This window comes from Oncorhynchus masou, unplaced genomic scaffold (genome assembly GCF_036934945.1).
Source record: "Oncorhynchus masou masou isolate Uvic2021 unplaced genomic scaffold, UVic_Omas_1.1 unplaced_scaffold_1322, whole genome shotgun sequence".
In the NCBI taxonomy this organism is placed as follows: domain Eukaryota; kingdom Metazoa; phylum Chordata; class Actinopteri; order Salmoniformes; family Salmonidae; genus Oncorhynchus; species Oncorhynchus masou.
In genome coordinates this window covers 1-141,861 of record NW_027003088.1, presented here as the reverse complement: position 1 = coordinate 141,861, position 141,861 = coordinate 1, and the positions used below count along the sequence as shown (strand labels likewise).

Below are 141,861 nucleotides of genomic sequence, written 5' to 3'. Positions count from 1 at the left end.
CAGGTTAGTAATGAGACTATATACAATGAGTGCCGGTACTGAGTCAATGTGCTGGGGTACAGGTTAGTAATGAGACTATATACAATGAGTGCCGGTACCGAGTCAATGTGCTGGGGTACAGGTTAGTAATGAGACTATATACAATGAGTACCGGTACCGAGTCAATGTGCTGGGGTACAGGTTAGTAATGAGACTATATACAATGAGTACCGGTACCGAGTCAATGTGCTGGGGTACAGGTTAGTAATGAGACTATATACAATGAGTGCCGGTACCGAGTCAATGTGCTGGGGTACAGGTTAGTAATGAGACTATATACAATGAGTGCCGGTACCGAGTCAATGTGCTGGGGTACAGGTTAGTAATGAGACTATATACAATGAGTGCCGGTACTGAGTCAATGTGCTGGGGTACAGGTTAGTAATGAGACTATATACAATGACCACCAGTACATCTGAAGGTAACCCATACAAATGAATGGCAGTATGGAGTTATATATATAGATATTAAACCTTCATCTGAAGGTAACCCATACAAATGAATGGCAGTATGGAGTTATATATATATAGATATTAAACCTTCATCTGAAGGAAACCCATACAAATGAATGGCAGTATGGAGTTAGTTTTCTGTCAACAAAAATAAGGGATTAAATGTGTGTCCCATAGAAAATATTTCCTGATCTTATATCTGCTAGATCTCGGGCAGACACTTCAAACCCTTATTCCTTATTAATCCACATTTTGACTGTTTCTTTTGGCCATTTATGAATGTGTTATTCAATGCGTTTCTATGGGCTATTGTAATAAAGGCCAAATTCAAAATGTAATCAAAATAATGTTTAAATATTTTTTTTTTTTGAGGAGGAGGAGAGACCTAAAGGGGTCCTACTTAATCTAATAGCTAAATGATCCATGACATCACAACCTTAAAACACTTCCATATGTTAGCACTCTACTCAACAAACTGGATGCAGTCTATCACAGTGCCATCCGTTTTGTCACCAAGGCCCCACCATTGTGACCTGTACTCTCTCGTTGGTTGGCCCTCGCTTCATACTCGTCTCCAAACCCACTGGCTACAGGTCATCTACGAGTCTCTGCTAAGTAAAGCCCCGCCCTATCTCAGCTCGCTGGTCACCATAGCAACACCCACTCGTAGCACATGCTCCAGCAGGTATATCTCACTGGTCACCCCCAAAGCCAATTCCTCCTTTGGTCGCCTTTCCTTCCAGTTCTCTGCTGCCACTGACTGGAACAAACTGCAAAAATCACTGAAGCTGGAGACTCAAAATCTCCCTCACTAGCTTTAAGAACCAGCTGTCAGAGCAGCTCACAGATCACTGCACCTGTTCATAGATTGGCTGTATACAGATGGGCTATCTACCTCATCCCCATACTGTATTTATTTATTTTGCTCCTTTTGCACCACAGTATCTCTACTTGCACATCCATCTTTTGCACATCTACCATTCCAGTGTTTAATTGCCATATTGTAATTACTTCGCCACCATGGCCTATCTATTGCCTTACCTCCCTTATTTGACCTAATTTGTACTAACTTTGTTTTCAACTATATTATTGACTATGTTTTGTTCATTTCATGTGTAAATCTGTGTTGTTGTATGTGTATGCTTTATCTTGGCCAGGTCGCAGTTGCAAATGAGAAGTTGTTCTCAACTGGCCTACCTGGTTAAATAAAGGTGAAATTATTTTATTTTAATTTTAAAGTGAGAATGCTGTTCATCGAGGACAGCTCAGCATTTAACACCGTAGTACCCTCCAAACTCTGGGTCTCGATCCCGTCCTGTGCAACTGGGTACTGGACTTCCTGATGGGCCGCCCCAGGTGGTGAAGGTAGGTAAAAACATCTCCACCCCGCTGATCCTCAACACTGGGGCCCCACAAGGGTGCGTTCTGAGCCCTCTCCTGTACTCACTGTTCACCCACGACTGCGTGGCCACGCACGCCTCCAACTCAATCATCAACTCAATCATCAAGTTTGCGGACGACACTACAGTGATAGGCTTGATTACCAACAACGAAGAGACGGCCTACAGGGAGGAGGTGAGGGTCCTCGGAGTGTGGTGTCAGGAAAATAACCTCACACTCAACGTCAACAAAACTAAGGAGATCATTGTGGACTTCAGGAAACAGCAGAGGGAGCACCCCCCCCCCCATCCACATCGATGGGACAGTAGTGGAGAGGGTAGTAAGTTTTAAGTTCCTCGGCGTACACATCACGAACAAACTGAATTGGTCCACCCACACAGACAGTGTCGTGAAGAAAGCGCAGCAGCGCCTCTTCAACCTCAGGAGGCTGAAGAAATTCGGCTTGTCACCAAAAGCACTCACAAACTTCTACAGATGCACAATCGAGAGCATCCTGTCGGGCTGTATCACCGCCTGGTACGGCAACTGCTCCGCCCACAACCGTAAGGCTCTCCAGAGGGTAGTGAGGTCTGCACAACGCATCACCGGGGCAAACTACCTGCCCTCCAGGACACCTACACCACCCAATGTCACAGGAATTCGGCATTTCACTGTAAAGTATGCTCCTGTTGTAGTCAGCATTTCACTGTAAAGTATGCTCCTGTTGTAGTCAGCATTTCACTGTAAAGTATGCTCCTGTTGTATTCATCATTTCACTGTAAAGTATGCTCCTGTTGTATTCATCATTTCACTGTAAAGTATGCTCCTGTTGTAGTCATCATTTCACTGTAAAGTATGCTCCTGTTGTATTCGGCATTTCACTGTAAAGTATGCTCCTGTTGTAGTCAGCATTTCACTGTAAAGTATGCTCCTGTTGTAGTCAGCATTTCACTGTAAAGTATGCTCCTGTTGTATTCATCATTTCACTGTAAAGTATGCTCCTGTTGTATTCATCATTTCACTGTAAAGTATGCTCCTGTTGTAGTCATCATTTCACTGTAAAGTATGCTCCTGTTGTATTCGGCATTTCACTGTAAAGTATGCTCCTGTTGTAGTCATCATTTCACTGTAAAGTATGCTCCTGTTGTATTCGGCATTTCACTGTAAAGTATGCTCCTGTTGTATTCATTATTTCACTGTAAAGTATGCTCCTGTTGTAGTCATCATTTCACTGTAAAGTATGCTCCTGTTGTATTCGGCATTTCACTGTAAAGTATGCTCCTGTTGTAGTCAGCATTTCACTGTAAAGTATGCTCCTGTTGTAGTCATCATTTCACTGTAAAGTATGCTCCTGTTGTAGTCATCATTTCACTGTAAAGTATGCTCCTGTTGTATTCAGCATTTCACTGTGAGGTCTACTACACCTGTTGTATTCGCATTACACTGTAAAGTATGCTCCTGTTGTATTCATCATTTCACTGTAAAGTATGCTCCTGTTGTAGTCATCATTTCACTGTAAAGTATGCTCCTGTTGTATTCGGCATTTCACTGTAAAGTATGCTCCTGTTGTATTCGGCATTTCACTGTAAAGTATGCTCCTGTTGTAGTCAGCATTTCACTGTAAAGTATGCTCCTGTTGTAGTCATCATTTCACTGTAAAGTATGCTCCTGTTGTATTCATCATTTCACTGTAAAGTATGCTCCTGTTGTAGTCATCATTTCACTGTAAAGTATGCTCCTGTTGTAGTCAGCATTTCACTGTAAAGTATGCTCCTGTTGTATTCGACATTTCACTGTGAGGTCTACTACACCTGTTGTGTTCATCATTTCACTGTCAGGTTCACTACACCTGTTGTATTCGTGCGTGTGACAAATAACATTTGATTTGATGTTCATATAATAGGGAAGATATAAAAAACTTGTAGAGAGCATAACCAACTGACAATGTCTTCGAGAAAAAACATGAACTTTTGGAACCAAGACTTACAAATAGCTGATGTTGGCACAAGATGGAGGGTAGTGTAACATAACTAACAACATTACAATGTACAAAATGTTTTTATTCAAGAAACAAAACGTACAAATTCTACAGCAGAGTCATAAGTGTAAAACGAACAGTGACTCCATGATTCAGGCCTTCTGGCTATAAAGTAAAACAAATGATGGGTGGAGTGAGAAAGTTGTCTGTCAGAGGTTTTACAATATGTACAACTTTTAATCCGTCTATCTTCGTATTTCAAGACATGTCATATGGGTGTGCGGTGAGATTACCCAATGGGCTGAACCGTACTTTTCTCCTCAATCATTTAAAAAAAATGTTTGTTTAAAAACTGGAAGTCAAGTGGCCTTCCATCATTAAGACAGTGGATGAATCAAATGACCCTCAATCGTTAAGACAGTGGATGAATCAAATGACCCTCAATCGTTAAGACAGTGGATGAATCAAATGACCCTCAATCGTTAAGACGGTGGATGAATCCAATGACCCTCCATTGTTAAGACATCTTCATATGTACACTACCTGTCAAAGTTGTAGAACACCTACTCATTCAAGGGTTTTTCTTTATTTTGACTATTTTCTACATTGTAGAATAATAATGAAAACATCAAAACTATGAAATAACATATATATGGAATAATGTAGTAACCATGCATTCCAGGTGACCACCTCATGAAGCTGGTTGAGAGAATGCCAAGAGTGTGCAACGCTGTCAAGGCAAAGGGTGGCTATTTTTAAAGAATCTCAAATATAAAATATATTTTGATTTGTTTAACACATTTGCTTTAGTTATTAACACCAAGCTGGAGAGATCAAAGTCTAACTGAAATGAATAATTGTTTATTAACACCGAGCTGGAGAGATCAAAGTCAAACTGAAATGAATCGTTGTTTATTAACACCAAGCTGGAGAGATCAAAGTCTAACTGAAATGAATAAAGTGCTGGGTCTGCAGGGAGCTCCTCCGGGGCAGTCCTGTTAGATCTCTTATATACTGCTAACAAGTTATATTTGCATGATTTAGCTTATTCATCATTCACAGTTTATTCATTATTAACGTTTGGTTCATGCATGTGACAGACCAATACCCCACGAGACTTCTTCTCTCCAAGCTGAGACCTTGAAACTGAGATATCCCTTTCGTTCTCAAAACAAGGGTCTGAGCGTATTGCCAAATTGCAGACACTGATAGTGAGGATTCGTTCAATCAGTCACTTACATGAACACATTCATTGGTTATTAGAAAAGCACAAACAACATTTTCCGTCACAATAGCATCAGAGAGGAAGAAGTGAAGCGAGAGGTTTCACTCTCGTCAAAATATGCCCAATGCGTTTCTATCGGCTTATTTTTGACCTGAACGTGTCGGCTGCCCTCACGCCGTTGGGACAACTCCCATTGTTAGGGCAAAGACTTGAGAATCTTGTCATAATATACAGATCTCTGATAGTATTTTCTGTTGCTCACATCATTTTACTGTTTGAATTTTTTTTAAACCGTTTGTTAACCGCTTAATGAGGGTTGGTTAGTCGGCATCAAAGCTTATCTAAATTTGTATCCCTAGACAAAATATCTTTCTGATACAACAATGGCTCTAACAATCATGTTTACATGAACACATCTGAAGTCAGTTTTACCCGATGGCACTGATAAATGCAGAAATATTCGCCTTTTCAAAATACTTCTTCTGCCACAGCTATTTATGCCACAGCTATGTTATTTTTTTGTGAAGCATATTTGATTCTGAGTTCAGACAATATATATTTTTTATTTTACCTTTATTTAACCAGGCAAGTCAGTTAAGAACACATTCTTATTTTCAATGACGGCCTGGGAACAGTGGGTTAACTGCCTGTTCAGGGGCAGAACGACAGATTTGTACCTTGTCAGCTCGGGGATTTGAACTCACAACCTTCCAGTTACTAGTCCAACGCTCTAACCACTAGGCTACGCTGCCGCCACGTTATAGTATAACGACTTCTGAGATGCAAACATTTAGTTGTTTCCCCGGGGCTTTAAACGTTTGGCTGGTGCACAGCCGGGACACAGAATAAGGCTTTTACATGTTCTGATAATTAACTTAACCCCTTATGTACCATTCTAGCCCCATTTTAACCCCTTATGTACCATTCTAGTAACAACCCAACAATTGGTCACTAGCTGTCATTATAGCAGGTAAAGGGAGATTACATTTGAATAAATACATTATTTTCCATACATTTCTATTGAATAATAAATCACCAGAATAAGTTCTATACATATTTTCTTTTACATAGGAAATGCAGAGGGCAGAGAGGCGGATAGCAAAGGGTTTGAACAAGTCTCTTCTGTTGCAAACCACATATTTGACTAGAAGCAAATGGGGTAATAATGTCTAGATGCTTTTTTTCCCCAGTGGAGAGAATTGCCTGGTTGGGCGGTGGGACAGTGGAGATTAGTTTATGAATTTCCTGGTTGGGCTGTGGGACAGTGGAGATTAGTTTATGAATTTCCTGGTTGGGCGGTGGGACAGTGGAGATTAGTTTAGGAATTGCCTGGTTGGGCGGTGGGACAGTGGAGATTAGTTTATGAATTGCCTGGTTGGGCGGTGGGACAGTGGAGATTAGTTTATGAATTTCCTGGTTAGGCTGTGGGACAGTGGAGATTAGTTTATGAATTTCCTGGCTGGGCTGTGGGACAGTGGAGATTAGTTTATGAATTGCCTGGTTGGGCTGTGGGACAGTGGAGATTAGTTTATGAATTTCCTGGCTGGGCTGTGGGACAGTGGAGAATAGTTTATGAATTGCCTGGTTGGGCTGTGGGACAGTGGAGATTAGTTTATGAATTGCCTGGTTGGGCTGTGGGACAGTGGAGATTAGTTTATGAATTTCCTGGCTCGGCTGTGGGACAGTGGAGATTAGTTTATAAATGGCCTGGTTGGGCTGTGGGACAGTGGAGATTAGTTTATGAATTTCCTGGCTCGGCTGTGGGACAGTGGAGATTAGTTTATGAATTGCCTGGCTCGGCTGTGGGACAGTGGAGATTAGTTTATGAATTTCCTGGCTCGGCTGTGGGACAGTGGAGATTAGTTTATGAATTGCCTAGCTGGGCGGTGGGACAGTGGAGATTAGTTTATGAATTGCCTAGCTGGGCGGTGGGACAGTGGAGATTAGTTTATGAATTTCCTGGCTGGGCTGTGGGACAGTGGAGATTAGTTTATGAATTGCCTGGTTGGGCGGTGGGACAGTGGAGATTAGTTTAGGAATTTCCTGGCTGGGCTGTGGGACAGTGGAGATTAGTTTAGGAATTGCCTAGCTGGGCTGTGGGACAGTGGAGATTAGTTGATTAATTTCCTGGAAGGGCTATAGGACAGTGGAGATTAGTTGATTAATTTCCTGGAAGGGCTATAGGACAGTGGAGATTAGTTTAGGAATTGCCTGGCTGGGCTGTGGGACAGTGGAGATTAGTTGATTAATTTCCTGGAAGGGCTATAGGACAGTGGAGATTAGTTTAGGAATTGCCTGGCTGGGCTGTGGGACAGTGGAGATTAGTTTATGAATTGCCTGGTTGGGCTGTGGGACAGTGGAGATTAGTTTATGAATTGCCTAGCTGGGCTGTGGGACAGTGGAGATTAGTTTATGAATTGCCTGGTTGGGCTGTGGGACAGTGGAGATTAGTTTATGAATTGCCTAGCTGGGCTGTGGGACAGTGGAGATTAGTTTATGAATTGCCTGGTTGGGCTGTGGGACAGTGGAGATTAGTTTATGAATTGCCTAGCTGGGCTGTGGGACAGTGGGACTGTGGGACAGTGGAGATTAGTTTATGAATTGCCTGGTTGGGGACAGTGGAGATTAGGGACAGTGGACAGATTAGTTTATGAATTGCCTGGGGCTGTGGGACAGTGGAGATTAGTTTATGAATTGCCTGGCTGGGCTGTGGGACAGTGGAGATTAGTTTATGAATTGCCTGTGCTGGGCTGGTGGGACAGTGGAGATTAGTTTATGAATTGCCTGCTGGGCTGTGGGACAGTGGAGATTAGTTTATGAATTGCCTGGCTGGGCTGTGGGATTGCCTGGCTGGGCTGTGGGACAGTGGAGATTAGTTTATGAATTTCCTGGGCTGTGGGACAGTTAGTTTAGAATTGCCTGGCTGGGCTGTGGGACAGTGGAGATTAGTTGATGAATTGCCTAGCTGGGCTGTGGGACAGTGGAGATTAGTTGATTAATTTCCTGGCTGGGCTGTGGGACAGTGGAGATTAGTTGATTAATTTCCTGGAAGGGCTATAGGACAGTGGAGATTAGTTGATTAATTTCCTGGAAGGGCTATAGGACAGTGGAGATTAGTTTAGGAATTGCCTGGCTGGGCTGTGGGACAGTGGAGATTAGTTTAGGAATTGCCTGGCTGGGCTGTGGGACAGTGGAGTTTAGTTTATGAATTGCCTGGTTGGGCTGTGGGACAGTGGAGATTAGTTTATGAATTGCCTGGTTGGGCTGTGGGACAGTGGAGATTAGTTTATGAATTGCCTAGCTGGGCTGTGGGACAGTGGAGATTAGTTTAGGAATTGCCTGGCTGGGCTGTGGGACAGTGGAGATTAGTTTATGAATTGCCTAGCTGGGCTGTAGGACAGTGGAGATTAGTTTATGAATTGCCTGGTTGGGCGGTGGGACAGTGGAGATTAGTTGATTAATTTCCTGGCTGGGCTGTGGGACAGTGGAGATACAGTTGATAAATTTCCTGGCTGGGCTGTGGGACAGTGGAGATTAGTTTAGGAATTGCCTGGCTGGGCTGTGGGACAGTGGAGATTAGTTTATGAATTGCCTGGCTGGGCTGTGGGACAGTGGAGATTAGTTTATGAATTGCCTGGCTGGGCTGTGGGACAGTGGAGATTAGTTTATGAATTGCCTGGTTAGGCGGTGGGACAGTGGAGATTAGTTTATGAATTGCCTAGCTGGGCGGTGGGACAGTGGAGATTAGTTTATGAATTGCCTGGCTGGGCTGTGGGACAGTGGAGATTAGTTTATGAATTGCCTGGCTGGGCTGTGGGACAGTGGAGATTAGTTGATTAATTGCCTGGCTGGGCTGTGGGACAGTGGAGATTAGTTTATGAATTGCCTGGCTGGGCTGTGGGACAGTGGAGATTAGTTTATGAATTGCCTGGCTGGGCTGTGGGACAGTGGAGATTAGTTGATTAATTGCCTGGCTGGGCTGTGGGACAGTGGAGATTAGTTGAGGAATTTCCTGTTTGGGCTGTGGGACAGTGGATGTGTAGGAATGATTCAAATGGAACTGTTAACAGCCATTACCCGGGTAGTATTGGGACTAACGGCTATTAACCAATCGGCATCAAAGATCCAAATGTACGGTTTATAATGAATCTAGATTAAAACCACATAGGAAGACAGTTTTATCATGTGGAGGTCTTATTCAGGTCTCTCTGTTTAACCAAATACTCTGTCTTTGGCAGGAGAGAGACCAGACTCTCACTCTGACAGCAGTAAGAGTGCTTCAGGGGAACCAGACCCAGAGACTCCGAAACCAGTGAGACGACTCGACTGCTCCCAGTGTAATAAGAGTTTTAAGTTGTCACGGTACCTAAAAATACATCAGAGGACACACACAAGGGAGAGACCTTTTCTCTGCTCCCAGTGTGGAAAGAGTTTTACCCAGTTATGGAGCCTGAACAAACATAATAGAATACACACAGGAGAAAAGCCTTACCGCTGTTCCCATTGTGGAAATAATTTTAGGTCGTCAGATAAGCTGAAGGAGCACGAGAGGACACACACAGGGGAGAGACCATACCACTGCTCCTTGTGTGGAAAGAGTTTTACCCAGTTAGGAAGCCTGAAAGAGCATGAAAGGAAACACTCAGGAGAAAAGTCTTTCCAATGTTCCCAGTGTGGAAAGAGATTTTTACGATCACAGCAACTAAAATCACACGAGAGGATACACACAGGAGAGAAACCATACCACTGCTCCCAGTGTGAAAAGAGTTTTACCCAGTTAGGGAGCCTGAACAAACATAATAGAATACACACAGGAGAAAAGCCTTATCCCTGTGCCTATTGTCCAAAGAGATTTGCAGGATCACAGGATCTAAAATCACACGAGAGGACACACACGGGGGAGAAACCATACCACTGCTCCCAGTGTGAAAAGAGTTTTACGCAGTCAGGGAGCCTGAACAAACATAATAGAATACACACAGGAGAAAAGCCTTACCCCTGTGCCCATTGTGGAAAGAGATTTTCACGATCACAGGACCTAAAATCACATGAGAGGACACACACAGGAGAAAAGCCTTACCCCTGTGCCCATTGTAGAAAGAGATTTTCACAATCACATGACCTAAAATCACATGAGCGAACACACACAGGAGAGATACCTTACCATTGCTCCCTGTGTGGAAATGACTTTTTCCATTTAGGTAGTCTGCGCAAACATAAGAAGAGAAAACACTCTGGCGATGTGTGTACCTATGTTCCCATTGCATAATGAATATCATAATAAATAAATTTTCCCAGACAGAAGACCTGAAATCACATCATAGAATAGACAGGCAGTGTTCTGATGAGTCACTGTGTTCTGATGAGTCACTGTGTTCTGATGAGTCACAGTATTCTGATGAGTCACTGTGTTCTGACTGATGTTTGACTGTTGTTTTATGCCACATTAAATCATATTGTTTATATTAAATCGTTCTCTAGAATAGAGGCCTGTTTTAGTGTCTGAGACAGGATTATGTCTAAAATCAGATTACAATTTTAAAATGTATTTTATTTTGATTCTACACTTTGATATGTTGGATACATACATGTAAGAAACCTTACATGTTCATGATATGATTTGGATATTATAAAATGTAAATTATAAAATGGATGAACATTGTGTGTATTTCTTGATTCTGACCTTAAAACCTCAGGAGGTTTAGTTGTTTGGTTTACAGCGTGTCAGTCAGAACATCACTAGAGGTCTGAGTGGGTGAATGGATGGCTGGATGGAAGGTAGACAACATGTCAGTCAGAACATCACTAGAGGTCTGAGTGGGTGAATGGATGGCTGGAAGATCAATAACACAACATGTCAGTCAGAACATCACTAGAGGTCTGAGTGGGTGAATGGATGGCTGGATGGAAGGTAGGCAACATGTCAGTCAGAACATCACTAGAGGTCTGAGTGGGTGAATGGATGGCTGGAAGTAAGGTAGACAACATGTCAGTCAGAACATCACTAGAGGTCTGAGTGGGTGAATGGATGGCTGGATGGAAGGTAGACAACATGTCAGTCAGAACATCACTAGAGGTCTGAGTGGGTGAATGGATGGCTGGATGGAAGGTAGACAACATGTCAGTCAGAACATCACTAGAGGTCTGAGTGGGTGAATGGATGGCTGGAAGTAAGGTAGACAACATGTCAGTCAGAACATCACTAGAGGTCTGAGTGGGTGAATGGATGGCTGGATGGAAGGTAGACAACATGTCAGTCAGAACATCACTAGAGGTCTGAGTGGGTGAATGGATGGCTGGATGGAAGGTAGACAACATGTCAGTCAGAACATCACTAGAGGTCTGAGTGGGTGAATGGATGGCTGGATGGAAGGTAGACAACATGTCAGTCAGAACATCACTAGAGGTCTGAGTGGGTGAATGGATGGCTGGATGGAAGGTAGACAACATGTCAGTCAGAACATCACTAGAGGTCTTCTGAGTTGTCTCTACTTGAAAATATTTTTACTTAATTTGTTTTATTGGCTGTAACATACTTCACCATTGATTTTTTTTGGACAACTTTTACTCCACTACATTCTTTTAAGAAAAATTTCATTTTTACCGCATACATTTTCCCCGAAAGTACTTGTTACCATGACGAATGCTTAGCAGCAGGAACATTTTCCAATTCAAGCACATCAAGAGAACATCCCTGGTCATCCCTACTGCCTCTTATCTGGCAGACTCACAAAACACAAATGCTTCATTTGTAAATGATGTCAGAGTGTTGAATTTAGCCCCTGGCAAGCACATCAAGAGAACATCCCTGGTTATCCCTACTGCCTCTTATCTTAAATGCTTCATTTGTAAATGATGTCAGAGTGTTGAATTTAGCCCCTGGCAAGCACATCAAGAGAGCATCCCTGGTTATCCCTACTGCCTCTTATCTTAAATGCTTCATTTTGTAAATGATGTCAGTGTTGAATTTAGCCCCTGGCAAGCACATCAAGAGAGCATCCCTGGTTATCCCTACTGCCTCTTATCTTAAATGCTTCATTTTGTAAATGATGTCAGTGTTGAATTTAGCCCCTGGCAAGCACATCAAGAGAGCATCCCTGGTTATCCCTACTGCCTCTTATCTTAAATGCTTCATTTTGTAAATGATGTCAGTGTTGAATTTAGCCCCTGGCAAGCACATCAAGAGAGCATCCCTGGTTATCCCTACTGCCTCTTATCTTAAATGCTTCATTTTGTAAATGATGTCAGTGTTGAATTTAGCCCCTGGCAAGCACATCAAGAGAACATCCCTGGTTATCCCTACTGCCTCTTATCTTAAATGCTTCATTTGTAAATGATGTCAGTGTTGAATTTAGCCCCTGGCAAGCACATCAAGAGAACATCCCTGGTTATCCCTACTGCCTCTTATCTTAAATGCTTCATTTGTAAATGATGTCAGTGTTGAATTTAGCCCCTGGCAAGCACATCAAGAGAACATCCCTGGTTATCCCTACTGCCTCTTATCTTAAATGCTTCATTTGTAAATGATGTCAGTGTTGAATTTAGCCCCTGGCAAGCACATCAAGAGAACATCCCTGGTTATCCCTACTGCCTCTTATCTTAAATGCTTCATTTGTAAATGATGTCAGTGTTGAATTTAGCCCCTGGCAAGCACATCAAGAGAACATCCCTGGTTATCCCTACTGCCTCTTATCTTTAAATGCTTCATTTGTAAATGATGTCAGTGTTGAATTTAGCCCCTGGCAAGCACATCAAGAGAACATCCCTGGTTATCCCTACTGCCTCTTATCTTAAATGCTTCATTTGTAAATGATGTCAGTGTTGAATTTAGCCCCTGGCAAGCACATCAAGAGAACATCCCTGGTTATCCCTACTGCCTCTTATCTTAAATGCTTCATTTTGTAAATGATGTCAGTGTTGAATTTAGCCCCTGGCAAGCACATCAAGAGAACATCCCTGGTTATCCCTACTGCCTCTTATCTTAAATGCTTCATTTGTAAATGATGTCAGTGTTGAATTTAGCCCCTGGCAAGCACATCAAGAGAACATCCCTGGTTATCCCTACTGCCTCTTATCTTAAATGCTTCATTTGTAAATGATGTCAGTGTTGAATTTAGCCCCTGGCAAGCACATCAAGAGAACATCCCTGGTTATCCCTACTGCCTCTTATCTTAAATGCTTCATTTGTAAATGATGTCAGTGTTGAATTTAGCCCCTGGCAAGCACATCAAGAGAACATCCCTGGTTATCCCTACTGCCTCTTATCTTAAATGCTTCATTTGTAAATGATGTCAGTGTTGAATTTAACCCCTGGCAAGCACATCAAGAGAACATCCCTGGTAATCCCTACTGCCTCTTATCTTAAATGCTTCATTTGTAAATGATGTCAGTGTTGAATTTAGCCCCTGGCAAGCACATCAAGAGAACATCCCTGGTTATCCCTACTGCCTCTTATCTTAAATGCTTCATTTGTAAATGATGTCAGAGTGTTGAATTTAGCCCCTGGCAAGCACATCAAGAGAACATCCCTGGTTATGCCTACTGCCTCTTATCTTAAATGCTTCATTTTGTAAATGATGTCAGTGTTGAATTTAGCCCTGGCAAGCACATCAAGAGAACATCCCTGGTTCCCTGTTATCCCTACTGCCTCTTATCTTAAATGCTTCATTTTGTAAATGATGTCAGTGTTGAATTTAGCCCCTGGCAAGCACATCAAGAGAACATCCCTGGTTATCCCTACTGCCTCTTATCTTAAATGCTTCATTTGTAAATGATGTCAGTGTTGAATTTAGCCCCTGGCAAGCACATCAAGAGAACATCCCTGGTTATCCCTACTGCCTCTTATCTTAAATGCTTCATTTGTAAATGATGTCAGTGTTGAATTTAGCCCCTGGCAAGCACATCAAGAGAACATCCCTGGTTATCCCTACTGCCTCTTATCTTAAATGCTTCATTTGTAAATGATGTCAGTGTTGAATTTAGCCCCTGGCAAGCACATCAAGAGAACATCCCTGGTAATCCCTACTGCCTCTTATCTTAAATGCTTCATTTGTAAATGATGTCAGTGTTCAATTTAGCCCCTGGCAAGCACATCAAGAGAACATCCCTGGTTATCCCTACTGCCTCTTATCTTAAATGCTTCATTTGTAAATGATGTCAGAGTGTTGAATTTAGCCCCTGGCAAGCACATCAAGAGAACATCCCTGGTTATGCCTACTGCCTCTTATCTTAAATGCTTCATTTTGTAAATGATGTCAGTGTTGAATTTAGCCCCTGGCAAGCACATCAAGAGAACATCCCTGGTTATCCCTACTGCCTCTTATCTTAAATGCTTCATTTGTAAATGATGTCAGTGTTGAATTTAGCCCCTGGCAAGCACATCAAGAGAACATCCCTGGTTATCCCTACTGCCTCTTATCTTAAATGCTTCATTTGTAAATGATGTCAGTGTTGAATTTAGCCCCTGGCAAGCACATCAAGAGAACATCCCTGGTTATCCCTACTGCCTCTTATCTTAAATGCTTCATTTGTAAATGATGTCAGTGTTGAATTTAGCCCCTGGCAAGCACATCAAGAGAACATCCCTGGTTATCCCTACTGCCTCTTATCTTAAATGCTTCATTTGTAAATGATGTCAGTGTTGAATTTAGCCCCTGGCAAGCACATCAAGAGAACATCCCTGGTTATCCCTACTGCCTCTTATCTTAAATGCTTCATTTGTAAATGATGTCAGTGTTGAATTTAGCCCCTGGCAAGCACATCAAGAGAACATCCCTGGTTATCCCTACTGCCTCTTATCTTAAATGCTTCATTTGTAAATGATGTCAGTGTTGAATTTAGCCCCTGGCAAGCACATCAAGAGAACATCCCTGGTTATCCCTACTGCCTCTTATCTTAAATGCTTCATTTGTAAATGATGTCAGTGTTGAATTTATCCCCTGGCAAGCACATCAAGAGAACATCCCTGGTTATCCCTACTGCCTCTTATCTTAAATGCTTCATTTGTAAATGATGTCAGTGTTGAATTTAGCCCTGGCAAGCACATCAAGAGAACATCCCTGGTTATCCCTACTGCCTCTTATCTTAAATGCTTCATTTGTAAATGATGTCAGTGTTGAATTTAGCCCCTGGCAAGCACATCAAGAGAACATCCCTGGTTATCCCTACTGCCTCTTATCTTAAATGCTTCATTTGTAAATGATGTCAGTGTTGAATTTAGCCCCTGGCAAGCACATCAAGAGAACATCCCTGGTTATCCCTACTGCCTCTTATCTTAAATGCTTCATTTGTAAATGACGTCAGTGTTGAATTTATCCCCTGGCAAGCACATCAAGAGAACATCCCTGGTTATCCCTACTGCCTCTTATCTTAAATGCTTCATTTGTAAATGACGTCAGTGTTGAATTTATCCCCTGGCAAGCACATCAAGAGAACATCCCTGGTTATCCCTACTGCCTCTTATCTTAAATGCTTCATTTGTAAATGACGTCAGTGTTGAATTTATCCCCTGGCAAGCACATCAAGAGAACATCCCTGGTTATCCCTACTGCCTCTTATCTTAAATGCTTCATTTGTAAATGATGTCAGTGTTGAATTTATCCCCTGGCTATCCGTAAATAAAAACAAATGAACATCCTGTTGTCTGGTTTGCTAAATATTAGTAATGTGAAATTATTTATACTTTTACTTTTGAGAAACAAGTATATTTTTGAAATTACATTTACTTTTGATACGTAAGTATATTTTAAACGATTATTTTACTCAAGTAGTATTTTATTGGGCGACTTATTAATAAGTTATCTTTACTTTTACTTAAGTTTGACAATTGGGTACTTTTCCAACCACTGGCACGTAGTAGAAGCAAAGTAGCAGAACGTCCATCTGTGTTTACACCAGAAGGGATACAGGAAAAAACGTGATGTAGACAGAGGGGCGGGACTTCCGTTGCAAAACGCTCTCAATGCCGTCTCTCAATCTTCACAAGGAACGGTACGATGGGTGTCAATTTCCAGGTAGAAAAAAAAAAAAGTCCTTCGGTTTTTAGCTATAAGGGAAAACAGACTGATCTGGTTGAAATCTCTATGATACCACGTCATATAACCTATTATTACCACCAGCTCATGTCTGATTTCAGGACATTTGGGTGAAATCTATGGACACCGGCCCACAGGTTATCACAGGTTATATAGACACTGGCCCCACAGGTTATTACAGGTTATTACAGGTTATATAGACACTGGCCCCACAGGCTATTACAGGTTATATAGACATTGGCCCCACAGGTTATTACAGGTTATTACAGGTTATATAGACACTGGCCCCACAGGTTATCACAGGTTATATAGACACTGGTCCCACAGGTTATTACAGGTTATATAGACACTGGCCCCACAGGTTATTACAGGTTATATAGACACTGGCCCCACGGGTTATTACAGGTTATATAGACACTGGTCCCACAGGTTATTACAGGTTATTACAGGTTATATAGACACCGGCCCCACAGGTTATCACAGGTTATATAGACACTGGCCCCACAGGTTATTACAGATTATATAGACACTGGCCCCACGGGTTATTACAGGTTATATAGACCCCGGCCCCACGGGTTATTACAGGTTATATAGACACTGGCCCCACAGGTTATTACAGGTTATATAGACACTGGCCCCACGGGTTATTACAGGTTATATAGACCCCGCCCCACGGGTTATCACAGGTTATATAGACACTGGCCCCACAGGTTATTACAGGTTATATAGACACTGGCCCCACGGGTTATTACAGGTTATATAGACACTGGCCCCACGGGTTATTACAGGTTATATAGACCCCGGCCCCACAGGTTATTACAGGTTATATAGACACTGGCCCCACGGGTTATTACAGGTTATATAGACCCCGGCCCCACAGGTTATCACAGGTTATATAGACACTGGCCCCACAGGTTATTACAGGTTATATAGACACTGGCCCCACGGGTTATTACAGGTTATATAGACCCCGGCCCCACAGGTTATCACAGGTTATATAGACACTGGCCCCACAGGTTATTACAGGTTATATAGACACTGGCCCCACGGGTTATTACAGGTTATATAGACCCCGGCCCCACGGGTTATTACAGGTTATATAGACACTGGCCCCACGGGTTATTACAGGTTATATAGACACTGGCCCCACGGGTTATTACAGGTTATATAGACACTGGCCCCACAGGTTATTACAGGTTATTACAGGTTATATAGACCCCGGCCCCACGGGTTATTACAGGTTATATAGACCCCGGCCCCACAGGTTATCACAGGTTATATAGACACTGGCCCCACGGGTTATTACAGGTTATATAGACACTGGCCCCACGGGTTATTACAGGTTATTACAGGTTATATAGACCCCGGCCCCACGGGTTATTACAGGTTATATAGACCCCGGCCCCACAGGTTATCACAGGTTATATAGACACTGGCCCCACGGGTTATTACAGGTTATATAGACACCGGCCCCACAGGTTATCACAGGTTATATAGACCCCGGCCCCACGGGTTATCACAGGTTATATAGACCCCGGCCCCATGGGTTATTACAGGTTATATTCTTAACCAAATGTTAAGCTAGTAGCCATGGGTTAATGATGTCCATATGCTGCTATGATTTTCTTCTAGTGGAGATTAGTTTATAAATGGCCTGGCTCGGCTGTGGGACAGTGGAGATTAGTTTATAAATGGCCTTGCTGGGCTGTGGGACAGTGGAGATTAGTTTATAAATGGCCTGGCTCGGCTGTGGGACAGTGGAGATTAGTTTATGAATTGCCTGGCTGGGCTGTGGGACAGTGGAGATTAGTTTATAAATGGCCTTGCTGGGCTGTGGGACAGTGGAGATTAGTTTATAAATGGCCTGGCTGGGCTGTGGGACAGTGGAGATTAGTTTATAAATGGCCTTGCTGGGCTGTGGGACAGTGGAGATTAGTTTATAAATGGCCTTGCTGGGCTGTGGGACAGTGGAGATTAGTTTATAAATGGCCTGGCTCGGCTGTGGGACAGTGGAGATTAGTTTATAAATGGCCTGGCTCGGCTGTGGGACAGTGGAGATTAGTTTATAAATGGCCTTGCTGGGCTGTGGGACAGTGGAGATTAGTTTATAAATGGCCTTGCTGGGCTGTGGGACAGTGGAGATTAGTTTATAAATGGCCTTGCTGGGCTGTGGGACAGTGGAGATTAGTTTATAAATGGCCTGGCTCGGCTGTGGGACAGCGGATGTTTAGGGATAATTAAAATGGAACTGTTAACAGGTATTACCAGTGGATTATCGTGAATAACTAACAGCGACCAATCAATCAGCATCCACGATCCAAACTACCCATTTTATAATGAGGGATCTACTGGATTAAAGCTCATAGGGACACAGTTTAAAAATGTGGAGGTTTTATTCAGGTCTCTCTATTTAACAAAATACTCTTGTCTTTGACAGGAGAGAGACCAGACTCTCACTTTGACAGCGAAAAGAGTCCTCGATTGGAACCAGACCCAGAGACGCCCAAACCAGCAAAACAACATCACTGCTCTCAGTGTGGAAAGAGATTTATGCAGTCATCACATCTGAAAGATCATAAGAAAATACACACAGGAGATAAGCCTTTCCAATGCTCGCAGTGTGGAAAGAGTTTTACCCATTTAGGGTATCTGAAATCACATGAGAGGAGGCACCCAGGAGAAAAGCCTTTCCACTGCTCCCAGTGTGGAAAGAGATTCTCCATGTCAAGTAACCTGAAAAAACACGAGAGAACACACGCAGTAGAAAATCCTTTCCACTGTTCCCAGTGTGAAAAGAGCTTTACACAGTTAGGGCAACTGGAAAAACATAAAAGAATACACACTGGAGAGAAGCCCTACCTCTGCTCTCACTGTGGTAAGAGTTTTACCCAATCAGGTACCTTGAAATCACATGAGAGAACACACTCTGTAGAGAAGCCTTTCCATTGCTCTCAGTGTGGAAAGGCGTTTACCCAATCAGGTACCTTGAAATCACATGAGAGAACACACACGGTAGAAAAGCCTTTCCAATGCGCTCAGTGTGGAAAGGGTTTTACCCAGATGGGGAGCCTGAAAAAGCATGATAGAACACACACAGGGGAGAAGCCTTTCCAATGCTCTCAGTGTGGAAAAGGTTTTACCCAGATAGGGAGCCTGAAAGGTCATAAAAGAACACAGCACATACAGGGAAGAAGCCTTATCACTTCCCCCAGTGTGAAAGTTATTGTAATTTATCCGGCTAGGGCACCTGAAAGAACATAACATAACACACACACGGGAGAAGCCTTTCCAATGCTCCCAGTGTGGGAAGGGTTTTACACAGAGAAGCTAGCTGAAAAGCCACGAAAGAACACAAACAGGGGAGTAGTGACGGGGAAGCCAAGCCTTTAGATTTTCCAGACAATTGTGTCAAAAATAGGTACAATACTCAATGCTTTGATCAACACAGTGTACACTATTGCCACCTGCTGGTCTAAATAATTTAGAGCATGCATATTATTGTAGAGGATGTCCCACGCCCCATAGCGTGCCCAGCATTTTTGTCTTCTACCAAACCAATCAGGTGGAAACTATAAGCTTGCTATGTGTTTTTGTTTGTCACATGAAATCAAATGAGTACAAAGCAGGACTCAAATATAAACGTTTTATTTAAAAAAACATGAGCTGAATATGGAGTCCGTAGTCTGGTCACATCTAACAGAGTGGCTTTAATAGTCTGGTCACATCTAACAGAGTGACTTTAATAGTCTGGTCACATCTAACAGAGTGACTTTAATAGTCTGGTCACATCTAACAGAGTGACTTTAATAGTCTGGTCACATCTAACAGAGTGACTTTAATAGTCTGGTCACATCTAACAGAGTGACTTTAATAGTCTGGTCACATCTAACAGAGTGACTTTAATAGTCTGGTCACATCTAACAGAGTGACTTTAATAGTCTGGTCACATCTAACAGAGTGACTTTAATAGTCTGGTCACATCTAACAGAGTGACTTTAATAGTCTGGTCACATCTAACAGAGTGAATAGTCTGGTCACATCTTTAAGGGAATAGTCTGGTCACATCTAACAGAGTGACTTTAATAGTCTGGTCACATCTAACAGAGTGACTTTAATAGTCTGGTCACATCTAACAGAGTGACTTTAATAGTCTGGTCACATCTAACAGAGTGACTTTAATAGTCTGGTCACATCTAACAGAGTGACTTTAATAGTCTGGTCACATCTAACAGAGTGGTTTTAAGAGTGACTGGGTCACATCTAACAGAGTGACTTTAATAGTCTGGTCACATCTAACAGAGTGGCTTTAATAGTCTGGTCACATCTAACAGAGTGACTTTAAGTCTGGTCAATAGTCTGGTCACATCTAACAGAGTGGCTTTAATAGTCTGGTCACATCTAACAGAGTGAACTGGTCACATCTAACAGAGTGACTTTAATAGTCTGGTCACATCTAACAGAGTGACTTTAACAGAATAGTCTGGTCACATCTAACAGAGTGACTTTAATAGTCTGGTCACATCTAACAGAGTAGTCTGGTCACATCTAACAGAGTGACTTTAATAGTCTGGTCACATCTAACAGAGTGACTTTAAGGGAATAGTCTGGTCACATCTAACAGAGTGACTTTAATAGTCTGGTCACATCTAACAGAGTGACTTTAATAGTCTGGTCACATCTAACAGAGTGACTTTAATAGTCTGGTCACATCTAACAGAGTGGCTTTCACATCTAACAGAGTGACTTTAATAGTCTGGTCACATCTAACAGAGTGACTTTAAGGGAATAGTCTGGTCACATCTAACAGAGTGACTTTAATAGTCTGGTCACATCTAACAGAGTGACTTTAATAGTCTGGTCACATCTAACAGAGTGACTTTAATAGTCTGGTCACATCTAACAGAGTGACTTTAATAGTCTGGTCACATCTAACAGAGTGGCTTTAATAGTCTGGTCACATCTAACAGAGTGACTTTAATAGTCTGGTCACATCTAACAGAGTGACTTTAATAGTCTGGTCACATCTAACAGAGTGGTCTTTCTAATTTAATAGTCTGGTCACATCTAACAGAGTGGCTTTAATAGTGGTCACATTTAATTTAGTCTGGTCACATCTAACAGAGTGACTGGTTCTAACAGAGTGAATAGTCTGGTCACATCTAACAGAGTGACTTTAAATAGTCTGGTCACATCTAACAGAGTGGCTTTTAATAGTCTGGTCACATCTAACAGAGTGACTTTAAATAGTCTGGTCACATCTAACAGAGTGACTTTAATAGTCTGGTCACATCTAACAGAGTGACTTTAATAGTCTGGTCACATCTAACAGAGTGACTTTAATAGTCTGGTCACATCTAACAGAGTGACTTTAATAGTCTGGTCACATCTAACAGAGTGACTTTAATAGTCTGGTCACATCTAACAGAGTGACTTTAATAGTCTGGTCACATCTAACAGAGTGACTTTAATAGTCTGGTCACATCTAACAGAGTGACTTTAATAGTCTGGTCACATCTAACAGAGTGAATAGTCTTCACATCTAACAGAGTGACTTTAATAGTCTGGTCACATCTAACAGAGTGAATAGTCTGGTCACATCTAACAGAGTGACTTTAACAGAGTGAATAGTCTGGTCACATCTAACAGAGTGACTTTAATAGTCTGGTCAATCTAACAGAGTGACTAGTCTGGTCACATCTAACAGAGTGAATAGTCTGGTCACATCTAACAGAGTTTAAGTGGCTTTAATAGTCTGGTCACATAGTCTGGTCACATCTAACAGAGTGACTTTAAGGGAATAGTCTGGTCACATCTAACAGAGTGACTTTAATAGTCTGGTCACATCTAACAGAGTCACATCTAATCTAGAGTGACTTTAATAGTCTGGTCACATCTAACAGAGTGACTTTAATAGTCTGGTCACATCTAACAGAGTGGTTTTAATAGTCTGGTCACATCTAACAGAGTGACTTTAATCACATCTAACAGAGTGACTTTAATAGTCTGGTCACATCTAACAGAGTGACTTTAATAGTCTGGTCACATCTAACAGAGTGACTTTAATAGTCTGGTCACATCTAACAGAGTGACTTTAACAGAGTGACTTTAATAGTCTGGTCACATCTAACAGAGTGACTTTAATCTAACAGTCTGGTCACATCTAACAGAGTGACTTTAAGGGAATAGTCTGGTCACATCTAACAGAGTGACTTTAAGGGAATAGTCTGGTCACATCTAACAGAGTGACTTTAATAGTCTGGTCACATCTAACAGAGTGACTTTAATAGTCTGGTCACATCTAACAGAGTGACTTTAATAGTCTGGTCACATCTAACAGAGTGGCTTTAATAGTCTGGTCACATCTAACAGAGTGGTTTAATAGTCTGGTCACATCTAACAGAGTGACTTTAATAGTCTGGTCACATCTAACAGAGTGACTTTAATAGTCTGGTCACATCTAACAGAGTGACTTTAATAGTCTGGTCACATCTAACAGAGTGACTTTAATAGTCTGGTCACATCTAACAGAGTGACTTTAATAGTCTGGTCACATCTAACAGAGTGACTTTAATAGTCTGGTCACATCTAACAGAGTGACTTTTAATAGTCTGGTCACATCTAACAGAGTGACTTTAATAGTCTGGTCACATCTAACAGAGTGACTTTAATAGTCTGGTCACATCTAACAGAGTGACTTTAATAGTCTGGTCACATCTAACAGAACAGTGTCTGGTCACATCTAACAGAGTTTTAATAGTCTGGTCACATCTAACAGAGTGGTCTTTCTAACAGAGTGACTTTAATAGTCTGGTCACATCTAACAGAGTGACTTTAATAGTCTGGTCACATCTAACAGAGTGAGTCTGGTCACATCTAACAGAGTGACTTTAATAGTCTGGTCACATCTAACAGAGTGGTTTAATAGTCTGGTCACATCTAACAGAGTGGCTTTAATAGTCTGGTCACATCTAACAGAGTGACTTTAATAGTCTGGTCACATCTAACAGAGTGACTTTAATAGTCTGGTCACATCTAACAGAGTGACTTTAATAGTCTGGTCACATCTAACAGAGTGACTTTAATAGTCTGGTCACATCTAACAGAGTGACTTTAATAGTCTGGTCACATCTAACAGAGTGACTTTAAGGGAGTCTGGTCACATCTAACAGAGTGACTTTAATAGTCTGGTCACATCTAACAGAGTGACTTTAATCTAGTCTGGTCACATCTAACAGAGTGACTTTAATAGTCTGGTCACATCTAACAGAGTGACTTTAATAGTCTGGTCACATCTAACAGAGTGACTTTAATAGTCTGGTCACATCTAACAGAGTGACTTTAATAGTCTGGTCACATCTAACAGAGTGAATAGTCTGGTCACATCTAACAGAGTGACTTTAATAGTCTGGTCACATCTAACAGAGTGACTTTAATAGTCTGGTCACATCTAACAGAGTGACTTTAATAGTCTGGTCACATCTAACAGAGTGACTTTAATAGTCTGGTCACATCTAACAGAGTGACTTTAATAGTCTGGTCACATCTAACAGAGTGAATAGTCTTTCTAACAGAGTGACTTTAATAGTCTGGTCACATCTAACAGAGTGACTTTAATAGTCTGGTCACATCTAACAGAGTGACTTTTAATAGTCTGGTCACATCTAACAGAGTGACTTTAATAGTCTTCACATCTAACAGAGTGAGTCTGGTCACATCTAACAGAGTGACTTTAATAGTCTGGTCACATCTAACAGAGTGACTTTAAGGGAATAGTCTGGTCACATCTAACAGAGTGACTTTAATAGTCTGGTCACATCTAACAGAGTGAGTAGTCTGGTCACATCTAACAGAGTGACTTTAATAGTCTGGTCACATCTAACAGAGTGGCTTTAGTCTGGTCACATCTAACAGAGTGACTTTAATAGTCTGGTCACATCTAACAGAGTGACTTTAATAGTCTGGTCACATCTAACAGAGTGACTTTAATAGTCTGGTCACATCTAACAGAGTGACTTTAATAGTCTGGTCACATCTAACAGAGTGACTTTAATAGTCTGGTCACATCTAACAGAGTGACTTTAATAGTCTGGTCACATCTAACAGAGTGACTTTAATAGTCTGGTCACATCTAACAGTGAGTGGTCACATCTAACAGAGTGACTTACTTTATAGTCTGGTCACATCTATAGTCTGGTCACATCTAACAGAGTGACTTTAATAGTCATCTAACAGAGTGGCTTTATCTGGTCACATCTAACAGAGTGACTTTAATAGTCTGGTCACATAGTCTGGTCACATCTAACAGAGTGACTTTAATAGTCTGGTCACATCTAACAGAGTGACTTTAATAGTCTGGTCACATCTAACAGAGTGACTTTAAGGGGTCAATAGTCTGGTCACATCTAACAGAGTGGCTTTAATAGTCTGGTCACATCTAACAGAGTGACTTCTAAGGTGAAATAGTCTGGTCACATCTAACAGAGTGACTTTAATAGTCTGGTCACATGACTTTAACTGGTCAGAGTGGTCACATTTAATAGTCTGGTCACATCTAACAGAGTGACTTTAATAGTCTGGTCACATCTAACAGAGTGGTTTTAATAGTCTGGTCACATCTAACAGAGTGACTTTAATAGTCTGGTCACATCTAACAGAGTGACTTTAAGGAATAGTCTGGTCACATCTAACAGAGTGACTTTAATAATAGTCTGGTCACATCTAACAGAGTGACTTTAAGAGGAATAGTCTGGTCACATCTAACAGAGTGACTTTAATAGTCTGGTCTCTAACAGAGTGACTTTAATAGTCTGGTCACATCTAACAGAGTGACTTTAATAGTCTGGTCACATCTAACAGAGTGACTTTAATAGTCTGGTCACATCTAACAGAGTGACTTTAAGGGAATAGTCTGGTCACATCTAACAGAGTGGTTTTAATAGTCTGGTCACATCTAACAGAGTGACTTTAATAGTCTGGTCACATCTAACAGAGTGACTTTAATAGTCTGGTCACATCTAACAGAGTGACTTTAATAGTCTGGTCACATCTAACAGAGTGACTTTAATAGTCTGGTCACATCTAACAGAGTGACTTTAATAGTCTGGTCACATCTAACAGAGTGAAATAGTCTGGTCACATCTAACAGAGTGACTTTAATAGTCTGGTCACATCTAACAGAGTGACTTTAAGTCTGGTCAATAGTCTGGTCACATCTAACAGAGTGACTTTAATAGTCTGGTCACATCTAACAGAGTGGCTTTAAGGGAATAGTCTGGTCACATCTAACAGAGTGTTTAATAGTCTTTCAATAGTCTGGTCACATCTAACAGAGTGACTTTAATAGTCTGGTCACATCTAACAGAGTGGCTTTAATAGTCTGGTCACATCTAACAGAGTGGTTTTAATAGTCTGGTCACATCTAACAGAGTGACTTTAATAGTCTGGTCACATCTAACAGAGTGACTTTAATAGTCTGGTCACATCTAACAGAGTGACTTTAATAGTCTGGTCACATCTAACAGAGTGACTTTAATAGTCTGGTCACATCTAACAGAGTGACTTTAATAGTCTGGTCACATCTAACAGAGTGACTTTAATTTAGTCTGGTCACATCTAACAGAGTGACTTTAATAGTCTGGTCACATCTAACAGAGTGACTTTAATAGTCTGGTCACATCTAACAGAGTGACTTTAATAGTCTGGTCACATCTAACAGAGTGACTTTAATAGTCTGGTCACATCTAACAGAGTGACTTTAATAGTCTGGTCACATCTAACAGAGTGACTTTAATAGTCTGGTCACATCTAACAGAGTGACTTTAACAGGTGAATAGTCTGGTCACATCTAACAGAGTGACTTTAATAGTCTGGTCACATCTAACAGAGTGACTTTAACAGGGAATAGTCTGGTCACATCTAACAGAGTGACTTTAATAGTCTGGTCACATCTAACAGAGTGACTTTAATAGTCTGGTCACATCTAACAGAGTGACTTTAATAGTCTGGTCACATCTAACAGAGTGGCTTTAATAGTCTGGTCACATCTAACAGAGTGACTTTAATAGTCTGGTCACATCTAACAGAGTGGTTTTAATAGTCTGGTCACATCTAACAGAGTGACTTTAATAGTCTGGTCACATCTAACAGAGTGACTTTAATAGTCTGGTCACATCTAACAGAGTGACTTTAATAATAGTCTGGTCACATCTAACAGAGTGACTTTAATAGTCTGGTCACATCTAACAGAGTGACTTTAAGGGAATAGTCTGGTCACATCTAACAGAGTGACTTTAATAGTCTGGTCACATCTAACAGAGTGACTTTAATAGTCTGGTCACATCTAACAGAGTGAGTGGTCACATCTAACAGAGTGGCTTTAATAGTCTGGTCACATCTAACAGAGTGACTTTAATAGTCTGGTCACATCTAACAGAGTGACTTTAATAGTCTGGTCACATCTAACAGAGTGACTTTAATAGTCTGGTCACATCTAACAGAGTGACTTTAATAGTCTGGTCACATCTAACAGAGTGACTTTAATAGTCTGGTCACATCTAACAGAGTGACTTTACATCTAACAGAGTGACTTTAATAGTCTGGTCACATCTAACAGAGTGACTTTAATAGTCTGGTCACATCTAACAGAGTGACTTTAATAGTCTGGTCACATCTAACAGAGTGACTTTAATAGTCTGGTCACATCTAACAGAGTGACTTTAATAGTCTGGTCACATCTAACAGAGTGACTTTAATAATAGTCTGGTCACATCTAACAGAGTGGCTTTTATAGTCTGGTCACATCTAACAGAGTGACTTTAATAGTCTGGTCACATCTAACAGAGTGACTTTAATAGTCTGGTCACATCTAACAGAGTGACTTTAATAGTCTGGTCACATCTAACAGAGTGGCTTTAATAGTCTGGTCACATCTAACAGAGTGACTTTAACAGAGTGACTTTAATAGTCTGGTCACATCTAACAGAGTGACTTTAAGGGAATAGTCTGGTCACATCTAACAGAGTGGCTTTAATAGTCTGGTCACATCTAACAGAGTGACTTTAATAGTCTGGTCACATCTAACAGAGTGACTTTAATAGTCTGGTCACATCTAACAGAGTGACTTTAATAGTCTGGTCACATCTAACAGAGTGACTTTAATAGTCTGGTCACATCTAACAGAGTGGCTTTAATAGTCTGGTCACATCTAACAGAGTGACTTTAATAGTCTGGTCACATCTAACAGAGTGAATAGTCTTTCTAACAGAGTGAATAGTCTGGTCATCATCTAACAGTCTGGTCACATCTAACAGAGTGACTTTAAGGGAATAGTCTGGTCACATCTAACAGAGTGACTTTAAGGGAATAGTCTGGTCACATCTAACAGAGTGACTTTAATAGTCTGGTCACATCTAACAGAGTGACTTTAATAGTCTGGTCACATCTAACAGAGTGACTTTAATAGTCTGGTCACATCTAACAGAGTGGCACATAACAGAGTGAATAGTCTGGTCACATCTAACAGAGTGGTAGTTTCAATAGTCTGGTCACATCTAACAGAGTGACTTTAATAGTCTGGTCACATCTAACAGAGTGACTTTAATAGTCTGGTCACATCTAACAGAGTGGCTTTAATAGTCTGGTCACATCTAACAGAGTGACTTTAATAGTCTGGTCACATCTAACAGAGTGACTTTAAGAGTGACTTTAATAGTCTGGTCACATCTAGTGACTTTAATAGGGTCACATCTAACAGAGTGACTTTAATAGTCTGGTCACATCTAACAGAGTGACTTTAAGGGTCAATAGTCTGGTCACATCTAACAGAGTGACTTTAATAGTCTGGTCACATCTAACAGAGTGGCTTTAAGGGAATAGTCTGGTCACATCTAACAGAGTGGCTTTAATAGTCTGGTCACATCTAACAGAGTGGTTTAATAGTGGTCACTTTAATAGTCTGGTCACATCTAACAGAGTGGCTTTAATAGTCTGGTCACATCTAACAGTGGCTTTAATAGTCTGTGGTTTTAATAGTCTGGTCACATCTAACATAGTGACTTTAATAGTCTGGTCACATCTAACAGAGTGACTTTAATAGTCTGGTCACATCTAACAGAGTGACTTTAATAGTCTGGTCACATCTAACAGAGTGACTTTAATAGTCTGGTCACATCTAACAGAGTGACTTTAATAGTCTGGTCACATCTAACAGAGTGACTTTAATAGTCTGGTCACATCTAACAGAGTGACTTTAATAGTCTGGTCACATCTAACAGAGTGGCTTTAATAGTCTGGTCACATCTAACAGAGTGACTTTAATAGTCTGGTCACATCTAACAGAGTGACTTTAAGGGAATAGTCTGGTCACATCTAACAGAGTGACTTTAATAGTCTGGTCACATCTAACAATAGTCTGGTCACATCTAACAGAGTGACTTTAATAGTCTGGTCACATCTAACAGAGTGACTTTAAGGGAATAGTCTTCACATCTAACAGAGTGACTTTAATAGTCTGGTCACATCTAACAGAGTGACTTTAAGGGAATAGTCTGGTCACATCTAACAGAGTGGCTTTAATAGTCTGGTCACATCTAACAGAGTGACTTTAATAGTCTGGTCACATCTAACAGAGTGGCTTTAATAGTCTGGTCACATCTAACAGAGTGACTTTAATAGTCTGGTCACATCTAACAGAGTGACTTTAATAGTCTGGTCACATCTAACAGAGTGACTTTAATAGTCTGGTCACATCTAACAGAGTGACTTTAATAGTCTGGTCACATCTAACAAGTGACTTTAACATCTAACAGGTGAATAGTCTGGTCACATCTAACAGAGTGACTTTAAGGGAATAGTCTGGTCACATCTAACAGAGTGACTTTAATAGTCTGGTCACATCTAGTCTGGTCACATCTAACAGAGTGACTTTAATAGTCTGGTCACATCTAACAGAGTGACTTTAATAGTCTGGTCACATCTAACAGAGTGACTTTAAGGGAATAGTCTGGTCACATCTAACAGAGTGTCTGGTCACATCTAACAGAGTGACTTTAATAGTCTGGTCACATCTAACAGAGTGACTTTAATAGTCTGGTCACATCTAACAGAGTGACTTTAATAGTCTGGTCACATCTAACATCTAGTGACTTTAATAGTCTGGTCACATCTAACAGAGTGACTTTAATAGTCTGGTCACATCTAACAGAGTGACTTTAATAGTCTGGTCACATCTAACAGAGTGACTTTAAGGGTCTGGTCAATAGTCTGGTCACATCTAACAGAGTGACTTTAATAGTCTGGTCACATCTAACAGAGTGGCTTTAAGGTCTGGTCAATCTAACAGAGTGACTGGTCACATCTAACAGAGTGACTTTAATAGTCTGGTCTGGTCACATCTAACAGAGTGACTTTAATAGTCTGGTCACATCTAACAGAGTGACTTTAATAGTCTGGTCAACATCTAACAGAGTGGTTTTAATAGTCTGGTCACATCTAACAGAGTGACTTTAATAGTCTGGTCACATCTAACACATCTAGTGACTTTAATAGTCTGGTCACATCTAACAGAGTGACTTTAATAGTCTGGTCACATCTAACAGAGTGACTTTAATAGTCTGGTCACATCTAACAGAGTGACTTTAATAGTCTGGTCACATCTAACAGAGTGAGTGACATTTTTAATAGTCTGGTCACATCTAACAGAGTGACTTTAATAGTCTGGTCACATCTAACAGAGTGAATAGTCTGGTCACATCTAACAGAGTGACTTTAATAGTCTGGTCACATCTAACAGAGTGACTTTAATAGTCTGGTCACATCTAACAGAGTGACTTTAATAGTCTGGTCACATCTAACAGAGTGACTTTAACAGAGTGACTTTAATAGTCTGGTCACATCTAACAGAGTGGCTTTAATAGTCTGGTCACATCTAACAGAGTGACTTTAATAGTCTGGTCACATCTAACAGAGTGACTTTAATAGTCTGGTCACATCTAACAGAGTGACTTTAATAGTCTGGTCACATCTAACAGAGTGACTTTAATAGTCTGGTCACATCTAACAGAGTGGCTTTAATAGTCTGGTCACATCTAACAGAGTGACTTTAATAGTCTGGTCACATCTAACAGAGTGACTTTAAGGGAATAGTCTGGTCACATCTAACAGAGTGGCTTTAATAGTCTGGTCACATCTAACAGAGTGACTTTAATAGTCTGGTCACATCTAACAGAGTGACTTTAATAGTCTGGTCACATCTAACAGAGTGACTTTAATAGTCTGGTCACATCTAACAGGTGACTTTAATAGTCTGGTCACATCTAACAGAGTGGCTTTAACAGAGTGAATAGTCTGGTCACATCTAACAGAGTGGTCTTTAATAGTCTGGTCACATCTAACAGAGTGACTTTAATAGTCTGGTCACATCTAACAGAGTGAAATAGTCTGGTCACATCTAACAGAGTGACTTTAATAGTCTGGTCACATCTAACAGAGTGACTTTAATAGTCTGGTCACATCTAACAGAGTGACTTTAATAGTCTGGTCACATCTAACAGAGTGACTTTAATAGTCTGGTCACATCTAACAGAGTGACTTTAAGGGAATAGTCTGGTCACATCTAACAGAGTGACTTTAATAGTCTGGTCACATCTAACAGAGTGGCTTTAATAGTCTGGTCACATCTAACAGAGTGACTTTAATAGTCTGGTCACATAGTCTGGTCACATCTAACAGAGTGACTTTAAGGTCTGGTCACATCTAACAGAGTGACTTTAATAGTCTGGTCACATCTAACAGAGTGACTTTAATAGTCTGGTCACATCTAACAGAGTGACATCTAACAGAGTTAATAGAGTCTGGTCACATCTAACAGAGTGACTTTAATAGTCTGGTCACATCTAACAGAGTGACTTTAATAGTCTGGTCACATCTAACAGAGTGACTTTAATAGTCTGGTCACATCTAACAGAGTGACTTTAATAGTCTGGTCACATCTAACAGAGTGGTTTTAATAGTCTGGTCACATCTAACAGAGTGACTTTAATAGTCTGGTCACATCTAACAGAGTGGTTTTAATAGTCTGGTCACATCTAACAGAGTGACTTTAATAGTCTGGTCACATCTAACAGAGTGACTTTAATAGTCTGGTCACATCTAACAGAGTGACTTTAAGGGAATAGTCTGGTCACATCTAACAGAGTGACTTTAAGGTGAATAGTCTGGTCACATCTAACAGAGTGACTTTCTAACAGAGTAGTCTGGTCACATCTAACAGAGTGACTTTAATAGTCTGGTCACATCTAACAGAGTGACTTTAATAGTCTGGTCACATCTAACAGAGTGGCAATAAGGGAATAGTCTGGTCACATCTAACAGAGTGACTTTAATAGTCTGGTCACATCTAACAGAGTGACTTTAATAGTCTGGTCACATCTAACAGAGTGACTTTAATAGTCTGGTCACATCTAACAGAGTGGCTTTAATAGTCTGGTCACATCTAACAGAGTGACTTTAATAGTCTGGTCACATCTAACAGAGTGACTTTAAGGGAATAGTCTGGTCACATCTAACAGAGTGACTTTAATAGTCTGGTCACATCTAACAGAGTGACTTTAAGGGAATAGTCTGGTCACATCTAACAGAGTGACTTTAATAGTCTGGTCACATCTAACAGAGTGGCTTTAAGGGAATAGTCTGGTCACATCTAACAGTGTGGCTTTAATAGTCTGGTCACATCTAACATAGTGACTTTAATAGTCTGGTCACATCTAACAGAGTGGCTTTAATAGTCTGGTCACATCTAACAGAGTGGTTTAATAGTCTGGTCACATCTAACAGAGTGACTTTAATAGTCTGGTCACATCTAACAGAGTGACTTTAATAGTCTGGTCACATCTAACAGAGTGACTTTAATTTAATAGTCTGGTCACATCTAACAGAGTGACTTTAAATAGTCTGGTCACATCTAACAGAGTGACTTTAATAGTCTGGTCACATCTAACAGAGTGGCTTTAATAGTCTGGTCACATCTAACAGAGTGACTTTAATAGTCTGGTCACATCTAACAGAGTGGCTTTAATAGTCTGGTCACATCTAACAGAGTGACTTTAATAGTCTGGTCACATCTAACAGAGTGGCTTTAATAGTCTGGTCACATCTAACAGAGTGACTTTAATAGTCTGGTCACATCTAACAGAGTGACTTTAATAGTCTGGTCACATCTAACAGAGTGACTTTAATAGTCTTTAACAGAGTGAATAGTCTGGTCACATCTAACAGAGTGACTTTACTAACAGAGTGGCTTTAATAGTCTGGTCACATCTAACAGAGTGACTTTAATAGTCTGGTCACATCTAACAGAGTGACTTTAAGGGAATAGTCTGGTCACATCTAACAGAGTGACTTTAATAGTCTGGTCACATCTAACAGAGTGACTTTAATAGTCTGGTCACATCTAACAGAGTGGCTTTAATAGTCTGGTCACATCTAACAGAGTGACTTTAATAGTCTGGTCACATCTAACAGAGTGGCTTTAATAGTCTGGTCACATCTAACAGAGTGGCTTTAATAGTCTGGTCACATCTAACAGAGCGACTTTAATAGTCTGGTCACATCTAACAGAGTGGTTTTAATAGTCTGGTCACATCTAACAGAGTGACTTTAATAGTCTGGTCACATCTAACAGAGTGACTTTAATAGTCTGGTCACACATCTAACAGAGTGACTTTAAACAGAGTGAATAGTCTGGTCACATCTAACAGAGTGACTTTAATAGTCTGGTCACTTTGGTCAATCTAACAGAGTGAAATAGTCTGGTCACATCTAACAGAGTGACAGAGTGACTTTAATAGTCTGGTCACATCTAACAGAGTGACTTTAATAGTCTGGTCACATCTAACAGAGTGGCTTTAATAGTGGCTTTAATAGTCTGGTCACATCTAACAGAGTGGTCTGGTCACATCTAACAGAGTGACTTTAATAGTCTGGTCACATCTAACAGAGTGACTTTAATAGTCTGGTCACATCTAACAGAGTGGCTTTAATAGTCTGGTCACATCTAACAGAGTGACTTTAATAGTCTGGTCACATCTAACAGAGTGGCTTTAATAGTCTGGTCACATCTAACAGAGTGACTTTAATAGTCTGGTCACATCTAACAGAGTGACTTTAATAGTCTGGTCACATCTAACAGAGTGGCTTTAATAGTCTGGTCACATCTAACAGAGTGACTTTAATAGTCTGGTCACATCTAACAGAGTGACTTTAATAGTCTGGTCACATCACATCTAACAGAGTGACTTTAATAGTCTGGTCACATCTAACAGAGTGACTTTAACAGGGAATAGTCTGGTCACATCTAACAGAGTGACTTTAATAGTCTGGTCACATCTAACAGAGTGACTTTAAGTCTGGTCACATCTAACAGAGTGACTTTAATAGTCTGGTCACATCTAATGACTTGATCTAATAGTCTGGTCACATCTAACAGAGTGACTTTAATAGTCTGGTCACATCTAACAGAGTGACTTTAATAGTCTGGTCACATCTAACAGAGTGACTTTAATAGTCTGGTCACATCTAACAGAGTGACTTTAATAGTCTGGTCACATCTAACAGAGTGACTTTAATAGTCTGGTCACATCTAACAGAGTGACTTTAATAGTCTGGTCACATCTAACAGAGTGACTTTAATAGTCTGGTCACATCTAACAGAGTGACTTTAAGGGAATAGTCTGGTCACATCTAACAGAGTGACTTTAACAGAGTAGTCTGGTCACATCTAACAGAGTGACTTTAATAGTCTGGTCACATCTAACAGAGTGACACTGGTCACATCTAACAGAGTGACTTTAAAATAGTCTGGTCACATCTAACAGAGTGGTTTTAATAGTCTGGTCACATCTAACAGAGTGACTTTAATAGTCTGGTCACATCTAACAGAGTGACTTTAATAGTCTGGTCACATCTAACAGAGTGGCTTTAATAGTCTGGTCACATCTAACAGAGTGACTTTAATAGTCTGGTCACATCTAACAGAGTGACTTTAATAGTCTGGTCACATAGTCTGGTCACATCTAACAGAGTGACTTTAATAGTCTGGTCACATCTAACAGAGTGACTTTAATAGTCTGGTCACATCTAACAGAGTGACTTTAATAGTCTGGTCACATCTAACAGAGTGACTTTAAGTCTGGTCAATAGTCTGGTCACATCTAACAGAGTGACTTTAAATAGTCTGGTCACATCTAACAGAGTGACTTTAATAGTCTGGTCACATCTAACAGAGTGAGTGACATTTAATAGTCTGGTCACATCTAACAGAGTGGTCTTTAATGAGTCTGGTCACATCTAACAGAGTGGTTTTAATAGTCTGGTCACATCTAACAGAGTGACTTTAATAGTCTGGTCACATCTAACAGAGTGACTTTAATAGTCTGGTCACATCTAACAGAGTGACTTTAATAGTCTGGTCACATCTAACAGAGTGACTTTAATAGTCTGGTCACATCTAACAGAGTGACTTTAATAGTCTGGTCACATCTAACAGAGTGACTTTAATAGTCTGGTCACATCTAACAGAGTGACTTTAATAGTCTGGTCACATCTAACAGAGTGGCTTTAATAGTCTGGTCACATCTAACAGAGTGACTTTAATAGTCTGGTCACATCTAACAGAGTGGCTTTAATAGTCTGGTCTCTAACAGAACAGAGTGTCTGGTCACATTAACAGAGTGGCTTTAATAGTCTGGTCACATCTAACAGAGTGACTTTAATAGTCTGGTCACATCTAACAGAGTGACTTTAATCTAACAGTCTGGTCACATCTAACAGAGTGACTTTAACAGAGTGGCTTTAATAGTCTGGTCACATCTAACAGAGTGACTTTAATAGTCTGGTCACATCTAACAGAGTGACTTTAATAGTCTGAGTGACTTTAAGGGAATAGTCTGGTCACATCTAACAGAGTGACTTTAATAGTCTGGTCACATCTAACAGAGTGACTTTCTAACAGAGTGAATAGTCTGGTCACATCAACATCTAACAACAGAGTGACTTTAATAGTCTGGTCACATCTAACAGAGTGACTTTAATAGTCTGGTCACATCTAACAGAGTGACTTTAATAGTCTGGTCACATCTAACAGAGTGACTTTAATAGTCTGGTCACATCTAACAGAGTGACTTTCTAACAGAGTGACTTTAATAGTCTGGTCACATCTAACAGAGTGGCTTTAATAGTCTGGTCACATCTAACAGAGTGACTTTAAGGGAATAGTCTGGTCACATCTAACAGAGTGACTTTAAGGGAATAGTCTGGTCACATCTAACAGAGTGGCTTTAATAGTCTGGTCACATCTAACAGAGTGACTTTAATAGTCTGGTCACATCTAACAGAGTGACTTTAATAGTCTGGTCACATCTAACAGAGTGGCACATAAGGGAATAGTCTGGTCATCTAACAGAGTGAACATCTAACAGAGTGGTTTTAATAGTCTGGTCACATCTAACAGAGTGACTTTAATAGTCTGGTCACATCTAACAGAGTGACTTTAATAGTCTGGTCACATCTAACAGAGTGGCTTTAATAGTCTGGTCACATCTAACAGAGTGACTTTAATAGTCTGGTCACATCTAACAGAGTGACTTTAACATCTAACAGAGTGACTTTAATAGTCTGGTCACATCTAACAGAGTGACTTTAATAGTCTGGTCACATCTAACAGAGTGACTTTAATAGTCTGGTCAATAGTCTGGTCACATCTAACAGAGTGACTTTAATAGTCTGGTCACATCTAACAGAGTGGGAATAGTCTTTCTAACAGAGTGGTCTGGTCACATCTAATAGTCTGGTCACATCTAACAGAGTGACTTTAATAGTCTGGTCACATCTAACAGAGTGAGTCTGGTCACATCTAACAGAGTGACTTTAATAGTCTGGTCACATCTAACAGAGTGACTTTAATAGTCTGGTCACATCTAACAGAGTGACTTTAATAGTCTGGTCACATCTAACATAGTGACTTTAAATAGTCTGGTCACATCTAACAGAGTGACTTTAATAGTCTGGTCACATCTAACAGAGTGACTTTAATAGTCTGGTCACATCTAACAGAGTGACTTTAATAGTCTGGTCACATCTAACAGAGTGGTCACTTTAATAGTCTGGTCACATCTAACAGAGTGACTTTAATAGTCTGGTCACATCTAACAGAGTGAATAGTTTAATAGTCTGGTCACATCTAACAGAGTGGCTTTAATAGTCTGGTCACATCTAACAGAGTGACTTTAATAGTCTGGTCACATCTAACAGAGTGACTTTAATAGTCTGGTCACATCTAACAGAGTGACTTTAATAGTCTGGTCACATCTAACAGAGTGGCTTTAATAGTCTGGTCACATCTAACAGAGTGACTTTAAGGGAATAGTCTGGTCACATCTAACAGAGTGACTTTAATAGTCTGGTCACATCTAACAGAGTTGCTTTAAGGGAATAGTCTGGTCACATCTAACAGAGTGACTTTAATAGTCTGGTCACATCTAACAGAGTGACTTTACAGTCTGGTCACTAACAGAGTGACTTTAATAGTCTGGTCACATAGTCTGGTCACATCTAACAGAGTGACTTTAATAGGGAATAGTCTGGTCACATCTAACAGAGTGGCTTTAATAGTCTGGTCACATCTAACAGAGTGACTTTAATAGTCTGGTCACATCTAACAGAGTGACTTTAATAGTCTGGTCACATCTAACAGAGTGACTTTAATAGTCTGGTCACATCTAACAGAGTGACTTTAATAGTCTGGTCACATCTAACAGAGTGGCTTTAATACATCTAACAGAGTGACTTTAATAGTCTGGTCACATCTAACAGAGTGACTTTAACAGAGTGAATAGTCTGGTCACATCTAACAGAGTGACTTTAAGGGAATAGTCTGGTCACATCTAACAGAGTGACTTTAATAGTCTGACTTTAGGGAATAGTCTGGTCACATCTAACAGAGTGACTTTAATAGTCTGGTCACATCTAACAGAGTGACTTTAATAGTCTGGTCACATCTAACAGAGTGACTTTAATAGTCTGGTCACATCTAACAGAGTGGCAATAACAGGTGAATAGTCTGGTCACATCTAACAGAGTGACTTTAATAGTCTGGTCACATCTAACAGAGTGACTTTAATAGTCTGGTCACATCTAACAGAGTGACTTTAACAGAGTGACTTTAATAGTCTGGTCACATCTAACAGAGTGGCTTTAATAGTCTGGTCACATCTAACAGAGTGACTTTAATAGTCTGGTCACATCTAACAGAGTGACTTTAAGTCTGGTCAATAGTCTGGTCACATCTAACAGAGTGACTTTAATAGTCTGGTCACATCTAACAGAGTGACTTTAAGGGAATAGTCTGGTCACATCTAACAGAGTGACTTTAATAGTCTGGTCACATCTAACAGAGTGGCTTTAACAGAGTGACTTTAATAGTCTGGTCACATCTAACAGTGTGGCTTTAATAGTCTGGTCACATCTAACATAGTGACTTTAATAGTCTGGTCACATCTAACATGACTTTAATAGTAACATCTAACAGAGTGGTTTTAATAGTCTGGTCACATCTAACAGAGTGACTTTAATAGTCTGGTCACATCTAACAGAGTGACTTTAATAGTCTGGTCACATCTAACAGAGTGACTTTAATAGTCTGGTCACATCTAACAGAGTGACTTTAATAGTCTGGTCACATCTAACAGAGTGACTTTAATAGTCTGGTCACATCTAACAGAGTGACTTTAATAGTCTGGTCACATCTAACAGAGTGACTTTAATAGTCTGGTCACATCTAACAGAGTGACTTTAATCTAACAGAGTGACTTTAATAGTCTGGTCACATCTAACAGAGTGGTCTGGTCACATCTAACAGAGTGACTTTAATAGTCTGGTCACATCTAACAGAGTGGCTTTAATAGTCTGGTCACATCTAACAGAGTGACTTTAATAGTCTGGTCACATCTAACAGAGTGACTTTAAGTCTGGTCACATCTAACAGAGTGACTTTAATAGTCTGGTCACATCTAACAGAGTGACTTTAATAGTCTGGTCACATCTAACAGAGTGAATAGTCTGGTCACATCTAACAGAGTGACTTTAATAGTCTGGTCACATCTAACAGAGTGACTTTAATAGTCTGGTCACATCTAACAGAGTGACTTTAATAGTCTGGTCACATCTAACAGAGTGGCTTTAATAGTCTGGTCACATCTAACAGAGTGACTTTAATAGTCTGGTCACATCTAACAGAGTGACTTTAAAAGAATAGTCTGGTCACATCTAACAGAGTGGCTTTAATAGTCTGGTCACATCTAACAGAGTGACTTTAAGGGAATAGTCTGGTCACATCTAACAGAGTGGCTTTAATAGTCTGGTCACATCTAACAGAGTGACTTTAATAGTCTGGTCACATCTAACAGAGTGACTTTAATAGTCTGGTCACATCTAACAGAGTGGTTTTAATAGTCTGGTCACATCTAACAGAGTGTCTTTAATAGTCTGGTCACATCTAACAGAGTGAATTTAAGGGAATAGTCTGGTCACATCTAACAGAGTGGTGTTAATGGTCTGGTCACATCTAACAGAGTGGCTTTAATAGTCTGGTCACATCTAACAGAGTGACTTTAATAGTCTGGTCACATCTAACAGAGTGGCTTTAATAGTCTGGTCACATCTAACAGAGTGACTTTAATAGTCTGGTCACATCTAACAGAGTGGCTTTAATAGTCTGGTCACATCTAACAGAGTGACTTTAATAGTCTGGTCACATCTAACAGAGTGACTTTAATAGTCTGGTCACATCTAACAGAGTGACTTTAAGGGAATAGTCTGGTCACATCTAACAGAGTGACTTTAATAGTCTGGTCACATCTAACAGAGTGACTTTAAGGGAATAGTCTGGTCACATCTAACAGAGTGACTTTAATAGTCTGGTCACATCTAACAGAGTGGCTTTAAGGGAATAGTCTGGTCACATCTAACAGAGTGACTTTAATAGTCTGGTCACATCTAACAGAGTGACTTTAATAGTCTGGTCACATCTAACAGAGTGACTTTAAGGTCACATCTAACAGAGTGAATAGTCTGGTCACATCTAACAGAGTAACTTTAATAGTCTGGTCACATCTAACAGAGTGACTTTAAGGGAATAGTCTGGTCACATCTAACAGAGTGGCTTTAAGGGAATAGTCTGGTCACATCTAACAGAGTGACTTTAATAGTCTGGTCACATCTAACAGAGTGACTTTAATAGTCTGGTCACATCTAACAGAGTGGTTTTAATCTAGTCTGGTCACATCTAACAGAGTGACTTTAATAGTCTGGTCACATCTAACAGAGTGGTTTTAATAGTCTGGTCACATCTAACAGAGTGACTTTAATAGTCTGGTCACATCTAACAGAGTGTGACTTTAATCTAACAGGTGAATAGTCTGGTCACATCTAACAGAGTGACTTTAATAGTCTGGTCACATCTAACAGAGTGACTTTAAGGGAATAGTCTGGTCACATCTAACAGAGTGACTTTAATAGTGACTTTAATAGTAATAGTCTGGTCACATCTAACAGAGTGGCTTTAATAGTCTGTCACATCTAACAGAGTGACTTTAATAGTCTGGTCACATCTAACAGAGTGACTTTAATAGTCTGGTCACATCTAACAGAGTGGCTTTAATAAGGAATAGTCTGGTCACATCTAACAGAGTGGTTTTAATAGTCTGGTCACATCTAACAGAGTGACTTTAATAGTCTGGTCACATCTAACAGAGTGACTTTAATAGTCTGGTCACATCTAACAGAGTGGCTTTAATAGTCTGGTCACATCTAACAGAGTGACTTTAATAGTCTGGTCACATCTAACAGAGTGACTTTAAGGGAATAGTCTGGTCACATCTAACAGAGTGACTTTAATAGTCTGGTCACATCTAACAGAGTGACTTTAAGGGAATAGTCTGGTCACATCTAACAGAGTGACTTTAATAGTCTGGTCACATCTAACAGAGTGGCTTTAAGGGAATAGTCTGGTCACATCTAACAGTGTGGCTTTAATAGTCTGGTCACATCTAACATAGTGACTTTAATAGTCTGGTCACATCTAACAGAGTGGCTTTAATAGTCTGGTCAGTGCATCTAACAGAGTGACATCTAACAGAGTGGTTTTAATAGTCTGGTCACATCTAACAGAGTGACTTTAATAGTCTGGTCACATCTAACAGAGTGACTTTAATAGTCTGGTCACATCTAACAGAGTGACTTTAATAGTCTGGTCACATCTAACAGAGTGACTTTAATAGTCTGGTCACATCTAACAGAGTGGCTTTAATAGTCTGGTCACATCTAACAGAGTGACTTTAATAGTCTGGTCACATCTAACAGAGTGACTTTAATAGTCTGGTCACATCTAACAGAGTGACTTTAATAGTCTGGTCACATCTAACAGAGTGGTCACATCTAACAGAGTGACTTTAATAGTCTGGTCACATCTAACAGAGTGACTTTAATAGTCTGGTCACATCTAACAGAGTCTAACAGAGTGACTTTAATAGTCTGGTCACATCTAACAGAGTGACTTTAATAGTCTGGTCACATCTAACAGAGTGACTTTAATCTAACAGAATAGTCTGGTCACATCTAACAGAGTGGCTTTAATAGTCTGGTCACATCTAACAGAGTGACTTTAAGGGAATAGTCTGGTCACATCTAACAGAGTGACTTTAAGGGAATAGTCTGGTCACATCTAACAGAGTGACTTTAAGGGAATAGTCTGGTCACATCTAACAGAGTGGCTTTAATAGTCTGGTCACATCTAACAAGAGTGACTTTAACAGGGAATAGTCTGGTCACATCTAACAGAGTGGCTTTAATAGTCTGGTCACATCTAACAGAGTGACTTTAATAGTCTGGTCACATCTAACAGAGTGACTTTAATCTAACAGGTGAATAGTCTGGTCACATCTAACAGAGTGACTTTAATAGTCTGGTCACATCTAACAGTGACTTTAATAGTCTGTCACATCTAACAGAGTGGCTTTAATAGTCTGGTCACATCTAACAGAGTGACTTTAACAGTCTGGTCACATCTAACAGAGTGACTTTCAAACAGAGAGAGAAAATAAAAGTTGATCAACTCAAACAAACCCGGCAATAATGTCAACCTGTGCATGAGAGGAAGCCACGGCTGCCAAGTGGCATAACGCCAACGTTTCTGCATAACGAAGGCTCTTTCTCATAGTAAAGTGAAACTGGATGGGCCTCCTGAGTGGCACAGCGGTCTAAGATGTTGATTAGGGTTAGAGGCATTAGTACAGATCCGGGTTCGATCCCGGGGCTGTGTCGCAGCCGGCCCGAGACCGGGAGACCCATGAGGTGGTGCACAATTGGCCCAGTATCGTCCGGGTTAGGGGAAGATTTGGCTGGCTGGGATGTCCTTGTCCCATTACGCTCTATTGACTCCTTGTGGATGACCGGGCGTATGCATGCTGGCTTCGGTTGCCAGCTGTACTGCCTTTCCTCCGACACATTGGTGCGGTTGGCTTCTAAGTTAAATGAGCAGTGTGTCAAGAAGGAGTGCGGCTTGGCGGGTCGTGTTTGGGAGGACGCATGGCTTTCGACCTTCGCCTCTCTCTTTACACAGGAGTTGCAGTGATGGGACAAGTCTGTAACTACCAATTCGAAATAAAAGAGGAAAAGGGATCATTTAAAAAAACTGGAACTGAATTATTTCGTAATAACGAATTTGTCACACCTTAGTTATCTGACCTTTATTATTTTGGTTAGGTCAGGGTGTGACTAGGGTGTTTGTTTTGTCTTGCCTTGTCTAGGGGTTTTGTATTTCTAGAGATTTTGAATGTCTCGGTGGATTGTATGTCTATGGTGGCCTGAATTGGTTCCCAATCAGAGGCAGCTGTTTATCTTTGTCTCTGATTGGTGACCATATTTAGGTAGCCATTTTGCCTAGGGTTTTTGTGTGTTCTTGTTCTATGTTTAGTTACCTGTCTGCACTACGCATATTAGCTTCACGGTTCGTTTTGTTGTTTTTAATATAAGAAGAATGTATGCTTACCACGCTGCGCCTTGGTCTCCTCCTTACGACGGCCGTTACAGAAGAACCCACCATAAAAGGACCAAGCAGCGTGTTCAGGAGGAGCAGTCAGAATGGTCATGGGAGGAAATACTGGATGGAGCAGGACCCTGGACGCAGCCGGGGAGTATCGCCTTTCCAAGGAGGAGATAGAGGCAGCGAAAGCGGGACGGCGATACTACGAGGAGAAATACCGGAGAATGGAGGAACGGCGATGATATGAGGGTACACGGCTGGCACAGTGTATCCTGTGCCTGCTCCCGCACTCGCCCTGAGGTGCGTGTCTCCAGCCCAGTACCACCAGTGCCGGCACCACGCACCAGGCCTCCAGTGCACCTCAACAGTCCAGTAAGTCCTGTGTCTCCTTCCCACACTCGCCCTGAGGTGCATGTCTCCAGCCCGGTACCACCAGCCCGGTACCACGCACCAGGCCTACAGTGCGCCTCAGCAGTCCAGAGTGTCCGGCGACAGTACCCAGTCCAGAGCGTCAGGCGACAGTACCCAGTCCAGAGCGTCAGGCGACAGTACCCAGTCCAGAGCGTCAGGCGACAGTACCCAGTCCAGAGCGTCCGGCGACAGTACCCAGTCCAGAGCGTCCGGCGACAGTACCCAGTCCAGAGCGTCCGGCGACAGTACCCAGTCCAGAGCGTCCGGCGACAGTACCCAGTCCAGAGCGTCAGGCGACAGTACCCAGTCCAGAGCGTCCGGCTACAGTACCCAGTCCAGAGCGTCCGGCGACAGTACCCAGTCCAGAGCGTCCGGCAACAGTACCCAGTCCAGAGCGTCCGGCAACAGTACCCAGTCCAGAGCGTCCGGCTACAGTACCCAGTCCAGAGCGTCCGGCGACAGTACCCAGTCCAGAGCGTCTGGTGACTGTACCCAGTCCAGAGCGTCTGGTGACAGTACCCAGTCCAGAGCGTCTGGTGACTGTACCCAGTCCAGAGCGTCAGTATATTTTCAGCCCTCGGCCTTTAACTGATGTGGAAAACAGTAAGCCGGTTTTAAATTCTCAAAAAGTCACAGAAGGTGAGGTCTTATCTGCACTATCTGCTAAAGATTCTATGAAATCATTAGGCGCTGACAATCTGGATCCATATTTACTCAAGTGTGCGGCACCAATTATTTCTGGTGTAGTGACGCATATTTTTAATCAAACATTAGTCGTAGAAAAGATTCCTAAATCTTGGAAAACAGCCCATTTTGTTTCACCACTCTCAAAGGGGGAGGTGATGGTCGTGAGTTGGATAATTATTGGCCCATCTCTAAGCTCTCCTGTTTGGCTAAAATTCTATAGTCACTGGTGAATAGGCAACTACAATCATTTTTAACTGTTAACAATACTCTTTCTAGTAATCTATCTGGCTTTAGACCTAAACACAGTACTCTTACGGCCACTGTACGTGTTGTAAATGATATTGCTAATTCCCTAGATAATAAAAAGTGCTGTGCCGCCTTGTTCATAGATTTATCTAAAGCTTTTGACACTGTGGACCATGCGATACTTTTGGGTAAGCTGTCGTCAATAGGACTGGGACTGGATGCCTGTCGTTGGTTTCATGACTATCTAAAGGATAGAAGTCATGCTGTTAGAGTCGACGGCATCCAGTCAGAGCCATTGGAGTTGGTTAAAGGGGGTTCCACAAGGTTCTATTCTTGGTCCATTACTGTTCACTCTCTACATAAACAATATCAGTGATGAGATAAGAAAGTGTCAAATTCATTTATATGCTGATGACACTGTCATGTAGTCTTTCGCTTCAACGGCTGACCTAGCATTATCACTATTGGAGACAGATTTTAAGATATTACAAGGGACTTTTATACAGCTAAAACTTGTTTTAAATGCAAAGAAAACATATTTTAGGATTTTTAATAGGTTTAAAAAGTTTGTTGAAAATACACTTGCACTTACGAGCATAGGTGGTTCTCGAATTAATCAAGCCTCTACATATACATACTTAGGGATATGGTTGGATGATAAACTATCTATTAAAATGCATATTGACCAACTTTGTAAACGGCTAAAAATCAAGCTCGTCTTCCTCTATAGAAACAGGACATGTTTGTCCTCTACAAATAGAAGACAAATTGTGCAAGCTACTTTTATGTCTGTTATAGATTATGGGGCTATTATTTACATGCATGCTGCGGCATCAACACTTGAAAATCGCTGGATGCTACTTATCATTGCGCACTTAGGTTTATAACGGGTGCTAGCTACAGAACTCACCACTGTGATTTATATCATAATGTGGGTTGGACTTCGCTGTCCGTGAGACGAGAACAACATGCTCTCGTGTTTGTCTATAAAGCACTTCTGAATAAACTACCTCCTTATTTATTATCAGTCATCAATATTCTTTATCCCCTTACACTTGTGTATAAGACAGTAGTTTTGGAATTGTTAGTTAGATTACTTGTTGGTTATTACTGCATTGTCGGAACTAGAAGCACAAGCATTTCGCTACACTCGCACTAACATCTGTTAACCATGTGTATGTGACAAATAAAATTTGATTTGATTTCTCTGTTATCATCTATGCATAGTCACTTTGATAACTCTAACTACATGTACATATTACCTCAATTACCTCGACACGGTGCCCCGCATGTTGACTCTGTACTGGTACCCCATGTATATAGCCCCGCTATTATTAATTTATTGTTGCTCTTTAATAACTTGTTACTTCTATTTCTTATTCTTATTTATTCTTCTTATTTTTAACTGAATTGTTGGTTAGGGGCTTGTAAGTAAGCATTTCATTGTAAGGTCTACACCTGTTGCATTCAGTGCATGTGACAAATAACATTTGATTTGTTGTGCACAAATTTGTTTACAGGCCTATGCCCTGTGAAAGCCATAGATTAGGGCATATGCCCTGTGAAAGCCATAGATCAGGGCCTAATTAATTTATTTCAATTGACTGATTTCCTTATATGAACTGTTTTTGCATGTTGCGTTTAAATACAACATGCAAATATAAAAATACACGTTCTTCTCAACTGCGTTACCCACTCCAGTCAGCTGATGGCGATGTGTCTTTCAGGCGATGCTTTCAGTGTGACGCGTAATCTAGTGGACGGGACGCTTCCTCGATAACAACAGCTAGTTATCCACTTCGTTATCTTGCTAGCCAAAATACCCGAAACAGTCAAGCTCTTTAGACACTTTCGGTGCATCAAGCAGTCTGCGTTGAATACACTTCTGTCGTATCTAGTTGCCCCATTTAATTTCATATTTACGTTGTTAGCTGGCTGGTTAAGTTAGGCTAATCGCTCATGCGAACTAGTTACGTTAGCCAGCTAACATCTCCGATCATGAGCTCCCTAAACTACTCTCCTCCTGCAAAAGGAGAGGAGGTCCGCTGGACGGAGAAAGGCATGTGGCTGAACATTGTCGTGAAAGAGGAGAAGGAAGAGGAGGATGTCACAGTAAAAGTAGAGGGTGAGGCTGTTACAGTGAAAGAAGAAGAGAAAGACGTTTCACTGAAAGAAGAGGAAGACTCGTTCAGAGTGAAAGAGGAGGATGTTACAGTAAAAGAAGAGGAGGAAGAGAAAGAGGAGGATGCTGTTTTTGGAGGAATGAACGAGGGAGATAAATGGCACATCGAAAGAGGAAGAGGAGACGGGAGAGGTGATTAACGCCAGTGAGTAGTACTATCTTAGAAACGGGCAAAACTCTGCAGTTGTTGAACTAATGTGTGGTTTCAAGGGGCATTCGTTCTATTGACGTTTTATACTTGAACATGTTGTTCTTTACTGTAGGAATAGTTAAAGCTACAGTGTAAGGTATGTATACCATTAAAGAGCGGGCCACCAACAAAACGTTAACGATGGATCCAATTCATTAAAAGAGCAGCAGTAAATAATAATAGCAGGACGAAATACTAGGCTATATACAGGGTGTACCAGTACAGAGTCAATATACAGGGGGTACCAGTACAGAGTCAATATACAGGGGGTACCAGTACAGAGTCAATGTGGAGGCTATATACAGGGGATACCAGTACAGAGTCAATGTGGAGGCTATATACAGGGGGTACCGGTACAGAGTCAATGTGGAGGCTGTATACAGGGGTACCAGAACAGAGTCAATGTGGAGGCTATGTAGAGGGGGTCCAGTACAGAGTCAATGTGGAGGCTGTATACAGGGGGTACCAGAACAGAGTCAATGTGGAGGCTATGTAGAGGGGGTCCAGTACAGAGTCAATGTGGAGGCTATATAGTAGTAGTAGTAGTAGTATTAGCGGTGGTAGCGGTTGTAGTTGTGGTAGCGGTAGTAGTAGTGGCTGCAGTAGTAGTATTAGCGGTGTTAGCGGTTGTAGTTGTGGTAGCAGTAGTAGTAGTGGCTGCGGTAGTAGTATTAGCGGTGGTAGCGGTTGTAGTTGTGGTAGCGGTAGTAGTAGTGGCTGCAGTAGTAGCTGTAGTGGTGGTAGCGGTTGTAGCCACTATTGTAAGTAGCCATTTCACTGTAAGGTCTACACCTATTGTATTTACCGCATGTAACAATTAACATTTTATTTGAGCAGCAGTAGTAGATATAGCGGTGGTGGTGGTAGTAGTAGTAGCAGAAGCAGTAGTAGTAGTAGTAGCAGCAGTAGCTGTAATGGTGGTAGTAGTAGTGGTAGCGGTAGTAGTTGTGGTAGCGGTAGCAGCAGTAGTGGTGGTAGTGGTAGCAGTAGTAGCTGTAGTAGTAGTAGCTACAGTAGTGGTGGTAGTAATAGTAGCTGCAGTAGTAATCGCAGCTGCAGTTGTAGTGGTGGTAGTAGTAGCTGTGGTAACTGTAGTAGTAGCAGTACTGGTAGTGGTAGTGGTAGCTGTAGTAGTGGTAGTAGTAGCTGTAGTGGTAGTAGTAGCTGTGGTAGCGATAGTAGTCGTAGCTGCAGTAGTAGTGGTAGCAGTAGTTGGGGTAGTAGTAGTAGCTGCAGTAGTAGTCGTAGCTGTAGTGGTGGTAGTAGTAGCTGTGGTAGCTGTTGTAGTAGTAGCAGTAGTGGTAGTCATAGTAGCTGCAGTACTAGTGGTAGTAGTAGTAGCTGCAGTAGTTGTGGTAGTAGTAGTAGCTGCAGTAGTTGTGGTAGTAGTAGTAGCTGCAGTAGTTGTAGTAGTAGTAGTAGCTGCAGTAGTTGTGGTAGTAGTAGTAGCTGCAGTAGTTGTGGTAGTAGTAGTAGCTGCAGTAGTTGTGGTAGTAGTAGTAGCTGCAGTAGTAGTAGCTGTAGTAGTAGCTGTGGTAGTAGTAGCTGTGGTAGTAGTAGCTGCAGTAGTAGTGGTAGTAGTAGCTGTGGTAGCGGTAGTAGTCGTAGCTGCAGTAGTAGTGGTAGCAGTAGTTGGGGTAGCGTAGTAGTCGTAGCTGTAGTAGTGGTAGTAGTAGCTGTGGTAGCTGTAGTAGTGGTAGTCGTAGTAGCTGCAGTAGTAGTGGTAGTAATAGCTGTGGTAGCGGTAGTAGTCGTAGCTGCAGTAGTAGCAGCAGTAGTAGTGGTAGTAGTAGCTGTGGTAGCTGTAGTAGTGATAGTCGTAGTAGTCGTAGTAGCTGCAGTAGTAGTGGTAGTAGTAGCTGTGGTAGCTGTAGTAGTGGTAGTCGTAGCGGTAGTAGTCGTAGCTGCAGTAGTAGTGGTAGCAGTAGTTGGTAGTAGCTGCAGTAGTCGTCGTAGCTGTAGTGGTAGTGGTAGCAGTAGTTGGGGTAGCGTTAGTAGTCGTAGCTGCAGTGGTAGTGGTAGCAGTAGTTGGTAGTAGCTGCAGTAGTCGTCGTAGCTGTAGTGGTAGTGGTAGCAGTAGTTGGTAGTAGCTGCAGTAGTCGTCGTAGCTGTAGTGGTAGTAGTAGCTGTGGTAGCGGTAGTAGTGGTAGTAGTAGCAGTAGTGGTAGTCGTAGTAGTAGTAGCTGCAGTAGTGGTAGTAGTAGTAGCTGCAGTAGTAGTGGTAGTAGTAGCTGTGGTAGCTGTAGTAGTGGTAGTCGTAGTAGCTGCAGTAGTACTGGTAGTAGTAGCTGCAGTAGTAGTGGTAGTAGTAGCTGTGGTAGCGGTAGTAGTCGTAGCTGCAGTAGTAGTGGTAGCAGTAGTTGGGGTAGCGTTAGTAGTCGTAGCTGCAGTGGTAGCAGTACTAGTCGTAGCTGCAGTGGTAGGTCTGGTAGCGGAAGCAGTAGTTGTGGTAGCGGTAGTAGTGTTAGCAGTAGTTGTGGTAGCGGTAGTGGTAGTGCGAAAGCAGTAGCTGTGGTAGCGGTAGTAGTGTTAGCAGTAGTTGTGGTAGCGGTAGTGGTAGTGCGAAAGCAGTAGTAGTGGTAGCGGAAGCAGTAGTAGTGGTAGAAGCAGTGGTAGTAGTGGTAATAGCGGTGGTAGAGGTAATAGTGATAGCAGTGGTAGTGGTGGTAGCAGCAGTAGTTGGAGTGGTAGTAGCAGTAGGAGTAGGAGTAGTAGTAGTAGCTGCAGTAATATTAGTAGCAGTAGCAATAGAAGTGGCAGTAGTAGTATTAGTACCAGTAGCAATAGAAGTGACAGTAGTAGTATTAGTAGCAGTAATAGTAGTAGCAATAGAAGTGGTATTAGTAGTAGCAGTAATGATAGTAGCAGTAGCAATATTAGTGGCAGTAGTAGAATTAGTAGTAGTAGCAATAATGGTAGTAGCAATAGAAGTGGCAGTAGTAGTATTAGTAGTAGTAGCAATAATGGTAGTAGCAGTAGCAATAGAAGTGGCAGTAGTAGTAGTAGTAGCAGTAATGGTAGTAGCAATAGCAATAGAAGTGGCAGTAGTAGTATTAGTAGCAGTAATGGTAGTAGCAGTAGCAATAGAAGTGGCAGTAGTAGTATTAGTAATAGCAGCAGTAATGGTAGTATCAGTAGCGATAGTAGCAGTAGTAGTAGCAGTAATGGTAGTATCAGTAGTAGTAGTATCAGTAGCAGTAGTAGTAGTAGTAGCACTAGTAGTTGCGTAGTAGCAGCAGTAATGGAAGCAGTAGTAGTAGTAGTAGTAAATAGTAGTAGTAGCTGCAGTAGCTGTGGTAGCGGTAGTAGTCGTAGCTGCAGTAGTAGTAGTGTTAGCGGTAGTAGTGTTAGCGGTAGTAGTGTTAGCAGTAGTTGTGGTAGCGGTAGTAGTGTTAGTAGTAGTTGTGGTATCGGTAGTAGTGTTAGCAGTAGTTATGGTAGCGGTAGCTGCAGTAGTAGCGGTGGTACTGGAAGCAGTAGTTGTGGTAGCGGAAGCAGTAGTGGTAGTAGCGGAAGCAGTAGCAGTGGTAGTTGTAGTAGCGGTAGCAGTAGTAGTGGTAGCAGTGGCAGCGGAAGCAGTAGTTGTAGTAGCGGAAGCAGTAGTAGTGGTAGAAGTGGTAGTAGTGGTAGTGGTAATAGTGATTAAATCAAATCAAATTTTATTTGTCACATACACATGGTTAGCAGATGTTAATGCGAGTGTAGCGAAATGCTTGTGCTTCTAGTTCCGACAATGCAGTAATAACCAACAGGATATTAGCAGTAGTAACGGTAGTAGCAGTAATGTTAGTAGCAGTAGCAATATAAGTGGCAGTAGTAGTAGCAGTAATGGTAGTAGCAGTAGCAATAGAAGTGGCAGTAGTAGCGATAGTAGTAGTAGTAGCACTAGTGGTTGGGTAGTATTAGTAGTAGTGATAGTAGTAGAAGTAGCACTAGTAGTTGAGTAGTAGTTGTAGCAGTAGTAGTAGCACTAGTAGTTGGGTAGTAGCAGTAGTAGCACTTGTTGTTTTAATTCGTAGCAGTAGTAGTTGTAGTAGTAGCACTAGTAGTTGAGTAGTAGTAGTAGTTGTGGTAGTAGTAGTAGCAGTAGTAGTAATAGCACTAGTTGTTGAGTAGTAGTAGTAGTTGTGGTAGTAGTAGTAGCAGTACTAGTAGTTGAGTAGTAGTAGTAGTGGTAGCAGTAATAGCAGCAATAATGGTAGTAGCGGTAGTAGCAGCAGCAAATAGAAGTGGCAGTAGTAGCACTAGTAGTAGCAGCAGTAATGTTAGTAGCAGTAGCGATAGAAGTGGCAGTAGTATTAGCAGTGGTAGTAGTAGTAGTGGTAGTAGTAGTAGCGGTGGTGGTAGCAGTAGTAAAATGCATCTTTGTAAAACACTAGTGTTTTCTATTAAACCCTAATAACTCCACTTCTCTTCTCTTAATCAATTTGAAACTTGACCCATTGAAGCGTTTTGAATTGTTAGGAGTCCACAGGGGAGGATATTTAATGCTTCCATGCAACGGTCTCTTTCTGCCTGTTTACAAGTATCCTGTTACATTGCTGCTTATATTTGTTATGACGGAAATTGGAAATGTTCTGAAAATCTTATCTCAAATGTTCTGACCTTCAGGTTATTGAGGGATCTCGTCTGGATTAAACCTCAAAGACAGTAGGATTATAAATATCTGGTCACTTTCCCCAATTTTCCAAGATGCCCAGAATCATTAGCGAATAAGCAGGAAATCCGGAATCCTCCAAACCAGGATTTCTGAAAAGCCTGGGAATTCTAGGAAATCAAACCTAATAGGAAGACAGTTTTGTCATGTAGAGGTATCATTCAGGTCTCTGTTTAATTACGCGCTCTGTATTTCATTTAGGGATCTAGTCTGGATTTAACCTCATGGGAAGACAGTTTTATTATGTGGAGGTTTCATTCAGGTCTCTGATTAGTATTTAACTAAATGCTCTGTCTTTGACAGGAGAGAGACCAGACTCTCACTCTGACAGCGGGAAGAGTCCTTCAGGGGAACCAGACCCAGAGATGCCCAAACCAGCAAGACAACATCACTGTTCCCATTGTGGAAAGAGTTTTACCTGGTTAGGGTACCTAAAACAGCATGAGAGAACACACACAGGAGAAAAGCCTTTCCAATGTTCCCAGTGTGAAAAGAGTTTTACCGTGTTAGTCAACCTGAAAAGGCATGAGAAACTACACTCTGGAGAAAAGCCATTCCAATGTTCCCAGTGTGGAAAAAGTTTTACCCGGTTAGGACACTTAAAAGAGCATGAGAGGACACACACAGGAGAAAAGCCGTACCACTGCTCTCAATGTGAAAAGAGATTTTCACGATCAGGGGATCTAAAAAGTCACGAGAGGACACACACAGGAGAAAAGCCTTACCAATGTTCTCAGTGTGAGAAGAGTTTCACCCAGGTAGGGAATCTGAAAATACATAATAGAATACACTCCGGAGAGAAGCCTTACCATTGCTCCCATTGTGGAAAGCGTTTTACCTGGTTAGGGAGTCTGAATTCGCATGAGTGGACACACAGAGGAGAGATGCCTTACCACTGCTCCCAATGTGAAAAGCGTTTTAGCCAGTTGGAGCACCTGAAATCACATGAAAGAACACATTCAGGAGAGAAGCCTTTCCACTGCTCTCATTGTGGAAAAACATTTTCCCAGTCAGAGGACCTGAAATCCCATGAGAGAATAGAGAGGCTGTGTTCTGACTTATGCTTTTGACTGGAAATGTGTGTGTTTTGAAATCATATTGTTTACCTGAAACCTGACTGACATATTGTTTATATGAAACCAAAATAGGCCTCCTCTTGTTTTTTTCATCCCGAGACATGATCGATGAAAAATATCTCTTAAGTCTGGGTAGGCTGGGTGGGAGGTAACCCAATGGGTATGTCTGGGTAGCCTTTTGACCTTTTATTAAAACAGGTTTGTCTTCATTGGTGGATAGATGATTGTAGATGCAAGGATGGTTTTCCTAGGTTATCGAAAGGAAACTAAAACAGTCAAACAAGGCATATCTACATGGGCATTACATTACATGAAATACACTTCAACAAAGTTCCAAATTTATATATATATATATATATACACAATATGAATCAACACTTGGTAAGGTTTCTAGCAGTAAACGGGCTTTGAATATTATGTAGACCTCGTAATCAGAGGTGATTAAAAACAATACTAAAGAGTTACACTACATGACCAAAGTATGTGGACACCTGTTGTCAGGTGGAGTTAATATGGAGTTGGTAACCCCCTTTTGCTGCCGTAACAGCCTCCACTCTTCTGGGAATGCTTTCCACTAGATGTTGGAACATTGCTGCTATAACAGCCTCCACTCTTCTGGGAAGGCTTTCCACTAGATGTTGGAGCATTGCTGCTATAACAGCCTCCTCCACTCTTCTGGGAAGGCTTTCCACTAGATGTTGGAACATTGCTGCTATAACAGCCTCCACTCTTCTGGGAAGGCTTTCCACTAGATATTTGAACATTGCTGCTATAACAGCCGCCACTCTTCTGGGAAGGCTTTCCACTAGATGTTGGAACGTTGCTGCTATAACAGCCTCCACTCTTCTGGGAAGGCTTTCCACTAGATGTTGGAACGTTGCTGCAGGGACTTGCTTCCATTCAGCCACAAGAACATTAGTGAGGTCGGACACTGATGTTGGTCGATTGGGCCTGGCTCGCAGTCTGCGTTTTCAATTTATCCCAACGGTGTTCGATGGGGTTTAGGTCAGGGCTCTGTGCAGGCCAGTCAAGTTTTCAATTCATCCCAACGGTGTTCGATGGGGTTGAGGTCAGGGCTCTGTTCAGGCCAGTCAAGTTTTCCCACACCGATCTCGACAAACCATTTCTGTATGGGCCTCGCTTTGTGCATGGGAGCATTGTCATGCTGAATCAGGAAAGGGCCTTTTCCCATAACTGTTGCCACAACGATGGAAGCATAGAATCATCTAGAAAGTCATTGTAGGCTGTAGCATTAAGATTTCCCTTCACTGGAACTAAGGGGCATAACCCGAACCATGAAAACAACCCCACACTATTATTTCTCCTCCACCAAACTTTGGCTCCGTGCATTGGGACAGGTAGCGTTCTCCTGGCATCCACCAAACCCAGACTCATCCGTCGGACTGCCAGATGGTGAAGCGGGATTCATCACTCCAGAGAATGTGTTTCCACTGCTCCAGTGTCCATTGGAGGGGAGCTTTACACCATTCCAGCCGACCATTGGCACATGCACATGGTGATTTTAGGCTTGTGTTTACATGGAAACCCATTTCATGAAGCTCCCGACGAACAGTTCTTCTTGACGTTGCTTCCCGGAGGCAGTTTGGAACTTGGTAGTGAGTGTTGCAACCGAGGACAGAGGATTTTTACGCGCTACGTGCTTCAGTACTCCCCTACTACTTCGCGGCTGAGCCATTGTTGCTACAAGAAGTTTCCACTTCACAATAACAGCACTTACGGTTGACCGGGGCAGAAATTTGACAAACTGACTTGATAGAAAGGTGGCATCCTATGACGGTGCCACATTGAAAGTCACTGCGCTCTTCAGTAAGGTCAATGTTTGTCTATGGAGTTTGCAAGGCTGTGTGCTTGATTTTTATACACCTGTCAACAATGGGTGTGGCTGAAATAAACAAATCCACTAATTTGAAGGTGTGTCCACATATATTTAAAAAAGTATAGTGTACCTTGGCCACCACTCTCATGTGATACTCTCAGTCAATAACACATCTCTAGGGTTCCATGCTGGTCCATAGTCACAGTCAATAACACATCTCTAGGGTTCCATGCTGGTCCATGTGAGAATGCTGTTCATCGACTACAGCTCGGCATTTAACACCATAGTACCCTCCAAGCTCGTCATCAAGCTCGAGACCCTGGGTCTCGACCTCGCCCTGTGCAACTGGGTACTGGAATTCCTGACGGGCCGCCCACAGGTGGTGAGGGTAGTCAACAACATCTCCACCCCGCTGATCCTCAACACTGGGGCCCCACAAGGGTGCGTTCTGAGCCCTCTCCTGTACTCCCTGTTCACCCACGACTGCGTGGCCACGCACGCCTCCAACTCAATCATCAAGTTTGCGGACGACACAACAGTGGTAGGCTTGATTACCAACAACGATGAGATGGCCTACAGGGAGGAGGTGAGGGCCCTCGGAGTGTGGTGTCAGGAAAATAACCTCACACTCAACGTCAACAAAACTAAGGAGATGATTGTGGACTTCAGGAAACAGCAGAGGGAACACCCCCCTATCCACATCGATGGAACAGTAGTGGAGAGGGTAGTAAGTTTTAAGTTCCTCGGCATACACATCACAGACAAACTGAATTGGTCCACTCACACAGACAGCATCGTGAAGAAGGCGCAGCAGCGCCTCTTCAACCTCAGGAGGCTGAAGAAATTTGGCTTGTCACCAAAAGCACTCACAAACTTCTACAGATGCACAATCAAGAGCATCCTGGCGGGCTGTACGGCAACTGCTCCGCCCACAACCGTAAGGCTCTCCAGAGGGTAGTGAGGTCTGCGCAACGCATCACCGGGGGCAAACTACCTGCCGTACAGGACACCTACACCACCCGATGTTACAGGAAGGCCATAAAGATCATCAAGGACAACAACCACCCGAGCCACTGCCTGTTCACCCCGCTATCATCCAGAAGGCGAGGTCAGTACAGGTGCATCAAAGCTGGGACCGAGAGACTGAAAAACAGCTTCTATCTCAAGGCCATCAGACTGTTAAACAGCCACCACTAACATTGAGTGACTGCTGCCAACACACTGACTCAACTCCAGCCACGTTAATAATGGGAATTGATGGGAAATGATGTAAAATATATCACTAGCCACTTTAAACAATGCTACCTAATATGTTTACATACCCTACATTATTCATCTCATATGTATACGTATATACTGTACTCTATATCATCTGCCGCATCTTTATGTAATACATGTATCACTAGCCACTTTAACTATGCCACTTTGTTTACATACTCATCTCATATGTATATACTGTACTCGATACCATCTACTGTATCTTGCCTATGCTGCTCTGTACCATCACTCATTCATATATCTTTATGTACATATTCTTTATCCCCTTACACTTGTGTGTATAAGACAGTAGTTTTGGAATTGTTAGTTAGATTACTTGTTGGTTATTACTGCATTGTCGGAACTCGAAGCACAAGCATTTCGCTACATTCGCATTAACATCTGCTTACCATGTGTATGTGACAAATAAAATTTGATTTGATTTGATTTAGTCACAGTCAATAACACATCTCTAGGGTTCCATGCTGGTCCATAGTCACAGTCAATAACACATCTCTAGGGTTCCATGCTGGTCCATAGTCACAGTCAATAACACATATCTTGGGTTCCATGCTGGTCCATAGTCACAGTCAATAACACATCTATAGGGTTCCATGCTGGTTGGGTTGAGAGAGGACTAATGACTTTAGGTGGGGGGCATTTAAAGGGCTAGCCCCACCCCTTTCATGTTGAAGAGGTGTCATAGCAGTGTATTAAAACCAAATAATAATCTATCATCAAGGCAAACGGGATGAGTTGGACCGCAGAGTGAAGGAAAAGCAGCCAACAAGTGCTCAGCATATCTGGGAACTCCTTCAAGACTGTTGGGAAAAGCATTCCAGGTGAAGCTGGTTGAGAGAATAACAAAAGTGTTCAAAGCTGTCATCAAGGCAAAGTGGGTGGCTACTTTGAAGGATCTCAAATATAAAATATATTTTGATTGGTTTAACACTTTTTTACATGATTCCATATGTGTTATTTTATTGTTTTGATGACTTCACTATTATACAATGTAGAAAAGAGTCAAAAGAAAGAAAAACCCTGGAATGAGCAGGTGTGTCAAAACTATTTGACTGGTAGTGTACATCTACATGATGTATTGTTACACAATGTAGGAGCAGCCTAGTTTGTTCATTATATACATTCACATCTACATGATGTATTGTTACACCATGTAGGAGCAGTATAGACCTAGTCTGTTCATTATATACATCTACATGATGTATTGTTACACCATGTAGGAGCAGTATAGACCTAGTCTGTTCATTATATACATCTACATGATGTATTGTTACACCATGTAGGAGCAGTATAGACCTAGTCTGTTCATTATATACATCTACATGATGTATTGTTACACCATGTAGGAGCAGTATGAACATATTTGTTAATTATAATATATGTTTAGGCGAATTAACATGAAATTATCTTAAATGCAGATGTGCAGTAGTCTAGTATTTAAATTCTCACCCAATAAAAATCTGCACTCATGAATCAAAACATGCTTCTCTTTGTACGTTTCCATATAATATTGACTTCTATAATAAACTTTTTGTCTGAAAATAAAATAAATAAAATATTTTCCGTAACTGCGTTACCCACTCTCGCCAGCAGTCGTTTTTGTCGCGATACTACTAGCGTGACGTATAATCTAGTGGACAGGTACGGGACACTTCAACAACAGTTAGCTACCTCGCCGAAATATTCAAGGTCTTTATAATATTTCGGAGTATATTAGCCATTGTGTTATAAACACACGTCTACCAGTTACCCAATTTAATTTCAGATTTACGTTGTTCGCTAGCTGGTTGGTTAAATTTGCCTATCACTCGTCTAATCGCTAATGCTAACTAGCTAGCTAACTTCCTCGACCATGAGCGCACCAAGATACTGCCCCCATACTAAAGAGGAGGTCGGATGGACGGAGAAAGAAACTCTCGTGAAAGAGGAGAAGGAAGAGGATGATGTCGCAGTTAAAATAGAAGTAGAGGATGAGACTGTTACTGTGAAAGAAGAAGAGACTGTTAAAAGAGAAGTAGAGGATGAGACTGTTACTGTGAAAGAAGAAGAGATGGACGTTAGAGTGAATGAAGACAAAGGAGAGTTCAGAGTGAAAGAGGAGGGGGATGTTACCAAATATATTTATATCTGTGATGTAAAAAAAGGAGGAGGAGGAGGATGCAATTTTTGGAGTGGAGGGAGAGATAACTGTCACATTGAAAGAAGCAGAAGAGGAGACAGGAGATCTGGTTAACACCAGTAAGTCATCAAAGTAAAGTTGGTTTTATTTCCAACATTAAAATATATACACATTATGTTAAATGCCTACTTTTACAACCTTTGATTTGCATCGATGTGTTGATTTGATAGAATCACATCAAGACGTTAAAACATGCATTTAAATCTCTGATCTGCAATAACTTTTTTCATGGGTTGTCATAGAAACCTCAGAACCAGTGCTAAATATTCTAAACTGGTCAGGTCTACTTTCACAACCTTTGGAATGCTGTAAATCAAGAGGAGTTGATGTGGTCTGAGTGGAATGCTGTAAATCAAGAGGAGTTGATGTTGTCTGAGTGGAATGCTGTAAATCAAGAGGAGTTGATGTTGTCTGAGTGGAATGCTGTAAATCAAGAGGAGTTGATGTTGTCTGAGTGGAATGCTGTAAATCAAGAGGAGTTGATGTGGTCTGAGTGGAATGCTGTAAATCAAGAGGAGTTGATGTGGTCTGAGTGGAATGCTGTAAATCAAGAGAGTTTGATGTTGTCTTGAGTGGAATGCTGTAAATCAAGAGGAGTTGATGTTGTCTTGAGAGGAATGCTGTAAATCAAGAGGAGTTGATGTGGTCTGAGTGGAATGCTGTAAATCAAGAGGAGTTGATGTGGTCTGAGTGGAATGCTGTAAATCAAGAGGAGTTGATGTGGTCTGAGTGGAATGCTGTAAATCAAGAGGAGTTGATGTTGTCTGAGTGGAATGCTGTAAATCAAGAGGAGTTGATGTGGTCTGAGCGGAATGCTGTAAATCAAGAGGAGTTGATGTTGTCTGAGTGGAATGCTGTAAATCAAGAGGAGTTGATGTGGTCTGAGTGGAATGCTGTAAATCAAGAGGAGTTGATGTGGTCTGAGTGGAATGCTGTAAATCAAGAGGAGTTGATGTGGTCTGAGTGGAGTTGATGTTGTCTGAGTGGAATGCTGAAAATCAAGAGGAGTTGATGTTGTATGAGTGGAACAGCTGTAAATCAAGAGGAGTTGATGTTGTCTTGAGTGGAATGCTGTAAATCAAGAGGAGTTGATGTGGTCTGAGTGGAGTTGATGTTGTATGAGTGGAACGCTGTAAATCACGAGGAGTTGATGTTGTCTTGAGTGGAATGCTGTAAATCAAGAGGAGTTGATGTTGTCTTGAGTGGAATGCTGTAAATCAAGAGGAGTTGATGTTGTCTTGAGTGGAATGCTGTAAATCAAGAGGAGTTGATGTTGTCTGATTGGAATGCTGTAAATCAAGAGGAGTTGATGTTGTCTGAAAGATGAGATGTTGAGGATTATGATGTCATAGAAGCAAACGACACAGCAGTGAGTCCTAATGGTTCACTTCACATCATTTACCGTATCAAGGTTTATGAGCCATATGTTTGATCCACAGTTACAAGCATGGCATTATCATCCAATCAAATTGTATTGGTCACATACACGTGGTTAGCAGATGTTAATGGTCACATACACATGGTTAGCAGATGTTACTGGTCACATACACATGATTAGCAGATGTGTATGTGACCAGTAACATGATTAGCAGATGTTACTGGTCACATACACATGGTTATCAGATGTTACTGGTCACATACACATGGTTAGCAGATGTTATTGGTCACATACACATGGTTAGCATATGGTATTGGTCACATACACAGGGTTAGCAGATGTTACTGGTCACATACACATGGTTAGCAGATGTTATTGGTCACATACACATGGTTAGCAGATGTTACTGGTCACATACACATGGTTAGCAGATGTTGATGGTCACATTACACATGGTTAGCAGATGTAATTGGTCACATACACATGGTTAGCAGATGTTATTGGTCACATACACATGGTTAGCAGATGTTGATGGTCACATACATGTGGTTAGCATATGTTGATGGTCCCATACACATGGTTAGCATATGTTATTGGTCACATACACATGGTTAGCAGATGTTGATGGTCACATACACATGGTTTGCAGTAAACATTCTTAAAGTGGAATTATTAAAGTGACTAGTGTTCCATTTATTAAAGTGACCAATGATATCAAGTTTGTATCTAGGCAGCCGCCTCTCTATGCTAGTGATGGCTGTTTAATAGTCTGATGGCCTTGGGATAGAAGCTGTTTTTCAGACTCTCTGTCCCAGCTTTGATGCACCTGTACTGACCTCGCCTTCTGGATGATAGAGGGGTGAACAGGCAGTGGCTCGGGTGGTTGTTGTCCTTGATTATCTTTTTTGCCTTCCTGTGACATCGGTTGTTGTAGGTGTCCTGGAGGGCAGGTATTTTCCCCCAGTGATGCGTTTTGCAGACCGCACCACCCTCTGGAGAGCCCTTTGGTTGTGGACGGTGCAGTTGAACCAGGAACACATCGACAACAGCCACCCTCTAAGTGGCATTACCCATCGCTCCACAAAAGCCGCGGCCCTTGCAGAGCAAGGGGAACAACTACTCCAAGTCTCAGAAAGAGTGACGTTTGAAACGCTATTAGCGTGCACCCCGCTAACTAGCTAGCCATTTCACATCGGTTACACCAGCCTAATCTCGGGAGTTGATAGGCTTGAAGTCATAAACTGGCAAAACGCACAAAAGTGCTGTTTGATTGAATGCTTACGAGCCTGCTGCTGCCGCCTACCATCTCTCGGTCAGACTGCTCTATCAAATCATAGACTTAGTTATAACATGATAACACACAGAAATACGAGCCTTAGATCATTAATATGGTCGAAACGTTTATTCTTTCAGTTAAATATCGTTCCGTATTATCAGTCTAAATAATCCTGTTGCGTTGTAACAACCTTCACTGTGATGTCATAATTACGTAAAATTCTGGCAAATTAGTTCGCCACGAGCCAGGCTGCCCAAACTGTTGCATATACCCTGACTCTGCGTGCAAGAGAAGTGACACAATTTCACCTGGGTAATATTGCCTGCTAACCTAGATTTCTTTTAGCTAAATATGCAGGTTTAAAAATCTATACTTCCTTTGAAAGGCATTGGTGTTTATGTTTAGGGACAGTTGTGCAACGATTGTGCTTTTTCACAAATGCGCTTTTGTTAAATTATCCCCGTTTGGCGAAGTTGACTCTCTTTGTTGGGAAGAAATTGTCTTCACACAGTTCGCAACGAGCCAGGCGGCCCAAACTGCTGCATATACCCTGACTCTGTTGCAAGATAAGTGAAACAATTTCTCTAGTTTTTCTCCTGCTAAATTCATGTTAGCAGACAATATTAACTAAATATGCAGGTTTAAAAATATATACGTGTGTATTGATTTTAAGAAAGGCATTGATGTTGATGGTTAGGTACATTGGTGCAACGACAGTACTTTTTCACGAATGCGCACCGCATCGATTATATGCAACGCAGGACACTAGCTAAACTAGTAATATCATCAACCATGTGTAGTTAACTAGTGATTATGATTGATTGATTGTTTTTTATAAGATAAGTTTAATGCTAGCTAGCAACTTACCTTGGCTTCTTACTGCATTCGCGTAACAGGCAGGCTCCTCGTGGAGTGCAATGTGAGGCAGGTGGTTAGAGCATTGGACTAGTTAACCGTAAGGTTGCAAGATTTTGAATCCAACTAAACGAATCCAACTAAATGATTCACTCGATTCCAGATGATGTTCAGGAGGTTTCTGATTAAGTTCTGATGCTGCAGGGTTTACAGGCCCTGTGTGTTGTTATATTTCTCAGCATAGCTCTCTGGCTGAGCTCCTGGGATTCTCTCAGCTGACTGTTCTGGATCTCTGGATGTCGTTCTGTTGGATGGGACCTGTGTGTGTTCCCCTGGATGCTACTGTACTGTAACGGTCTCTCTGGCTGAGCTCCTGGGATTCTCTCAGCTGACTGTTCTGGATCTCCTGATGTCGTTCTGTTGGATGGGACCTGTGTGTTCCCCTGGATGCTACTGTACTGTAACGGTCTCTCTGGCTGAGCTCCTGGGATTCTCTCAGCTGACTGTTCTTGATCTCTGGAGTATTTCTAAATGGAATATTTCTATATGAAGTATTTCTATATGGAATATGGAATATTTCTATATGGGGTACTTCTATATGGTGTATTTCTATATGGATTATGGAGTATTTCTATATGGAATATGGAGTATTTATATTTGGAATATGGAGTATTTCTATATGGAATATGGAGTATTTCTATATGGGGCACTTCTATATGGAGTATTTCTATATTGTGTATGGAGTATTTCTATATGGAATATGGAGTATTTCTATATGGAATATGGAGTATTTCTATATGGAGTATTTCTATATGGGGCACTTCTATATGGAGCATTTCTATATGGGGCATTTCTATATGGGGCATTTCTATATGGGGCATTTCTATATGGAGTATTTCTATATGGATTATTTCTATATGGATTATTTCTATATGGAGTATTTCTATGTGGAGTATTTCTATATGGAGTATTTCTATATGGGGCATTTCTATATGGAGTATTTCTATTTGGAATATGGAGTATTTCTATATGGAATATGGAGTATTTCTATATGGGGCACTTCTATATGGAATATGGAGTATTTCTATATGGAATATGGAGTATTTCTATATGGGGCGTTTCTATATGGAGTATTTCTATATTATGTGTGGAGTATTTCTATATGGAATATGGAGTATTTCTATATGGAATATGGAGTATTTCTATATGGAGTATTTCTATATGGAGTATTTCTATATGGGGCACTTCTATATGGAGTATTTCTATATGGAGTATTTCTATATGGGGCACTTCTATATGGAGTATTTCTATATGGGGCACTTCTATATGGAGTATTTCTATATGGGGCATTTCTATATGGAGTATTTCTATATGGAGTATTTCTATATGGAGTATTTCTATATGGAGTATTTCTATATGGGGCATTTCTATATGGAGTATTTCTATATGGGGCATTTCTATATGGAGTATTTCTATATGGATTATTTCTATATGGAGTATTTCTATATGGAGTATTTCTATATGGGGCATTTCTATATGGGGCATTTCTATATGGAGTATTTCTAAATGGGGCATTTCTATATGGAGTATTTCTATATGGAGTATTTCTATATGGAGTATTTCTATATGGGGCATTTCTATATGGAGCATTTCTATATGGGGCATTTCTATATGGATTATTTCTATATGGAGTATTTCTATATGGGGCATTTCTGTATATATGGAGTATTTCTATATGGGGCATTTCTATATGGAGTATTTCTATATGGATTATTTCTATATGGAGTATTTCTATGTGGAGTATTTCTATATGGAGTATTTCTATATGGGGCATTTCTATATGGAGTATTTCTATATGGGGCATTTCTATATGGGGCATTTCTATATGGAGTATTTCTATATGGATTATTTCTATATGGAGTATTTCTATGTGGAGTATTTCTATATGGGGCATTTCTATATGGAGTATTTCTATATGGGGCATTTCTATATGGAGTATTTCTATATGGGGTATTTCTATATGGAGTATTTCTATATTCCGAAATACACCTTTAATTCTCATTAATTTATAGATTAGATTCATTTAAAGACTAAATATTAAGATAAAATAAGATCATAAATAAAACGTATTATTATAAATATCTATTTCTAAAGTACCCTTCATTGTAATTAAGTTTACGTGTGAGAATTGCCAATCTGACTATTTTTTCACTTCCGCTGGTGTGGAATCGCTTATGTATTAAAGTGATGATGTGTGATGGTTCCATACAACTGCCTCCTCATAAGTGTTTTTGAAAATGATGGCCATTTTCTGAAAACTGACCTCAGGTTATTGGGGGGGGTCTAGTCTGGATTAAACCTCATAGGAAGACAGTTTTATCATGTGGAGGTGTCATTCAGGTCTCTGTTTAGTATTTAACTAAATAATCTGTTGTCTTTGACAGGAGAAAGACCACAGTCTCACAACAGGAAGAGTCCATCAGGAGAACCAGACCCAGAAATGCCAAATCCAGCCAGACGACACCACTGCTCCCAGTGTGGAAAGCATTTTACCAAGTCACAGAACCTAAAACAGCATGAGAGGACACACAAAGGAGAAAAGCCTTTTCAATGCTTTCAGTGTGAAAAAATATTTTCATGTTCACAGGATTTAAAAAAGCATGAGAGGACACACACAGGAGAAATGCCCTTTCAATGCTCCCAGTGTGGAAAGGGTTTTAACCGGTTAGGGAACCTGAAAGAACATACAATAATACACACAGGAAAGAAGCCTCACCACTGCTCCCAGTGTGGAAAGAATTTTAACCGGTTAGGGAATCTGAAAAAGCATGAGAGAATACACTCTGGAGTGAAGCCTTACCAGTGTTCCTATTGTGGAAAGAATTTTACTCAGTTAGAGAACCTGAAGGAACATGAAAGGACACATACAGGGGAGAAACCCCACCCTTGCTCTCAGTGTGGAAAGGCTTTTACCACGTCACGAAACCTTAAAGAGCATAAGACTAAACACACAGGAGAAAAGCCTTTCCACTGCTCCCTGTGTGGAAAGAATTTTACCCATTTAGGGAACCTGAAGAAACATGAGAGAATACACTCTGGAGATAAGCCGTACCCCTGTTCCCACTGTGGAAGGAGTTTTAGGTGGTTAGGAACCTTAAAGCAACATGAGAGAATACACACGGGAGAGAAGCCTTTCCAATGTTCCCAGTGTGGAAAGGGTTTTACCCAGTTAGGTAACCTAAAAGCTCATGAGAGGACACACTCAGGAGAAAAGCCTTTCCAATGTTCCCAGTGTGGAAAGAGTTTTACTGTGTTTGTGAGCCTAAAAGAGCATAAGAGAATACACACAGGAGAGAAGCCCTACCAATGTTCCCACTGTGGCAAGAGTTTTAGGGGTTAGGGAACAAGAAAAAACATGAGAGGACACACACAGGAGAAAAGCCTTACTCATTTTCTCAATGTGGAAAGAGTTATAACCAGTTAGGCACCTGAAATCACATGAAATAAAACATTTAGGTGTGAAGCCTTTCCACTGCTCCCATTTTAATTCCAGGGCTATGATTTCCGCATATTTACACTTTCGGACATTTGGCCCATAGACTGGCCTGTAACTTGGAGAGGGTTGAGCTTTTGGGTCCGGTTCCGATCCCAGTTCTATCTGGTCTCTTAACACATATGGATTCAGAACTTCATCATGTGTTACCAACCCAGTAACTAACCCACGGATGTTGTTGCACTCGCTTTGTCTAAGGGGTGCTAAGCCAAGTTACATGGTCTGTAACCTGAATGAATTAATGTATGCATTTATGTGAGAAATCAGTTCATGGACCTAGGTGTTGAATTCCCAGGGAGACGGCAACCTTACCTCGGTCCAGGGCCTTGACCTCTTGGTTGGCCAGTCCAAGACGACTATTATTTGTTTAGACGGTGACGAAACGTAAACACGCCAAAATCATCATCAGCAAAGTCTTCGCCACCATCAACCTCACAATCATCATCCCCATGACAACCAAGGACAATGGTAGCAGTTCCAGATCAGACGAGCCTATGTCCTCCTCTTCCCTGTGTTCAAAGGGCCGTACGGTTAAAGAAGTGTTTGTACCAGTTGGTCTTGACAGGAAGTCCTTCCTGTCTGACTGTGCCCACCCTTTTACACCAGGGGTTCTGAAACCTTTTTCAGTCTGGGGCCCGACTGTGTTTTCCTGGGACCCAAGCTTATTAAAATATGCAACGATGTGTTGATTTCATTGCCCTTATGCCTAAAACAAATGTAATATAAACAAAAACATATAACAATGATATGAAATACCCATAAAAAGCCAAATCATGTTTATTCTTTAAAAAAAACTCTTACACATCTGTCTAGGTTGGACCTGTTGCTGTTAAAATACAATAAATAATTTTCATTCTGAACTGGAATAAACTGATTGTGGAAAGTTCTGTTCTGTTCTACATCACACACACACACACACACACACACACACACACACACACACACACACACACACACACACACACACACACACACACACACACACACACACACACACACACACGGCTCAGTTTTTGATAGTGCACCCCTCAGTAACAGTACAGATGAAAAATGATCAGGCCTACCGTAAAACTTACTGTGGAAAGTATTGTTGTAAAAAAAAGTCTAAGTAGGAACTGTTTCTGTTAAAATACAATAACTATTTGTATTATTCTGAACTGGAAGAAACGGATCAAACCACACAGGTTGAAGTTTTCAACAAGCTTGTCTAGTCTGGACTCCGGTTTTGACAGAGCAACACGGAGGTCATGCTCAGCATTGAGTCACAGGAGAGGCCTTTTTGGGGGGTGGGGTGGGGTGGGGGGCAGAAATGCCTCCTGGAACATGTGAACTTTCATATGCCTTAATAACAGACTTGTATGCCATCTGTAAATACCAATACAATTGTTAAACTACGAGCCTAGTTGGTTTAGCCAACGGAAAAAGACAGGAACCTTCCCTCCTCTAGCCACAATTGGCTGGGATAATTGATGGGCTGGACATGCCGAGAGATGAGTTCGGATTGGTCTGCCGTGTAGCTTCTGTCTATAACATGAGCTGCTCAGTATCTTTCTAATGTTTCTTATTTTCTCTCATGTTATTCCACTGTGGCCGATACGTAAAGCTTAGTAAAGAGCAGTGTGGGAGTTTATTATTATTTTCTCCATTGAAACAAAAGATCAGCTCAGATGTGCAAGTGCCTTTTGAAGTTGAGATAGTGGCAAAATATGTATTTTGGATGTAGCGGTTGTTAGCTTGAATGCTAACGCTCATTGACATAGGCTGGTAGCAAAGCTAGCCAAAGAGCAAGTGTTTAAATAAAAAATATATTTCACCTTTATTTAACCAGGTAGGCTAGTTGAGAACAAGTTCTCATTTGCAACTGCGACCTGGCCAAGATAAAGCATAGCAGTGTGAACATACAACACAGAGTTACACATGGAGTAAACAATTAACAAGTCAGTAACACAGTAGAAAAAAGAGAGTCTATATACATTGTGTGCAAAAGGCATGAGGAGGTAGGCGAATAATTACAATTTTGCAGATTAACACTGGAGTGATAAATGATCAGATGGTCATGTACATGTAGAGATATTGGTGTGCAAAAGAGCAGAAAAGTAAATAAATATAAACAGTATCGGGATGAGGTAGGTCAAATTGGGTGGGCTATTTACCGATGGACTATGTACAGCTGCAGCGATCGGTTAGCTGCTCAGATAGCAGATGTTTGAAGTTGGTGAGGAGATAAAAGTCTCCAACTTCAGCGATTTTGCAATCGTTCCAGTCACAGGCAGCAGAGAACTGGAATGAAAGGCGGCCAAATGAGGTGTTGGCTTTAGGGACGATCAGTGAGATACACCTGCTGGAGCGCGTGCTACGGGTGGGTGTTGCCATCATGACCAGTGAACTGAGATAAGGCGGAGCTTTACCAAGCATGGACTTGTAGATGGCCTGGAACCAGTGGGTCTGGCGATGAATATATAGCGAGGGCCAGCCGACTAGAGCATACAGGTCGCAGTGGTGGGTGGTATAAGGTGCTTTAGTAACAAAACGGATGGCACTGTGATAAACTGCATCCAGTTTGCTGGGTAGAGTATTGGAAGCTATTTTGTAAATGACATCGCCAAAGTCGAGGATTGGTAGGATAGTCAGTTTTACTAGTGTAAGTTTGGCGCCGTGAGTGAAGGAGGCTTTGTTGCGGAATAGAAAGCCGACTCTAGATTTGATTTTAGATTGGAGATATTTGATATGAGTCTGGAAGGAGAGTTTACAGTCTAGCCAGACACCTAGGTACTTATAGATGTCCACATATTCTAGGTCGGAACCATCCAGGGTGGTGATGCTAGTCGGGCGTGTGGGTGCAGGCAGCGAACAGTTGCAGTTGGATGCCACGGAAGGAGTGTTGTATGGCATTGAAGCTCGTTTGGAGGTTAGATAGCACAGTGTCCAAGGACGGGCCGGAAGTATACAGAATGGTGTTGTCTGCGTAGAGGTGGATCAGGGAATCGCCTGCAAGAGCAACATCATTGATATATACAGAGAAAGAGTCGGCCCGAGAATTGAACACTGTGGCACCCCCATAGAGACTGCCAGAGGACCGGACAGCATGCCCTCCGATTTGACACACTGAACTCTGTCTGCAAAGTAGTTGGTGAACCAGGCAAGGCAGTCATTAGAAAAACTGAGGCTACTGAGTCTGCCGATAAGAATATGGTGATTGACAGAGTCGAAAGCCTTGGCAAGGTCGATGAAGACGGCTGCACAGTACTGTCTTTTATCGATTACGGTTATGATATCGTTTAGTACCTTGAGCGTGGCTGAGGTGCACCCGTGACCTGCTCGGAAACCAGATTGCACAGCGGAGAAGGTACGGTGGGATTCGAGATGGTCAGTGACCTGTTTGTTGACTTGGCTTTCGAAGACCTTAGATAGGCAGGGCAGGATGGATATAGGTCTGTAACAGTTTGGGTCCAGGGTTTCTCCCCCTTTGAAGAGGGGGATGACTGCGGCAGCTTTCCAATCCTTGGGGATCTCAGACGATATGAAAGAGAGGTGCCTTACATTGTGGCAATAAATCACTGATAATGACAAAGGTATAGACACAACATCCTGTTGATAGAAGGCTCGTATAAATCTACTGTTGTTGAATGGACTGAAATAAAGACAAATCATTCCTACCGATGAGTCAACAGGGTTAATCGTAGGTAATATTCTAAAAACAAATCATTCCTACCGATGAGTCAACAGGGTTAATCGTAGGTAATATTCTAAAAACAAATCATTCCTACCGATGAGTCAACAGGCTTAATCGTAGGTAATATTCTAAAAACAAATCATTCCTACCGATGAGTCAACAGGGTTAATCGTAGGTAATAGTCTAAAAACAAAGAAGTATCTTTATACAATATGTTCCGATTCCATATGTAATATCTGTGTGTAGAAAAATTATGCTTTTAAATTAAGGTCCATAAGAAGAAAAGCTGCCGATATAAAGCAGAGAGTTTCACTGGAACTTTCTCAATATTATAATTGCAAACCAACATAAAGCATACAAACTTGGTAGTACAGAGTAAATCAATATGACGTTGCGAAATATTGCATTTTACCCACACTATTGTTACTTTGGTGGGTAAAAACGAATGCTTCCGAACCGTTAACTTGTTGTCTGAAAATAAAATATACGTTTATCTCAACTGCGTTACCCCTCCAGTCAGCAGATGGCGGTCTGAGACTTTAAGGCGATGCTGCTGGTGTGACGTATAATCTAGTGGACGGAACGCTTCTTTCAACAGCAGCAACAGTCAGTCAGACACCTCGGTAGCTTGTAGACAAAATAGACGAACCAATAAAGCTCTTTAAACGCGTTCGTGTATATTAGCCACTGTGTTTAAACCCACTTCTGTCGTCTAGTTAGTTATCCCATTTAATTTAACATTTTTACGTTGTTATTAGTTAACTAGCTGTCTGGTTAAGTTAGCATTAGCCTAGCTAACATCACCGACCATGAGTTCACTAAACTACTCTCGTCTTGCTAAAGACTGGACGGAGGAAGAAGCTTCTCCTCCAGCGACAGAAGAGGAGGTCTGCTGGACGGTGGAAGAAGCTCTCGTTAAAGAGGAAAAAGAAGAGGAGGCTGTTACAATACAAAAACAAGTAGAGGATGAGGCTGTTACAGTGAAAGAAGAAGAGAAAGACGTTTCAGTGAAAGAAGAGGAAGACGCGTTCAGAGTGAAAGAGGAGGATGTTACTGTAAAAGAAGAGGAGGGTGTTACTGTAAAAGAAGAGGAGGGTGTTACTGTAAAAGAAGAGGAGGGTGTTACTGTAAAAGAAGAGGGGGATGTTACTGTAAAAGAAGAGGAGGAAGACGCGTTCAGAGTGAAAGAGGAAGACGATGTTACAGTAAAAGGAGAGAAAGGTGCCGTTTTTGGAGTGAAATTGGAGGAGGAGGAGATGACTGTCACATCGAAAAAGGAGGAAGAGGAGGAAACTGGATATCAGGGCCCGGTTCCCCAAAGCCATCTTAAGGCATCCAGTATTGATGATGAAGTTAGCCGTGAGATGCTTTTGAGAAACCGGGCCCTGATTAACACTAGTAAGTACTGTCTTAAAAACAGAGGCGCAAACTCTGCAGTTGTTGAACTGATGCTTGTGGTGTTAAAGGGGTAATCTGCAGTTGTTGAACTGATGCTTGTGGTGTTAAAGGGGTAATCTGCAGTTGTTGAACTGATGTTTGGTGTTAAAGGGGAAATCTGCAGTTGCTTCATCCATATTTGGACTTTTAAATGATTTATTTATTTATAGCCACATTGATTCTTGAAGAATATGACACATTCCTCATGAGCTTAATTCAACTGTTAGATCCATTAGATCCCCAAATAAGCTTTTTTTACTCCAATGTTTAGAAACAATGTAAATCAACACTGTATCGCCTCAACATGGTTAAAACTATAATGTTGATATCATGGATGGTCAGTCCTTGCATCCATAGGTCTGTCTATGAATTTGAGAGTAGTTACATTTCTCCGGTCCCATCCATCATCTTATTACCAAAACAGTGGTGGAATTACAGCTTTGTTATTGTTTCAACTGCAGATTAGTTGATTGATGTGTGGCTTTTTTAAAGGAACAACCTAGGTTTTAAAAAGCAACAAAATGGCTGCTCAGAGGCTTGGTTTGGTAAACGGCTTAGGGATGGAGAAATTTAACCACCTTCAAATTCATAGAGAAAGCTATTGAAGCAACCTTAACCCAAAACCTAGCGACCTCATCAAGAAGTTCAGACATCTTGGCGTAACAGTTATAAGTTGTTGGCTTGACAGTTGCTGGACTCAGATTGGAATCCTGCTCAGGGCCTCCGCCTTGACTACACTATGAATATAAGGACTGGCCATCCATAAGGTCAAGATGATAGTTTTAACCAGATTGAGGCTATACAGTGTTAATTTACCAACAGCGGAGTTATACAAGCTTATGTTTTAGTTTCTGATGGGGAAATACAGTTGAAACATTTAAGGCATTTTATAAGTTCTATTCTTCAGGAATCAATAGCTATTATGATGTCATAATGATATAATGTCTGACCCCATTTAGTCGACTGGTCGTTCTGTTCGGTCTAAAGGCGGTTGGTCGACCAAGATTTTTTGTTGTTGTTGTTGAACAGTCGCAAATATATACGCATGTACGTTCCGTCACTGTGGCGACGATGTCGTCGATACATGAAGCCGTTGACTGATGTGGTAAACTCCTGAATGCCACCAGAGGAATCCCTGAACCTATTCCAGTCTGTGCTAATGAAACAGTCCTGTAGCTTAGCAACCGCTTCATCGGAACACTTCAGGATTGAGCTGGTACTTCCTGTTTTGATTTATAACTAGGGAATCAGGAGTATAGAGTTATGTTCATATTTACCAGAGGGAGGGGGGGAGGGGCTTTGTATGTGTCTCTGTGAGTGGAGTAGGCTTTGTATGTGTCTCTGTGAGTGGAGTAAAAGTGGTCTAGTTTTCCCCTCTAGTCCCCCTGATCTTATGTTCTGTCCTGTCGATGCTGAATACCCAGCTAGATGATCTAGTGTTTCTTTTCCCTCTAGTCCCCCTGATCTTGTGTTCTGTCCTGTTGATGCAGAAAACCCAGCTTGATGATCTAGTGTTTCTTTTCCCTCTAGTCCCCCCTGATCTTGTGTTCTGTCCTGATGATGCTGAAAAGGGATCATATTAGTGTTGTAGTCACCAGAGACGACTCCTCCTTTCCACAGAGGGATCATATTAGTGTTGTAGTCACCAGAGACTCCGCCTCCTTTTAGTGTTGTAGTCACCAGAGACTCCCCTCCTTTTAGTGTTGTAGTCACCAGAGACTCCTCCTCCTTTTAGTGTTGTAGTCACCAGAGACTCCCCCTCCTTTTAGTGTTGTAGTCACCAGAGACTCCTCCTCCTTTTAGTGTTGTAGTCACCAGACTCCCCCTCCTTTTAGTGTTGTAGTCACCAGAGACTCCCCCTCCTTTTAGTGTTGTAGTCACCAGAGACTCCCCCTCCTTTTAGTGTTGTAGTCACCAGAGACTCCCCCTCCTTTTAGTGTTGTAGTCACCAGAGACTCCTCCTCCTTTTAGTGTTGTAGTCACCAGAGACTCCTCCTCCTTTTAGTGTTGTAGTCACCAGAGACGACTCCTCCTTTTAGTGTTGTAGTCACCAGAGACTCCTCCTCCTTTTAGTGTTGTAGTCACCAGAGACGACTCCTCCTTTCCACAGAGGGATCATATTAGTGTTGTAGTCACCAGAGACTCCTCCTCCTTTTAGTGTTGTAGTCACCAGAGACTCCTCCTCCTTTTAGTGTTGTAGTCACCAGAGACTCCTCCTCCTTTTAGTGTTGTAGTCACCAGAGACTCCTCCTCCTTTCCACAGAGGGATCATATTAGTGTTGGAGCCCAAACTGTTTGGATGATACAAACGTTTTTTTTTATTTTTTCCATGAGAAGACTGATTTTTACAACACGGCTGTAGCTCTGACACCTTTCACCGCTGATGAGGAAGGCTGATATCTGTAGCTCTGACGCCTTTCACCGCTGATGAGGAAGGCTGATATCTGTAGCTCTGACACCTTTCACCCCTGATGAGGAGGGCTGATATCCGTATCTCTGACACCTTTCACCCCTGATGAGGAAGGCTGATATCTGTAGCTCTGACACCTTTCACCCCTGATGAGGAAGGCTGATATCCGTAGCTCTGACACCTTTCACCGCTGATGAAGAAGGCTGATATCTGTAGCTCTGACACCTTTCACCCCTGATGAGGAGGGCTGATATCTGTAGCTCTGACACCTTTCACCGCTGATGAGGAAGGCTGATATCTGTAGCTCTGACACCTTTCACCCCTGATGAGGAAGGCTGATATCCGTAGCTCTGACACCTTTCACCGCTGATGAGGAAGGCTGATATCTGTAGCTCTGACACCTTTCACCCCTGATGAGGAGGGCTGATATCTGTAGCTCTGACACCTTTCACCGCTGATGAGGAAGGCTGATATCTGTAGCTCTGACACCTTTCACCCCTGATGAGGAGGGCTGATATCTGTAGCTCTGACACCTTTCACCGCTGATGAGGAAGGCTGATATCTGTAGCTCTGACACCTTTCACCCCTGATGAGGAAGGCTGATATCCGTAGCTCTGACACCTTTCACCGCTGATGAGGAATGCTGATATCTGTAGCTCTGACACCTTTCACCCCTGATGAGGAGGGCTGATATCTGTAGCTCTGACACCTTTCCCGCTGATGAGGAAGGCTGATATCTGTAGCTCTGACACCTTTCACCGCTGATGAGGAAGGCTGATATCCGTATCTCTGACACCTTTCACCGCTGATGAGGAAGGCTGATATCTGTAGCTCTGACACCTTTCACCGCTGATGAGGAAGGCTGATATCCGTAGCTCTGACACCTTTCACCGCTGATGAGGAAGGCTGATATCTGTTGCTCTGACACCTTTCACCGCTCATGAGGAAGGCTGATATCTGTAGCTCTGACACCTTTCACCGCTGATGAGGAAAGCTGATATCTGTAGCTCTGACACCTTTCACCGCTGATGAGGAAGGCTGATATCTGTATAGCTCTGACACCTTTCATCGCTGATGAGGAAGGCTGATATCTGTAGCTCTGACACCTTTCACCGCTCATGAGGAAGGCTGATATCTGTAGCTCTGACACCTTTCACCGCTGATGAGGAAAGCTGATATCTGTAGCTCTGACACCTTTCACCGCTGATGAGGAAGGCTGATATCTGTATAGCTCTGACACCTTTCACCGCTGATGAGGAAGGCTGATATCTGTAGCTCTGACACATTTCACCGCTGATGAGGAAGGCTGATATCTGTAGCTCTGACACCTTTCACCGCTGATGAGGACGGCTGATATCTGTATCTCTGACACCTTTCACCGCTGATGAGGAGGGCTGATATCTGTAGCTCTGACACCTTTCACCCCTGATGAGGAGGGCTGATATCTGTAGCTCTGACACCTTTTACCCCTGATGAGGAAGGCTGATATCTGTTGCTCTGACACCTTTCACCGCTGATGAGGAAGGCTGATATCCGTAGCTCTGACACCTTTCACCGCTGATGAGGAAGGCTGATATCTGTAGCTCTGACACCTTTCACCGCTGATGAGGAGGCTGATATCTGTAGCTCTGACACCTTTCACCGCTGATGAGGAAGGCTGATATCTGTTTCTCTGACACCTTTCACCGCTGATGAGGAAGGCTGATATCTGTAGCTCTGACACCTTTCACCCTGATGAGGAGGGCTGATATCTGTAGCTCTGACACCTTTCACCGCTGATGAGGAAGGCTGATATCTGTAGCTCTGACACCTTTCACCCCTGATGAGGAGGGCTGATATCTGTAGCTCTGACACCTTTCACCGCTGATGAGGAAGGCTGATATCTGTAGCTCTGACACCTTTCACCGCTGATGAGGAAGGCTGATATCTGTAGCTCTGACACCTTTCACCGCTGATGAGGAAGGCTGATATCTGTAGCTCTGACACCTTTCACCGCTGATGAGGAAGGCTGATATCTGTAGCTCTGACACCTTTCACCGCTGATGAGGAAGGCTGATATCTGTAGCTCTGACACCTTTCACCGCTGATGAGGAGGGCTGATATCTGTAGCTCTGACACCTTTCACCGCTGATGAGGAAGGCTGATATCTGTTGCTCTGACACCTTTCACCGCTGATGAGGAAGGCTGATATCTGTAGCTCTGACACCTTTCACCGCTGATGAGGAAGGCTGATATCTGTAGCTCTGACACCTTTCACCGCTGATGAGGAAGGCTGATATCTGTATCTCTGACACCTTTCACCGCTGATGAGGAAGGCTGATATCTGTAGCTCTGACACCTTTCACCGCTGATGAGGAAGGCTGATATCTGTAGCTCTGACACCTTTCACCGCTGATGAGGAAGGCTGATATCTGTAGCTCTGACACCTTTTACCGCTGATGAGGAAGGTTGATATCTGTAGCTCTGACACCTTTTACCCCCGATGAGGAAGGCTGATATCTGTAGCTCCGACACCTTTCACCCTGATGAGGAAGGCTGATATTTGTAGCTCTGACACCTTTTACCGCTGATGAGGAAGGGTGATATCTGTAGATCTGACACCTTTCACCGCTGATGAGGAAGGCTGATATCCGGCGGGTGCAGTGGGAATGGAACACAGCCTATATACAGATATCTGTAGCTTAGACAGACAGATTCTTATGGGGAATGTTGTGTTATACTAATTACATTTTAAGTGGGTGTGTAGACGACAACTCTAAGGGGTTTTAACCTGTCTCCTCCCCCTCATCTACACTGATTTTGGACTGGATTTAATGAGTGACATCAATAAGGATCATGTCTTTAACCTGGATTCACCTGGTCAGTCTGTCATGGAAAGGTGTTCTTAATGTTTTGTACATTCAGTGTACAAAGTCTTCAGTTCCTGTAAGTTCACATGTGGAACTGCATGAAATGTGTTTTTGTTTCCAGTCATTTAGAAATGTGATCCCAATGTCCCACATTGTCCTCTTTATTAATAGAAACTCATATACTGTTTAGTATTAGTTTAAAACTAAAATGGACCAATCCTGGATCGCCCCCTGTATTATCAACCACTGAAATAGGAGAGACTTTGTCCCCTTTCTGTTTGTCTACTCAACCCAGAGTGAAACCAAAACACCCCATGTAGCCCATGGCAACCTGATGACTCAGAGTCACGTCAGAGACTCAGAGTCAAGTAGAATGACCACCGTGGGGGAAACAAATGATATTCACCATCTGGGACCATTCAACAGTCTAGATTTACCAGGTTATTACTAAATAAACTGCTCACCATCTGGGACCATTCAACAGTCTAGATTTACCAGGTTATTACTAAATAAACTGCTCACCATCTGGGACCATTCAACAGTCTAGATTTACCAGGTTATTACTAAATAAACTGTTCACCATCTGGGACCATTCAACAGTCTAGATTTACCAGGCTATTACTAAATAAACTGTTCACCATCTGGGACCATTCAACAGTCTAGATTTACCAGGTTATTACTTCTAAATAAACTGTTCACCATCTGGGACCATTCAACAGTCTAGATTTACCAGGTTATTACTAAATAAACTGTTCACCATCTGGGACCATTCAACAGTCTAGATTTACCAGGTTATTACTTCTAAATAAACTGTTCACCATCCAGGACCATTCAACAGTCTAGATTTATAAGGTTATTACTTCTAAATAAACTGTTAACCATCTGGGACCATTCAACAGTCTAGATTTACCAGGTTATTACTAAATAAACTGTTCACCATCTGGGACCATTCAACAGTCTAGATTTACCAGGTTACTTCTAAATAAACTGTTCACCATCTGGGACCATTCAACAGTCTAGATTTACCAGGTTATTACTAAATAAACTGTTCACCATCTGGGACCATTCAACAGTCTAGATTTACCAGGTTATTACTAAATAAACTGTTCTCCATCTGGGACCATTCAACAGTCTAGATTTACCAGGTTATTACTTCTAAATAAACTGTTCACCATCTGGGACCATTCAACAGTCTAGATTTACCAGGTTATTACTTCTAAATAAACTGTTCACCATCTGGGACCATTCAACAGTCTAGATTTACCAGGTTATTACTTCTAAATAAACTGTTCACCATCTGGGACCATTCAGCAGTCTAGATTTACCAGGTTATTACTTCTAAATAAACTGTTCACCATCTGGGACCATTCAACAGTCTAGATTTACCAGGTTATTACTAAATAAACTGTTCACCATCTGGGACCATTCAACAGTCTAGATTTACCAGGTTATTACTAAATAAACTGTTCACCATCTGGGACCATTCAACAGTCTAGATTTACCAGGTTATTACTAAATAAACTGTTCACCATCTGGGACCATTCAACAGTCTAGAGTTACCAGGTTATTACTTCTAAATAAACTGATCACCATCTGGAACCATTCAACAGTCTAGATTTACCAGGTTATTACTAAATAAACTGTTCACCATCTGGGACCATTCAACAGTCTAGATTTACCAGGTTATTACTAAATAAACTGTTCACCATCTGGGACCATTCAACAGTCTAGATTTACCAGGTTATTACTAAATAAACTGTTCACCATCTGGGACCATTCAACAGTCTAGATTTACCAGGTTATTACTTCTAAATAAACTGTTCACCATCTGGGACCATTCAACAGCCTAGAATTACCAGGTTATTACTTCTAAATAAACTGTTCACCATCTGGGACCATTCAACAGTCTAGATTTACCAGGTTATTACTGAATAAACTGTTCACCATCTAGGTCCATTCAACAGCCTAGATTTACCAGGTTATTACTTCTAAATAAACTGTTCACCATCTGGGACCATTCACCAGTCTAGATTTACCAGGTTATTACTAAATAAACTGTTCACCATCTGGGACCATTAAACAGTCTAGATTTACCAGGTTATTACTAAATAAACTGTTCACCATCTGGGACCATTCAACAGTCTAGAGTTACCAGGTTATTACTTCTAAATAAATTGTCACCTTCTGGGACCATTCAACAGTCTAGATTTATAAGGTTATTACTTCTAAATAAACTGTTCACCATCTGGGACCATTCAACAGTCTAGATTTACCAGGTTATTACTAAATAAACTGTTCACCATCTGGGACCATTCAACAGTCTAGATTTACCAGGTTATTACTAAATAAACTGTTCACCATCTGGGACCATTCAACAGTCTAGATTTACCAGGTTATTACTAAATAAACTGTTCACCATCTGGGACCATTCAACAGTCTAGATTTACCAGGTTATTACTAAATAAACTGTTCACCATCTGGGACCATTCAACAGTCTAGATTTACCAGGTTATTACTTCTAAATAAACTGTCACCTTCTGGGACCATTCAACAGTCTAGATTTACCAGGTTATTACTTCTAAATAAACTGTTCACCATCTGGGACCATTCAACAGTCTAGAGTTACCAGGTTATTACTTCTAAATAAACTGTCACCTTCTGGGACCATTCAACAGTTTAGATTTACCAGGTTATTACTTAATAAACTGTTCACCATCTAGGACCATTCAACAGTCTAGATGTACCAGGTTATTACTAGTGGTTTCCTCATTAGCAGAATATACTACATCCATAACTAGTGGTTTCCTCATTAGCAGATATACTACATCCATAACTAGTGGTTTCCTCATTACCAGATATACTACATCCATAACTAGTGGTTTCCTCATTACCAGATATACTACATCCATAACTAGTGGTTTCCTCATTAGCAGATATACTACATCCATAACTAGTGGTTTCCTCATTACCAGATATACTACATCCATAACTAGTGGTTTCCTCATTACCAGATATACTACATCCATAACTAGTGGTTTCCTCATTACCAGATATACTACATCCATAACTAGTGGTTTCCTCATTAGCAGATATACTACATCCATAACTAGTGGTTTCCTCATTAGCAGATATACTACATCCATAACTAGTGGTTTCCTCATTAGCAGATATACTACATCCATAACTAGTGGTTTCCTCATTACCAGATATACTACATCCATAACTAGTGGTTTCTTCATTACCAGATATACTACATCCATAACTAGTGGTTTCCTCATTACCAGATATACTACATCCATAACTAGTGGTTTCCTCATTAGCAGATATACTACATCCATAACTAGTGGTTTCCTCATTACCAGATATACTACATCCATAACTAGGGGTTTCTGTATTTGCAGGGATGAGTTTCTGCAATCAAGTTGAGTGTGCATCGCCCTCATGCGGCAATTTTAGCACAGAAAGGGGACTATATAGCATAGAGGTTTTAAAGTGAAAAAATAACACAAAATATGACTGTTGTTGATCACTGACTGTCATATTAAGATAATTGTCAATTAAGTTTATCAAAGCATTTAAATATTCATTACAGATGTAAATTGTTGTACAACATCCTGGGCATCACCTTTTAGCTGAATGATACAGTGGATTTCTGCTGTTGTGCTGCTGTTGGCCTTTAACCATCTGTCTGACTTTGTCGTTCACACAGGAGAGAGACTTGACTATCGTGGATCCTCTGGGGAGCCTCAACAACATCATGAAGCTGACGAGGCAGAGAAGAGTCTCTCCACATCAGAACACCTCAAGAAACACCAACGAAAACCCACAGGAAAAAAATCTCACCACTGCTCTGACTGTGGGAAGAGTTATTCAAGATTAGATTCACTAAAAGTACACCAGAGAATTCACACAGGCGATACAGCTCACTGCTCTGACTGTGGGAAGAGATTCACCTCTTCAGCAGACCTAAAAAGACATGAGAGAATCCATACAGGAGAGAAACCTTATAGCTGTGATCAATGTGGGAAGAGATTTACGCACTCAAGCTGCCTGAAGGTACATCAGAGAACACACACAGGAGAGAAACCTTATAGCTGTGATCAATGTGGGAAGAGATTTGTCACATCTAGCCGTCTGACTATACACCAGAGAACACACACAGGAGAGAAACCTTATAGCTGTGAGCAATGTGGGAAAAGTTTTAATGTTCGAAGCGGCCTGAAAACACACCAGACAACACACACAGGGGAGAAATCTTTTAGTTGCTCTGACTGCGGGAAGACCTTTTCAAAATTATATACATTACAATTACACCGGACAATTCACACTGGGGAGAAACTTTATAGCTGTAATCAATGTAGGAAGAGTTTTAATCACTCAAGCTTGCTGAAGGTACATCAGAGAACACACACAGGAGAGAAATCTTTTATAGCTGTGATCAATGTGGGAAGAGATGTGTTACATCTAGCAGTCTGACTATTCACCAGCGGACACACGAGAGAACCCTTGTAGCTGTAATCAATGTGGGAAGAGTTTTACTCAGCCAAACATCCTGATATCACACCAGAGAACACAGGAGAAACACCTCGTAGCTGTGATCGATGTGGAAAGAGAGACGCTGGTAAAGTATCTCTGATTAAACATCAGAGAAAATACATACATGAAGGAGTTGTTTCATGACATCAATACGATAATGTCACAATGTAGAATGTTTTAATATTGTAGTACGAGTATTTTAATGATGTCATAATGTAGAATGTTTTAACATTGTAGTAGGAGTATTTTAATGATGTCATGATGTAGAATGTTTTAACATTGTAGTAGGAGTATTTTAATGATGTCATAATGTAGAATGTTTTAACATTGTAGTAGGAGTATTTTAATGATGTTACAATGTCGAACCCTAAACGTTTGTCTCCTGTTCCATTGATTTCAACATGATATGGATATTAGCCTCAGGGGGAAAATCCAGGCTCTGAATTGAAAGAGTACTATTTATGTGATTAACAAAAAGTGTTGCGTTACACTTATCTCGTCGGTGATCCACTTGAATCAAAATGCAACACTTCAAAATGTAGCTAGCTATTTTCTACAAATTGTCCTCTAACCAGTGAGGTACACATTATTCCCATATTCCGTGTGGTGTTTGAGCTGATCGTTTTAACGGGACGTGAAACCTCATCTCCCCCTCTCGCGCAATTGATTTCAACTTGATATAGAAATGAGTGATGACAAAAATGTGTTGCGTTTCTCTTCGTTTTGGTGACCCCAAAATTTAAATGCACCACTCAAAAATGTAGCTGGCTGTCTTCTGCAGGTTGTCCTCTAACCAGTGAGGTAAAATATATCTTCCATTTCCATGTTTTTTTTTATAGTTGTGTTAGTTTTAAAGTACAACCCCCAAATCGATATCAGTGATTTATTGTTGCTATTTTTGATGTAATCGTGTAACATTTAGTAATCATAATTATTTTTGTAACCAACTGACATTTTTTGTTTGTTTATTAACAATGTAGTAAAACTAGCTTATAATTTTGGTTGGATATTACATCCTATTCAATGTAGTAAAACTAGCTTATAATTTTGGTTGGATATTACATCCTATTCAATGTAGTAAAACTAGCTTATAATTTTGGTTGGATATTACATCCTGTTCTTGCCATTTTAGTCCTCAGCATGATCATTGGTCTTTCAGTTTTCATTGTTATTCCTAATGTTTGTTTGTGGTGTAAATATTTAGCGTCGTTTTTATTTTCGCGTCATTTTTATTTGTTTGTTTTTCCCTGTGAAGCGCATTGCGTTGCATCCATGTCTGAAATGTGCTGTATAAATAAAGCTTGATTTGAACATATTGTAGTACAAATTAACCCAACCACCGACCAATCAACAGACTCAATCAAAACCATGAAATATGTGCAAAAGCAACACAGTATGAAAAACAGTATCAATTCAGTATATCTTCCACTATGTCTAAATAATACACGGTATGCCAGTTTAGTATCTCTTTTAAACCAACCCAGTACATTCTTGTTGAACAATTTGAAATTGTAGAGTAATATAGAAATACGCATCTACTGGATGAGTCACCATTTAGTTTGGAATCCAACCATTATGTGACGTAAACTCACTCACTTTTGTACATCGCCTTGGTCCGTAAATTGACCTTATTTTAGCGCCAAAAAAACCCGTAATACTTCCAGGTCAACTGTAATATGAATACCACTGTAAAAGCACAATTTCTTCCCTTTCCAACCAAATCTAAAGAGGAGACCTCAACGCCGCCTGTTTTTGCATGATTTACGTAAGTGATGGAGCTTCGCCGGGCCTTTTTAAAAATGGCAGGTGGGGAGCGAAGGCTACGAAGTGATCGTGAAAGGGGGGAACCCTGGCGACCCAGGCGGCTCCAACAGCAGTGAACACCGCTATTCCAGCAGCATCAACCCCGTCCCATGTGTGCTGTGCCACCTGATTGCAGGTCTCCCCAACCCCGTCCCCTGTGTGTTCTGTCCCACCTGCTAGCAGGTCTCCCCAACCCCGTCCCCTGTGTGCTGTCCCACCTGCTAGCAGGTCTCCCCAACCCCGTCCCCTGTGTGTTCTGTCCCACCTGCTAGCAGGTCTCCCCAACCCCGTCCCCTGTGTGCTGTCCCACCTGCTAGCAGGTCTCCCCAACCCCGTCCCCTGTGTGTTCTGTCCCACCTGCTAGCAGGTCTCCCAACCCCGTCCCCTGTGTGCTGTCCCACCTGCTAGCAGGTCTCCCCAACCCCGTCCCCTGTGTGTGCTGTCCCACCTGCTAGCAGGTCTCCCCAACCCGTCCAATGTGTGCTGTCCCAGCTGCAAGCAGGTCTCCCCAACCCCGTCCCCTGTGTGTGCTGTCCCACCTGCTAGCAGGTCTCCCCAACCATGTCCCCTGTGTGCTGTCCCACCTGCAAGCAGGTCTCCCCAACCAACCCCCTGTTGACTGCAGCCATCGTCTCAGCGAGGCTGGCAAACGTCCTGATGCCTCCCATCTTGGCAAACAGGTTCAGTAGCAGCAGCAGCCGACCGTGAGGCGCAGACTTCCCCTGCCAGCTCATATATCTTTATGTACATATTCTTTATCCCTTTACACTTGTGTATAAGGTTGTAATTGTGGAATTGTTATGTTAGTTTACTCGTTGGTTATTACCGCATTGTCGGAACTAGAAGCACAAGCATTTCGCTACACTCGCATTAAAATCTGCTAACCATGTGTATGTGACCATTAACATCTGCTAACCGTGTGTATGTGACCATTAACATCTGCTAACCATGTGTATGTGACCAATAACATCTGCTAACCATGTGTATGTGACCAATAACATCTGCTAACCATGTGTATGTGACCATTAACATCTGCTAACCATGTGTATGTGACCATTAACATCTGCTAACCATGTGTATGTGACCATTAACATCTGCTAACCATGTGTATGTGACCATTAACATCTGCTAACCATGTGTATGTGACCATTAACATCTGCTAACCATGTGTATGTGACCATTAACATCTGCTAACCATGTGTATGTGACCATTAACATCTGCTAACCATGTGTATGTGACCATTAACATCTGCTAACCATGTGTATGTGACCATTAACATCTGCTAACCATGTGTATGTGACAAATAACATTTGATTTGGTTTGATTTGAAGAAGTCTCTCGGCTCGGGTCGTCACCGCTGACGGCTTCAATGAAATGCTCATCCAGCAGGACCAGGAGAAGAAGGACCAGGAGAAGAAGGACCAGGAGAAGAAGGACCAGGAGAGGAGACAAAGCAGAGGAGGCAGGAGGAACTGCGCAGGAAGAGGGAGGATCTGCAGAGGAAGAAGCAGGAGTTGCAAAGGAAGAGAGAGGAGAACAACAAACGCAAGGCTGAGGTGCAGGTAGCAGACCTCGCCGTGGGGGGGGGGGGGCACTGTGCCATCCGCCGCAACATCAAGGTAGCAGACCTCGCCGTGGGGGGGGGGCACTGTGCCATCCGCCGCAACATCAAGGTAGCAGACCTCGCCGTGGGGGGGGCACTGTGCCATCCGCCGCAACATCAAGGTAGCAGACCTCGCCGTGGGGGGGGCACTGTGCCATCCGCCGCAACATCAAGGTAGCAGACCTCGCCGTGGGGGGGGGGGGCACTGTGCCATCTGGTGCAACATCAAGGTAGCAGACCTTGCCGTGGGGGGGGGCACTGTGCCATCCGCCGCAACATCAGGTAGCAGACCTCGCCGTGGGGGGGGGCACTGTGCCATCCGCCGCAACATCAAGGTAGCAGACCTCGCCGTGGGGGGGGGGCACTGTGCCATCTGCCGCAACATCAAGGTAGCAGACCTCGCCGTGGGGGGGGGGGCACTGTGCCATCTGCCGCAACATCAAGGTAGCAGACCTCGCCGTGGGGGGGGGGCACTGTGCCATCTGCCGCAACATCAAGGTAGCAGACCTTAGTGGGGGGGGGCACTGTGCCATCTGCCGCAACATCAAGGTAGCAGACCTCGCCGTGGGGGGGGGGCACTGTGCCATCTGCCGCAACATCAAGGTAGCAGACCTCGCCGTGGGGGGGGGGCACTGTGCCATCTGCCGCAACATCAAGGTAGCAGACCTTGGGGGGGGCACTGTGCCATCTGCCGCAACATCAAGGTAGCAGACCTCGCCGTGGGGGGGGGCACTGTGCCATCTGCCGCAACATCAAGGTAGCAGACCTCCCGTGGGGGGGGGGGGCACTGTGCCATCTGCCGCAACATCAAGGTAGCAGACCTCGCCGTGGGGGGGGGGGGCACTGTGCCATCTGCCGCAACATCAAGGTAGCAGACCTCGCCGTGGGGGGGGGGGCACTGTGCCATCTGCCGCAACATCAAGGTAGCAGACCTCGCCGTGGGGGGGGCACTGTGCCATCCGCCGCAACATCAAGGTAGCAGACCTCGCCGTGGGGGGGGGGGGCACTGTGCCATCCGCCGCAACATCAAGGTAGCAGACCTCGCCGTGGGGGGGCACTGTGCCATCTGCCGCAACATCAAGGTAGCAGACCTGCCGTGGGGGGGGGGCACTGTGCCATCTGCCGCAACATCAAGGTAGCAGACCTCGGGGGGGGGGGGTCTCTATGCCATCTGCCGCAACATCGAGCCACCAATTGATGAGGACGACATTAACGAGTGGGTGCAGTGTAAGTTCTGCCTGCTCTGGTTCCATCTCCAGTGGATTTGGAGTTGGTGCCAGAGGGTGACTGGTACTGTCCCCAGTTCAGCCTCAGCAAGGATCAGTAGAAAGAAGAGCACACACTACACACACGCACACACATACACATACACACACACATACACACACTACACACACACACAACATTTAGTAAATCTTTTCGTAAATCATTTTTTTTGTACAACCAGTATGTTTTTTTATTCAACTTGATTTTTTTATTCCTATTATATTTATTTGAGTTTGAAACTCAAACATTAATTTCCCAACAGTCTTTTCTATAATCCTGCATGCTCTTTATCAGTTTTCATACCTTATATTCCACTGCATCCTACATGATGCATCATGTCCACCATGGTGTTGGTCAGCTGCTGTTTGAGAACTCGTCTGGTTTAGACAACAAACTCTGGGTATCGTATTGACCATCACATTGTACAACTGTTTTTAGAGAAGATTGTAATGCAAGGTATGCTATATGTGTAGGATGTACTATATGTGTAGGATATGCTATATGTGTAGGATATGCTATATGTGTAGGATATGCTATATGTGTAGGCTATGCTATATGTGTAGGATGTACTATATGTGTAGGATATGCTATATGTGTAGGATATGCTATATGTGTAGGATATGCTATATGTGTAGGCTATGCTATATGTGTAGGATGTACTATATTTGTAGGATATGCTATATGTGTAGGATATGCTATATGTGTAGGATATGCTATATGTGTAGGTTATGCTATATGTGTAGGCTATGCTATATGTGTAGGATGTACTATATGTGTAGGATATGCTATATGTGTAGGATATGCTATATGTGTAGGATATGCTATATGTGTAGGATGTACTATATGTGTAGGCTATGCTATATGTGTAGGCTATGCTATATGTGTAGGATGTACTATATGTGTAGGATATGCTATATGTGTAGGATATGCTATATGTGTAGGATGTACTATATGTGTAGGCTATGCTATATGTGTAGGATATGCTATATGTGTAGGATATGCTATATGTGTAGGCTATGCTATATGTGTAGGATATGCTGTATGTGTAGGATATGCTGTATATGTGTAGGATATGCTATATGTGTAGGATGTACTATATGTGTAGGATATGCTACATGTGTAGGCTATGCTACATGTGTAGGCTATGCTACATGTGTAGGCTATGCTACATGTGTAGGATATGCTGTATGTGTAGGATATGCTGTATGTGTAGGATATGCTACATGTGTAGGATATGCTACATGTGTAGGATATGCTGTATGTGTAGACTATGCTACATGTGTAGGCTATGCTGTATGTGTAGGCTATGCTGTATGTGTAGGATATGCTACATGTGTAGGATATGCTATATGTGTAGGATATGCTACATGTGTAGGATATGCTGTATGTGTAGGCTATGCTGTATGTGTAGGATATGCTGTATGTGTAGGCTATGCTGTATGTGTAGGATATGCTGTATGTGTAGGATATGCTATATGTGTAGGATATGCTATATGTGTAGGATATGCTGTATGTGTAGGATATGCTATATGTGTAGGATATGCTGTATGTGTAGGCTATGCTGTATGTGTAGGATATGCTGTATTTATTGGCTAATATGCAGCTGTCATCTTTAAACCTCCATTCTAGAAACAAACACTTCTTTCTATACACACTACTGTTCAAAGGTTTGGGGTCACAATTTCCTTGTTTTTGAAAGAAAGGCTATTTTTTTGTCCATTAAAATAACATCAAATTGATCAGAAATACAGTGTAGACATTGTTAATGTTGTAAATGACTATTGTAGCTGGAAACGGCTGCTTTTTGAATGGAATATCTACATAGGTGTACAGAGGCCCATTATCAGCAACCATCACTCCTGTGTTACAATGGCACATTGTATTAGCTAATTCAAATGTTTCTTTTTAGAAGGCGAGTTGGATCATTAGAAAACCCTTTTGCAAATATGTTAGCACAGCTGAAAACTGTTGTTCTGATTAAAGAAGTAATAAAACTGGCCTTCTTTAGACTAGTTGAGTATCTGGAGCATCATCATTTGTGGGTTTGATTACAGGCTCAAAATGGCCAGAAACAAATATGGCCTGAAACTTGTCAGTCTATTCTTGTTCTGAGAAATGAAGGATATTCCATGCGAGAAATTGCAAAGAAACTAAAGATCTCATACAACACTGTGTACTACTCCCTTCACAGAGCAATTTCTTAACTGCAGTTTCTAGCCAGAATAGAAAGAGGAGTGGGAGGCCCCGGTGCACAACTGAGAAAGAGGACAAGTACATTAGAGTGTTTAGTTTGAGATACAGACGCTTCACAAGTCCTCAACTGGCAGCTTCATTAAATAGTACCCCCAAAACACTAGTTTCAACGTCAACAGTGAAGAGGCGACTCCGAAATGCTGGCCTTCTAGGCAGAATTGCAAAGAAAAAGGCATATCTCAGACTGGCCAATAAAAGGAAAAGATTAAGATGGGCAAAAGAACACAGACACTGGACAGAGGAAGATTGGAAAAAAGTGTTATAGACAGACAAATCTAAGTTTTGAGGTGTTCGGATCACAAAGAAGAACATTCGTGAGATGCAGAAAAAATGAAAATATGCTGGAGGAGTGCTTGACGCCATCTGCCAAGCATGGTGGAGGCAATGTGATGGTCTGGGGGTGCTTTGGTGGTGGTAAAGTGGGAGCTTTGTACAGGGTAAAAGGGATCTTGAAGAAGGAAGGCTATCACTCAATTTTTTAACACTTAATTGGAGCCAATTTCCTTCTACGACAGGACAATGACCCAAAGCACAGCTCCAAACTATGCAATTACTATTTAGGGAAGAAGCAGTCAGCTGGTTTTCTGTCTATAATGGAGTGGCCAGCACAGTCACCGGATCTCAACCCTATTGAGCTGTTGTGGGAGCAGCCTGACCTTATGGTACGTAAGAAGTGTCCATCAAGCCAGTCCAACTTGTGGGAGGAGCTTCAGGAAGCATGGGGTGAAATCCCTTCAGATGACCTCAACAAATTGAAAACTAGAATGCCAAAGGTCTGCAGGCCTGTAATTGCTGGAAATTGATGATTCTTTGACGAAAACAAAGTTTGAAGGACACAATTATTATTTCAATTAATTGTATTTATTTATAACCATGACTATATTTCCTATTCATTTTGCAACTAATTTCATGTATGTTTTCATGGAAAACAAGGACATTTCTAAGTGACCCCAAACTTTTGAACGGTAATGTACATGCTATTCCACATTTATATTTTGGTTTTAAGCATGTTATAATGCTCATGTACAAAACATTAGGAACACCTGCTCTTTCCATGACATAGACTCGTGAATCCAGTTGAAAGCTATTGATGTCACTTGTTAGGGGGAGACAGGTTAAAGAAGCATTTTTAAGTCTTGAGGCATTGTCGAGGCAATTGAGGCATTGTATATGTGTGCCATTCAGAGGGTGAATGGCCAAGACAAAATATTTACGTGCCTTTGAATGGGTTATGGTAGTAGGTGCCTCTCTCACCGGTTTGAGTGTGTCAAGAACCAACCAAAGGATATCCAGCCAACCTCAGGCGAGCAAAAACTTGAGACTTCCTTAGATATCGTGCACCAACTGTTGTTTACAAATATACACAAGTCCCCGCCTTGTGTCTTACCAGAGGCTGCTGTACTATCCTGCCGATTGAGTGTATAACCCGCCAGCTGTATGTTATTAATGTCGTCGTTCAGCCACGAGTCGGTGAAACAGGATATTACAGTTTTAATGTCCCGTTGGAAGGATATACGTGCTTTCCGTTTGTCCCATTTTCCCCCCAGCGATTGAACGTTAACTAGCAGTACGGAGGGCAAAGGCAGAATCGCCACTCGTTGCCTGATCCTCACAAGGCACACCGATCTCTTTTTCCGCAAAATCTCAGTTTCCTTCTCAAGCGAATGATGAGGATGAGGGCCTGTTTGGGTGTTTGGAGTATATCCTTCCCGTCCGACTCATTAAAGAAAAACTCTTCGTCCAATTTGAGGCGAGTCATCGCTGTTCTGATGTCCAGAAGCTCTTTTCGGTCATAAGAGACGGTAGCAGCAACATTATGTACAGAACAACGCGATAAAACAAACCAAAATAGAACGGTCGGTTTAGAGACGGTAAAACAGCAGCCATCTCCTCTGGCGCCATCTTCCAATTTACAGCCATGGTTATCAACTGTACTGCAGGGGTGGACACGCAAGACACAGAACATTGAGGTTGTGGTGGCAGCTGCAGAGAGGTATTTGGGTGAGACTTGATGTCAGAAGAGTGTGTTAAGTGGTGGTGTCCCATCCTCTCAGGCTGTTGGCCTGAGGTAGGACTAAATAGATTTAAATAGTGGAGTAGGGTGGTGTCCCATCCTCTCAGGGTGTTGGCCTGAGGTAGGGCTAAATAGATTTAAATAGTGGAGTAGGGTGGTGTCCCATCCTCTCAGGCTGTTGGCCTGAGGTAGGGGCTAAATAGATTTAAATAGTGGAGTAGGGTGGTGTCCCATCCTTTCAGGGTGTTGACCTGAGGTAGGGCTAAATAGATTTAAATAGTGGAGTAGGGTGGTGTCCCATCCTTTCAGGGTGTTGGCCTGAGGTAGGGGCTAAATAGATTTAAATAGTGGAGTAGGGTGGTGTCCCATCCTCTCAGGGTGTTGACCTGAGGTAGGGGCTAAATAGATTTAAATAGTGGAGTAGGGTGGTGTCCCATCCTTTCAGGGTGTTGGCCTGAGGTAGGGGCTAAATAGATTTAAATAGTGGAGTAGGGTGGTGTCCCATCCTCTCAGGCTGTTGGCCTGAGGTAGGACTAAATAGATTTAAATAGTGGAGTAGGGTGGTGTCCCATCCTCTCAGGGTGTTGGCCTGAGGTAGGACTAAATAGATTTAAATAGTGGAGTAGGGTGGTGTCCCATCCTTACAGGCTGTTGGCCTGAGGTAGGACTAAATATATTTAAATAGTGGAGTAGGGTGGTGTCCCATCCTTTCAGGGTGTTGGCCTGAGGTAGGGGCTAAATAGATTTAAATAGTGGAGTAGGGTGGTGTCCCATCCTCTCAGGCTGTTGGCCTGAGGTAGGGCTAAATAGATTTAAATAGTGGAGTAGGGTGGTGTCCCATCCTCTCAGGGTGTTGGCCTGAGGTAGGGGCAAAATAGATTTAAATAGTGGAGTAGGGTGGTGTCCCATTCAGACTGTTGGCCTGAGGTAGGGGCTAAATAGATTTAAATAGTGGAGTAGGGTGGTGTCCCATCCATTCAGGGTATTGGCCTGAGGTAGGGGCTAAATAGATTTAAATAGTGGAGTAGGGTGGTGTCCCATCCTTACAGGCTGTTGGCCTGAGGTAGGGGCTAAATAGATTTAAATAGTGGAGTAGGGTGGTGTCCCATCCTTTCAGGGTGTTGGCCTGAGGTAGGGCTAAATAGATTTAAATAGTGGAGTAGGGTGGTGTCCCATCCTTTCAGGGTGTTGGCCTGAGGTAGGGCTAAATAGATTTAAATAGTGGAGTAGGGTGGTGTCCCATTCAGACTGTTGGCCTGAGGTAGGACTAAATAGATTTAAATAGTGGAGTAGGGTGGTGTCCCATCCTCTCAGGCTGTTGGCCTGAGGTAGGGGCTAAATAGATTTAAATAGTGGAGTAGGGTGGTGTCCCATCCTTTCAGGGTGTTGGCCTGAGGTAGGGGCTAAATAGATTTAAATAGTGGAGTAGGGTGGTGTCCCATCCTTTCAGGCTGTTGGCTTGAGGTAGGGGCTAAATAGATTTAAATAGTGGAGTAGGGTGGTGTCCCATCCTCTCAGGCTGTTGGCCTGAGGTAGGGACTAAATAGATTTAAATAGTGGAGTAGGGTGGTGTCCCATCCTCTCAGGCTGTTGGCCTGAGGTAGGGCTAAATAGATTTAAATAGTGGAGTAGGGTGGTGTCCCATCCTCTCAGGGTGTTGGCCTGAGGTAGGGCTAAATAGATTTAAATAGTGGAGTAGGGTGGTGTCCCATCCTTTCAGGGTGTTGGCCTGAGGTAGGGCTAAATAGATTTAAATAGTGGAGTAGGGTGGTGTCCCATCCTTTCAGGGTGTTGGCCTGAGGTAGGGGCTAAATAGATTTAAATAGTGGAGTAGGGTGGTGTCCCATCCTTTCAGGCTGTTGGCCTGAGGTAGGGGCTAAATAGATTTAAATAGTGGAGTAGGGTGGTGTCCCATTCAGGGTGTTGGCCTGAGGTAGGGGCTAAATAGATTTAAATAGTGGAGTAGGGTGGTGTCCCATCCTTTCAGGCTGTTGGCCTGAGGTAGGGCTAAATAGATTTAAATAGTGGAGTAGGGTGGTGTCCCATCCTTTCAGGCTGTTGGCCTGAGGTAGGGGCTAAATAGATTTAAATAGTGGAGTAGGGTGGTGTCCCATCCTTTCAGGCTGTTGGCCTGAGGTAGGGCTAAATAGATTTAAATAGTGGAGTAGGGTGGTGTCCCATCCTTTCAGGGTGTTGGCCTGAGGTAGGACTAAATAGATTTAAATAGTGGAGTAGGGTGGTGTCCCATTCAGGCTGTTGGCCTGAGGTAGGGCTAAATAGATTTAAATAGTGGAGTAGGGTGGTGTCCCATTCAGGCTGTTGGCCTGAGGTAGGGCTAAATAGATTTAAATAGTGGAGTAGGGTGGTGTCCCATCCTTTCAGGGTGTTGGCCTGAGGTAGGGCTAAATAGATTTAAATAGTGGAGTAGGGTGGTGTCCCATTCAGACTGTTGGCCTGAGGTAGGGGCTAAATAGATTTAAATAGTGGAGTAGGGTGGTGTCCCATTCAGACTGTTGGCCTGAGGTAGGGCTAAATAGATTTAAATAGTGGAGTAGGGTGGTGTCCCATTCAGGCTGTTGGCCTGAGGTAGGGGCTAAATAGATTTAAATAGTGGAGTAGGGTGGTGTCCCATCCTCTCAGGCTGTTGGCCTGAGGTAGGGGCTAAATAGATTTAAATAGTGGAGTAGGGTGGTGTCCCATCCTCTCAGGCTGTTGGCCTGAGGTAGGGGCTAAATAGATTTAAATAGTGGAGTAGGGTGGTGTCCCATCCTTTCAGGGTGTTGGCCTGAGGTAGGACTAAATAGATTTAAATAGTGGAGTAGGGTGGTGTCCCATCCTCTCAGGCTGTTGGCCTGAGGTAGGACTAAATAGATTTAAATAGTGGAGTAGGGTGGTGTCCCATTCAGACTGTTGGCCTGAGGTAGGGCTAAATAGATTTAAATAGTGGAGTAGGGTGGTGTCCCATCCATTCAGACTGTTGGCCTGAGGTAGGACTAAATAGATTTAAATAGTGGAGTAGGGTGGTGTCCCATCCTTACAGGCTGTTGGCCTGAGGTAGGGCTAAATAGATTTAAATAGTGGAGTAGGGTGGTGTCCCATCCTTACAGACTGTTGGCCTGAGGTAGGGGCTAAATAGATTTAAATAGTGGAGTAGGGTGGTGTCCCATCCTTACAGACTGTTGGCCTGAGGTAGGGGCTAAATAGATTTAAATAGTGGAGTAGGGTGGTGTCCCATTCAGACTGTTGGCCTGAGGTAGGGCTAAATAGATTTAAATAGTGGAGTAGGGTGGTGTCCCATCCATTCAGACTGTTGGCCTGAGGTAGGACTAAATAGATTTAAATAGTGGAGTAGGGTGGTGTCCCATCCTCTCAGGCTGTTGGCCTGAGGTAGGGGCTAAATAGATTTAAATAGTGGAGTAGGGTGGTGTCCCATCCTTTCAGGGTGTTGGCCTGAGGTAGGGCTAAATAGATTTAAATAGTGGAGTAGGGTGGTGTCCCATCCTTTCAGGGTGTTGGCCTGAGGTAGGGCTAAATAGATTTAAATAGTGGAGTAGGGTGGTGTCCCATCCTTTCAGGGTGTTGGCTTGAGGTAGGGCTAAATAGATTTAAATAGTGGAGTAGGGTGGTGTCCCATCCTCTCAGGCTGTTGGCCTGAGGTAGGGGCTAAATAGATTTAAATAGTGGAGTAGGGTGGTGTCCCATCCTCTCAGGGTGTTGGCCTGAGGTAGGGCTAAATAGATTTAAATAGTGGAGTAGGGTGGTGTCCCATTCAGACTGTTGGCCTGAGGTAGGGCTAAATAGATTTAAATAGTGGAGTAGGGTGGTGTCCCATCCTCTCAGGGTGTTGGCCTGAGGTAGGGCTAAATAGATTTAAATAGTGGAGTAGGGTGGTGTCCCATCCTCTCAGGGTGTTGGCCTGAGGTAGGGGCTAAATAGATTTAAATAGTGGAGTAGGGTGGTGTCCCATCCTCTCAGGGTGTTGGCCTGAGGTAGGGGCTAAATAGATTTAAATAGTGGACTAGGGTGGTGTCCCATCCTCTCAGACTGTTGGCCTGAGGTAGGGCTAAATAGATTTAAATAGTGGAGTAGGGTGGTGTCCCATCCTTACAGGCTGTTGGCCTGAGGTAGGGGCTAAATAGATTTAAATAGTGGAGTAGGGTGGTGTCCCATCCTTTCAGGCTGTTGGCCTGAGGTAGGGCTAAATAGATTTAAATAGTGGAGTAGGGTGGTGTCCCATCCTCTCAGGGTGTTGGCCTGAGGTAGGGCTAAATAGATTTAAATAGTGGAGTAGGGTGGTGTCCCATCCTTACAGGCTGTTGGCCTGAGGTAGGGGCTAAATAGATTTAAATAGTGGAGTAGGGTGGTGTCCCATCCTCTCAGACTGTTGGCCTGAGGTAGGGCTAAATAGATTTAAATAGTGGAGTAGGGTGGTGTCCCATTCAGACTGTTGGCCTGAGGTAGGGGCTAAATAGATTTAAATAGTGGAGTAGGGTGGTGTCCCATTCAGACTGTTGGCCTGAGGTAGGGCTAAATAGATTTAAATAGTGGAGTAGGGTGGTGTCCCATCCTCTCAGGCTGTTGGCCTGAGGTAGGGGCTAAATAGATTTAAATAGTGGAGTAGGGTGGTGTCCCATCCTTTCAGGGTGTTGGCCTGAGGTAGGGGCTAAATAGATTTAAATAGTGGAGTAGGGTGGTGTCCCATTCAGACTGTTGGCCTGAGGTAGGGCTAAATAGATTTAAATAGTGGAGTAGGGTGGTGTCCCATCCATTCAGACTGTTGGCCTGAGGTAGGACTAAATAGATTTAAATAGTGGAGTAGGGTGGTGTCCCATCCTCTCAGGCTGTTGGCCTGAGGTAGGGGCTAAATAGATTTAAATAGTGGAGTAGGGTGGTGTCCCATCCTTTCAGGGTGTTGGCCTGAGGTAGGGCTAAATAGATTTAAATAGTGGAGTAGGGTGGTGTCCCATCCTTTCAGGGTGTTGGCCTGAGGTAGGGCTAAATAGATTTAAATAGTGGAGTAGGGTGGTGTCCCATCCTTTCAGGGTGTTGGCTTGAGGTAGGGCTAAATAGATTTAAATAGTGGAGTAGGGTGGTGTCCCATCCTCTCAGGCTGTTGGCCTGAGGTAGGGGCTAAATAGATTTAAATAGTGGAGTAGGGTGGTGTGCCATTCAGACTGTTGGCCTGAGGTAGGGGCTAAATAGATTTAAATAGTGGAGTAGGGTGGTGTCCCATCCTCTCAGGGTGTTGGCCTGAGGTAGGGCTAAATAGATTTAAATAGTGGAGTAGGGTGGTGTCCCATTCAGACTGTTGGCCTGAGGTAGGGGCTAAATAGATTTAAATAGTGGAGTAGGGTGGTGTCCCATCCTCTCAGGGTGTTGGCCTGAGGTAGGGCTAAATAGATTTAAATAGTGGAGTAGGGTGGTGTCCCATCCTCTCAGGGTGTTGGCCTGAGGTAGGGGCTAAATAGATTTAAATAGTGGAGTAGGGTGGTGTCCCATCCTCTCAGGGTGTTGGCCTGAGGTAGGGGCTAAATAGATTTAAATAGTGGACTAGGGTGGTGTCCCATCCTCTCAGACTGTTGGCCTGAGGTAGGGCTAAATAGATTTAAATAGTGGAGTAGGGTGGTGTCCCATCCTTACAGGCTGTTGGCCTGAGGTAGGGGCTAAATAGATTTAAATAGTGGAGTAGGGTGGTGTCCCATCCTTTCAGGCTGTTGGCCTGAGGTAGGGCTAAATAGATTTAAATAGTGGAGTAGGGTGGTGTCCCATCCTCTCAGGGTGTTGGCCTGAGGTAGGGCTAAATAGATTTAAATAGTGGAGTAGGGTGGTGTCCCATCCTTACAGGCTGTTGGCCTGAGGTAGGGGCTAAATAGATTTAAATAGTGGAGTAGGGTGGTGTCCCATCCTCTCAGACTGTTGGCCTGAGGTAGGGCTAAATAGATTTAAATAGTGGAGTAGGGTGGTGTCCCATTCAGACTGTTGGCCTGAGGTAGGGGCTAAATAGATTTAAATAGTGGAGTAGGGTGGTGTCCCATTCAGACTGTTGGCCTGAGGTAGGGCTAAATAGATTTAAATAGTGGAGTAGGGTGGTGTCCCATCCTCTCAGGCTGTTGGCCTGAGGTAGGGGCTAAATAGATTTAAATAGTGGAGTAGGGTGGTGTCCCATCCTTTCAGGGTGTTGGCCTGAGGTAGGGGCTAAATAGATTTAAATAGTGGAGTAGGGTGGTGTCCCATTCAGACTGTTGGCCTGAGGTAGGGCTAAATAGATTTAAATAGTGGAGTAGGGTGGTGTCCCATCCTCTCAGGCTGTTGGCCTGAGGTAGGGGCTAAATAGATTTAAATAGTGGAGTAGGGTGGTGTCCCATCCTTTCAGGGTGTTGGCCTGAGGTAGGGCTAAATAGATTTAAATAGTGGAGTAGGGTGGTGTCCCATCCTTTCAGGGTGTTGGCCTGAGGTAGGGCTAAATAGATTTAAATAGTGGAGTAGGGTGGTGTCCCATCCTCTCAGGCTGTTGGCCTGAGGTAGGGCTAAATAGATTTAAATAGTGGAGTAGGGTGGTGTCCCATCCTTTCAGGGTGTTGGCCTGAGGTAGGGCTAAATAGATTTAAATAGTGGAGTAGGGTGGTGTCCCATTCAGACTGTTGGCCTGAGGTAGGGCTAAATAGATTTAAATAGTGGAGTAGGGTGGTGTCCCATTCAGACTGTTGGCCTGAGGTAGGGCTAAATAGATTTAAATAGTGGAGTAGGGTGGTGTCCCATTCAGACTGTTGGCCTGAGGTAGGGCTAAATAGATTTAAATAGTGGAGTAGGGTGGTGTCCCATCCTCTCAGGCTGTTGGCCTGAGGTAGGGGCTAAATAGATTTAAATAGTGGAGTAGGGTGGTGTCCCATCCTTTCAGGCTGTTGGCCTGAGGTAGGGCTAAATAGATTTAAATAGTGGAGTAGGGTGGTGTCCCATCCTTACAGGCTGTTGGCCTGAGGTAGGACTAAATAGATTTAAATAGTGGAGTAGGGTGGTGTCCCATTCAGACTGTTGGCCTGAGGTAGGGGCTAAATAGATTTAAATAGTGGAGTAGGGTGGTGTCCCATCCTTTCAGGCTGTTGGCCTGAGGTAGGGCTACATAGATTTAAATAGTGGAGTAGGGTGGTGTCCCATTCAGACTGTTGGCCTGAGGTAGGGGCTAAATATATTTAAATAGTGGAGTAGGGTGGTGTCCCATCCTCTCAGGCTGTTGGCCTGAGGTAGGGGCTAAATAGATTTAAATAGTGGAGTAGGGTGGTGTCCCATCCTCTCAGGCTGTTGGCCTGAGGTAGGGCTAAATAGATTTAAATAGTGGAGTAGGGTGGTGTCCCATCCTCTCAGGCTGTTGGCCTGAGGTAGGGGCTAAATAGATTTAAATAGTGGAGTAGGGTGGTGTCCCATCCTTTCAGGCTGTTGGCCTGAGGTAGGGGCTAAATAGATTTAAATAGTGGAGTAGGGTGGTGTCCCATCCTTTCAGGCTGTTGGCCTGAGGTAGGGGCTAAATAGATTTAAATAGTGGAGTAGGGTGGTGTCCCATCCTCTCAGGGTGTTGGCCTGAGGTAGGGGCTAAATAGATTTAAATAGTGGAGTAGGGTGGTGTCCCATCCTTTCAGGGTGTTGGCCTGAGGTAGGGCTAAATAGATTTAAATAGTGGAGTAGGGTGGTGTCCCATCCTTTCAGGCTGTTGGCCTGAGGTAGGGCTAAATAGATTTAAATAGTGGAGTAGGGTGGTGTCCCATCCTTTCAGGGTGTTGGCCTGAGGTAGGACTAAATAGATTTAAATAGTGGAGTAGGGTGGTGTCCCATCCTTTCAGGCTGTTGGCCTGAGGTAGGGCTAAATAGATTTAAATAGTGGAGTAGGGTGGTGTCCCATTCAGACTGTTGGCCTGAGGTAGGGCTAAATAGATTTAAATAGTGGAGTAGGGTGGTGTCCCATTCAGACTGTTGGCCTGAGTTAGGGGCTAAATAGATTTAAATAGTGGAGTAGGGTGGTGTCCCATCCTCTCAGGCTGTTGGCCTGAGGTAGGGCTAAATAGATTTAAATAGTGGAGTAGGGTGGTGTCCCATCCTCTCAGGGTGTTGGCCTGAGGTAGGGGCTAAATAGATTTAAATAGTGGAGTAGGGTGGTGTCCCATTCAGACTGTTGGCCTGAGGTAGGGCTAAATAGATTTAAATAGTGGAGTAGGGTGGTGTCCCATCCTTTCAGGGTGTTGGCCTGAGGTAGGGGCTAAATAGATTTAAATAGTGGAGTAGGGTGGTGTCCCATTCAGACTGTTGGCCTGAGGTAGGGCTAAATAGATTTAAATAGTGGAGTAGGGTGGTGTCCCATCCTTTCAGACTGTTGGCCTGAGGTAGGGGCTAAATAGATTTAAATAGTGGAGTAGGGTGGTGTCCCATCCTTACAGGCTGTTGGCCTGAGGTAGGGGCTAAATAGATTTAAATAGTGGAGTAGGGTGGTGTCCCATCCTTTCAGGCTGTTGGCCTGAGGTAGGGGCTAAATAGATTTAAATAGTGGAGTAGGGTGGTGTCCCATCCTCTCAGGCTGTTGGCCTGAGGTAGGGGCTAAATAGATTTAAATAGTGGAGTAGGGTGGTGTCCCATCCTCTCAGGCTGTTGGCCTGAGGTAGGGGCTAAATAGATTTAAATAGTGGAGTAGGGTGGTGTCCCATCCTTTCAGGCTGTTGGCCTGAGGTAGGGGCTAAATATATTTAAATAGTGGAGTAGGGTGGTGTCCCATCCTTTCAGGGTGTTGGCCTGAGGTAGTAGGGCTAAATAGATTTAAATAGTGGAGTAGGGTGGTGTCCCATCCTTTCAGGGTGTTGGCCTGAGGTAGGGGCTAAATAGATTTAAATATTGGAGTAGGGTGGTGTCCCATTCAGACTGTTGGCCTGAGGTAGGACTAAATAGATTTAAATAGTGGAGTAGGGTGGTGTCCCATCCTTTCAGGCTGTTGGCCTGAGGTAGGGCTAAATAGATTTAAATAGTGGAGTAGGGTGGTGTCCCATCCTTTCAGGTTGTTGGCCTGAGGTAGGGGCTAAATAGATTTAAATAGTGGAGTAGGGTGGTGTCCCATCCTCTCAGGTTGTTGACCTGAGTCAGGACTAAATAGATTTAAATAGTGGAGTAGGGTGGTGTCCCATTCAGACTGTTGGCCTGAGGTAGGACTAAATAGATTTAAATAGTGGAGTAGGGTGGTGTCCCATCCTTTCAGGTTGTTGACCTGAGTCAGGACTAAATAGATTTAAATAGTGGAGTAGGGTGGTGTCCCATCCTCTCAGGCTGTTGGCCTGAGGTAGGACTAAATAGATTTAAATAGTGGAGTAGGGTGGTGTCCCATCCTTTCAGGCTGTTGGCCTGAGGTAGGGCTAAATAGATTTAAATAGTGGAGTAGGGTGGTGTCCCATCCTTTCAGGCTGTTGGCCTGAGGTAGGGCTAAATAGATTTAAATAGTGGAGTAGGGTGGTGTCCCATCCTTACAGGCTGTTGGCCTGAGGTAGGGGCTAAATAGATTTAAATAGTGGAGTAGGGTGGTGTCCCATCCTTTCAGGCTGTTGGCCTGAGGTAGGGCTAAATAGATTTAAATAGTGGAGTAGGGTGGTGTCCCATCCTCTCAGGGTGTTGGCCTGAGGTAGGACTAAATAGATTTAAATAGTGGAGTAGGGTGGTGTCCCATCCTTTCAGGGTGTTGGCCTGAGGTAGGGGCTAAATAGATTTAAATAGTGGAGTAGGGTGGTGTCCCATCCTCTCAGGCTGTTGGCCTGAGGTAGGACTAAATAGATTTAAATAGTGGAGTAGGGTGGTGTCCCATCCTTTCAGGGTGTTGGCCTGAGGTAGTAGGGGCTAAATAGATTTAAATAGTGGAGTAGGGGGTGTCCCATCCTTTCAGGGTGTTGGCCTGAGGTAGGGGCTAAATAGATTTAAATAGTGGAGTAGGGTGGTGTCCCATCCTTTCAGGGTGTTGGCCTGAGGTAGGACTAAATAGATTTAAATAGTGGAGTAGGGTGGTGTCCCATCCTTTCAGGCTGTTGGCCTGAGGTAGGGCTAAATAGATTTAAATAGTGGAGTAGGGTGGTGTCCCATTCAGACTGTTGGCCTGAGGTAGGGCTAAATAGATTTAAATAGTGGAGTAGGGTGGTGTCCCATTCAGACTGTTGGCCTGAGTTAGGGGCTAAATAGATTTAAATAGTGGAGTAGGGTGGTGTCCCATCCTCTCAGGCTGTTGGCCTGAGGTAGGGCTAAATAGATTTAAATAGTGGAGTAGGGTGGTGTCCCATCCTTCAGGGTGTTGGCCTGAGGTAGGGGCTAAATAGATTTAAATAGTGGAGTAGGGTGGTGTCCCATTCAGACTGTTGGCCTGAGGTAGGGCTAAATAGATTTAAATAGTGGAGTAGGGTGGTGTCCCATCCTTTCAGGGTGTTGGCCTGAGGTAGGGGCTAAATAGATTTAAATAGTGGAGTAGGGTGGTGTCCCATTCAGACTGTTGGCCTGAGGTAGGGCTAAATAGATTTAAATAGTGGAGTAGGGTGGTGTCCCATCCTCTCAGGCTGTTGGCCTGAGGTAGGGGCTAAATATATTTAAATAGTGGAGTAGGGTGGTGTCCCATCCTTTCAGGCTGTTGGCCTGAGGTAGGGGCTAAATAGATTTAAATAGTGGAGTAGGGTGGTGTCCCATCCTTTCAGGCTGTTGGCCTGAGGTAGGGCTAAATAGATTTAAATAGTGGAGTAGGGTGGTGTCCCATCCTTTCAGGCTGTTGGCCTGAGGTAGGACTAAATAGATTTAAATAGTGGAGTAGGGTGGTGTCCCATCCTCTCAGGGTGTTGGCCTGAGGTAGGGGCTAAATAGATTTAAATAGTGGAGTAGGGTGGTGTCCCATCCTCTCAGGCTGTTGGCCTGAGGTAGGGGCTAAATAGATTTAAATAGTGGAGTAGGGTGGTGTCCCATCCTCTCAGGGTGTTGGCCTGAGGTAGGGCTAAATAGATTTAAATAGTGGAGTAGGGTGGTGTCCCATTCAGGCTGTTGGCCTGAGGTAGGACTAAATAGATTTAAATAGTGGAGTAGGGTGGTGTCCCATCCTCTCAGGGTGTTGGCCTGAGGTAGGGCTAAATAGATTTAAATAGTGGAGTAGGGTGGTGTCCCATCCTTTCAGGCTGTTGGCCTGAGGTAGGGCTAAATAGATTTAAATAGTGGAGTAGGGTGGTGTCCCATCCTTACAGGCTGTTGGCCTGAGGTAGGGCTAAATAGATTTAAATAGTGGAGTAGGGTGGTGTCCCATCCTTTCAGGCTGTTGGCCTGAGGTAGGACTAAATAGATTTAAATAGTGGAGTAGGGTGGTGTCCCATCCTCTCAGGGTGTTGGCCTGAGGTAGGGGCTAAATAGATTTAAATAGTGGAGTAGGGTGGTGTCCCATCCTCTCAGGCTGTTGGCCTGAGGTAGGGCTAAATAGATTTAAATAGTGGAGTAGGGTGGTGTCCCATCCTTTCAGGGTGTTGGCCTGAGGTAGGGCTAAATAGATTTAAATAGTGGAGTAGGGTGGTGTCCCATTCAGGCTGTTGGCCTGAGGTAGGACTAAATAGATTTAAATAGTGGAGTAGGGTGGTGTCCCATCCTTTCAGGGTGTTGGCCTGAGGTAGGGCTAAATAGATTTAAATAGTGGAGTAGGGTGGTGTCCCATCCTTTGTTGGCCTGAGGTAGGGGCTAAATAGATTTAAATAGTGGAGTAGGGTGGTGTCCCATTCAGGCTGTTGGCCTGAGGTAGGACTAAATAGATTTAAATAGTGGAGTAGGGTGGTGTCCCATCCTCTCAGGGTGTTGGCCTGAGGTAGGGGCTAAATAGATTTAAATAGTGGAGTAGGGTGGTGTCCCATTCAGGCTGTTGGCCTGAGGTAGGGCTAAATAGATTTAAATAGTGGAGTAGGGTGGTGTCCCATCCTTTCAGGCTGTTGGCCTGAGGTAGGGCTAAATAGATTTAAATAGTGGAGTAGGGTGGTGTCCCATCCTTTCAGGGTGTTGGCCTGAGGTAGGACTAAATAGATTTAAATAGTGGAGTAGGGTGGTGTCCCATCCTTTCAGACTGTTGGCCTGAGGTAGGGCTAAATAGATTTAAATAGTGGAGTAGGGTGGTGTCCCATCCTTTCAGGGTGTTGGCCTGAGGTAGGGGCTAAATAGATTTAAATAGTGGAGTAGGGTGGTGTCCCATCCTCTCAGGCTGTTGGCCTGAGGTAGGGGCTAAATAGATTTAAATAGTGGAGTAGGGTGGTGTCCCATCCTCTCAGGGTGTTGGCCTGAGGTAGGGCTAAATAGATTTAAATAGTGGAGTAGGGTGGTGTCCCATCCTTTCAGACTGTTGGCCTGAGGTAGGGCTAAATAGATTTAAATAGTGGAGTAGGGTGGTGGGTTGTTTGTGATTGTAGGGTATTTGATTTCTTTATTTAAAAAAAAAAAAAAAAATAAATCAAAGTATAAGGGAGTTATACTCCAGTCTAGTAGGTGGCGGTAATGCAACATTTATTGGATGCCAACTGCCGTTAAACCACATCGAAGAAGAAGAAGAATCTAGTGGATCACGTGACACGGGACAACAACACGGCCACTGATTCATTCAGTCGCCACTCGATAGTTGGCCAACGTAAAATCGAAACATTGAAGCTCTTTAGAACATTTTTGTGTGTATTGATCTCGGTGTCGTTTGCTTGTTAAAATTGACACATTTGTTAAGGTTGACTATACTGAGCCTAAGCACTAGGCTAATGCTAATTTTAGGTAGCCCAACCATGAACTCACAAAGATACTCCCTTCCTGCTAAAGAAGTGGGGTCTCCTGGACGAAGAAAGAAGCTTTGGGTCTGAACATTGTCGTAAAAGAAGAGGAAGAGGAGAATATTACACTGAAAGAAGAGGAAGAAGCTTTCATAAAACAGGAGGAAGAGGAGGCTATCACGTTGAAAGAAGAGGATGTTATAGTGAAAGAAGAGAAAGAACCTTTTGGAGTGAAAGAGGAAGATGAGGCTATCTCAATAAAAGAGGAGGAGGAAGATGTTTTGGGAGTGAAAAAGGATGAGGAGGAAGGAGAGGAAGTGGAGACTGGAGATCTGATTGACACTAGTGAGTATTGTCTTAAACACGGACACAACACTCAGTTGTTGAATTAACTTATGGTTTTAAAACCAAGGGGTCCTTCCACCATAGTTTTACAATGAAATATGTTGTTCAGTACTGTAGGACGTGTTAAATGGGAAATCTGCCATTGGTTCTTACATGTTTGGACTTTTAAATTAATAATATATTTTTTTATTTATTTTACCTTTATTTAACTAGGCAAGTCAGTTAAGAACAAATTCTTATTTTCAATGACGGCCTAGGAACAGTGGGTTAACTGCCTGTTCAGGGGCAAAATGACAGATGTACCTTGTCAGCTCGGGGGTACTTGCAACCTTCCGGTTACTAGTCCAACACTCTAAACCACTAGGCTACCCTGCCGCCCCATATAGAGGCCTAGCCATTGATTCTTAGAGAATATAATTTAGAAATACCCAAATGAGCTTATTTCAACTGTTCTACCTCACCAGAACCCAAACTTGGTGTACTCCATTGTGTGTAAACAATGTAATTGTAAACTAAAATAGCCTGGTTGAAATGGTCATTTTGATCTCAGGCGTGGTCAGTCCTTGCATCCATGGCTCTGTCTATGAATTTGAGAGTGGTTACCTTTCTGCAAACTTTCAAACTCATCCGTCAGTGACATTGGTGGGGGAAAAGTACCCATTGTCATACTTGAGTAAAAGAAAAGATACCTTAATAGAAAATTACTCAAGTAAAAGTGAAAGTAACCCAATAAATTACTACTTGAATAAAAGTATTAAGTGTATATATAAAAACCAAATAATTTAAGTATCAAAAGTAAATGTCATTGATAAAATATACGTAAGTATAAAAAGTAAAAATTTAAATAATTTAACACACCTAATATTAAGCAAACCACACGGCCCAATTGTCAATTTAATTAATAGCTTTTTTGATAACCAGGGGCACACTCCAACAAACGAAGCATTTGTGTTTTAGTGAGTCCACCAGATCAGAAGCAGTATGATAAGTTGAACCAGTTTCCTGTCCTGCTAAGCATTCGAAATGTAACATGTTCATTTAAGCATCAGGAGTAAAAAGTACATTATTTTCTTTAGGAATGTAGTGGAGTAAAAGTAGTAATGTACAGATAGCTCAAAAAACGACTTAAGTAGTACTATAAAGTATTTTTACTTAAGTAGTACTTTAAAGTATTTTTACTTAAGTAGTACTTTAAAGTATTTTTACTTAAGTAGTAATTTAAAGTGTTTTTACTTAAGTAGTACTTTAAAGTATTTTTTACTTAAGTAGTTCTTTAAAGTATTTTTTACTTACATACATTCCACTACTGCTCAGTGACGCTAAAACGTTTAATTTAGCCTCTATACTCCACCATTTTGGATTTGAGCTGAAATGTTTCATGAGGCGGCAGTACAGAATACCCTCCAACCTTTTGTTGCAGGGTATTTATTCTTGTAAACAAGAATACAATGTGTTTCTACATGAATGTGGATCCCTACCAGGATTACGGATTATCATAAATGAATTGTGAATAATGACGACTAAGAAAGTTAGAGGCATAAACCTCAGACTCCCTCAGACATGCTAACCTCTCACCATTACAGAGGCATAAACCTCTCACCATTACAGAGGCATAAACCTCTCACCATTACAGAGGCATAAACCTCTCACCATTACAGAGGAATAAACCTCTCACCATGACAGAGGAATAAACCTCTCACCATGACAGAGGAATAAACCTCTCACCCTTACAGAGGCATAAACCTCTCACCATGACAGAGGCATAAACCAAAGACCCCCTAAGACATGCTAACCTCTCACCCTTACAGAGGCATAAACCTCTCACCATTACAGAGGCATAAACCAAAGACCCCCTAAGACATGCTAACCTCTCACCCTTACAGAGGCATAAACCTCAGACCCCTTAAGACATGCTAACCTCTCACCATTACAGAGGAATAAACCTCTCACCATTACAGAGGAATAAACCTCTCACCATTACAGAGGCATAAACCAAAGACCCCCTAAGACATGCTAACCTCTCACCCTTACAGAGGCATAAACCTCTCACCATTACAGAGGAATAAACCTCTCACCATGACAGAGGAATAAACCTCTCACCATGACAGAGGAATAAACCTCTCACCCTTACAGAGGCATAAACCTCTCACCATGACAGAGGCATAAACCAAAGACCCCCTAAGACATGCTGACCTCTCACCCTTACAGAGGCATAAACCTCAGACCCCTTAAGACATGCTAACCTCTCACCATGACAGAGGAATAAACCTCTCACCATGACAGAGGAATAAACCTCTCACCATGACAGAGGCATAAACCTCTCACCATTACAGAGGCATAAACCTCTCACCATGACAGAGGAATAAACCTCTCACCATGACAGAGGAATAAACCTCTCACCCTTACAGAGGAATAAACCTCTCACCATGACAGAGGAATAAACCTCTCACCATGACAGAGGAATAAACCTCTCACCATGACAGAGGAATAAACCTCTCACCATGACAGAGGAATAAACCTCTCACCCTTACAGAGGAATAAACCTAAGACCCCCTAAGACATGCTGACCTCTCACCCTTACAGAGGAATAAACCTCTCACCGTGACAGAGGAATAAACCTCTCACCATTACAGAGGAATAAACCTCTCACCATTACAGAGGCATAAACCTCTCACCATTACAGAGGCATAAACCTTTCACCATGACAGAGGAATAAACCTCTCACCATGACATAGGAATAAACCTCTCACCACTACAGAGGCATAAACCTCTCACCATGACAGAGGAATAAACCTCTCACCATGACAGAGGAATAAACCTCTCACCATTACAGAGGAATAAACCTCTCACCACTACAGAGGCATAAACCTCTCACCATTACAGAGGCATAAACCTTTCACCATGACATGACAGAGGCAAAACCAAAGACCCCCTAAGACATGCTAACCTCTCACCCTTACAGAGGCATAAACCTCAACCCCTTTCACCATTACAGACACCATGACAGAGAATAAACCTCTCACCATGACAGAGGCATAAACCTCTCACCATTACAGAGGCATAAACCAAAGACAGAGAATAAACCTCTCACCCTTACAGAGGAATAAACCTCTCACCATGACAGAGGAATAAACCTCTACCATGACAGAGGAATAAACCTCTCACCATTACAGAGGAATAAACCTCTCACCATTACAGAGGAATAAACCTCTCAATTACAGAGGAATAAACCTCTCACCATTACAGAGGCATAAACCAAAGACCCCCTAAGACATGCTAACCTCTCACCCTTACAGAGGCATAAACCTCTCACCATTACAGAGGAATAAACCTCTCACCATGACAGAGGAATAAACCTCTCACCATGACAGAGGAATAAACCTCTCACCATGACAGAGGAATAAACCTCTCACCCTTACAGAGGCATAAACCTCTCACCATGACAGAGGCATAAACCAAAGACCCCCTAAGACATGCTGACCTCTCACCCTTACAGAGGCATAAACCTCAGACCCCTTAAGACATGCTAACCTCTCACCATGACAGAGGAATAAACCTCTCACCATGACAGAGGCATAAACCTCTCACCATTACAGAGGCATAAACCTCTCACCATGACAGAGGAATAAACCTCTCACCATGACAGAGGAATAAACCTCTCACCATGACAGAGGAATAAACCTCTCACCATGACAGAGGAATAAACCTCTCACCCTTACAGAGGAATAACCTAAGACCCCCTAAGACATGCTGACCTCTCACCCTTACAGAGGCATAAACCTCAGACCCCTTAAGACATGCTAACCTCTCACCATGACAGAGGAATAAACCTCTCACCATGACAGAGGCATAAACCTCTCACCATTACAGAGGCATAAACCTCTCACCATGACAGAGGAATAAACCTCTCACCATTACAGAGGAATAAACCTCTCACCATGACAGAGGAATAAACCTCTCACCATGACAGAGGAATAAACCTCTCACCATGACAGAGGAATAAACCTCTCACCATGACAGAGGAATAAACCTCTCACCCTTACAGAGGAATAAACCTAAGACCCCTAAGACATGCTGACCTCTCACCCTTACAGAGGAATAAACCTCTCACCATGACAGAGGCATAAACCTCTCACCATTACAGAGGAATAAACCTCTCACCATTACAGAGGCATAAACCTCTCACCATTACAGAGGCATAAACCTTTCACCATGACATAGGAATAAACCTCTCACCATGACAGAGGAATAAACCTCTCACCACTACAGAGGCATAAACCTCTCACCATGACAGAGGAATAAACCTCTCACCATGACAGAGGAATAAACCTCTCACCATTACAGAGGAATAAACCTCTCACCACTACAGAGGCATAAACCTCTCACCATTACAGAGGCATAAACCTTTCACCATGACAGAGGAATAAACCTCTCACCATGACAGAGGCATAAACCAAAGACCCCCTAAGACATGCTAACCTCTCACCCTTACAGAGGCATAAACCTCAGACCCCTTAAGACATGCTAACCTCTCACCATTACAGAGGAATAAACCTCTCACCATTACAGAGGAATAAACCTCTCACCATTACAGAGGCATAAACCAAAGACCCCTAAGACATGCTAACCTCTCACCCTTACAGAGGCATAAACCTCTCACCATTACAGAGGAATAAACCTCTCACCATGACAGAGGAATAAACCTCTCACCATGACAGAGGAATAAACCTCTCACCCTTACAGAGGCATAAACCTCTCACCATGACAGAGGCATAAACCAAAGACCCCCTAAGACATGCTGACCTCTCACCCTTACAGAGGCATAAACCTCAGACCCCTTAAGACATGCTAACCTCTCACCATGACAGAGGAATAAACCTCTCACCATGACAGAGGCATAAACCTCTCACCATTACAGAGGCATAAACCTCTCACCATGACAGAGGAATAAACCTCTCACCATGACAGAGGAATAAACCTCTCACCATGACAGAGGAATAAACCTCTCACCATGACAGAGGAATAAACCTCTCACCCTTACAGAGGAATAACCTAAGACCCCCAAGACATGCTGACCTCTCACCCTTACAGAGGCATAAACCTCAGACCCCTTAAGACATGCTAACCTCTCACCATGACAGATTCATAAACCTCTACCATGACAGAGGCATAAACCTCTCACCATTACAGAGGCATAAACCACATCACCATGACAGAGGAATAAACCTCTCACCATGACAGAGGAATAAACCTTAACCATGACAGAGGAATAAACCCACCATGACAGAGGAATAAACCTTCACCCTTACAGAGGAATAAACCTAAGACCCCCTAAGACATGCTAACCTCTCACCCTTACAGAGGCATAAACCTCAGACCCCTTAAGACATGCTAACCTCTCACCATGACAGAGGAATAAACCTCTCACCATGACAGAGGCATAAACCAAAGACCCCCTAAGACATGCTAACCTCTCACCCTTACAGATGGCATAAACCTCAGACCCACAAGACATGCTAACCTCTCACCATGACAGAGGAATAAACCTCTCACCATGACAGAGGCATAAACCTCTCACCATTACAGAGGCATAAACCTCTCACCATGACAGAGGAATAAACCTCTCACCATTACAGAGGAATAAACCTCTCACCATGACAGAGGAATAAACCTATCACACTACAGAGGCATAAACCTCTCACCATGACAGAGGAATAAACCTAACCATGACAGAGAATAAACCTCTCACCATGACAGAGGAATAAACCTCTCACCACTACAGAGGCATAAACCTCTCACCATTACAGAGGCATAAACCTTTCACCATGACATAGGAATAAACCTCTCACCATTACAGAGGAATAAACCTCTCACCATTACAGAGGAATAAACCTCTCACCATTACAGAGGCATAAACCTCTCACCATGACAGAGGCATAAACCTCTTACCATTACAGAGGAATAAACCTCTCACCATTACAGAGGCATAAACCTCTCACCATGACAGAGGCATAAACCTCTCACCATGACAGAGGCATAAACCTCTCACCATGACAGAGGCATAAACCTCTCACCATGACAGAGGAATAAACCTGTTTGTGACATAGGAATAAACCTCTCACCATTACAGAGGAATAAACCTCTCACCATTACAGAGGAATAAACCTCTCACCATTACAGAGGCATAAACCTCTCACCATGACAGAGGCATAAACCTCTTACCATTACAGAGGAAAAAAGCTCTCACCATTACAGAGGCATAAACCTTCACCATGACAGAGGCATAAACCTCTCACCATGACAGAGGCATAAACCTCTCACCATGACAGAGGCATAAACCTCTCACCATGACAGAGGAATAAACCTCTCACCATGACAGAGGAATAAACCTCACACCATTACAGAGGAATAAACCTGTCACCATTACAGAGGAATAAACCTCTCACCATGACAGAGGCATAAACCTCTCACCATGACAGAGGAATAAACCTCTCACCACTACAGAGGCATAAACCTCTCACCCTTACAGAGGCATAAACCTCTCACCATGACAGAGGAATTAACCTAAGACCCCCTAAGACATGCTGACCTCTCACCCTTACCAATAACATCTCACTCATCATTATTCATGATTAATTCGTGATGATCCTTAACCAAAGTAGCATCCACATGAATATAGAAGAGTTCATAAACATATACTATTCTTGTTTACTATTAAAGTGACTCCAAAATGACCCAATACATTATTTAACACTCGTTTATATTAGGCACAACATAATCTAAAACACAAGCAAAACTAATTTGCATCCGACAAGTTTGTTGAGTCACAAACTTGACGAGGATGTTTGCGTGCTGTGAATATGGGACCAAACACTACATGTTTGACTACTTTAATACACATACAGGCCTAAGGGAATTTGTCCAAGTACTCATGACACCTTTTAAATGGCGGAGACTAGATGCACATCGTGATTTAATATCTAAATGGTAAAACCGATATGGTAATTTCCATGTGAGAGGACCTGTGAGAGGACGTGTGAGAGGACCTGTGAGAGGACCTGTGAGAGGACCTGTGAGAGGACCTGTGAGAGGACCTGTGAGAGGACCTGTGAGAGGACCTGTGAGAGGACGTGTGAGAGGACCTGTGAGCAACAACGAGAAGTTCATGTCAAATTGGGTATCAAATGAAAGCTAAAATATTGTATTCTGTTATTAAGGCCTATATACATTTCAACCATTTTCCATCCCTATAAATTAGGAATAAGTAAAGGCAGTGATTCATTGTCAAACAGATGAAAATGGGAACCTTAAAAAACATCTGAGACCCCATAGAAGGTATCAGAAATACATCAAAACACAGCAGGGGTAGCCTAGTGGTTAGAGCGTTGGACTAGTAACCGGAAGGTTGTGAGTTCAAACCCCTGAGCTGACAAGGTACAAATCTGTCGTTCTGCCCCTGAACAGGCAGTTAACCCACTGTTCCTAGGCCGTCATTGAAAATAAGAATGTGTTCTTAACTGACTTGCCTAGTAAAATAAAGGTAAAAAAAAAATATATATATATATATTGAAGTAAAGGCCAACTGATATCAACACTTATATTTTGTTATACTTATATATTTGTTTCTGCCACTTTGAAATGGAACTGTTTGTGTTTTTTAAACTATTTTGCAGATATGAAGCAAGCAGTCAATCATCATATCAGTTTAATGTTTCTTCGTTAGATTTTTAGCTCATCCTTGGTCTGGCTAGAATTAGTTGTTGATCTTGTTGTTGTGCATATAGGGAAATATAAGCCTACATTTTCATGGTTGTTTTTAATCAACAGGACTGTAAAGTTCCCAAATGTAAAGAGGACTCCCGTGGTGTTTCCATAGTTACAGAAATCCATTCAGGTGCATTTTGTGGCTTTTTGCTAAATGTGTTCTAATGATCTACAGCTGTAAACACACAGTCCAGTTCAAAGTGAATGAGGTCAGGGCCCGTGTAGCAAATGGCTCGTTTGTATAAAGATCGACTGTAGCTCTGATTGGCTATAGCGCACCGTGTAGACTCTGGGTCCTACCTGTAAACACACAGTCCATCCAGTTCAAAGTGAATGATGTCAGGGCCCATGTAGCAAGATCGACTGTAGCTCTGATTGGCTATAGCGCACCGTGTGGACTCTGGGTCCTGGACGAGACAGATGTTTTTATTAGGTTTTTATTTACTGCAGAGTCTATTAACACACGGCCCCTTTCCCACTCTGTTTTGCTATAGAATATTCACATGCCTTAATATAGGTAATTTTACCAATTTGTAAGTCGCTCTGGATAAGAGCGTCTGCTAAATGACTTAAATGTTAAAATGTTAAATGTAATTCCCAAACATTCTAAGAATTTATATAAAAAATGGAAAATGACCGTATCTAAGTGTTCGCTTGTCAGAAATTGTAAAACAAAAAGTGTCATATTGTTCCTGGGGGTGTATATGTAGATATGTATATGAACAACTTTCAATGCAACGAAACAAAACACATTTTGCAAGACTTAGTATGCAAAAGAGGGATTTTGTTGTAGGCAAAACGCTGTTGTAATGACAGTCCAACAAGTCACTTTCTGAGCACTACTTCCATTGGCAAACATGTATGGAAATTTACTTAAAAAAAAAAAATATGTCATTAACAGAATAAAAAGAGTACATATTTTAGGGTCAGTTTAAGTCTGCTCCTAATGGATAGTGAGGGCAAAATGTATCCCAACACATCTTACCGTTTGAGTTATTTATATATATATCTATCGAAAGGGACGCTTTCAAAAAATTATTTGGATTTACCCTACAACCACTTTGTCACGACAAGCTCTCTTTTATTTAGGGATCTAGTCTGGATTAAACCTCCATAGGAAGACAGTTTTATCATGTGAAGGTTTCATTCAGGTCTCTGTTTAACAACATACTCTGTCTGTTTTTGGCAGGAGAGAGACCAGGCTCTCACTCTGACAGCGGGAAGAGTCCTTCAGGGGAACCAGTCCCAGAGACGCCCAAACCAGCTGGAAAACACCACTGTTCCCTCTGTGGAAAGAGTTTTACCTGGTTAGGGTACCTAAAACGGCATGAGAGGACACACACAGGAGAAAAGCCTTTCCAATGTTCCCAGTGTGGAAAGAGTTTTACCGTGGTAGCTAACCTGAAAAGGCATGAGAGAATACACACAGGAGAAAAGCCTTATCACTGTTCCCACTGTGGAAAGAGTTTTACTCAGTTAGGGAACCTAAAACAGCATGAGTGGACACACACGGAAGAAAAGCCTTACCACTGCTCCCAATGTGAAAATAGATTTTCACGATCCGTGGACCTAAAAGCTCATGTGAGAACACACACAGGAGAAAAGCCTTTCCAATGTTCCCAGTGTGGAAAGAGTTTTACCGTGGTAGCTAACCTGAAAAGGCATGAGAGAATACACACTGGAGAAAAGCCATTCCAATGTTCCCATTGTGGAAAGAGTTTTACTCAGTTAGGGCACTTAAAAAAGCACGAGTGGACACATACAGGAGAAAAGCCTTATCACTGTTCCCACTGTGGAAAGAGATTTTCACGATCAGGGGACCTAAAAACTCCCGAGACAACGCACATAGGAGAAAAACCTTTCCAATGTTCCCAATGTGGAAAGAGTTATGTTACCTAAAAGTCACGGTACCTAAAAGAGCATAAGAGAATACACAGAGGGGAAAAGCTTACCCAATGTTCTTAGTGTGGTGACGGGATCTCTCAAATAGATGGTATGAAGATAGTTGAGAACAAAGCCTTATGTCCCTACAGTGGAGAGTGTTTTACCATGTTAGTTAACCTGAAAATACATAAAAGAATACGCTCTGGAGAAAAGCCTTTCCACTGCTCCTAATATGAAAATACTTTTGCCAGGTTAGGGAGTCTGGAGTCACATGAGTGGACACACAGAGACCAGGAGCACTACCACTGGTCCCACTGTGGAACATGTTTTAACCAGTAAGAGAAGAGGAGCACTACCACTGGTCCCGCTTGGAACTTTAACCAGTAAGAGAAGAGGAGCACTACCACTGGTCCCACTGTGGAACATGTTTTAACCAGTAAGAGAAGAGGAGGTCCCACTGTGGTTTTAACCAGTAAGAGAAGAGGAGGAGCACTACCACTGGTCCCACTGTGGAACATGTTTTACATGTTTTAACCAGTAAGAGAAGAGGAGCACTACCACTGGTCCCACTGTGGAACATGTTTTAACCAGTAAGAGAAGAGGAGCACTACCACTGGTCCCGCATGTCTTTAACCAGTAAGAGAAGAGGAGCACTACCACTGGTCCCACTGTGGAACATGTTTTAACCAGTAAGAGAAGAGGAGCACTACCACTGGTCCCACTGTGGAACATGTTTTAACCAGTAAGAGAAGAGGAGCACTACCACTGGTCCCACTGTGGAACATGTTTTAACCAGTAAGAGAAGAGGAGCACTACCACTGGTCCCGCTTCTTTAACCAGTAAGAGAAGAGGAGCACTACCACTGGTCCCACTGTGGAACATGTTTTAACCAGTTAGAGAAGAGGAGCACTACCACTGGTCCCACTGTGGAACATGTTTTAACCAGTTAGAGAAGAGGAGCACTACCACTGGTCCCGCTGTGGAACATGTTTTAACCAGTTAGAGAAGAGGAGCACTACCACTGGTCCCACTGTGGAACATGTTTTAACCAGTTAGAGAAGATGAAATCACACAAAAGAATAGAGGCTGTGTTCTGTTTTTTGACTGAGAATTTTTTGTTTGTTTATGCCACCTGCAATCAAATAGTTTATATGAAATCTTCCTTAAAGAAGAAAATAGGCCTACTTTAGTTTTTTTCATCTTGAGACATTAAAAAATAGCTCAAAGTCTGGCAAGGTCGGGTGGGAGGTAACCCATTTGGCATGTCTGGGTAGAATGGTGGGAGGTAACCCAATGGGCATGTCTGGGTAGAAAGGTGTGAGGTAACACAATGGGTACGGGCATCTGGGTAGGTTGGGTGAGAGGTAACCCAATAGGTATGTCTGGGTAGAATGGTGGGAGGTAACCCAATGGGCATGTCTGGGTAGAATGGTGGGAGGTAACCCAATGGGCATGTCTGGGTAGAATGGTGGGAGGTAACCCAATGGGTATGTCTGGGTAGGTTGGTGGGAGGTAACACAATGGGTTTGTCTGGGTAAACAATATGACCTGGTGTATAGAACAGGATTACACAGTTCCCATTAGTTACTGGTGTCATGACGTTGGCCTGGGGGTAGGTTTATGACAGTCATAAATACCTCTTCCCCCATTTTTCCTCTATACCCTACTGATGTGAAATTTGAAAACCCCTTGGTTATCATAGAGATTCTGGGAATATCAAGAAGATGACATAAACTCTACAGTGGAAAGTCTACATATTGTAGTTATCGGATTCACATGGAATTGTCGTTAAATTTAAATGTTTGAATATAAAAATGATTGGTGAAGAGATTAAATGTAATTTTAGCTTCCAAATGAGAGATTGGGTTTTCATAAGGTTAGGGCTCTGCTCAACCAGTGGCCCACCCCTGTGAAGTGACATTGGTTATAAACTATGAAACACGCCCTCCTCTCCCTTCCTATATAAAGCCTTCATAAGGTTCATAAGGTTAGGGCTCTGCTCAACCAGCGGCCCGGCGCCCCTGTGAAGGAAAATGTGTATAAAACATTTCAAACACGCCCTCCTCTCCCTTCCTGTGTAAAGCCTTGATGACTAAATGTCCGAGGATGTGAGGACGACAGTCCGATGTCAGAATGGTTCAGAAGCCACAGAACGAAGCCAACATCAGCGTGAGCTTTGTTTGCGAATGGTATGAACTTTGAACTCTTATTCACTACAGAAGTGATGCCTCCTAGCCGTTGAGTTAGCAACAGCAGCTGCAAACGAGGGTTAGGAAGGAACAGACAGAGTATTCCATCTATCACAAAATGACGTTACTACAACGTAACCAATTGACCACCAGAGACATTCTTCAAAGGACTCGGTTTAGCAACACAGCCTTCCATGTACTTTTGTGTAACCAGCTGTCATATCTGTTCCGCCCACTAGGAACGTAATTTGTAATCAAGGTATGATTAATTATGTGTACGTGTTATTCTGTGTGATTAGTTAGGTATTTAGTAAATAAATAATTAAACCCAATTTTGTATTGCTGATTCAACTTGTTCGTGAAGATTTTACCAAGAATTTACAACTTTCAGATGAGACTGAATTAAGATGACAATTGATACTGACTGCTATTGATGTAAAATATTACTAGGTCTTTAAGAGTTTATTCGGAAGATAACAGCTCTATAAATATTATTTTGTGGTGCCCTGACTCTCTAGTTAATTACATTTACATGATTAGCTCAATCAGGTAATATTAATTACGGAGAAATTATTTTATAGAATAGCATGTCATATCACTTAATCCGGCATAGCCAAAGACACGACACTGGGTAAACAATATGCCAAGCAGTCAAATGCATTTTACTGAACACTGATTAGGCCTTGTCCTGGACACTGATTAGGCCTTGTCCTGGACACTGATTAGGCCTTGTCCTGGACACTGATTGGGCCTTGTCTTGGACACTGATTGGGCCTTGTCCTGGACCTGAACAAACTTAATGGAAATTCTGTATAGAACAGGCTTTTTAGTCTGGACTAGTATCTGTGTCCTGGAAACGGGCCCTTAATGTTTTATGTCTGCATGCCATTTAATGCATTCAAGTGAAATTACTAATACTTAGGACATTTCATTTAACATCAGTGTTGTAAAGTACTTTAAGTAAATATATGTTAAAGTACTACTTATGGAGTTTTTGGACTTTACTTGTCTGTTTTATATTTTACTTTTACATTTAATTCACCACATTCCTAAAGAAAGTAATGTACTTTTTACTCCGTACATTTTCGCTGACACCCAAAAGTACTCGTTACATTCTGAATGCTTAGCAGGAAAATGGTCCAATTTACACACTTACCAAGAGAACATCCCTGGTCGTCCCTAATTCCTCTGATCTGGCGGACTCACTAAACACATTATTTTGTAAATTATAGTGTGTGGCGTGTGCCCCTCGCTGTCCTTAAAATGTAAGAAATAAAAAAATGGTGCTGTCTGGTTGGCAGAGACTGGAGCCTAAATCCAGCGCCTTAGACCGCTCGGCCACACTACCCAGCTCTGGCAAATTATTCACACTTTCTTGTCAGTTACCTAGAGTGTCTGCACTCCCTTGTATTTTAGTCTTCTTTTTCATTTTCTTCTTAAAAATCTTTATGTATCTCATGTTGCTCTTGCTTCCATCATCTTTTTTTGGTTCTCTTTTTAAAATCTCAAATTATCTCATGTTGCTCTTTCTTCCATTATGTACACTGAAAATTAATTTCTGCTTGTATGTCTGAAGCAGATTGGACACCATTGGTGAATTGATTGCCCCCATCTAGCTTCAGAGTTTGTTCTTTTAGGTGACCTAAACTGGGATATGCTTAACACCCTGGCAGAACTACAATCTAAGCAAGATGCCCTCAATCTCACACAAATCATCAAGGAACCCACCAGGTACAACCCAAACTCTGTAAACACGGGCACCAGGAACCAATACACGCAGTCAGTCAGGAAAGCTAAGGCCAGCTTCTTCAGGCAGAAGTTTGCATCCTGTAGCTCCAACTCCAAAAAGTTCTGGGACACTGTGAAGTCCATGGAGAACAAGAGCACCTCCTCCCAGCTGCCCACTGCACTGAGGCTAGGTAACACGGTCACCACCGATAAATCCATGATTATCGAAAACTTCAACAAGCATTTCTCAACGGCTGGCCATGCCTTCCGCCTGGCTACTCCAACCTCGGCCAACAGCTATGCCCCCCCGCAGCTACTCGCCCAAGCCTCTCCAGGTTCTCCTTTACCCAAATCCAGATAGGGTTCCAACTCAGTAGTCAATTCCATCGCCCGAACCAATCAGCCACCAAGTCCTGTGCTCTTGTGGTGGCAGTTGCACCTCCTACTGGTGGTTGTTCACGTCAAAGCCTTGATGGTTAACAAGGAAAGTTGGGGTGGGCTGGGCGACGACCCAGCAGTCCTTTTTAACAGTGGGTAATGTGGCCTAGCTATCCAGAGAACTGGATTTAAGGATCCAGTCATTCAGAGATGTGAGTTCAAAGTCCACCGCTGCAACATTTTCTCAACAGAAAACTGTAATGTAATTCCAAACAAGGCCACCAAGGATACCAGACAAATAAAGGGAATCCAGCCTTTACCCAAGTTCCCACGTCTGTTTTTGAAATTATCTGCTGTGTTTTTCAAATTCAATCTGCTTCAGACATAAAAGCAGAAACAAATTTTCAGTGTACACAATGCAAGAAAGAGCAACATGAGATAAATTAAGATTTTTAAAAAGAGAATCAAAAAAGATGACGGAAGCAAGAGCAACATGAGATACATAAATATTTTAAAGAAGAAAATGAAAAAGAAGACTAAAATACAAGGAAGTGCAGACGCCCTAGGTAACTGACGAGAAAGTGTGAATATTTTTCCAGAGATGGGTAGTGTGGCCGAGCGGTCTAAGGCGCTGGATTAAGGCTCCAGTCTCTAAGGTGGCGTGGGTTCAAATCCCACCACTGACATCTTTATTGAGTTTGTTTGCGCAATCTGTCACATGTTCTGCTTTATTTCAGCGTTTTTACTTTCATGTAGGGCCATGCAAGGGAGAAAAGAACAAATGTTGTGTGTCACGGATGGGGTTCCAACTCAATAGTGTAGTCCATCTCCTTAACCAACCAGCTACCAAGTCCTGTGCTCTTGTGCTGGCAGTTGCACCTCCTTCCGGTGGTTGTTCATGTCAAAGCCTTGATGGTAAACAAGGAAAGTTGGGCTGAGCAAGGCGACGACCCAGCAGTCCATTTTAACAGTGGGTAATGTGGCCGAGCTGTCCAGAGTACTGGATTTAAGTATCCATTCTTTCAGAGATGTGGGTTTAAAGTCCACCGCTGCAACGTTTTCTCAACAGAAAACCGTAATGTAATTTCAAACAAGGCCACCAATTACACCGGACAAATAAAGGGAATCCAGCCTTTACCCTGATTCCCACGTCTGTTTTTGAAATTACCTGCCATGTTTTTCAAATTCAATATGCTTCAGACATAAAAGCAGAAACTAATTACAAGTGCACATGATGGAAGAAAGATCAACATGAGATCAATTAAGATTTTTAAAAAGAGAATCAAAAAAAGATGAAGGAAGCAAGAGCAACATGAGATACATAAAGATTTTAAAGAGGAAAATGAAAAAGAACACAAAAATACAAGGGAGTGCAGACGTTCTAGGTAACTGACGAGAAAGTGTGAATATTTTTCCAGAGCTGGGTAGTGTGGCCGAGCGGTCTAAGGCACTGGATTAAGGCTCCAGTCTCTAAGGAGGCGTCGGTTCAAATCCCACCACTGCCAGCTTTATTGAGTTTGTTTGCGCAAGCTGTCACATGTTCTGCTTTATTTCAGCGTTTTTACTTTCATGTAGGGCCATGCAAGGGAGAAAAGAACAAATGTTGTGTGTCACGGATGGGGTTCCAACTCAATAGTGTAGTCCATCGCCTTAACCAACCAGCTACCAAGTCCTGTGCTCTTGTGCTGGCAGTTGCACCTCCTTCCAGTGGTTGTTCATTTCAAAGCCTTGATGGTAAACAAGGAAAGTTGGGCTGAGCAAGGCGACGACCCAGCAGTCCATTTTAACAGTGGGTAATGTGGCCGAGCTGTCCAGAGTACTGGATTTAAGGATCCATTCTTTCAGAGATGTGGGTTTAAAGTCCACCAACGTTTTCTCAACAGAAAACTGTAATTAATTCCAAACAACAGAAAACTGTAATGTAATTCCAAACAAGTGTAAAAGCAGAAACAATGCAAGAGAAAGAGCAACATGAGATAAATTAAGATTTTTAAAAAGAGAATCAAAAAAGATGACGGAAGCAAGAGCAACATGAGATACATAAATATTTTAAAGAAGAAAATGAAAAAGAAGACTAAAATACAAGGAAGTGCAGACGCCCTAGGTAACTGACGAGAAAGTGTGAATATTTTTCCAGAGCTGGGTAGTGTGGCCGAGCGGACTAAGGTGCTGGATTAAGGCTCCAGTCTCTAAGGAGGCGTGGGTTCAAATCCCACCACTGCCATCTTTATTGAGTTTGTTTGCGCAAGCTGTCACATGTTCTGCTTTATTTCAGCGTTTTTACTTTCATGTAGGGCCATGCAAGGGAGAAAAGAACAAATGTTGTGTGTCACGGATGGGGTTCCAACTCAATAGTGTAGTCCATCGCCTTAACCAACCAGCTACCAAGTCCTGTGCTCTTGTGCTGGCAGTTGCACCTCCTTCCAGTGGTTGTTCATTTCAAAGCCTTGATGGTAAACAAGGAAAGTTGGGCTGAGCAAGGCGATGACCCAGCAGTCCATTTTAACAGTGGGTAATGTGGCCGAGCTGTCCAGAGTACTGGATTTAAGGATCCATTCTTTCAGAGATGTGGGTTTAAAGTCCACCGCTGCAACGTTTTCTCAACAGAAAACTGTAATGTAATTCCAAACAAGGCCACCAAGGACACCGGACAAATAAAGGGAATCCAGGCCTTACCCTAGTTCCCACTTCTGTTTTTGAAATTATCTGCTGTGTTTTTCAAATTCAATCTGCTTCAGACATAAAAGCAGAAACAAATTTTCAGTGTACACAATGCAAGAAAGAGCAACATGAGATAAATTAAGATTTTTAAAAAGAGAATCAAAAAAAGATGACGGAAGCAAGAGCAACATGAGATACATAAATATTTTAAAGAAGAAAATGAAAAAGAAGACTAAAATACAAGGAAGTGCAGACGCCCTAGGTAACTGACGAGAAAGTGTGAATATTTTTCAGAGCTGGGTAGTGTGGCCGAGTGATCTAAGGTGCTGGATTAAGGCCACAGTCTCTAAGGAGGCGTGGGTTCAAATCCCACCACTGCCATCTTTATTGAGTTTGTTTGCGCAAGCTGTCACATGTTCTGCTTTATTTCAGCGTTTTTACTTTCATGTAGGGCCATGCAAGGGAGAAAAGAACAAATGTTGTGTGTCACGGATGGGGTTCAAACTCAATAGTGTAGTCCATCGCCTTAACCAACCAGCTACCAAGTCCTGTGCTCTTGTGCTGGCAGTTGCACCTCCTTCCAGTGGTTGTTCATTTCAAAGCCTTGATGGTAAACAAGGAAAGTTGGGCTGAGCAAGGCGACGACCCAGCAGTCCATTTTAACAGTGGGTAATGTGGCCGAGCTGTCCAGAGTACTGGATTTAAGGATCCATTCTTTCAGAGATGTGGGTTTAAAGTCCACCGCTGCAACGTTTTCTCAACAGAAAACTGTAATGTAATTCCAAACAAGGCCACCAAGGACACCGGACAAATAAAAGGAATCCAGGCCTTACCCTAGTTCCCACTTCTGTTTTTGAAATTATCTGCTGTGTTTTTCAAATTCAATCTGCTTCAGACATAAAAGCAGAAACAAATTTTCAGTGTACACAATGCAAGAAAGAGCAACATGAGATAAATTAAGATTTTTAAAAAGAGAATCAAAAAAAGATGACGGAAGCAAGAGCAACATGAGATACATAAATATTTTAAAGAAGAAAATGAAAAAGAAGACTAAAATACAAGGAAGTGCAGACGCCCTAGGTAACTGACGAGAAAGTGTGAATATTTTTCCAGAGCTGGGTAGTGTGGCCGAGCGGTCTAAGGCGCTGGATTAAGGCTCCAGTCTCTAAGGAGGCGTGGGTTCAAATCCCACCACTGCCATATTTATTGAGTTTGTTTGCGCAAGCTGTCACATGTTCTGCTTTATTTCAGCGTTTTTACTTTCATGTAGGGCCATGCAAGGGAGAAAAGAACAAATGTTGTGTGTCACGGATGGGGTTCAAACTCAATAGTGTAGTCCATTGCCTTAACCAACCAGCTACCAAGTCCTGTGCTCTTGTGCTGGCAGTTGCACCTCCTTCCAGTGGTTGTTCATTTCAAAGCCTTGATGGTAAACAAGGAAAGTTGGGCTGAGCAAGGCGACGACCCAGCAGTCCATTTTAACAGTGGGTAATGTGGCCGAGCTGTCCAGAGTACTGGATTTAAGGATCCATTCTTTCAGAGATGTGGGTTTAAAGTCCACCGCTGCAACGTTTTCTCAACAGAAAACTGTAATGTAATTCCAAACAAGGCCACCAAGGACACCAGACAAATAAAAGGAATCCAGGCCTTACCCTAGTTCCCACTTCTGTTTTTGAAATTATCTGCTGTGTTTTTCAAATTCAATCTGCTTCAGACATAAAAGCAGAAACAAATTTTCAGTGTACACAATGCAAGAAAGAGCAACATGAGATAAATTAAGATTTTTAAAAAGAGAATCAAAAAAGATGACGGAAGCAAGAGCAACATGAGATACATAAATATTTTAAAGAAGAAAATGAAAAAGAAGACTAAAATACAAGGAAGTGCAGACGCCTAGGTAACTGACGAGAAAGTGTGAATATTTTTCCAGAGCTGGGTAGTGTGGCCGAGCGGTCTAAGGCGCTGGATTAAGGCTCCAGTCTCTAAGGAGGCGTGGGTTCAAATCCCACCACTGCCATCTTTATTGAGTTTGTTTGCGCAAGCTGTCACATGTTCTGCTTTATTTCAGCGTTTTTACTTTCATGTAGGGCCATGCAAGGGAGAAAAGAACAAATGTTGTGTGTCACGGATGGGGTTCCAACTCAATAGTGTAGTCCATCGCCTTAACCAACCAGCTACCAAGTCCTGTGCTCTTGTGCTGGCAGTTGCACCTCCTTCCAGTGGTTGTTCATTTCAAAGCCTTGATGGTAAACAAGAAAAGTTGGGCTGAGCAAGGCGATGACCCAGCAGTCCATTTTAACAGTGGGTAATGTGGCCGAGCTGTCCAGAGTACTGGATTTAAGGATCCATTCTTTCAGAGATGTGGGTTTAAAGTCCACCGCTGCAACGTTTTCTCAACAGAAAACTGTAATGTAATTCCAAACAAGGCCACCAAGGACACCGGACAAATAAAGGGAATCCAGGCCTTACCCTAGTTCCCACTTCTGTTTTTGAAATTATCTGCTGTGTTTTTCAAATTCAATCTGCTTCAGACATAAAAGCAGAAACAAATTTTCAGTGTACACAATGCAAGAAAGAGCAACATGAGATAAATTAAGATTTTTAAAAAGAGAATCAAAAAAGATGACGGAAGCAAGAGCAACATGAGATACATAAATATTTTAAAGAAGAAAATGAAAAAGAAGACTAAAATACAAGGAAGTGCAGACGCCCTAGGTAACTGACGAGAAAGTGTGAATTTTTTTCCAGAGCTGGGTAGTGTGGCCGAGCGGTCTAAGGCGCTGGATTAAGGCTCCAGTCTCTAAGGAGGCGTGGGTTCAAATCCCACCACTGCCATCTTTATTGAGTTTGTTTGCGCAAGCTGTCACATGTTCTGCTTTATTTCAGCGTTTTTACTTTCATGTAGGGCCATGCAAGGGAGAAAAGAACAAATGTTGTGTGTCTCGGATGGGGTTCAAACTCAATAGTGTAGTCCATCGCCTTAACCAACCAGCTACCAAGTCCTGTGCTCTTGTGCTGGCAGTTGCACCTCCTTCCAGTGGTTGTTCATTTCAAAGCCTTGATGGTAAACAAGGAAAGTTGGGCTGAGCAAGGCGACGACCCAGCAGTCCATTTTAACAGTGGGTAATGTGGCCGAGCTGTCCAGAGTACTGGATTTAAGGATCCATTCTTTCAGAGATGTGGGTTTAAAGTCCACCGCTGCAACGTTTTCTCAACAGAAAACTGTAATGTAATTCCAAACAAGGCCACCAAGGACACCGGACAAATAAAGGGAATCCAGGCCTTACCCTAGTTCCCACTTCTGTTTTTGAAATTATCTGCTGTGTTTTTCAAATTCAATCTGCTTCAGACATAAAAGCAGAAACAAATTTTCAGTGTACACAATGCAAGAAAGAGCAACATGAGATAAATTAAGATTTTTAAAAAGAGAATCAAAAAAGATGACGGAAGCAAGAGCAACATGAGATACATAAATATTTTAAAGAAGAAAATGAAAAAGAAGACTAAAATACAAGGAAGTGCAGACGCCCTAGGTAACTGACGAGAAAGTGTGAATATTTTTCCAGAGCTGGGTAGTGTGGCCGAGCGGTCTAAGGCGCTGGATTAAGGCTCCAGTCTCTAAGGAGGCGTGGGTTCAAATCCCACCACTGCCATCTTTATTGAGTTTGTTTGCGCAAGCTGTCACATGTTCTGCTTTATTTCAGCGTTTTTACTTTCATGTAGGGCCATGCAAGGGAGAAAAGAACAAATGTTGTGTGTCACGGATGGGGTTCCAACTCAATAGTGTAGTCCATCGCCTTAACCAACCAGCTACCAAGTCCTGTGCTCTTGTGCTGGCAGTTGCACCTCCTTCCAGTGGTTGTTCATTTCAAAGCCTTGATGGTAAACAAGAAAAGTTGGGCTGAGCAAGGCGATGACCCAGCAGTCCATTTTAACAGTGGGTAATGTGGCCGAGCTGTCCAGAGTACTGGATTTAAGGATCCATTCTTTCAGAGATGTGGGTTTAAAGTCCACCGCTGCAACGTTTTCTCAACAGAAAACTGTAATGTAATTCCAAACAAGGCCACCAAGGACACCGGACAAATAAAGGGAATCCAGGCCTTACCCTAGTTCCCACTTCTGTTTTTGAAATTATCTGCTGTGTTTTTCAAATTCAATCTGCTTCAGACATAAAAGCAGAAACAAATTTTCAGTGTACACAATGCAAGAAAGAGCAACATGAGATAAATTAAGATTTTTAAAAAGAGAATCAAAAAAAGATGACGGAAGAAAGAGCAACATGAGATACATAAATATTTTAAAGAAGAAAATGAAAAAGAAGACTAAAATACAAGGAAGTGCAGACGCCCTAGGTAACTGACGAGAAAGTGTGAATATCTTTCCAGAGCTGGGTAGTGTGGCCGAGCGGTCTAAGGCGCTGGATTAAGGCTCCAGTCTCTAAGGAGGCGTGGGTTCAAATCCCACCACTGCCATCTTTATTGAGTTTGTTTGCGCAAGCTGTCACATGTTATGCTTTATTTCAGCATTTTTACTTTCATGTAGGGCCCTGCAAGGGAGAAAAGAACAAATGTTGTGTGTCACGGATGGGGTTCCAACTCAATAGTGTAGTCCATCGCCTTAACCAACCAGCTACCAAGTCCTGTGCTCTTGTGCTGGCAGTTGCACCTCCTTCTGGTGGTTGTTCATTTCAAAGCCTTGATGGTAAACAAGGAAAGTTGGGCTGAGCAAGGCGATGACCCAGCAGTCCATTTTAACAGTGGGTAATGTGGCCGAGCTGTCCAGAGTACTGGATTTAAGGATCCATTCTTTCAGAGATGTGGGTTTAAAGTCCAACGCTTTCAACAGAAAACTGTTGTAATTCCAAACAAGAAAACACCAGACAAATGTAATGTTCCCACTTCTGTTTTTGAAATTATCTGCAAACAATCTGTTCAGACATAAAAGCAGAAACAAATTTTCAGTGTACAAGAAAAAGAGCAACATGAGATAAATTAAGATTTTTAAAAAGAGAATCAAAAAAGATGACGGAAGCAAGAGCAACATGAGATACATAAATATTTTAAAGAAGAAAATGAAAAAGAAGACTAAAATACAAGGAAGTGCAGACGCCCTAGGTAACTGACGAGAAAGTGTGAATATTTTTCCAGAGATGGGTAGTGTGGCCGAGCGGTCTAAGGTGCTGGATTAAGGCTCCAGTCTCTAAGGAGGCGTTGGTTCAATTCCCACCACTGCCATCTTTATTGAGTTTGGTTGCGCAAGCTGTCACATGTTCTGCTTTATTTCAGCGTTTTTACTTTCATGTAGGGCCATGCAAGGGAGAAAAGAGCAAATGTTGTGTGTCTCGGATGGGGTTCCAACTCAATAGTGTATTCCATCGCCTTAACCAACCAGCTACCAAGTCCTGTGCTCTTGTGCTGGCAGTTGCACCTCCTTCCAGTGGTTGTTCATTTCAAAGCCTTGATGGTAAACAAGGAAAGTTGGGCTGAGCAAGGCGACGACCCAGCAGTCCATTTTAACAGTGGGTAATGTGGCCGAGCTGTCCAGAGTACTGGATTTAAGGATCCATTCTTTCAGAGATGTGGGTTTAAAGTCCACCGCTGCAACGTTTTCTCAACAGAAAACTGTAATGTAATTCCAAACAAGTGTACACAATGCAAGAAAGAGCAACATGAGATAAATTAAGATTTTTAAAAAGAGAATCAAAAAAGATGACGGAAGCAAGAGCAACATGAGATACATAAATATTTTAAAGAAGAAAATGAAAAAGAAGACTAAAATACAAGGAAGTGCAGACGCCCTAGGTAACTGACGAGAAAGTGTGAATATTTTTCCAGAGCTGGGTAGTGTGGCCGAGCGGTCTAAGGTGCTGGATTAAGGCTCCAGTCTCTAAGGAGGCGTGGGTTCAATTCCCACCACTGCCATCTTTATTGAGTTTGGTTGCGCAAGCTGTCACATGTTCTGCTTTATTTCAGCGTTTTTACTTTCATGTAGGGCCATGCAAGGGAGAAAAGAACAAATGTTGTGTGTCTCGGTTGGGGTTCAAACTCAATAGTGTAGTCCATCGCCTTAACCAACCAGCTACCAAGTCCTGTGCTCTTGTGCTGGCAGTTGCACCTCCTTCCAGTGGTTGTTCATTTCAAAGCCTTGATGGTAAACAAGGAAAGTTGGGCTGAGCAAGGCGACGACCCAGCAGTCCATTTTAACAGTGGGTAATGTGGCCGAGCTGTCCAGAGTACTGGATTTAAGGATCCATTCTTTCAGAGATGTGGGTTTAAAGTCCACCGCTGCAACGTTTTCTCAACAGAAAACTGTAATGTAATTCCAAACAAGGCCACCAAGGACACCAGACAAATAAAGGGAATCCAGGCCTTACCCTAGTTCCCACTTCTGTTTTTGAAATTATCTGCTGTGTTTTTCAAATTCAATCTGCTTCAGACATAAAAGCAGAAACAAATTTTCAGTGTACACAATGCAAGAAAGAGCAACATGAGATAAATTAAGATTTTTAAAAAGAGAATCAAAAAAAGATGACGGAAGCAAGAGCAACATGAGATACATAAATATTTTAAAGAAGAAAATGAAAAAGAAGACTAAAATACAAGGAAGTGCAGACGCCTAGGTAACTGACGAGAAAGTGTGAATATTTTTCCAGAGCTGGGTAGTTTTGCCGAGCGGTCTAAGTCGCTGGATTAAGGCTCCAGTCTCTAAGGAGGCGTGGGTTCAAATCCCACCACTGCCATCTTTATTGAGTTTGTTTGCGCAAGCTGTCACATGTTCTGCTTTATTTCAGCGTTTTTACTTTCATGTAGGGCCATGCAAGGGAGAAAAGAGCAAATGTTGTGTGTCACGGATGGGGTTCCAACTCAATAGTGTATTCCATCGCATTAACCAACCAGCTACCAAGTCCTGTGCTCTTGTGCTGGCAGTTGCACCTCCTTCCAGTGGTTGTTCATTTCAAAGCCTTGATGGTAAACAAGGAAAGTTGGGCTGAGCAAGGCGACGACCCAGCAGTCCATTTTAACAGTGGGTAATGTGGCCGAGCTGTCCAGAGTACTGGATTTAAGGATCCATTCTTTCAGAGATGTGGGTTTAAAGTCCACCGCTGCAACGTTTTCTCAACAGAAAACTGTAATGTAATTCCAAACAGAAAACTGTCCAGGCCTTATGTTCCCAAAATTATCTGCAAACAAGTGACATAAAAGCAGAAACAATTTTCAGTGTACACAATGAAAAAGAGCAACATGAGATAAATTAAGATTTTTAAAAAGAGAATCAAAAAAAGATGACGGAAGCAAGAGCAACATGAGATACATAAATATTTTAAAGAAGAAAATGAAAAAGAAGACTAAAATACAAGGAAGTGCAGACGCCGTAGGTAACTGACGAGAAAGTGTGAAAATTTTTCCAGAGCTGGGTAGTGTGGCCGAGCGGTCTAAGGTGCTGTATTAAGCCTCCAGTCTCTAAGGAGGCGTGGGTTCAATTCCCACCACTGCCATCTTTATTGAGTTTGGTTGCGCAAGCTGTCACATGTTCTGCTTTATTTCAGCGTTTTTACTTTCATGTAGTGCCATGCAAGGGAGAAAAGAACAAATGTTGTGTGTCTCGGTTGGGGTTCAAACTCAATAGTGTAGTCCATCGCCTTAACCAACCAGCTACCAAGTCCTGTGCTCTTGTGCTGGCAGTTGCACCTCCTTCCAGTGGTTGTTCATTTCAAAGCCTTGATGGTAAACAAGGAAAGTTGGGCTGAGCAAGGCGACGACCCAGCAGTCCATTTTAACAGTGGGTAATGTGGCCGAGCTGTCCAGAGTACTGGATTTAAGGATCCATTCTTTCAGAGATGTGGGTTTAAAGTCCACCGCTGCAACGTTTTCTCAACAGAAAACTGTAATGTAATTCCAAACAAGGCCACCAAGGACACCAGACAAATAAAGGGAATCCAGGCCTTACCCTAGTTCCCACTTCTGTTTTTGAAATTATCTGCTGTGTTTTTCAAATTCAATCTGCTTCAGACATAAAAGCAGAAACAAATTTTCAGTGTACACAATGCAAGAAAGAGCAACATGAGATAAATTAAGATTTTTAAAAAGAGAATCAAAAAAAGATGACGGAAGCAAGAGCAACATGAGATACATAAATATTTTAAAGAAGAAAATGAAAAAGAAGACTAAAATACAAGGAAGTGCAGACGCCCTAGGTAACTGACGAGAAAGTGTGAATATTTTTCCAGAGCTGGGTAGTGTGGCCGAGCGGTCTAAGGCGCTGGATTAAGGCTCCAGTCTCTAAGGAGGCGTGGGTTCAAATCCCACCACTGCCATCTTTATTGAGTTTGTTTGCGCAAGCTGTCACATGTTCTGCTTTATTTCAGCGTTTTTACTTTCATGTAGGGCCATGCAAGGGAGAAAAGAACAAATGTTGTGTGTCACGGATGGGGTTCCAACTCAATAGTGTAGTCCATCGCCTTAACCAACCAGCTACCAAGTCCTGTGCTCTTGTGCTGGCAGTTGCACCTCCTTCCAGTGGTTGTTCATTTCAAAGCCTTGATGGTAAACAAGGAAAGTTGGGCTGAGCAAGGCGACGACCCAGCAGTCCATTTTAACAGTGGGTAATGTGGCCGAGCTGTCCAGAGTACTGGATTTAAGGATCCATTCTTTCAGAGATGTGGGTTTAAAGTCCACCGCTGCAACGTTTTCTCAACAGAAAACTTTTCTCAAACAAGAAAACTGTAATGTAATTCCCAAACAAATTCAATCTGTTCAGACATAAAAGCAGAAACAAATTTTCAGTGTACAAATGCAAGAAAGAGCAACATGAGATAAATTAAGATTTTTAAAAAGAGAATCAAAAAAAGATGACGGAAGCAAGAGCAACATGAGATACATAAATATTTTAAAGAAGAAAATGAAAAAGAAGACTAAAATACAAGGAAGTGCAGACGCCCTAGGTAACTGACGAGAAAGTGTGAATATTTTTCCAGAGCTGGGTAGTGTGGCCGAGCGGTCTAAGGCGCTGGATTAAGGCTCCAGTCTCTAAGGAGGCGTGGGTTCAAATCCCACCACTGCCATCTTTATTGAGTTTGTTTGCGCAAGCTGTCACATGTTCTGCTTTATTTCAGCGTTTTTACTTTCATGTAGGGCCATGCAAGGGAGAAAAGAACAAATGTTGTGTGTCTCGGTTGGGGTTCAAACTCAATAGTGTAGTCCATCGCCTTAACCAACCAGCTACCAAGTCCTGTGCTCTTGTGCTGGCAGTTGCACCTCCTTCCAGTGGTTGTTCATTTCAAAGCCTTGATGGTAAACAAGGAAAGTTGGGCTGAGCAAGGCGACGACCCAGCAGTCCATTTTAACAGTGGGTAATGTGGCCGAGCTGTCCAGAGTACTGGATTTAAGGATCCATTCTTTCAGAGATGTGGGTTTAAAGTCCACCGCTGCAACGTTTTCTCAACAGAAAACTGTAATGTAATTCCAAACAAGGCCACCAAGGACACCAGACAAATAAAGGGAATCCAGGCCTTACCCTAGTTCCCACTTCTGTTTTTGAAATTATCTGCTGTGTTTTTCAAATTCAATCTGCTTCAGACATAAAAGCAGAAACAAATTTTCAGTGTACACAATGCAAGAAAGAGCAACATGAGATAAATTAAGATTTTTAAAAAGAGAATCAAAAAAGATGACGGAAGCAAGAGCAACATGAGATACATAAATATTTTAAAGAAGAAAATGAAAAAGAAGACTAAAATACAAGGAAGTGCAGACGCCCTAGGTAACTGACGAGAAAGTGTGAATATTTTTCCAGAGCTGGGTAGTGTGGCCGAGCGGTCTAAGGCGCTGGATTAAGGCTCCAGTCTCTAAGGAGGCGTGGGTTCAAATCCCACCACTGCCATCTTTATTGAGTTTGTTTGCGCAAGCTGTCACATGTTCTGCTTTATTTCAGCGTTTTTACTTTCATGTAGGGCCATGCAAGGGAGAAAAGAGCAAATGTTGTGTGTCTCGGATGGGGTTCCAACTCAATAGTGTATTCCATCGCCTTAACCAACCAGCTACCAAGTCCTGTGCTCTTGTGCTGGCAGTTGCACCTCCTTCCAGTGGTTGTTCATTTCAAAGCCTTGATGGTAAACAAGGAAAGTTGGGCTGAGCAAGGCGACGACCCAGCAGTCCATTTTAACAGTGGGTAATGTGGCCGAGCTGTCCAGAGTACTGGATTTAAGGATCCATTCTTTCAGAGATGTGGGTTTAAAGTCCACCGCTGCAACGTTTTCTCAACAGAAAACTGTAATGTAATTCCAAACAAGGCCACCAAGGACACCGGACAAATAAAAGGAATCCAGGCCTTACCCTAGTTCCCACTTCTGTTTTTGAAATTATCTGCTGTGTTTTTCAAATTCAATCTGCTTCAGACATAAAAGCAGAAACAAATTTTCAGTGTACACAATGCAAGAAAGAGCAACATGAGATAAATTAAGATTTTTAAAAAGAGAATCAAAAAAGATGACGGAAGAAAGAGCAACATGAGATACATAAACATTTTAAAGAAGAAAATGAAAAAGAAGACTAAAATACAAGGAAGTGCAGACGCCCTAGGTAACTGACGAGAAAGTGTGAATATTTTTCCAGAGCTGGGTAGTGTGGCCGAGCGGTCTAAGGCGCTGGATTAAGGCTCCAGTCTCTAAGGAGGCGTGGGTTCAAATCCCACCACTGCCATCTTTATTGAGTTTGTTTGCGCAAGCTGTCACATGTTCTGCTTTATTTCAGCATTTTTACTTTCATGTAGGGCCATGCAAGGGAGAAAAGAACAAATGTTGTGTGTCACGGATGGGGTTCCAACTCAATAGTGTAGTCCATCGCCTTAACCAACCAGCTACCAAGTCCTGTGCTCTTGTGCTGGCAGTTGCACCTCCTTCCGGTGGTTGTTCATTTCAAAGCCTTGATGGTAAACAAGGAAAGTTGGGCTGAGCAAGGCGATGACCCAGCAGTCCATTTTAACAGTGGGTAATGTGGCCGAGCTGTCCAGAGTACTGGATTTAAGGATCCATTCTTTCAGAGATGTGGGTTTAAAGTCCACCGCTGCAACGTTTTCTCAACAGAAAACTGTAATGTAATTCCAAACAAGGCCACCAAGGACACCGTAAAGGGAATCCAGGCCTTACCCTAGTTCCCACTTCTGTTTTTGAAATTATCTGCTGTGTTTTTCAAATTCAATCTGCTTCAGACATAAAAGCAGAAACAAATTTTCAGTGTACACAATGCAAGAAAGAGCAACATGAGATAAATTAAGATTTTTAAAAAGAGAATCAAAAAAGATGACGGAAGCAAGAGCAACATGAGATACATAAATATTTTAAAGAAGAAAATGAAAAAGAAGACTAAAATACAAGGAAGTGCAGACGCCTAGGTAACTGACGAGAAAGTGTGAATATTTTTCCAGAGCTGGGTAGTGTGGCCGAGCGGTCTAAGGCGCTGGATTAAGGCTCCAGTCTCTAAGGAGGCGTGGGTTCAAATCCCACCACTGCCATCTTTATTGAGTTTGTTTGCGCAAGCTGTCACATGTTCTGCTTTATTTCAGCGTTTTTACTTTCATGTAGGGCCATGCAAGGGAGAAAAGAACAAATGTTGTGTGTCACGGATGGGGTTCAAACTCAATAGTGTAGTCCATCGCCTTAACCAACCAGCTACCAAGTCCTGTGCTCTTGTGCTGGCAGTTGCACCTCCTTCCAGTGGTTGTTCATTTCAAAGCCTTGATGGTAAACAAGGAAAGTTGGGCTGAGCAAGGCGACGACCCAGCAGTCCATTTTAACAGTGGGTAATGTGGCCGAGCTGTCCAGAGTACTGGATTTAAGGATCCATTCTTTCAGAGATGTGGGTTTAAAGTCCACCGCTGCAACGTTTTCTCAACAGAAAACTGTAATGTAATTCCAAACAAGGCCACCAAGGACACCAGACAAATAAAGGGAATCCAGGCCTTACCCTAGTTCCCACTTCTGTTTTTGAAATTATCTGCTGTGTTTTTCAAATTCAATCTGCTTCAGACATAAAAGCAGAAACAAATTTTCAGTGTACACAATGCAAGAAAGAGCAACATGAGATAAATTAAGATTTTTAAAAAGAGAATCAAAAAAGATGACGGAAGCAAGAGCAACATGAGATACATAAATATTTTAAAGAAGAAAATGAAAAAGAGACTAAAATACAAGGAAGTGCAGACGCCCTAGGTAACTGACGAGAAAGTGTGAATATTTTTCCAGAGCTGGGTAGTTTGGCCGAGCGGTCTAAGGCGCTGGATTAAGGCTCCAGTCTCTAAGGAGGCGTGGGTTCAAATCCCACCACTGCCATCTTTATTGAGTTTGTTTGCGCAAGCTGTCACATGTTCTGCTTTATTTCAGCGTTTTTACTTTCATGTAGGGCCATGCAAGGGAGAAAAGAACAAATGTTGTGTGTCACGGATGGGGTTCCAACTCAATAGTGTAGTCCATCGCCTTAACCAACCAGCTACCAAGTCCTGTGCTCTTGTGCTGGCAGTTGCACCTCCTTCCAGTGGTTGTTCATTTCAAAGCCTTGATGGTAAACAAGGAAAGTTGGGCTGAGCAAGGCGACGACCCAGCAGTCCATTTTAACAGTGGGTAATGTGGCCGAGCTGTCCAGAGTACTGGATTTAAGGATCCATTCTTTCAGAGATGTGGGTTTAAAGTCCACCGCTGCAACGTTTTCTCAACAGAAAACTGTAATGTAATTCCAAACAAGGCCACCAAGGACACCGGACAAATAAAGGGAATCCAGGCCTTACCCTAGTTCCCACTTCTGTTTTTGAAATTATCTGCTGTGTTTTTCAAATTCAATCTGCTTCAGACATAAAAGCAGAAACAAATTTTCAGTGTACACAATGCAAGAAAGAGCAACATGAGATAAATTAAGATTTTTAAAAAGAGAATCAAAAAAAGATGACGGAAGAAAGAGCAACATGAGATACATAAATATTTTAAAGAAGAAAATGAAAAAGAAGACTAAAATACAAGGAAGTGCAGACGCCCTAGGTAACTGACGAGAAAGTGTGAATATTTTTCCAGAGCTGGGTAGTGTGGCCGAGCGGTCTAAGGCGCTGGATTAAGGCTCCAGTCTCTAAGGAGGCGTGGGTTCAAATCCCACCACTGCCATCTTTATTGAGTTTGTTTGCGCAAGCTGTCACATGTTCTGCTTTATTTCAGCGTTTTTACTTTCATGTAGGGCCATGCAAGGGAGAAAAGAACAAATGTTGTGTGTCACGGATGGGGTTCCAACTCAATAGTGTAGTCCATCGCCTTAACCAACCAGCTACCAAGTCCTGTGCTCTTGTGCTGGCAGTTGCACCTCCTTCCAGTGGTTGTTCATTTCAAAGCCTTGATGGTAAACAAGGAAAGTTGGGCTGAGCAAGGCGACGACCCAGCAGTCCATTTTAACAGTGGGTAATGTGGCCGAGCTGTCCAGAGTACTGGATTTAAGGATCCATTCTTTCAGAGATGTGGGTTTAAAGTCCACCGCTGCAACGTTTTCTCAACAGAAAACTGTAATGTAATTCCAAACAAGGCCACCAAGGACACCGGACAAATAAAGGGAATCCAGGCCTTACCCTAGTTCCCACTTCTGTTTTTGAAATTATCTGCTGTGTTTTTCAAATTCAATCTGCTTCAGACATAAAAGCAGAAACAAATTTTCAGTGTACACAATGCAAGAAAGAGCAACATGAGATAAATTAAGATTTTTAAAAAGAGAATCAAAAAAGATGACGGAAGCAAGAGCAACATGAGATACATAAATATTTTAAAGAAGAAAATGAAAAAGAAGACTAAAATACAAGGAAGTGCAGACGCCCTAGGTAACTGACGAGAAAGTGTGAATATTTTTCCAGAGCTGGGTAGTGTGGCCGAGCGGTCTAAGGCGCTGGATTAAGGCTCCAGTCTCTAAGGAGGCGTGGGTTCAAATCCCACCACTGCCATCTTTATTGAGTTTGTTTGCGCAAGCTGTCACATGTTCTGCTTTATTTCAGCGTTTTTACTTTCATGTAGGGCCATGCAAGGGAGAAAAGAACAAATGTTGTGTGTCACGGATGGGGTTCCAACTCAATAGTGTAGTCCATCGCCTTAACCAACCAGCTACCAAGTCCTGTGCTCTTGTGCTGGCAGTTGCACCTCCTTCCAGTGGTTGTTCATTTCAAAGCCTTGATGGTAAACAAGGAAAGTTGGGCTGAGCAAGGCGACGACCCAGCAGTCCATTTTAACAGTGGGTAATGTGGCCGAGCTGTCCAGAGTACTGGATTTAAGGATCCATTCTTTCAGAGATGTGGGTTTAAAGTCCACCGCTGCAACGTTTTCTCAACAGAAAACTGTAATGTAATTCCAAACAAGGCCACCAAGGACACCGGACAAATAAAAGGAATCCAGGCCTTACCCTAGTTCCCACTTCTGTTTTTGAAATTATCTGCTGTGTTTTTCAAATTCAATCTGCTTCAGACATAAAAGCAGAAACAAATTTTCAGTGTACACAATGCAAGAAAGAGCAACATGAGATAAATTAAGATTTTTAAAAAGAGAATCAAAAAAGATGACGGAAGCAAGAGCAACATGAGATACATAAATATTTTAAAGAAGAAAATGAAAAAGAAGACTAAAATACAAGGAAGTGCAGACGCCCTAGGTAACTGACGAGAAAGTGTGAATATTTTTCCAGAGCTGGGTAGTGTGGCCGAGCGGTCTAAGGCGCTGGATTAAGGCTCCAGTCTCTAAGGAGGCGTGGGTTCAAATCCCACCACTGCCATCTTTATTGAGTTTGTTTGCGCAAGCTGTCACATGTTCTGCTTTATTTCAGCGTTTTTACTTTCATGTAGGGCCATGCAAGGGAGAAAAGAACAAATGTTGTGTGTCACGGATGGGGTTCCAACTCAATAGTGTAGTCCATCGCCTTAACCAACCAGCTACCAAGTCCTGTGCTCTTGTGCTGGCAGTTGCACCTCCTTCCAGTGGTTGTTCATTTCAAAGCCTTGATGGTAAACAAGGAAAGTTGGGCTGAGCAAGGCGACGACCCAGCAGTCCATTTTAACAGTGGGTAATGTGGCCGAGCTGTCCAGAGTACTGGATTTAAGGATCCATTCTTTCAGAGATGTGGGTTTAAAGTCCACCGCTGCAACGTTTTCTCAACAGAAAACTGTAATGTAATTCCAAACAAGGCCACCAAGGACACCGGACAAATAAAGGGAATCCAGGCCTTACCCTAGTTCCCACTTCTGTTTTTGAAATTATCTGCTGTGTTTTTCAAATTCAATCTGCTTCAGACATAAAAGCAGAAACAAATTTTCAGTGTACACAATGCAAGAAAGAGCAACATGAGATAAATTAAGATTTTTAAAAAGAGAATCAAAAAAAGATGACGGAAGCAAGAGCAACATGAGATACATAAATATTTTAAAGAAGAAAATGAAAAAGAAGACTAAAATACAAGGAAGTGCAGACGCCCTAGGTAACTGACGAGAAAGTGTGAATATTTTTCCAGAGCTGGGTAGTGTGGCCGAGCGGTCTAAGGCGCTGGATTAAGGCTCCAGTCTCTAAGGAGGCGTGGGTTCAAATCCCACCACTGCCATCTTTATTGAGTTTGTTTGCGCAAGCTGTCACATGTTCTGCTTTATTTCAGCGTTTTTACTTTCATGTAGGGCCATGCAAGGGAGAAAAGAACAAATGTTGTGTGTCACGGATGGGGTTCCAACTCAATAGTGTAGTCCATCGCCTTAACCAACCAGCTACCAAGTCCTGTGCTCTTGTGCTGGCAGTTGCACCTCCTTCCAGTGGTTGTTCATTTCAAAGCCTTGATGGTAAACAAGGAAAGTTGGGCTGAGCAAGGCGACGACCCAGCAGTCCATTTTAACAGTGGGTAATGTGGCCGAGCTGTCCAGAGTACTGGATTTAAGGATCCATTCTTTCAGAGATGTGGGTTTAAAGTCCACCGCTGCAACGTTTTCTCAACAGAAAACTGTAATGTAATTCCAAACAAGGCCACCAAGGACACCGGACAAATAAAGGGAATCCAGGCCTTACCCTAGTTCCCACTTCTGTTTTTGAAATTATCTGCTGTGTTTTTCAAATTCAATCTGCTTCAGACATAAAAGCAGAAACAAATTTTCAGTGTACACAATGCAAGAAAGAGCAACATGAGATAAATTAAGATTTTTAAAAAGAGAATCAAAAAAGATGACGGAAGAAAGAGCAACATGAGATACATAAACATTTTAAAGAAGAAAATGAAAAAGAAGACTAAAATACAAGGAAGTGCAGACGCCCTAGGTAACTGACGAGAAAGTGTGAATATCTTTCCAGAGCTGGGTAGTGTGGCCGAGCGGTCTAAGGCGCTGGATTAAGGCTCCAGTCTCTAAGGAGGCGTGGGTTCAAATCCCACCACTGCCATCTTTATTGAGTTTGTTTGCGCAAGCTGTCACATGTTCTGCTTTATTTCAGCGTTTTTACTTTCATGTAGGGCCATGCAAGGGAGAAAAGAACAAATGTTGTGTGTCACGGATGGGGTTCCAACTCAATAGTGTAGTCCATCGCCTTAACCAACCAGCTACCAAGTCCTGTGCTCTTGTGCTGGCAGTTGCACCTCCTTCCAGTGGTTGTTCATTTCAAAGCCTTGATGGTAAACAAGGAAAGTTGGGCTGAGCAAGGCGATGACCCAGCAGTCCATTTTAACAGTGGGTAATGTGGCCGAGCTGTCCAGAGTACTGGATTTAAGGATCCATTCTTTCAGAGATGTGGGTTTAAAGTCCACCGCTGCAACGTTTTCTCAACAGAAAACTGTAATGTAATTCCAAACAAGGCCACCAAGGACACCGGACAAATAAAGGGAATCCAGGCCTTACCCTAGTTCCCACTTCTGTTTTTGAAATTATCTGCTGTGTTTTTCAAATTCAATCTGCTTCGGACATAAAAGCAGAAACAAATTTTCAGTGTACACAATGCAAGAAAGAGCAACATGAGATAAATTAAGATTTTTAAAAAGAGAATCAAAAAAAGATGACGGAAGCAAGAGCAACATGAGATACATAAATATTTTAAAGAAGAAAATGAAAAAGAGACTAAAATACAAGGAAGTGCAGACGCCCTAGGTAACTGACGAGAAAGTGTGAATATTTTTCCAGAGCTGGGTAGTTTGGCCGAGCGGTCTAAGGCGCTGGATTAAGGCTCCAGTCTCTAAGGAGGCGTGGGTTCAAATCCCACCACTGCCATCTTTATTGAGTTTGTTTGCGCAAGCTGTCACATGTTCTGCTTTATTTCAGCGTTTTTACTTTCATGTAGGGCCATGCAAGGGAGAAAAGAACAAATGTTGTGTGTCACGGATGGGGTTCAAACTCAATAGTGTAGTCCATCGCCTTAACCAACCAGCTACCAAGTCCTGTGCTCTTGTGCTGGCAGTTGCACCTCCTTCCAGTGGTTGTTCATTTCAAAGCCTTGATGGTAAACAAGGAAAGTTGGGCTGAGCAAGGCGACGACCCAGCAGTCCATTTTAACAGTGGGTAATGTGGCCGAGCTGTCCAGAGTACTGGATTTAAGGATCCATTCTTTCAGAGATGTGGGTTTAAAGTCCACCGCTGCAACGTTTTCTCAACAGAAAACTGTAATGTAATTCCAAACAAGGCCACCAAGGACACCGGACAAATAAAGGGAATCCAGGCCTTACCCTAGTTCCCACTTCTGTTTTTGAAATTATCTGCTGTGTTTTTCAAATTCAATCTGCTTCAGACATAAAAGCAGAAACAAATTTTCAGTGTACACAATGCAAGAAAGAGCAACATGAGATAAATTAAGATTTTTAAAAAGAGAATCAAAAAAAGATGACGGAAGCAAGAGCAACATGAGATACATAAATATTTTAAAGAAGAAAATGAAAAAGAAGACTAAAATACAAGGAAGTGCAGACGCCCTAGGTAACTGACGAGAAAGTGTGAATATTTTTCCAGAGCTGGGTAGTGTGGCCGAGCGGTCTAAGGCGCTGGATTAAGGCTCCAGTCTCTAAGGAGGCGTGGGTTCAAATCCCACCACTGCCATCTTTATTGAGTTTGTTTGCGCAAGCTGTCACATGTTCTGCTTTATTTCAGCGTTTTTACTTTCATGTAGGGCCATGCAAGGGAGAAAAGAACAAATGTTGTGTGTCTCGGATGGGGTTCCAACTCAATAGTGTAGTCCATCGCCTTAACCAACCAGCTACCAAGTCCTGTGCTCTTGTGCTGGCAGTTGCACCTCCTTCCAGTGGTTGTTCATTTCAAAGCCTTGATGGTAAACAAGGAAAGTTGGGCTGAGCAAGGCGACGACCCAGCAGTCCATTTTAACAGTGGGTAATGTGGCCGAGCTGTCCAGAGTACTGGATTTAAGGATCCATTCTTTCAGAGATGTGGGTTTAAAGTCCACCGCTGCAACGTTTTCTCAACAGAAAACTGTAATGTAATTCCAAACAAGGCCACCAAGGACACCGGACAAATAAAGGGAATCCAGGCCTTACCCTAGTTCCCACTTCTGTTTTTGAAATTATCTGCTGTGTTTTTCAAATTCAATCTGCTTCAGACATAAAAGCAGAAACAAATTTTCAGTGTACACAATGCAAGAAAGAGCAACATGAGATAAATTAAGATTTTTAAAAAGAGAATCAAAAAAGATGACGGAAGCAAGAGCAACATGAGATACATAAATATTTTAAAGAAGAAAATGAAAAAGAAGACTAAAATACAAGGAAGTGCAGACGCCCTAGGTAACTGACGAGAAAGTGTGAATATTTTTCCAGAGCTGGGTAGTGTGGCCGAGCGGTCTAAGGCGCTGGATTAAGGCTCCAGTCTCTAAGGAGGCGTGGGTTCAAATCCCACCACTGCCATCTTTATTGAGTTTGTTTGCGCAAGCTGTCACATGTTCTGCTTTATTTCAGCGTTTTTACTTTCATGTAGGGCCATGCAAGGGAGAAAAGAACAAATGTTGTGTGTCACGGATGGGGTTCCAACTCAATAGTGTAGTCCATCGCCTTAACCAACCAGCTACCAAGTCCTGTGCTCTTGTGCTGGCAGTTGCACCTCCTTCCAGTGGTTGTTCATTTCAAAGCCTTGATGGTAAACAAGGAAAGTTGGGCTGAGCAAGGCGACGACCCAGCAGTCCATTTTAACAGTGGGTAATGTGGCCGAGCTGTCCAGAGTACTGGATTTAAGGATCCATTCTTTCAGAGATGTGGGTTTAAAGTCCACCGCTGCAACGTTTTCTCAACAGAAAACTGTAATGTAATTCCAAACAAGGCCACCAAGGACACCGGACAAATAAAAGGAATCCAGGCCTTACCCTAGTTCCCACTTCTGTTTTTGAAATTATCTGCTGTGTTTTTCAAATTCAATCTGCTTCAGACATAAAAGCAGAAACAAATTTTCAGTGTACACAATGCAAGAAAGAGCAACATGAGATAAATTAAGATTTTTAAAAAGAGAATCAAAAAAAGATGACGGAAGAAAGAGCAACATGAGATACATAAATATTTTAAAGAAGAAAATGAAAAAGAAGACTAAAATACAAGGAAGTGCAGACGCCCTAGGTAACTGACGAGAAAGTGTGAATATTTTTCCAGAGCTGGGTAGTGTGGCCGAGCGGTCTAAGGCGCTGGATTAAGGCTCCAGTCTCTAAGGAGGCGTGGGTTCAAATCCCACCACTGCCATCTTTATTGAGTTTGTTTGCGCAAGCTGTCACATGTTCTGCTTTATTTCAGCGTTTTTACTTTCATGTAGGGCCATGCAAGGGAGAAAAGAACAAATGTTGTGTGTCACGGATGGGGTTCCAACTCAATAGTGTAGTCCATCGCCTTAACCAACCAGCTACCAAGTCCTGTGCTCTTGTGCTGGCAGTTGCACCTCCTTCCAGTGGTTGTTCATTTCAAAGCCTTGATGGTAAACAAGGAAAGTTGGGCTGAGCAAGGCGATGACCCAGCAGTCCATTTTAACAGTGGGTAATGTGGCCGAGCTGTCCAGAGTACTGGATTTAAGGATCCATTCTTTCAGAGATGTGGGTTTAAAGTCCACCGCTGCAACGTTTTCTCAACAGAAAACTGTAATGTAATTCCAAACAAGGCCACCAAGGACACCGGACAAATAAAGGGAATCCAGGCCTTACCCTAGTTCCCACTTCTGTTTTTGAAATTATCTGCTGTGTTTTTCAAATTCAATCTGCTTCAGACATAAAAGCAGAAACAAATTTTCAGTGTACACAATGCAAGAAAGAGCAACATGAGATAAATTAAGATTTTTAAAAAGAGAATCAAAAAAGATGACGGAAGCAAGAGCAACATGAGATACATAAATATTTTAAAGAAGAAAATGAAAAAGAAGACTAAAATACAAGGAAGTGCAGACGCCCTAGGTAACTGACGAGAAAGTGTGAATATTTTTCCAGAGCTGGGTAGTGTGGCCGAGCGGTCTAAGGCGCTGGATTAAGGCTCCAGTCTCTAAGGAGGCGTGGGTTCAAATCCCACCACTGCCATCTTTATTGAGTTTGTTTGCGCAAGCTGTCACATGTTCTGCTTTATTTCAGCGTTTTTACTTTCATGTAGGGCCATGCAAGGGAGAAAAGAACAAATGTTGTGTGTCACGGATGGGGTTCCAACTCAATAGTGTAGTCCATCGCCTTAACCAACCAGCTACCAAGTCCTGTGCTCTTGTGCTGGCAGTTGCACCTCCTTCCAGTGGTTGTTCATTTCAAAGCCTTGATGGTAAACAAGGAAAGTTGGGCTGAGCAAGGCGATGACCCAGCAGTCCATTTTAACAGTGGGTAATGTGGCCGAGCTGTCCAGAGTACTGGATTTAAGGATCCATTCTTTCAGAGATGTGGGTTTAAAGTCCACCGCTGCAACGTTTTCTCAACAGAAAACTGTAATGTAATTCCAAACAAGGCCACCAAGGACACCAGACAAATAAAGGAATCCAGGCCTTACCCTAGTTCCCACTTCTGTTTTTGAAATTATCTGCTGTGTTTTTCAAATTCAATCTGCTTCAGACATAAAAGCAGAAACAAATTTTCAGTGTACACAATGCAAGAAAGAGCAACATGAGATAAATTAAGATTTTTAAAAAGAGAATCAAAAAAGATGACGGAAGCAAGAGCAACATGAGATACATAAATATTTTAAAGAAGAAAATGAAAAAGAAGACTAAAATACAAGGAAGTGCAGACGCCCTAGGTAACTGACGAGAAAGTGTGAATATTTTTCCAGAGCTGGGTAGTGTGGCCGAGCGGTCTAAGGCGCTGGATTAAGGCTCCAGTCTCTAAGGAGGCGTGGGTTCAAATCCCACCACTGCCATCTTTATTGAGTTTGTTTGCGCAAGCTGTCACATGTTCTGCTTTATTTCAGCGTTTTTACTTTCATGTAGGGCCATGCAAGGGAGAAAAGAACAAATGTTGTGTGTCACGGATGGGGTTCCAACTCAATAGTGTAGTCCATCGCCTTAACCAACCAGCTACCAAGTCCTGTGCTCTTGTGCTGGCAGTTGCACCTCCTTCCAGTGGTTGTTCATTTCAAAGCCTTGATGGTAAACAAGGAAAGTTGGGCTGAGCAAGGCGACGACCCAGCAGTCCATTTTAACAGTGGGTAATGTGGCCGAGCTGTCCAGAGTACTGGATTTAAGGATCCATTCTTTCAGAGATGTGGGTTTAAAGTCCACCGCTGCAACGTTTTCTCAACAGAAAACTGTAATGTAATTCCAAACAAGGCCACCAAGGACACCAGACAAATAAAGGGAATCCAGGCCTTACCCTAGTTCCCACTTCTGTTTTTGAAATTATCTGCTGTGTTTTTCAAATTCAATCTGCTTCAGACATAAAAGCAGAAACAAATTTTCAGTGTACACAATGCAAGAAAGAGCAACATGAGATAAATTAAGATTTTTAAAAAGAGAATCAAAAAAGATGACGGAAGCAAGAGCAACATGAGATACATAAATATTTTAAAGAAGAAAATGAAAAAGAAGACTAAAATACAAGGAAGTGCAGACGCCCTAGGTAACTGACGAGAAAGTGTGAATATTTTTCCAGAGCTGGGTAGTGTGGCCGAGCGGTCTAAGGCGCTGGATTAAGGCTCCAGTCTCTAAGGAGGCGTGGGTTCAAATCCCACCACTGCCATCTTTATTGAGTTTGTTTGCGCAAGCTGTCACATGTTCTGCTTTATTTCAGCGTTTTTACTTTCATGTAGGGCCATGCAAGGGAGAAAAGAACAAATGTTGTGTGTCACGGATGGGGTTCCAACTCAATAGTGTAGTCCATCGCCTTAACCAACCAGCTACCAAGTCCTGTGCTCTTGTGCTGGCAGTTGCACCTCCTTCCGGTGGTTGTTCATTTCAAAGCCTTGATGGTAAACAAGGAAAGTTGGGCTGAGCAAGGCGACGACCCAGCAGTCCATTTTACCCAGCAGTCCATTTTAACAGTGGGTAATGTGGCCGAGCTGTCCAGAGTACTGGATTTAAGGATCCATTCTTTCAGAGATGTGGGTTTAAAGTCCACCGCTGCAACGTTTTCTCAACAGAAAACTGTAATGTAATTCCAAACAAGGCCACCAAGGACACCGGACAAATAAAGGGAATCCAGGCCTTACCCTAGTTCCCACTTCTGTTTTTGAAATTATCTGCTGTGTTTTTCAAATTCAATCTGCTTCAGACATAAAAGCAGAAACAAATTTTCAGTGTACACAATGCAAGAAAGAGCAACATGAGATAAATTAAGATTTTTAAAAAGAGAATCAAAAAAGATGACGGAAGCAAGAGCAACATGAGATACATAAATATTTTAAAGAAGAAAATGAAAAAGAAGACTAAAATACAAGGAAGTGCAGACGCCCTAGGTAACTGACGAGAAAGTGTGAATATTTTTCCAGAGCTGGGTAGTGTGGCCGAGCGGTCTAAGGCGCTGGATTAAGGCTCCAGTCTCTAAGGAGGCGTGGGTTCAAATCCCACCACTGCCATCTTTATTGAGTTTGTTTGCGCAAGCTGTCACATGTTCTGCTTTATTTCAGCGTTTTTACTTTCATGTAGGGCCATGCAAGGGAGAAAAGAACAAATGTTGTGTGTCACGGATGGGGTTCCAACTCAATAGTGTAGTCCATCGCCTTAACCAACCAGCTACCAAGTCCTGTGCTCTTGTGCTGGCAGTTGCACCTCCTTCCAGTGGTTGTTCATTTCAAAGCCTTGATGGTAAACAAGGAAAGTTGGGCTGAGCAAGGCGATGACCCAGCAGTCCATTTTAACAGTGGGTAATGTGGCCGAGCTGTCCAGAGTACTGGATTTAAGGATCCATTCTTTCAGAGATGTGGGTTTAAAGTCCACCGCTGCAACGTTTTCTCAACAGAAAACTGTAATGTAATTCCAAACAAGGCCACCAAGGACACCAGACAAATAAAGGGAATCCAGGCCTTACCCTAGTTCCCACTTCTGTTTTTGAAATTATCTGCTGTGTTTTTCAAATTCAATCTGCTTCAGACATAAAAGCAGAAACAAATTTTCAGTGTACACAATGCAAGAAAGAGCAACATGAGATAAATTAAGATTTTTAAAAAAGAGAATCAAAAAAGATGACGGAAGCAAGAGCAACATGAGATACATAAATATTTTAAAGAAGAAAATGAAAAAGAAGACTAAAATACAAGGAAGTGCAGACGCCCTAGGTAACTGACGAGAAAGTGTGAATATTTTTCCAGAGCTGGGTAGTGTGGCCGAGCGGTCTAAGGCGCTGGATTAAGGCTCCAGTCTCTAAGGAGGCGTGGGTTCAAATCCCACCACTGCCATCTTTATTGAGTTTGTTTGCGCAAGCTGTCACATGTTCTGCTTTATTTCAGCGTTTTTACTTTCATGTAGGGCCATGCAAGGGAGAAAAGAACAAATGTTGTGTGTCACGGATGGGGTTCAAACTAATAGTGTAGTCCATCGCCTTAACCAACCAGCTACCAAGTCCTGTGCTCTTGTGCTGGCAGTTGCACCTCCTTCCAGTGGTTGTTCATTTCAAAGCCTTGATGGTAAACAAGGAAAGTTGGGCTGAGCAAGGCGACGACCCAGCAGTCCATTTTAACAGTGGGTAATGTGGCCGAGCTGTCCAGAGTACTGGATTTAAGGATCCATTCTTTCAGAGATGTGGGTTTAAAGTCCACCGCTGCAACGTTTTCTCAACAGAAAACTGTAATGTAATTCCAAACAAGGCCACCAAGGACACCGACAAATAAAGGGAATCCAGGCCTTACCCTAGTTCCCACTTCTGTTTTTGAAATTATCTGCTGTGT

At 42.4% G+C, this 141,861-nt stretch overlaps 5 protein-coding genes and 27 non-coding genes across 32 annotated transcripts in view; all 32 read left to right on the top strand.

Annotated features, from left to right (window-relative positions):
• LOC135530317 (gastrula zinc finger protein XlCGF17.1-like) overlaps positions 1-10,716 on the top strand; it is a 17,964-nt gene extending 7,248 nt beyond the window's left edge. The window contains exon 2 of the mRNA XM_064958675.1: positions 9,313-10,716. Coding sequence (XP_064814747.1) covers positions 9,313-10,343 — 1,031 coding nt within the window. The 3' untranslated portion in view covers positions 10,344-10,716. The remainder of the gene's footprint in view (positions 1-9,312) is intronic.
• Positions 10,717-45,821: 35,105 nt separating this feature from the next.
• On the top strand, positions 45,822-52,131 carry LOC135530319 (zinc finger protein 239-like). Its single transcript, XM_064958677.1, has 2 exons — positions 45,822-45,870; positions 50,876-52,131. The coding sequence occupies exon 2, from the start codon at positions 50,938-50,940 to the stop codon at positions 51,640-51,642; it is 705 nt and encodes a 234-aa protein (XP_064814749.1). The 5' UTR covers positions 45,822-45,870; positions 50,876-50,937; the 3' UTR covers positions 51,643-52,131.
• A 4,484-nt stretch (positions 52,132-56,615) lies between these two features.
• Positions 56,616-63,851, top strand: LOC135530315 (zinc finger protein 250-like). Its single transcript, XM_064958674.1, has 3 exons — positions 56,616-56,819; positions 56,908-57,001; positions 62,896-63,851. Exons 1-3 carry the CDS (start codon positions 56,616-56,618, stop codon positions 63,849-63,851), a joined length of 1,254 nt encoding a protein of 417 aa, XP_064814746.1.
• A 4,425-nt stretch (positions 63,852-68,276) lies between these two features.
• On the top strand, positions 68,277-80,222 carry LOC135530318 (zinc finger and SCAN domain-containing protein 2-like). Its single transcript, XM_064958676.1, has 2 exons — positions 68,277-69,075; positions 78,083-80,222. Exons 1-2 carry the CDS (start codon positions 68,487-68,489, stop codon positions 78,847-78,849), a joined length of 1,356 nt encoding a protein of 451 aa, XP_064814748.1. The 5' UTR covers positions 68,277-68,486; the 3' UTR covers positions 78,850-80,222.
• A 1,051-nt stretch (positions 80,223-81,273) lies between these two features.
• On the top strand, positions 81,274-110,945 carry LOC135530313 (zinc finger protein 436-like). The gene is made up of 5 exons (XM_064958673.1): positions 81,274-81,397; positions 82,103-82,386; positions 82,761-83,020; positions 100,675-100,970; positions 109,924-110,945. Exons 1-5 carry the CDS (start codon positions 81,274-81,276, stop codon positions 110,631-110,633), a joined length of 1,674 nt encoding a protein of 557 aa, XP_064814745.1. The 3' UTR covers positions 110,634-110,945.
• Positions 110,946-117,055: 6,110 nt separating this feature from the next.
• Positions 117,056-117,137, top strand: trnal-aag (transfer RNA leucine (anticodon AAG)). The gene has a single exon. It is a non-coding gene; the product is annotated as a tRNA-Leu (tRNA).
• Positions 117,138-118,692: 1,555 nt separating this feature from the next.
• Positions 118,693-118,774, top strand: trnal-aag (transfer RNA leucine (anticodon AAG)). Its single transcript has one exon. It is a non-coding gene; the product is annotated as a tRNA-Leu (tRNA).
• A 735-nt stretch (positions 118,775-119,509) lies between these two features.
• trnal-aag (transfer RNA leucine (anticodon AAG)) lies at positions 119,510-119,591 on the top strand. The gene has a single exon. It is a non-coding gene; the product is annotated as a tRNA-Leu (tRNA).
• Positions 119,592-120,327: 736 nt separating this feature from the next.
• Positions 120,328-120,409, top strand: trnal-aag (transfer RNA leucine (anticodon AAG)). Its single transcript has one exon. It is a non-coding gene; the product is annotated as a tRNA-Leu (tRNA).
• A 736-nt stretch (positions 120,410-121,145) lies between these two features.
• On the top strand, positions 121,146-121,227 carry trnal-aag (transfer RNA leucine (anticodon AAG)). The gene has a single exon. It is a non-coding gene; the product is annotated as a tRNA-Leu (tRNA).
• A 737-nt stretch (positions 121,228-121,964) lies between these two features.
• Positions 121,965-122,046, top strand: trnal-aag (transfer RNA leucine (anticodon AAG)). The gene has a single exon. It is a non-coding gene; the product is annotated as a tRNA-Leu (tRNA).
• A 1,367-nt stretch (positions 122,047-123,413) lies between these two features.
• Positions 123,414-123,495, top strand: trnal-aag (transfer RNA leucine (anticodon AAG)). Its single transcript has one exon. It is a non-coding gene; the product is annotated as a tRNA-Leu (tRNA).
• Positions 123,496-125,806: 2,311 nt separating this feature from the next.
• trnal-aag (transfer RNA leucine (anticodon AAG)) lies at positions 125,807-125,888 on the top strand. Its single transcript has one exon. It is a non-coding gene; the product is annotated as a tRNA-Leu (tRNA).
• A 665-nt stretch (positions 125,889-126,553) lies between these two features.
• trnal-aag (transfer RNA leucine (anticodon AAG)) lies at positions 126,554-126,635 on the top strand. Its single transcript has one exon. It is a non-coding gene; the product is annotated as a tRNA-Leu (tRNA).
• A 736-nt stretch (positions 126,636-127,371) lies between these two features.
• trnal-aag (transfer RNA leucine (anticodon AAG)) lies at positions 127,372-127,453 on the top strand. The gene has a single exon. It is a non-coding gene; the product is annotated as a tRNA-Leu (tRNA).
• Positions 127,454-128,189: 736 nt separating this feature from the next.
• trnal-aag (transfer RNA leucine (anticodon AAG)) lies at positions 128,190-128,271 on the top strand. The gene has a single exon. It is a non-coding gene; the product is annotated as a tRNA-Leu (tRNA).
• A 729-nt stretch (positions 128,272-129,000) lies between these two features.
• trnal-aag (transfer RNA leucine (anticodon AAG)) lies at positions 129,001-129,082 on the top strand. Its single transcript has one exon. It is a non-coding gene; the product is annotated as a tRNA-Leu (tRNA).
• Positions 129,083-129,817: 735 nt separating this feature from the next.
• On the top strand, positions 129,818-129,899 carry trnal-aag (transfer RNA leucine (anticodon AAG)). The gene has a single exon. It is a non-coding gene; the product is annotated as a tRNA-Leu (tRNA).
• A 737-nt stretch (positions 129,900-130,636) lies between these two features.
• On the top strand, positions 130,637-130,718 carry trnal-aag (transfer RNA leucine (anticodon AAG)). Its single transcript has one exon. It is a non-coding gene; the product is annotated as a tRNA-Leu (tRNA).
• A 736-nt stretch (positions 130,719-131,454) lies between these two features.
• trnal-aag (transfer RNA leucine (anticodon AAG)) lies at positions 131,455-131,536 on the top strand. The gene has a single exon. It is a non-coding gene; the product is annotated as a tRNA-Leu (tRNA).
• Positions 131,537-132,272: 736 nt separating this feature from the next.
• Positions 132,273-132,354, top strand: trnal-aag (transfer RNA leucine (anticodon AAG)). Its single transcript has one exon. It is a non-coding gene; the product is annotated as a tRNA-Leu (tRNA).
• Positions 132,355-133,091: 737 nt separating this feature from the next.
• Positions 133,092-133,173, top strand: trnal-aag (transfer RNA leucine (anticodon AAG)). Its single transcript has one exon. It is a non-coding gene; the product is annotated as a tRNA-Leu (tRNA).
• Positions 133,174-133,909: 736 nt separating this feature from the next.
• On the top strand, positions 133,910-133,991 carry trnal-aag (transfer RNA leucine (anticodon AAG)). Its single transcript has one exon. It is a non-coding gene; the product is annotated as a tRNA-Leu (tRNA).
• A 736-nt stretch (positions 133,992-134,727) lies between these two features.
• Positions 134,728-134,809, top strand: trnal-aag (transfer RNA leucine (anticodon AAG)). The gene has a single exon. It is a non-coding gene; the product is annotated as a tRNA-Leu (tRNA).
• Positions 134,810-135,546: 737 nt separating this feature from the next.
• On the top strand, positions 135,547-135,628 carry trnal-aag (transfer RNA leucine (anticodon AAG)). Its single transcript has one exon. It is a non-coding gene; the product is annotated as a tRNA-Leu (tRNA).
• Positions 135,629-136,364: 736 nt separating this feature from the next.
• On the top strand, positions 136,365-136,446 carry trnal-aag (transfer RNA leucine (anticodon AAG)). The gene has a single exon. It is a non-coding gene; the product is annotated as a tRNA-Leu (tRNA).
• Positions 136,447-137,183: 737 nt separating this feature from the next.
• trnal-aag (transfer RNA leucine (anticodon AAG)) lies at positions 137,184-137,265 on the top strand. The gene has a single exon. It is a non-coding gene; the product is annotated as a tRNA-Leu (tRNA).
• Positions 137,266-138,001: 736 nt separating this feature from the next.
• trnal-aag (transfer RNA leucine (anticodon AAG)) lies at positions 138,002-138,083 on the top strand. Its single transcript has one exon. It is a non-coding gene; the product is annotated as a tRNA-Leu (tRNA).
• Positions 138,084-138,818: 735 nt separating this feature from the next.
• On the top strand, positions 138,819-138,900 carry trnal-aag (transfer RNA leucine (anticodon AAG)). Its single transcript has one exon. It is a non-coding gene; the product is annotated as a tRNA-Leu (tRNA).
• Positions 138,901-139,636: 736 nt separating this feature from the next.
• On the top strand, positions 139,637-139,718 carry trnal-aag (transfer RNA leucine (anticodon AAG)). The gene has a single exon. It is a non-coding gene; the product is annotated as a tRNA-Leu (tRNA).
• A 753-nt stretch (positions 139,719-140,471) lies between these two features.
• trnal-aag (transfer RNA leucine (anticodon AAG)) lies at positions 140,472-140,553 on the top strand. The gene has a single exon. It is a non-coding gene; the product is annotated as a tRNA-Leu (tRNA).
• A 737-nt stretch (positions 140,554-141,290) lies between these two features.
• On the top strand, positions 141,291-141,372 carry trnal-aag (transfer RNA leucine (anticodon AAG)). The gene has a single exon. It is a non-coding gene; the product is annotated as a tRNA-Leu (tRNA).
• Positions 141,373-141,861: the final 489 nt, after the last annotated feature.

Bases quoted from the DNA above. Each gene is read 5' to 3' on its own strand.
- LOC135530319 (XM_064958677.1), top strand. From the start codon at position 50,938: ATGCCCAAACCAGCAAGACAACATCACTGTTCCCATTGTGGAAAGAGT.
- LOC135530315 (XM_064958674.1), top strand. From the start codon at position 56,616: ATGAGCGCACCAAGATACTGCCCCCATACTAAAGAGGAGGTCGGATGG. The intron at 56,820-56,907 runs GTTAGAGTGAAT...ATGTAAAAAAAG, and splicing joins TGAAAGAAGAAGAGATGGAC to GAGGAGGAGGAGGATGCAAT. The intron at 57,002-62,895 runs GTAAGTCATCAA...TGTCTTTGACAG, and splicing joins AGGAGATCTGGTTAACACCA to GAGAAAGACCACAGTCTCAC.
- LOC135530318 (XM_064958676.1), top strand. From the start codon at position 68,487: ATGAGTTCACTAAACTACTCTCGTCTTGCTAAAGACTGGACGGAGGAA. The intron at 69,076-78,082 runs GTAAGTACTGTC...TCGTTCACACAG, and splicing joins CCGGGCCCTGATTAACACTA to GAGAGAGACTTGACTATCGT.
- LOC135530313 (XM_064958673.1), top strand. From the start codon at position 81,274: ATGTCCCCTGTGTGCTGTCCCACCTGCAAGCAGGTCTCCCCAACCAAC. The intron at 81,398-82,102 runs GTAGCAGCAGCA...CTCATCCAGCAG, and splicing joins CATCTTGGCAAACAGGTTCA to GACCAGGAGAAGAAGGACCA. The intron at 83,021-100,674 runs GTAGCAGACCTC...TTCCTGCTAAAG, and splicing joins CCATCTGCCGCAACATCAAG to AAGTGGGGTCTCCTGGACGA.